This window comes from Drosophila willistoni, chromosome 3R (assembly GCF_018902025.1).
Source record: "Drosophila willistoni isolate 14030-0811.24 chromosome 3R, UCI_dwil_1.1, whole genome shotgun sequence".
In the NCBI taxonomy this organism is placed as follows: domain Eukaryota; kingdom Metazoa; phylum Arthropoda; class Insecta; order Diptera; family Drosophilidae; genus Drosophila; species Drosophila willistoni.
In genome coordinates, this window is record NC_061086.1 from 16,231,492 (window position 1) to 16,353,387 (window position 121,896).

At 35.5% G+C, this 121,896-nt stretch overlaps 9 protein-coding genes and 1 long non-coding RNA gene across 40 annotated transcripts; 8 read left to right on the forward strand and 2 right to left on the reverse strand.

Annotated features, from left to right (window-relative positions):
- The first annotated feature begins 2,887 nt into the window (after window positions 1-2,887).
- Window positions 2,888-4,854, forward strand: LOC111519403. The gene is made up of 2 exons (XR_002724350.1): window positions 2,888-3,343; window positions 4,055-4,854. It is a non-coding gene; the product is annotated as an uncharacterized LOC111519403 (long non-coding RNA).
- Window positions 4,855-45,736: 40,882 nt separating this feature from the next.
- On the reverse strand, window positions 45,737-76,728 carry LOC6650972. Of its 3 annotated transcripts, none has more exons than XM_023180860.2 (15): window positions 75,439-76,728; window positions 68,717-69,836; window positions 64,055-64,202; window positions 60,606-60,850; window positions 48,603-48,716; window positions 48,392-48,529; window positions 48,107-48,244; window positions 47,951-48,039; window positions 47,704-47,831; window positions 47,482-47,601; window positions 47,217-47,362; window positions 46,931-47,105; window positions 46,508-46,854; window positions 46,243-46,440; window positions 45,737-46,188 (listed from the first exon to the last, which is right to left on the reverse strand). In XM_023180860.2, the coding sequence occupies exons 1-15, from the start codon at window positions 75,577-75,579 to the stop codon at window positions 46,091-46,093; spliced, it is 3,345 nt and encodes a 1,114-aa protein (XP_023036628.1). In that variant the 5' UTR covers window positions 75,580-76,728; the 3' UTR covers window positions 45,737-46,090. The 3 variants fall into 3 exon arrangements, with proteins under 3 accessions (XP_023036628.1, XP_023036627.1, XP_046868742.1); XM_023180859.2 differs by having other exon boundaries at window positions 48,603-48,725; XM_047012786.1 differs by having other exon boundaries at window positions 60,786-60,850; window positions 75,439-76,727.
- Window positions 76,729-78,992: 2,264 nt separating this feature from the next.
- LOC6650832 (modifier of mdg4) lies at window positions 78,993-104,911 on the reverse strand. 26 transcript variants are annotated; one of them, XM_002074133.4, is made up of 7 exons: window positions 104,788-104,911; window positions 104,236-104,509; window positions 104,012-104,151; window positions 102,788-103,643; window positions 93,302-93,625; window positions 93,099-93,216; window positions 92,847-92,880 (listed from the first exon to the last, which is right to left on the reverse strand). In XM_002074133.4, the coding sequence occupies exons 2-6, from the start codon at window positions 104,447-104,449 to the stop codon at window positions 93,119-93,121; spliced, it is 1,632 nt and encodes a 543-aa protein (XP_002074169.2). In that variant the 5' UTR covers window positions 104,450-104,509; window positions 104,788-104,911; the 3' UTR covers window positions 92,847-92,880; window positions 93,099-93,118. The 26 variants fall into 26 exon arrangements, with proteins under 26 accessions (XP_023036506.1, XP_023036511.1, XP_023036509.1 ...); XM_015176802.3 differs by lacking the exons at window positions 92,847-92,880; window positions 93,099-93,216; window positions 93,302-93,625 and adding exons at window positions 82,466-82,789; window positions 82,881-82,996; XM_047012850.1 differs by lacking the exons at window positions 92,847-92,880; window positions 93,099-93,216; window positions 93,302-93,625 and adding exons at window positions 84,184-84,222; window positions 84,858-85,015.
- LOC6650829 (modifier of mdg4) lies at window positions 89,561-90,582 on the forward strand. The gene is made up of 2 exons (XM_002074130.4): window positions 89,561-89,774; window positions 89,843-90,582. Exon 2 carries the CDS (start codon window positions 90,010-90,012, stop codon window positions 90,406-90,408), a length of 399 nt encoding a protein of 132 aa, XP_002074166.3. The 5' UTR covers window positions 89,561-89,774; window positions 89,843-90,009; the 3' UTR covers window positions 90,409-90,582.
- Window positions 90,644-91,476, forward strand: LOC6650830. The gene is made up of 2 exons (XM_002074131.4): window positions 90,644-90,925; window positions 90,991-91,476. Exons 1-2 carry the CDS (start codon window positions 90,745-90,747, stop codon window positions 91,155-91,157), a joined length of 348 nt encoding a protein of 115 aa, XP_002074167.2. The 5' UTR covers window positions 90,644-90,744; the 3' UTR covers window positions 91,158-91,476.
- On the forward strand, window positions 94,141-95,874 carry LOC26528901. Of its 4 annotated transcripts, none has more exons than XM_047012875.1 (5): window positions 94,141-94,163; window positions 94,548-95,007; window positions 95,081-95,163; window positions 95,333-95,547; window positions 95,741-95,874. In XM_047012875.1, exons 3-5 carry the CDS (start codon window positions 95,100-95,102, stop codon window positions 95,801-95,803), a joined length of 342 nt encoding a protein of 113 aa, XP_046868831.1. In that variant the 5' UTR covers window positions 94,141-94,163; window positions 94,548-95,007; window positions 95,081-95,099; the 3' UTR covers window positions 95,804-95,874. The 4 variants fall into 4 exon arrangements, with proteins under 4 accessions (XP_046868831.1, XP_046868834.1, XP_015032298.1 ...); XM_047012878.1 differs by lacking the exon at window positions 94,141-94,163 and adding an exon at window positions 94,182-94,278 and having other exon boundaries at window positions 95,064-95,163; XM_015176812.3 differs by lacking the exon at window positions 94,141-94,163 and adding an exon at window positions 94,183-94,278.
- On the forward strand, window positions 96,073-96,585 carry LOC26529359. Its single transcript, XM_023180746.2, has one exon. It carries the CDS (start codon window positions 96,125-96,127, stop codon window positions 96,554-96,556), a length of 432 nt encoding a protein of 143 aa, XP_023036514.1. The 5' UTR covers window positions 96,073-96,124; the 3' UTR covers window positions 96,557-96,585.
- Window positions 96,674-98,577, forward strand: LOC6650833 (TPR-containing protein DDB_G0280363). Its single transcript, XM_023180745.2, has 2 exons — window positions 96,674-97,251; window positions 97,600-98,577. Exons 1-2 carry the CDS (start codon window positions 96,674-96,676, stop codon window positions 97,601-97,603), a joined length of 582 nt encoding a protein of 193 aa, XP_023036513.2. The 3' UTR covers window positions 97,604-98,577.
- Window positions 104,912-106,657: 1,746 nt separating the features above from the next.
- LOC6650834 (muscle-specific homeobox protein tinman) lies at window positions 106,658-110,038 on the forward strand. The gene is made up of 3 exons (XM_002074135.3): window positions 106,658-107,122; window positions 108,709-109,343; window positions 109,401-110,038. The coding sequence occupies exons 1-3, from the start codon at window positions 106,737-106,739 to the stop codon at window positions 109,847-109,849; spliced, it is 1,470 nt and encodes a 489-aa protein (XP_002074171.2). The 5' UTR covers window positions 106,658-106,736; the 3' UTR covers window positions 109,850-110,038.
- An 8,868-nt stretch (window positions 110,039-118,906) lies between these two features.
- On the forward strand, window positions 118,907-120,468 carry LOC6650835 (homeobox protein bagpipe). The gene is made up of 2 exons (XM_002074136.3): window positions 118,907-119,454; window positions 119,552-120,468. Exons 1-2 carry the CDS (start codon window positions 118,977-118,979, stop codon window positions 120,271-120,273), a joined length of 1,200 nt encoding a protein of 399 aa, XP_002074172.1. The 5' UTR covers window positions 118,907-118,976; the 3' UTR covers window positions 120,274-120,468.
- Window positions 120,469-121,896: the final 1,428 nt, after the last annotated feature.

Genomic DNA, 121,896 nt, shown 5'->3' on the forward strand with positions numbered 1-121,896 from the left:
AAATGCCAATTCAAGTTAAATGCTCCACAGATGTGCAAACATTAAAAAATGCACTAGCAGAAATTTTCAACAACTCCTACACACACAATTGATGCATCTAAGCACACCCACACGCACAAACAAACACACACACACACAAATACAGAAAGGTTTATATTAACCCTACGCGTTGTTAGTTGTTTTCGTTTCCGTGTTGCTTTTCCACCATGGGCGGCCATGTGATGGGTGGTTTTTGTTGGTCGACCACGATTCAATTTTGTATTTTTGTATTTTGGCTGCCCGCGTTGTTAACGGTTTCGTGACTGAAGCAGCACTGTTGGCATTGCTGCACAACCAGCTCGGTTTTCAGGCTATCTGGCTACCCGACAGACAGTACGATAACAGGACCCGACGCAGCAAACATACAGAGAAACACGACGACGAGGACGAGTGAAATGAACGATGAATGTAGGTCCCTGTTACCAAACCGCACCCGCCGTCAGTTTTACCATCAAATGGCTAGAGCTGTCTGTGGCTATGGTTGTGGCTATATTCGTGTGCGCTCATTTTAGATCCACATCGGTCGCTCACTCGTCCTTGTCAACTGGCTATGTACTACCTATGTTACCCACCCACTCTCACTCTCACCTACCTACCAAATTGCCCACCTATCCACCTACCGTCTATATGCTCACTCGTTGAGCGCTGAACCAATGTCCCTCAAATGCAATGACAGAGTTGTGCTATATGTTTATTTTCCCTCTTCCTCTACTCGGGTGGGCAGACGTTGCGAGGACTTCACACAGGCTTAGCATACAACTTTGTAGGCTTAAAACTGAAGGACCACATTTGGCAATAAGCAAGGTCAAAACTGCAAAATGTCAGGGAAAATTTACAAGAAGCTGTGGCGGCTGTGTGCAGCATCGCATAAAAAACAAAAACAAAAAAAAACAAACAAAAAAGAAAACACTCTTTACTCATTGTCAGAAAACTTATCCTCGAAATCGAGCTCTGAAATTGATGCTCATAAAACATGTTGATGTTGGATCCCTAACATACATATAAATGCGTTTATTATGCCATTTACTATTTGCCTATTTGACTTGCTCCCAGCCACAGGATACATATGCTCGTAAGAGTCAAATGGCATAAAGAGAGGGCTTTCCCTTCAATTGTTATTGTTTCATGCTGTGATTGTTGAATATGTATCATTGCAGACATACACGCGTCTCGGCAATTTCCGCATTGTTTGGCATTATTATATGAAATTGCGTGGCTGCTGTCGCCAGATTTTCGTTGCTGTTTCGTGTTTCATGGCTCTTCGTCCTTTTAGTGTACAGAGTCACAGAGTTTCATTGTTCCGTTTCCTGATAAAGACATAATGGCTCTAACAACCGTTCCGTTAACTTAGATATCATCCATGTTAAGCTGGGTGTGCAATTAAACCTCTGTCGCCCCAAAACAATAATCAAAAGTTTTGGTCCATCATTTTTGCATATTTTTTGTTTTGAAGTTTAATGACAGTTTTTCAAGTTTTTCGCAGCGAAACTCGTTAGCATTTGAACTCGCTCAGAAAAAGGCGCTCCACCAACGTTACTTGTCACCCGTCACGGCTCAAGGATATGCACTCAGTCTCACTCAATTTTCCACTCAACCCATTCTCATGTTTGAACCCAAAACTCACCCCCATAGATTCTTTTTTGAGTACAGGATGCGCGCGCGCTGGCAACAGCTGCTTTCCTGCTCGGCCAAAAGCCAAAGGTTCAAAAACCTTGTGCTTGGTTCAACATTCACAAACATTTCATACACTGAACAAATTCAGGGAATGATTTCCGGTTTTAATATGTTTTAGGGTACAAAGAAATAAAATTTATTTAGTTTACTAAAATTACTGGAACATTTATTTAAATGGTACATATTTTAACGGGTTCAAATTTAAGTCTAAAATTTATTTTCACTATAGTTTCAGACTCTTGAATTAGAAAACTATATCACATCTTTTTCATCAGAACGATGTGGTTGAGTTTAATATTTTATGTTGTGTTTACTTTGGCTAACTATTTTAAGTATTGTTCTCTACATGGTTTTTAAATTTGGCGGCATAGCTAAAAATAAGATTTGGCTTTATTTTTAAACGCGCGCCGAGAATGTGGTAGAAACTTCGACAATTGTCTAGTCATCTCGCTTGCACAGTAAGGACCGCATCAAGCCAAATGGAGGTTTTATTTCGCCCAAATATGTATTATGTATACATATAGCTGTATATGTAATATTAGTGAAAAAAAATTGATTTTAAGCTAACTTGTAAAAGTCTTGACTATAATTATTTATATCACTAATTTATCCTTTTGTTTTACTAACGATAATTAACTATAAACAAAACCTTTTCACTACAAACAATTCACAAAAATGCTTACATACATATGTAGGGGCGTCTGAAAAGATAAGCAATTTCACTTGGAATTGAAAATGTAATTAGAGAGGCAATAGCTCGGAATTGAAGCCATTTCTTTTATTAAGCGGGTTATATAAAAAAGATATAGAAAAGTAGTGCTTAAGTGCGAAACAGTAAAGACCTAGGGTAATTCTATTATACGTTTTCTAACTCGTTTCGGAAAAAATATGTATTCCGCCCCTGTTTTTAGAGCGACAACGTTTGTAAACGTTTATGAAACAAGCAGTGAGTCACGTAGACATTGATATACTATGTGCTCGCTCACACCAATCACAAATAAGGAAGCAAATACTCGACGTAGACATTAATATACAGTGTGCTCGCTCGCACCAATGACAAATAAGGAAGCAAATACTCGAACGAGACAGATGTTTCATGAAATTTCCATGAGGGGAACCGCTCAGGTATAAATAGGACCGCACATGCCAAGCAATGTCATTCGAAAAATTATAGTGTTACAGTGAACATCAAAGTGTAAAAAAAAAAACTAGTGTGATATTTAAGAGTGAATTCTGTTTGTGCATTTATATATATAGAATGAGTCATACGTTATGGAAAAGTGTAAAAAGTCAAAGCAGAAGCAGCATTGTTACCAGTATGGCAGAAAATCCAACATAGCAGTTGCATAGGATCAAAAATGGGCACTGAAATTGAAACAAAGAAACCCCACACAGTTGAGGAAAAGAAAGCGTGTCGACGTCATCCATCAGTCAAGAGTTATGGGGAATTTCGCAATGCGAAAACCAGTTGGCGACACAGAGTCTCTCGATATGGCTAGAAAGTACATACAAACATAACTCGTTCCTAGGCAGGCTGAGGCAAATCCCGGATGTTGAGGCAGCTGTCCAAAACTCTTGTAGCTAGTTCGAGGTGACTGCGGATTTGTTAAATTATGGATTAGGAATCCAGGTATACACACACAGCAAGCGCTATCTAGGCTTCTTTTAAGTCGTAAGCAAAAAATTAAAGTTTAAGGCGTAATTTAAAACAAAAAACCCATTACACACGTTTCTAAATGTAAAAGTAAAGATCTTCTTTCAACTTTCAAGTAACATTTGCATTGATAATTACATGAAATGGCGTAATGTCATTTCGTTTGTAAAAAATTTCCACCCCTTACAAAGCAACGCGTTGTCGAAAATTCTCGAAATCCATACGCCCCGTTGCTCTCTCTATTCTCACACAGAACCTTTGTGTCTCGAGGCCAGCAGCTGCTGCTGCTCTAAAAATAACAGTTGTTGTTTTTCTACATGTATATGTAGCTTCATCTCGCTTCCACTTGCGAGATACGATTGCAATCGACATCCATACACACATACACTTACATACACACTAAGTGACGTTGATACGTTCTGTTCTCCCACGTTCTTTGTTTCTCTTCTCTTTTTTAGTAATTCTTCTCTCTTTCACCCCCGCTGTGTATAATTGTTAGGCGAATATTTTTCTCTGCTTTCTCGATCGTTTAAATTGGCATAAAACTGTTTTTGTTTTTTCCTTTTATGTATAAGTTGTATTGTTGTTTATAACATTTAGCTGTTAATCTCTATTATAGTATTTGCAAAAACTCATTCTTTAACACGTTAACCAAGCAATATGTATTTCTTTCTCTAAACTTTATAGTTGGGCGTTGAAAGTTGATACGCGTGATCGATCCAAGAATTAAGCGCAAACGCCCACGCAATGGCAATGGCAATCGCAAATGCCATCGGTCTTTGAAATGATGGCTGATGGCAATTCAGCACATTTCAGTCAAGTCCAATTTGCCGCGTGTGGTTCTAGTTTGCCAGCGATGATGGTATTGTTAATATTATCGTTGTCATGGGCGGCGTGCAGGTTACATCATTTCTGACGGATTGATTGTAGGAACACTGGTGTATCGACTTCTCTGCTCCACTAAGAGTCTCTCACGTGTGGTCTTCAGTTGCGATAACAAACCGAAAAATCCGTGTACCAAACAGACTTATATACATATTCTCTGTTTTCACATCAATCGGTTGAGTTTGCCCAGCGTTGAAACTGTCCTTTTATCTACCATCAATTTATCTGGAGTAAAAACTGAACGATTCTATGTTGAGACTTATACGGTAGATGGTTATATTTATATATAAATATCTAAAAATGCATTGACTTTTTATTTTATTCTTTGTTATATACACAACTTTATATACCAATACCAACAACACTTTGTCATCTTGTGTTCTTAATTAGCAAAAGTTGCTAAAACATTTTTTCCCCGACTTAAGAATTTAAGAATTACACAAATTGTAAATTTTACTTGTCGATACTGAAAAAAAAGGAAATGGAAAAGCAAAAAGAGAAAAGAAAACAGAAAAAGATTACAAAAAGCTGACCATAGAAAAGAAACCAGAAAAAAAATACTAAAAGAAAATATATTCCAAAAATAAATCTCGAAACATTTTCTCGTCGTCATACTTTTTATTTTAAGCTACAATTCAATTTCAGTTAGATCAACAAATTATCGGTAAAACTTTTCAAACAGCCAAACACGAAGGAAGGGCCAGCGATTTGAGACACGTCAATACCACGTTATAATCTGCTTCATATGTCAAAAAAATGTAACCAAATGTCCACCAAAAGGAAAAGATATTGATTTGAGTATTCCACTTATATAAAATTTGTCTATATCATATACTATTTACAGCAACCTGAATAATTCGTTTTGAACAGAATATATTAATATATCCAAACAAAAATCTCAGCACAATCAAAATATCCCTTTTAAAAAATATTATTATATTTTGAAAAATAAATAATTAACAATTTATTTAAATAAGAGCAATCATAATTTACGATTACCATTAAAATGCAATATATCCTTACATCCCCAATCTCATTTACGTCAAAAAAAAACATTAAATCCACGTTAAATTGAATATTGAAATATCTGAAAAACTGAATCTTCACAAATCCAACTGCGTATATATTAAAACACATGAATAAAACTGCGTACATATCCCACGATTATCATAAAAATTTTAAGACAGGATAGGCAGGAATGCGTAAAATTCTAATATCCCCAATCTCACACACGTCCAAAAAAGAAATTATTAATTCCCAGGTTAAATTGAATATTGAAATATCTGAAAAACAGAATCTTCACAAATCCAACTGCGTATATATAAAAACGTCACGAATCAAACTGCGTATATATCCCACGATTATCATAAGAATCCTAAGACAGGATAGCAGGAATGCGTAAAATTCTAATATCCCCAATCTCACACACGTCCAAAAAAGAAATTATTAAATCCAAGGGTAAATTGAATATTGAAATATCTGAAAAACAGAATCTACACAAATCCAACTGCGTATATATTAAAACCCATGAATAAAACTGCGTATATATCTCACGATTATCATAAAACTGATAGGCAGGAATGCGTAAAATTCTAATATCCCCAATCTCACACACGTCCAAAAAAGACATTATTAAATCCAAGGTTAAATTGAATATTGAAATATCTAAAAAACAGAATCTTCACAAATCCAACTGCGTATATATTAAAACCCATGAATAAAACTGCGTATCTATCTCACGATTATCATAAAAGTGATAGGCAGGAATGCGTAAAATTCTAATATCCCCAATCTCACACACGTCCAAAAAAGACATTATTAAATCCAAGGGTAAATTGAATATTGAAATATCTGAAAAACAGAATCTTCACAAATCCAACTGCGTATATATTAAAACATCGCAAATCAAACTGCGTATATATCCCACGATTATCATAAAAATGCTAGGAAAGGATAGGCAGGAATGCGTAAAGTTCTAATATCCCCAATCTCACACACGTCCAAAAAAGACCTTATTAAATCCAAAGTTAAATTGAATATTGAAATATCTGAAAAACAGAATCTTCACAAATCCAACTGCGTATATATTAAAACCCATGAATAAAACTGCGTATCTATCTCACGATTATCATAAAAGTGATAGGCAGGAATGCGTAAAATTCTAATATCCCCAATCTCACACACGTCCAAAAAAGACATTATTAAATCCAAGGTTAAATTGAATATTGAAATATCTGAAAAACAGAATCTTCACAAATCCAACTGCGTATATATTAAAACCCATGAATAAAACTGCGTATCTATCTCACGATTATCATAAAAGTGATAGGCAGGAATGCGTAAAATTCTAATATCCCCAATCTCACACACGTCCAAAAAAGACATTATTAAATCCAAGGTCAAATTGAATATTGAAATATCTAAAAAACAGAATCTTCACAAATCCAACTGCGTATATATTAAAACCCATGAATAAAACTGCGTATATATCCCACGATTATCATAAAAATGCTAGGACAGGATAGGCAGGAATGCGTAAAGTTCTAATATCCCCAATCTCACACACGTCCAAAAAAGACCTTATTAAATCCAAGGTTAAATTGAATATTGAAATATCTGAAAAACAGAATCTTCACAAATCCAACTGCGTATATATTCAAACATCACGATTCAAACTGCGTATATACCCCACGATTATCATAAAAATGCTAGGACAGGATAGGCAGAAATGCGTCAAATTCTAATATCCCCAATCTCACACACGTCCAAAAAAGAAATTATTAAATCCAAGGTTAAATTGAATATTGAAATATCTGAAAAAAAGAATCTTCACAAATCCAACTGCGTATATATAAAAACGTTACGAATCAAACTGCGTATATACCCCACGATTATCATAAAAATCCTAAGACAGGATAGGCAGGAATGCGTAAAATTCTAATATCCCCAATCACACACACTTCCAAAAAAGAAATTATTAAGTAAAAGGTTAAATTGAATATTGAAATATCTGAAAAACTGAATCTTCACATATCAAAAAGCGCGTATATTAAAACATCGCAAATCAAACTGCGTATATATCCCACGATTATCATAAAAATGCTAGGACAGGATAGGCAGGAATGCGTAAAGTTCTAATATCCCCAATCTCACACACGTCCAAAAAAGACCTTATTAAATCCAAGGTTAAATTGAATATTGAAATATCTGAAAAACAGAATCTTCACAAATCCAACTGCGTATATATTCAAACATCACGATTCAAACTGCGTATATACCCCACGATTATCATAAAAATGCTAGGACAGGATAGGCAGAAATGCGTCAAATTCTAATATCCCCAATCTCACACACGTCCAAAAAAGACCTTATTAAATCCAAGGTTAAATTGAATATTGAAATATCTGAAAAACAGAATCTTCACAAATCAACTGCGTATATATTCAAACATCACGATTCAAACTGCGTATATACCCCACGATTATCATAAAAATCCTAAGACAGGATAGGCAGGAATGCGTAAAATTCTAATATCCCCAATCACACACACTTCCAAAAAAGAAATTATTAAGTAAAAGGTTAAATTGAATATTGAAATATCTGAAAAACTGAATCTTGACATATCAAAAAGCGCGTATATTAAAACATCGCAAATCAAACTGCGTATATATCCCACGATTATCATAAAAATGCTAGGAAAGGATAGGCAGGAATGCGTAAAGTTCTAATATCCCCAATCTCACACACGTCCAAAAAAGACCTTATTAAATCCAAGGTTAAATTGAATATTGAAATATCTAAAAAACAGAATCTTCACAAATCCAACTGCGTATATATTAAAACCCATGAATAAAACTGCGTATATATCCCACGATTATCATAAAAATGCTAGGACAGGATAGGCAGGAATGCGTCAAATTCTAATATCCCCAATCTCGCACACTTCCAAAAAAGAAATTATTAAGTCCAAGGTTAATTGAATATTGAAATATCTGAAAAACAGAATCTTCACAAATCAAACTGCGTATATATTAAAACATCACGAATCAAACTGCGTATATATCCCACGACTATCATAAAAATCCTAAGACAGGATAGGCAGGAATGCGTAAAATTCTAATATCCCCAATCACACACACTTCCAAAAAAGAAATTATTAAGTCCAAGGTTAAATTGAATATTGAAATATCTGAAAAAACTGAATCTTCACATATCAAAAAGCGCGTATATTAAAACATCGCAAATCAAACTGCGTATATATCCCACGATTATCATAAAAATGCTAGGAAAGGATAGGCAGGAATGCGTAAAGTTCTAATATCCCCAATCTCACACACGTCCAAAAAAGAAATTATTAAATCCAAGGTTAAATTGAATATTGAAATATCTAAAAAACAGAATCTTCACAAATCCAACTGCGTGTATATTAAAACCCATGAATAAAACTGCGTATATATCTCACGATTATCATAAAACTGATAGGCAGGAATGCGTAAAATTCTAATATCCCCAATCTCACACACGTCCAAAAAAGAAATTATTAAATCCAAGGTTAAATTGAATATTGAAATATCTGAAAAAAAGAATCTTCACAAATCCAACTGCGTATATATAAAAACGTTACGAATCAAACTGCGTATATATCCCACGATTATCATAAAAATCCTAAGACAGGATAGGCAGGAATGCGTCAAATTCTAATATCCCCAATCACACACACGTAGAAAAAAGAAATTATAAAGTCCAAGGTTAATTGAATATTGAAATATCTGAAAAACAGAATCTTCACAAATCCAACTGCGTGTATATTAAAACCCATGAATAAAACTGCGTATATATCTCACGATTATCATAAAACTGATAGGCAGGAATGCGTAAAATTCTAATATCCCCAATCTCACACACGTCCAAAAAAGAAATTATTAAGTCCAAGGTTAATTGAATATTGAAATATCTGAAAAACAGAATCTTCACAAATCCAACTGCGTGTATATTAAAACATCACGAATCAAACTGCGTATATATCCCACGATTATCATAAAAATCCTAAGACAGGATAGGCAGGAATGCGTCAAATTCTAATATCCCCAATCACACACACGTAGAAAAAAGAAATTATAAAGTCCAAGGTTAATTGAATATTGAAATATCTGAAAAACAGAATCTTCACAAATCCAACTGCGTGTATATTAAAACCCATGAATAAAACTGCGTATATATCTCACGATTATCATAAAACTGATAGGCAGGAATGCGTAAAATTCTAATATCCCCAATCTCACACACGTCCAAAAAAGAAATTATTAAATCCAAGGTTAAATTGAATATTGAAATATCTGAAAAAAAGAATCTTCACAAATCCAACTGCGTATATATAAAAACGTTACGAATCAAACTGCGTATATATCCCACGATTATCATAAAAATCCTAAGACAGGATAGGCAGGAATGCGTCAAATTCTAATATCCCCAATCACACACACGTAGAAAAAAGAAATTATAAAGTCCAAGGTTAATTGAATATTGAAATATCTGAAAAACAGAATCTTCACAAATCCAACTGCGTGTATATTAAAACCCATGAATAAAACTGCGTATATATCTCACGATTATCATAAAACTGATAGGCAGGAATGCGTAAAATTCTAATATCCCCAATCTCACACACGTCCAAAAAAGAAATTATTAAGTCCAAGGTTAATTGAATATTGAAATATCTGAAAAACAGAATCTTCACAAATCCAACTGCGTGTATATTAAAACCCATGAATAAAACTGCGTATATATCTCACGATTATCATAAAACTGATAGGCAGGAATGCGTAAAATTCTAATATCCCCAATCTCACACACGTCCAAAAAAGAAATTATTAAGTCCAAGGTTAATTGAATATTGAAATATCTGAAAAACAGAATCTTCACAAATCCAACTGCGTGTATATTAAAACCCATGAATAAAACTGCGTATATATCTCACGATTATCATAAAACTGATAGGCAGGAATGCGTAAAATTCTAATATCCCCAATCTCACACACGTCCAAAAAAGACCTTATTAAATCCAAGGTTAAATTGAATATTGAAATATCTAAAAAACAGAATCTTCACAAATCCAACTGCGTATATATTAAAACATCACGAATCAAACTGCGTATATATCCCACGATTATCATAAAAATCCTAAGACAGGATAGGCAGGAATGCGTCAAATTCTAATATCCCCAATCACACACACGTAGAAAAAAGAAATTATAAAGTCCAAGGTTAATTGAATATTGAAATATCTGAAAAACAGAATCTTCACAAATCCAACTGCGTGTATATTAAAACCCATGAATAAAACTGCGTATATATCTCACGATTATCATAAAACTGATAGGCAGGAATGCGTAAAATTCTAATATCCCCAATCTCACACACGTCCAAAAAAGAAATTATTAAGTCCAAGGTTAATTGAATATTGAAATATCTGAAAAACAGAATCTTCACAAATCCAACTGCGTGTATATTAAAACCCATGAATAAAACTGCGTATATATCTCACGATTATCATAAAACTGATAGGCAGGAATGCGTAAAATTCTAATATCCCCAATCACACACACTTCCAAAAAAGAAATTATTAAGTCCAAGGTTAAATTGAATATTGAAATATCTGAAAAACAGAATCTTCACAAATCCAACTGCGTATATATTAAAACATCGCAAATCAAACTGCGTATATATCCCACGATTATCATAAAAATGCTAGGAAAGGATAGGCAGGAATGCGTAAAGTTCTAATATCCCCAATCTCACACACGTCCAAAAAAGACCTTATTAAATCCAAGGTTAAATTGAATATTGAAATATCTAAAAAACAGAATCTTCACAAATCCAACTGCGTATATATTAAAACCCATGAATAAAACTGCGTATATATCCCACGATTATCATAAAAATGCTAGGACAGGATAGGCAGGAATGCGTCAAATTCTAATATCCCCAATCTCGCACACTTCCAAAAAAGAAATTATTAAGTCCAAGGTTAATTGAATATTAAAATATCTGAAAAACAGAATCTTCACAAATCCAACTGCGTATATATTAAAACCCATGAATAAAACTGCGTATATATCCCACGATTATCATAAAAATCCTAAGACAGGATAGGCAGGAATGCGTCAAATTCTAATATCCCCAATCACACACACGTAGAAAAAAGAAATTATAAAGTCCAAGGTTAATTGAATATTGAAATATCTGAAAAACAGAATCTTCACAAATCCAACTGCGTGTATATTAAAACATCACGAATCAAACTGCGTATATACCCCACGATTATCATAAAAATGCTAGGACAGGATAGGCAGAAATGCGTCAAATTCTAATATCCCCAATCTCACACACGTCCAAAAAAGAAATTATTAAGTCCAAGGTTAAATTGAATATTGAAATATCTGAAAAACAGAATCTTCACAAATCCAACTGCGTATATATTAAAACATCACGAATCAAACTGCGTATATACCCCACGATTATCATAAAAATGCTAGGACAGGATAGGCAGAAATGCGTAAAATTCTAATATCCCCAATCTCACACACGTCCAAAAAAGAAATTATTAAATCCAAGGTTAAATTGAATATTGAAATATCTGAAAAACAGAACCTTCACAAATCCAACTGCGTATATATTAAAACATCACGAATCAAACTGCGTATATATCCCACGATTATCATAAAAATGCTAGGACAGGATAGGCAGAAATGCGTCAAATTCTAATATCCCCAATCTCGCATACTTCCAAAAAAGAAATTATTAAATCCAAGGTTAATTGAATATTGAAATATCTGAAAACAGAATCTTCTAAAATCCAACTGCGTATATATAAAAACGTCACAAATCAAACTGCGTATATATCCCACGATTATCATAAAAATCCTAAGACAGGATAGGCAGGAATGCGTCAAATTCTAATATCCCCAATCACACACACGTAGAAAAAAGAAATTAAGTCCAAGGTTAATTGAATATTGAAATATCTGAAAAACAGAATCTTCACAAATCCAACTGCGTATATATTAAAACATCACGAATCAAACTGCGTATATATCCCACGATTATCATAAAAATCCTAAGACAGGATAGGCAGGAATGCGTAAAATTCTAATATCCCCAATCACACACACTTCCAAAAAAGAAATTATTAAATCCAAGGTTAAATTGAATATTGAAATATCTGAAAAACAGAATCTTCACAAATCCAACTGCGTATATATTAAAACATCACGAATCAAACTGCGTATATATCCCACGATTATCATAAAAATCCTAAGACAGGATAGGCAGGAATGCGTAAAATTCTAATATCCCCAATCTCACACACGTCCAAAAAAGAAATTATTAAATCCAAGGGTAAATTGAATATTGAAATATCTGAAAAACAGAATCTTCACAAATTCAACTGCGTATATATTAAAACCCATGAATAAGACTGCGTATATATCTCACGATTATCATAAAACTGATAGGCATGAATGCGTAAAATTCTAATATCCCCAATCACACTCACGTCCAAAAAAGAAATTATTAAATCCAAGGGTAAATTGAATATTGAAATATCTGAAAAACAGAATCTTCACAAATTCAACTGCGTATATATTAAAACCCATGAATAAAACTGCGTAAATATCTCACGATTATCATAAAAGTGATAGGCAGGAATGCGTAAAATTCTAATATCCCCAATCTCACACACGTCCAAAAAAGAAATTATTAAATCCCAGGTTAAATTGAATATTTAAATATCTGAAAAACTGAATCTTCACAAATCCAACTGCGTATATTTTAAAACCCATGAATAAAACTGCGTATATATCTCACGATTATCATAAAACTGATAGGCATGAATGCGTAAAATTCTAATATCCCCAATCACACTCACGTCCAAAAAAGAAATTATTAAATCCAAGGGTAAATTGAATATTGAAATATCTGAAAAACAGAATCTTCACAAATTCAACTGCTTATATTTTAAAACCCATGAATAAAACTGCGTATATATCTCACGATTATCATAAAACTGATAGGCATGAATGCGTAAAATTCTAATATCCCCAATCACACTCACGTCCAAAAAAGAAATTATTAAATCCAAGGGTAAATTGAATATTGAAATATCTGAAAAACAGAATCTTCACAAATTCAACTGCGTATATATTAAAACCCATGAATAAAACTGCGTAAATATCTCACGATTATCATAAAACTGATAGGCAGGAATGCGTAAAATTCTAATATCCCCAATCTCACAAACGTCCAAAAAAGATATTATTAAGTCCAAGGTTAAATTGAATATTGAAATATCTGAAAAACAGAATCTTCACAAATCCAACTGCGTATATATTAAAACATCACGAATCAAACTGCGTATATATCCCACGATTATCATAAAAATCCTAAGACAGGATAGGCAGGAATGCGTAAAATTCTAATATCCCCAATCACACACACTTCCAAAAAAGAAATTATTAAATCCAAGGGTAAATTGAATATTGAAATATCTGAAAAACAGAATCTTCACAAATCCAACTGCGTATATATTAAAACATCACGAATCAAACTGCGTATATATCCCACGATTATCATAAAAATCCTAAGACAGGATAGGCAGGAATGCGTAAAATTCTAATATCCCCAATCACACTCACGTCCAAAAAAGAAATTATTAAATCCAAGGGTAAATTGAATATTGAAATATCTGAAAAACAGAATCTTCACAAATTCAACTGCGTATATTTTAAAACCCATGAATAAAACTGCGTAAATATCTCACGATTATCATAAAACTGATAGGCAGGAATGCGTAAAATTCTAATATCCCCAATCTCACAAACGTCCAAAAAAGAAATTATTAAGTCCAAGGTTAAATTGAATATTGAAATATCTGAAAAACAGAATCTTCACAAATCCAACTGCGTATATATTAAAACATCACGAATCAAACTGCGTATATATCCCACGACTATCATAAAAATGCTAGGACAGGATAGGCAGAAATGCGTAAAATTCTAATATCCTTAATCTCACACACGTCCAAAAAAGAAATTATTAAATCCCAGGTTAAATTGAAAATTGAAATATCTGAAAAACAGAATCTTCACAAATCCTGCGTATATATCTCACGATTATCATAAAACTGATAGGCATGAATGCGTAAAATTCTAATATCCCCAATCACACTCACGTCCAAAAAAGAAATTATTAAATCCAAGGGTAAATTGAATATTTAAATATCTGAAAAACAGAATCTTCACAAATCCAACTGCGTATATATTAAAACCCATGAATAAAACTGCGTATATATCCCACGATTATCATAAAAATCCTAAGACAGGATAGGCAGAAATGCGTCAAATTCTAATATCCCCAATCTCACACACGTCCAAAAAAGACATTATTAAATCCCAGGTTAAATTGAATATTGAAATATCTGAAAAACAGAATCTTCACAAATCCAACTGCGTATATATTAAAACATCACGAATCAAACTGCGTATATATCTCACGATTATCATAAAAATCCTAAGACAGGATAGGCAGAAATGCGTCAAATTCTAATATCCCCAATCTCACACACGTCCAAAAAAGAAATTATTAAATCCAAGGGTAAATTGAATATTTAAATATCTGAAAAACAGAATCTTCACAAATCCAACTGCGTATATATTAGAACATCACGAATCAAACTGCGTATATATCCCACGATTATCATAAAAATCCTAAGACAGGATAGGCAGGAATGCGTAAAATTCTAATATCCCCAATCACACTCACGTCCAAAAAAGAAATTATTAAATCCAAGGGTAAATTGAATATTTAAATATCTGAAAAACAGAATCTTCACAAATCCAACTGCGTATATGTGAAAACACATGAATAAAACTGCGTATATATCCCACGATTATCATAAAAATCCTAAGACAGGATAGGCAGAAATGCGTCAAATTCTAATATCCCCAATCTCACACACGTCCAAAAAAGAAATTATTAAATCCAAGGTTAAATTGAATATTGAAATATCTAAAAAACTGAATCTTCACAAATCCAACTGCGTATATTTTAAAACCCATGAATAAAACTGCGTATATATCTCACGATTATCATAAAACTGATAGGCATGAATGCGTAAAATTCTAATATCCCCAATCACACTCACGTCCAAAAAAGAAATTATTAAATCCAAGGGTAAATTGAATATTGAAATATCTGAAAAACAGAATCTTCACAAATCCAACTGCGTATATATGAAAACATCACGAATCAAACTGCGTATATATCCCACGATTATCATAAAAATCCTAAGACAGGATAGGCAGGAATGCGTCAAATTCTAATATCCCCAATCTCACACACGTCCAAAAAAGAAATTATTAAATCCCAGGTTAAATTGAATATTTAAATATCTAAAAAACTGAATCTTCACAAATCCAACTACGTATATTTTAAAACCCATGAATAAAACTGCGTATATATCTCACGATTATCATAAAACTGATAGGCATGAATGCGTAAAATTCTAATATCCCCAATCACACTCACGTCCAAAAAAGAAATTATTAAATCCCAGGGTAAATTGAATATTGAAATATCTGAAAAACAGAATCTTCACAAATTCAACTGCGTATATATTAAAACCCATGAATAAAACTGCGTAAATATCTCACGATTATCATAAAACTGATAGGCAGGAATGCGTAAAATTCTAATATCCCCAATCACACTCACGTCCAAAAAAGAAATTATTAAATCCATTGAATATTGAAATATCTGAAAAAACAGAATCTTCACAAATCCAACTGCGTATATATGAAAACATCACGAATCAAACTGCGTATATATCCCACGATTATCATAAAAATCCTAAGACAGGATAGGCAGGAATGCGTCAAATTCTAATATCCCCAATCTCACACACCTCCAAAAAAGAAATTATTAATTCCCAGGTTAAATTGAATATTTAAATATCTAAAAAACTGAATCTTCACAAATCCAACTGCGTATATTTTAAAACCCATGAATAAAACTGCGTATATATCTCACGATTATCATAAAACTGATAGGCATGAATGCGTAAAATTCTAATATCCCCAATCTCACACACCTCAAAAAAAGAAATTATTAAATCCAAGGGTAAATTGAATATTTAAATATCTAAAAAACTGAATCTTCACAAATCCAACTGCGTATATTTTAAAACCCATGAATAAAACTGCGTATATATCTCACGATTATCATAAAACTGATAGGCATGAATGCGTAAAATTCTAATATCCCCAATCACACACACGTCCAAAAAAGAAATTATTAAATCCAAGGTTAAATTGAATATTGAAATATCTGAAAAACAGAATCTTCACAAATCCAACTGCGTATATATTAAAACATCACGAATCAAACTGCGTATATATCCCACGATTATCATAAAAATGCTAGGACAGGATAGGCAGAAATGCGTAAAATTCTAATATCCTTAATCTCACACACGTCCAAAAAAGAAATTATTAAATCCAAGGTTAAATTGAAAATTGAAATATCTGAAAAACAGAATCTTCACAAATCCAACTGCGTATATATTAAAACATCACGAATCAAACTGCGTATATATCCCACGATTATCATAAAAATCCTATGACAGGATAGGCAGAAATGCGTAAAATTCTAATATCCCCAATCTCACACACGTCCAAAAAAGAAATTATTAAATCCCAGGTTAAATTGAATATTTAAATATCTAAAAAACTGAATCTTCACAAATCCAACTGCGTATATTTTAAAACCCATGAATAAAACTGCGTATATATCTCACGATTATCATAAAACTGATAGGCATGAATGCGTAAAATTCTAATATCCCCAATCACACTCACGTCCAAAAAAGAAATTATTAAATCCAAGGGTAAATTGAATATTTAAATATCTGAAAAACAGAATCTTCACAAATCCAACTGCGTATATATTAAAACATCACGAATCAAACTGCGTATATATCCCACGATTATCATAAAAATCCTAAGACAGGATAGGCAGAAATGCGTCAAATTCTAATATCCCCAATCTCACACACGTCCAAAAAAGAAATTATTAAATCCCAGGTTAAAACGAATATTTAAATATCTGAAAAACAGAATCTTCACAAATCCAACTCCGTATATGTATATTAAAACCCATGAATAAAACTGCGTATATATCTCACGATTATCATAAAACTGATAGGCAGGAATGCGTAAAATTCTAATATCCCCAATCACACTCACGTCCAAAAAAGAAATTATTAAATCCCAGGTTAAATTGAATATTGAAATATCGGAACAGAATCTTCACAAATCCAACTGCGTATATATTAGAACATCACGATTCAAACTGCGTATATATCCCACGATTATCATAAAAATCCTAAGACAGGATAGGCAGGAATGCGTAAAATTCTAATATCCCCAATCACACTCACGTCCAAAAAAGAAATTATTAAATCCAAGGGTAAATTGAATATTTAAATATCTGAAAAACAGAATCTTCACAAATCCAACTCCGTATATGTATATTAAAACCCATGAATAAAACTGCGTATATATCTCACGATTATCATAAAACTGATAGGCAGGAATGCGTAAAATTCTAATATCCCCAATCACACACACGTCCAAAAAATAAATTATTAAGTCCAAGGTTAATTGAATATTTAAATATCTGAAAAACAGAATCTTCACAAATCCAACTGCGTATATGTGAAAACACATGAATAAAACTGCGTATATATCTCACGATTATCATAAAACTGATAGGCAGGAATGCGTAAAATTCTAATATCCCCAATCACACTCACGTCCAAAAAAGAAATTATTAAATCCAAGGGTAAATTGAATATTGAAATATCTGAAAAACAGAATCTTCACAAATCCAACTGCGTATATATTAAAACATCACGAATCAAACTGCGTATATATCCCACGATTATCATAAAAATCCTAAGACAGGATAGGCAGGAATGCGTAAAATTCTAATATCCCCAATCTCACACACGTCCAAAAAAGAAATTATTAAATCCCAGGTTAAAACGAATATTTAAATATCTGAAAAACAGAATCTTCACAAATCCAACTCCGTATATGTATATTAAAACCCATGAATAAAACTGCGTATATATCTCACGATTATCATAAAACTGATAGGCAGGAATGCGTAAAATTCTAATATCCCCAATCACACTCACGTCCAAAAAAGAAATTATTAAATCCCAGGTTAAATTGAATATTGAAATATCGGAACAGAATCTTCACAAATCCAACTGCGTATATATTAAAACCCATGAATAAAACTGCGTATATATCTCACGATTATCATAAAACTGATAGGCAGGAATGCGTAAAATTCTAATATCCCCAATCACACACACGTCCAAAAAATAAATTATTAAGTCCAAGGTTAATTGAATATTTAAATATCTGAAAAACAGAATCTTCACAAATCCAACTGCGTATATGTGAAAACACATGAATAAAACTGCGTATATATCTCACGATTATCATAAAACTGATAGGCAGGAATGCGTAAAATTCTAATATCCCCAATCACACTCACGTCCAAAAAAGAAATTATTAAATCCAAGGGTAAATTGAATATTGAAATATCTGAAAAACAGAATCTTCACAAATCCAACTGCGTATATGTGAAAACACATGAATAAAACTGCGTATATATCTCACGATTATCATAAAACTGATAGGCAGGAATGCGTAAAATTCTAATATCCCCAATCACACTCACGTCTAAAAAAGAAATTATTAAATCCAAGGGTAAATTGAATATTGAAATATCTGAAAAACAGAATCTTCACAAATCCAACTGCGTATATATTAAAACATCACGAATCAAACTGCGTATATATCCCACGATTATCATAAAAATCCTAAGACAGGATAGGCAGGAATGCGTAAAATTCTAATATCCCCAATCTCACACACGTCCAAAAAAGAAATTATTAAATCCCAGGTTAAAACGAATATTTAAATATCTGAAAAACAGAATCTTCACAAATCCAACTCCGTATATGTATATTAAAACCCATGAATAAAACTGCGTATATATCTCACGATTATCATAAAACTGATAGGCAGGAATGCGTAAAATTCTAATATCCCCAATCACACACACGTCCAAAAAAGAAATTATTAAATCCCAGGTTAAATTGAATATTGAAATATCGGAACAGAATCTTCACAAATCCAACTGCGTATATATTAGAACATCACGAATCAAACTGCGTATATATCCCACGATTATCATAAAAATCCTAAGACAGGATAGGCAGGAATGCGTAAAATTCTAATATCCCCAATCACACTCACGTCCAAAAAAGAAATTATTAAATCCAAGGGTAAATTGAATATTTAAATATCTGAAAAACAGAATCTTCACAAATCCAACTGCGTATATGTGAAAACACATGAATAAAACTGCGTATATATCCCACGATTATCATAAAAATCCTAAGACAGGATAGGCAGAAATGCGTCAAATTCTAATATCCCCAATCTCACACACGTCCAAAAAAGAAATTATTAAATCCCAGGTTAAAACGAATATTTAAATATCTGAAAAACAGAATCTTCACAAATCCAACTCCGTATATGTATATTAAAACCCATGAATAAAACTGCGTATATATCTCACGATTATCATAAAACTGATAGGCAGGAATGCGTAAAATTCTAATATCCCCAATCACACTCACGTCCAAAAAAGAAATTATTAAATCCCAGGTTAAATTGAATATTGAAATATCGGAACAGAATCTTCACAAATCCAACTGCGTATATATTAGAACATCACGAATCAAACTGCGTATATATCCCACGATTATCATAAAAATCCTAAGACAGGATAGGCAGGAATGCGTAAAATTCTAATATCCCCAATCACACTCACGTCCAAAAAAGAAATTATTAAATCCAAGGGTAAATTGAATATTTAAATATCTGAAAAACAGAATCTTCACAAATCCAACTCCGTATATGTATATTAAAACCCATGAATAAAACTGCGTATATATCTTACGATTATCATAAAACTGATAGGCAGGAATGCGTAAAATTCTAATATCCCCAATCACACACACGTCCAAAAAATAAATTATTAAGTCCAAGGTTAATTGAATATTTAAATATCTGAAAAACAGAATCTTCACAAATCCAACTGCGTATATGTGAAAACACATGAATAAAACTGCGTATATATCTCACGATTATCATAAAACTGATAGGCAGGAATGCGTAAAATTCTAATATCCCCAATCACACTCACGTCCAAAAAAGAAATTATTAAATCCAAGGGTAAATTGAATATTGAAATATCTGAAAAACAGAATCTTCACAAATCCAACTGCGTATATATTAAAACATCACGAATCAAACTGCGTATATATCCCACGATTATCATAAAAATCCTAAGACAGGATAGGCAGGAATGCGTAAAATTCTAATATCCCCAATCTCACACACGTCCAAAAAAGAAATTATTAAATCCCAGGTTAAAACGAATATTTAAATATCTGAAAAACAGAATCTTCACAAATCCAACTCCGTATATGTATATTAAAACCCATGAATAAAACTGCGTATATATCTCACGATTATCATAAAACTGATAGGCAGGAATGCGTAAAATTCTAATATCCCCAATCACACACACGTCCAAAAAATAAATTATTAAGTCCAAGGTTAATTGAATATTTAAATATCTGAAAAACAGAATCTTCACAAATCCAACTGCGTATATGTGAAAACACATGAATAAAACTGCGTATATATCTCACGATTATCATAAAACTGATAGGCAGGAATGCGTAAAATTCTAATATCCCCAATCACACTCACGTCCAAAAAAGAAATTATTAAATCCAAGGGTAAATTGAATATTGAAATATCTGAAAACAGAATCTTCACAAATCCAACTGCGTATATATTAAAACATCACGAATCAAACTGCGTATATATCCCACGATTATCATAAAAATCCTAAGACAGGATAGGCAGGAATGCGTAAAATTCTAATATCCCCAATCTCACACACGTCCAAAAAAGAAATTATTAAATCCCAGGTTAAAACGAATATTTAAATATCTGAAAAACAGAATCTTCACAAATCCAACTCCGTATATGTATATTAAAACCCATGAATAAAACTGCGTATATATCTCACGATTATCATAAAACTGATAGGCAGGAATGCGTAAAATTCTAATATCCCCAATCACACTCACGTCCAAAAAGAAATTATTAAATCCCAGGTTAAATTGAATATTGAAATATCGGAACAGAATCTTCACAAATCCAACTGCGTATATATTAAAACCCATGAATAAAACTGCGTATATATCTCACGATTATCATAAAACTGATAGGCAGGAATGCGTAAAATTCTAATATCCCCAATCACACACACGTCCAAAAAATAAATTATTAAGTCCAAGGTTAATTGAATATTTAAATATCTGAAAAACAGAATCTTCACAAATCCAACTGCGTATATGTGAAAACACATGAATAAAACTGCGTATATATCTCACGATTATCATAAAACTGATAGGCAGGAATGCGTAAAATTCTAATATCCCCAATCACACTCACGTCCAAAAAAGAAATTATTAAATCCAAGGGTAAATTGAATATTGAAATATCTGAAAAACAGAATCTTCACAAATCCAACTGCGTATATGTGAAAACACATGAATAAAACTGCGTATATATCTCACGATTATCATAAAACTGATAGGCAGGAATGCGTAAAATTCTAATATCCCCAATCACACTCACGTCTAAAAAAGAAATTATTAAATCCAAGGGTAAATTGAATATTGAAATATCTGAAAAACAGAATCTTCACAAATCCAACTGCGTATATATTAAAACATCACGAATCAAACTGCGTATATATCCCACGATTATCATAAAAATCCTAAGACAGGATAGGCAGGAATGCGTAAAATTCTAATATCCCCAATCTCACACACGTCCAAAAAAGAAATTATTAAATCCCAGGTTAAAACGAATATTTAAATATCTGAAAAACAGAATCTTCACAAATCCAACTCCGTATATGTATATTAAAACCCATGAATAAAACTGCGTATATATCTCACGATTATCATAAAACTGATAGGCAGGAATGCGTAAAATTCTAATATCCCCAATCACACACACGTCCAAAAAAGAAATTATTAAATCCCAGGTTAAATTGAATATTGAAATATCGGAACAGAATCTTCACAAATCCAACTGCGTATATATTAGAACATCACGAATCAAACTGCGTATATATCCCACGATTATCATAAAAATCCTAAGACAGGATAGGCAGGAATGCGTAAAATTCTAATATCCCCAATCACACTCACGTCCAAAAAAGAAATTATTAAATCCAAGGGTAAATTGAATATTTAAATATCTGAAAAACAGAATCTTCACAAATCCAACTGCGTATATGTGAAAACACATGAATAAAACTGCGTATATATCCCACGATTATCATAAAAATCCTAAGACAGGATAGGCAGAAATGCGTCAAATTCTAATATCCCCAATCTCACACACGTCCAAAAAAGAAATTATTAAATCCCAGGTTAAAACGAATATTTAAATATCTGAAAAACAGAATCTTCACAAATCCAACTCCGTATATGTATATTAAAACCCATGAATAAAACTGCGTATATATCTCACGATTATCATAAAACTGATAGGCAGGAATGCGTAAAATTCTAATATCCCCAATCACACACACGTCCAAAAAAGAAATTATTAAGTCCAAGGTTAATTGAATATTTAAATATCTGAAAAACAGAATCTTCACAAATCCAACTGCGTATATATTAAAACCCATGAATAAAACTGCGTATATATCTCACGATTATCATAAAACTGATAGGCAGGAATGCGTAAAATTCTAATATCCCCAATCACACACACGTCCAAAAAATAAATTATTAAGTCCAAGGTTAATTGAATATTTAAATATCTGAAAAACAGAATCTTCACAAATCCAACTGCGTATATATTAAAACCCATGAATAAAACTGCGTATATATCTCACGATTATCATAAAACTGATAGGCAGGAATGCGTAAAATTCTAATATCCCCAATCACACTCACGTCCAAAAAAGAAATTATTAAATCCAAGGGTAAATTGAATATTGAAATATCTGAAAAACAGAATCTTCACAAATCCAACTGCGTATATATTAAAACATCACGAATCAAACTGCGTATATATCCCACGATTATCATAAAAATCCTAAGACAGGATAGGCAGGAATGCGTAAAATTCTAATATCCCCAATCTCACACACGTCCAAAAAAGAAATTATTAAATCCCAGGTTAAAACGAATATTTAAATATCTGAAAAACAGAATCTTCACAAATCCAACTGCGTATATATTAAAACCCATGAATAAAACTGCGTATATATCTCACGATTATCATAAAACTGATAGGCAGGAATGCGTAAAATTCTAATATCCCCAATCACACTCACGTCCAAAAAAGAAATTATTAAATCCAAGGGTAAATTGAATATTGAAATATCTGAAAAAACAGAATCTTCACAAATCCAACTGCGTATATATTAAAACATCACGAATCAAACTGCGTATATATCCCACGATTATCATAAAAATGCTAGGACAGGATTGGCAGAAATGCGTCAAATTTTAATATCCCCAATCTCACACACGTCCAAAAAAGAAATTATTAAATCCAAGGTTAAATTGAATTTTGAAATATCTGAAAAAACAGAATCTTCACAAATCCAACTGCGTATATATTAAAACATCACGAATCAAACTGCGTATATATCCCACGATTATCATAAAAATGCTAGGACAGGATTGGCAGAAATGCGTCAAATTTTAATATCCCCAATCTCACACACGTCCAAAAAAGAAATTATTAAATCCAAGGTTAAATTGAATATTGAAATATCTGAAAAAACAGAATCTTCACAAATCCAACTGCGTATATATTAAAACATCACGAATCAAACTGCGTATATCTCCCACGATTATCATAAAAATGCTAGGACAGGATTGGCAGAAATGCGTCAAATTCTAATATCCCCAATCTCACACACGTCCAAAAAAGAAATTATTAAATCCAAGGTTAAATTAAATATTGAAATATCTGAAAAACTGAATCTTCACATATCAAAAAGCGCGTATATTCAAACATCACGAATCAAACTGCGTATATATCCCACGATTATCATAAAAATGCTAGGACAGGATTGGCAGAAATGCGTCAAATTTTAATATCCCCAATCTCACACACGTCCAAAAAAGAAATTATTAAATCCAAGGTTAAATTGAATATTGAAATATCTGAAAAAACAGAATCTTCACAAATCCAACTGCGTATATATTAAAACATCACGAATCAAACTGCGTATATCTCCCACGATTATCATAAAAATGCTAGGACAGGATTGGCAGAAATGCGTCAAATTTTAATATCCCCAATCTCACACACGTCCAAAAAAGAAATTATTAAATCCAAGGTTAAATTGAATATTGAAATATCTGAAAAAACAGAATCTTCACAAATTTAACTGCGTATATATTAAAACATCACGAATCAAACTGCGTATATATCCCACGATTATCATAAAAATGCTAGGACAGGATAGGCAGAAATGCGTCAAATTCTAATATCCCCAATCTCACACACGTCCAAAAAAGAAATTATTAAATCCAAGGTTAAATTGAATATTGAAATATCTGAAAAACTGAATCTTCACATATCAAAAAGCGCGTATATTAAAACATCACGAATCATACTGCGTATATATCCCACGATTATCATTAAAATGCTAGGACAGGATAGGCAGAAATGCGTCAAATTTTAATATCCCCAATCTCACAAACGTCCAAAAAAGAAATTATTAAGTCCAAGGTTAAATTGAATATTGAAATATCTGAAAAACAGAATCTTCACAAATCCAACTGCGTATATATTAAAACATCACGAATCAAAATGCGTACATATCCCACGACTATCATAAAAATGCTAGGACAGGATAGGCAGAAATGCGTCAAATTTTAATATCCCCAATCTCACAAACGTCCAAAAAAGAAATTATTAAGTCCAAGGTTAAATTGAATATTGAAATATCTGAAAAACAGAATCTTCACAAATCCAACTGCGTATATATTAAAACATCACGAATCAAACTGCGTATATATCCCACGATTATCATAAAAATGCTAGGACAGGATAGGCAGAAATGCGTCAAATTCTAATATCCCCAATCTCACAAACGTCCAAAAAAGAAATTATTAAGTCCAAGGTTAAATTGAATATTGAAATATCTGAAAAACAGAAACTTCACAAATCCAACTGCGTATATATTAAAACATTCCGAATCAAACTGCGTATATATCCCACGATTATCATAAAAATGCTAGGACAGGATAGGCAGAAATGCGTCAAATTCTAATATCCCCAATCTCACACACGTCCAAAATAGACCTTAAATCCAAGGTTAAAATGAATATTGAAATATCTGAAAAACAGAATCTTCACAAATCCAACTGCGTATATATTAAAACATCACGAATCAAACTGCGTATATAACCCACGATTATCATAAAAATGCTAGGACAGGATAGGCAGAAATGCGTCAAATTCTAATATCCCCAATCTCACACACGTCCAAAAAAGACTTCTTAAATCCAAGGTTAAATTGAATATTGAAATATCTGAAAAACTGAATCTTCACATATCAAAAGCGCGTATATTAAAACATCACGAATCAAACTGCGTATATATCCCACGATTATCATAAAAATGCTAGGACAGGATAGGCAGAAATGCGTCAAATTCTAATATCCCCAATCACACACACTTCCAAAAAAGAAATTATTAAATCCAAGGTTAAATTGAATATTGAAATATCTGAAAAACTGAATCTTCACAAATCCAACTGCGTATATATTAAAACATCACGAATCAAACTGCGTATATAACCCACGATTATCATAAAAATGCTAGGACAGGATAGGCAGAAATGCGTCAAATTCTAATATCCCCAATCTCACACACATCTTCACAAATCCAACTGCGTATATATTAAAACATAGCAAATCAAACTGCGTATATATCCCACGATTATCATAAAAATGCTAGGACAGGATAGGCAGAAATGCGTCAAATTCTAATATCCCCAATCTCACACACGTCCAAAAAAGAAATTATTAAATCCAAGGTTCAATTGAATATTGAAATATCTGAAAAACAGAATCTTCACAAATCAAACTGCGTGTATATTAAATCATCACAAATCAAACTGCGTATATATCCCACGACTATCATAAAAATGCTAGGACAGGATAGGCAGAAATGCGTCAAATTCTAATATCCCCAATCTCACACACGTCCAAAAAGAAATTATTAAATCCAAGGTTCAATTGAATATTGAAATATCTGAAAAACAGAATCTTCACAAATCAAACTGCGCGTATATTAAAACATCACGAATCAAACTGCGTATATATCCCACGATTATCATAAAAATGCTAGGACAGGATAGGCAGAAATGCGTCAAATTCTAATATCCCCAATCGCACACACGTCCAAAAAGACATTATTAAATCCAAGGTAAAATTGAATATTGAAATATCTGAAAAACAGAATCTTCACAAATCCAACTGCGTATATATTAAAACATCACGAATCAAACTGCGTATATATCCCACGATTATCATAAAAATCCTAAGACAGGATAGGCAGAAATGCGTCAAATTCTAATATCCCAATCTCACACACGTCCAAAAGAGACCTTAAATCCAAGGTTAAAATGAATATTGAAATATCTGAAAAACAGAATCTTCACAAATCCAACTGCGTATATATTAAAACATCCCGAATCAAACTGCGTATATATCCCACGATTATCATAAAAATGCTAGGACAGGATAGGCAGAAATGCGTCAAATTCTAATATGCCCAATCTCACACACGTCCAAAAAGAAATTATTAAGTCCAAGGTTAAATTGAATATTGAAATATCTGAAAAACAGAATCTTCACAAATCCAACTGCGTATATATTAAAACATCACGAATCAAACTGCGTATATAACCCACGATTATCATAAAAATGCTAGGACAGGATAGGCAGAAATGCGTCAAATTTAATATCCCCAATCTCACACACGTCCAAAAGAGACTTTCTTAAATCCAAGGTTAAATTGAATATTGAAATATCTGAAAAACAGAATCTTCACAAATCCAACTGCGTATATATTAAAACATCGCAAATCAAACTGCGTATATAACCCACGATTATCATAAAAATCCTAAGACAGGATAGGCAGAAATGCGTCAAATTCTAATATCCCCAATCTCACACACGTCCAAAAGAGACCTTAAATCCAAGGTTAAAATGAATATTGAAATATCTGAAAAACAGAATCTTCACAAATCCAACTGCGTATATATTAAAACATCCCGAATCAAACTGCGTATATATCCCACGATTATCATAAAAATGCTAGGACAGGATAGGCAGAAATGCGTCAAATTCTAATATGCCCAATCTCACACACGTCCAAAAAAGAAATTATTAAGTCCAAGGTTAAATTGAATATTGAAATATCTGAAAAACAGAATCTTCACAAATCCAACTGCGTATATATTAAAACATCACGAATCAAACTGCGTATATAACCCACGATTATCATAAAAATGCTAGGACAGGATAGGCAGAAATGCGTCAAATTCTAATATCCCCAATCTCACACACGTCCAAAAAAGAAATTATTAAGTCCAAGGTAAAATTGAATATTGAAATATCTGAAAAACTGAATCTTCACATATCAAACTGCGTGTATATTAAACATCACAAATCAAACTGCGTATATATCCCACGATTATCATAAAAATCTAGACAGGATAGGCAGAAATGCGTCAAATTCTAATATCCCCAATCTCACACACGTCCAAAAAAGAATTATTAAATCCAAGGTTAAATTGAATATTGAAATATCTGAAAAACAGAATCTTCACAAATCAAACTGCGTGTATATTAAATCATCACAAATCAAACTGCGTATATATCCCACGATTATCATAAAAATGCTAGGACAGGATAGGCAGAAATGCGTCAAATTCTAATATCCCCAATCTCACACACGTCCAAAAAAGACATTATTAAATCCAAGGGTAAATTGAATAATGAAATATCTGAAAAACAGAATCTTCACAAATCAAACTGCGCGTATATTAAAACATCACGAATCAAACTGCGTATATATCCCACGATTATCATAAAAATGCTAGGACAGGATAGGCAGAAATGCGTCAAATTCTAATATCCCCAATCTCACACACGTCCAAAAGAGACCTTCTTAAATCCAAGGGTAAATTGAATAATGAAATATCTGAAAAACAGAATCTTCACAAATCAAACTGCGTGTATATTAAATCATCACAAATCAAACTGCGTATATATCCCACGACTATCATAAAAATGCTAGGACAGGATAGGCAGAAATGCGTCAAATTCTAATATCCCCAATCTAACACACGTCCAAAAGAGACCTTCTTAAGTCCAAGGGTAAATTGAATAATGAAATATCTGAAAAACAGAATCTTCACAAATCAAACTGCGCGTATATTAAAACATCACGAATCAAACTGCGTATATATTAAAACATCACGAATCAAACTGCGTATATATCCCACGATTATCATAAAAATGCTAGGACATGATAGGCAGAAATGCGTCAAATTCTAATATCCCCAATCTAACACACGTCCAAAAGAGACCTTCTTAAGTCCAAGGGTAAATTGAATAATGAAATATCTGAAAAACAGAATCTTCACAAATCAAACTGCGCGTATATTAAAACATCACGAATCAAACTGCGTATATATCCCACGATTATCATAAAAATGCTAGGACAGGATAGGCAGAAATGCATCAAATTCTAATATCCCCAATCTCGCACACGTCCAAAAGAGACCTTCTTAAATCCAAGGTTAAATTGAATATTGAAATATCTGAAAAACAGAATCTTCACAAATCAAACTGCGCGTATATTAAAACATCACGAATCAAACTGCGTATATATCCCACGATTATCATAAAAATGCTAGGACAGGATAGGCAGAAATGCGTCAAATTCTAATATCCCCAATCTCACACACGTCCAAAAAAGACATTATTAAATCCAAGGGTAAATTGAATAATGAAATATCTGAAAAACAGAATCTTCACAAATCAAACTGCGCGTATATTAAAACATCACGAATCAAACTGCGTATATATCCCACGATTATCATAAAAATGCTAGGACAGGATAGGCAGAAATGCGTCAAATTCTAATATCCCCAATCTCACACACGTCCAAAAAAGACATTATTAAATCCAAGGGTAAATTGAATAATGAAATATCTGAAAAAACAGAATCTTCACAAATCAAACTGCGCGTATATTAAAACATCACGAATCAAACTGCGTATATATCCCACGATTATCATAAAAATGCTAGGACAGGATTGGCAGAAATGCGTCAAATTTTAATATCCCCAATCTCACACACGTCCAAAAAAGAAATTATTAAATCCAAGGTTAAATTGAATTTTGAAATATCTGAAAAAACAGAATCTTCACAAATCCAACTGCGTATATATTAAAACATCACGAATCAAACTGCGTATATATCCCACGATTATCATAAAAATGCTAGGACAGGATAGGCAGAAATGCGTCAAATTCTAATATCCCCAATCTCACACACGTCCAAAAGAGACCTTCTTAAATCCAAGGGTAATTTGAATAATGAAATATCTGAAAAACAGAATCTTCACAAATCAAACTGCGCGTATATTAAAACATCACGAATTAAACTGCGTATATATCCCACGATTATCATAAAAATGCTAGGACAGGATAGGCAGAAATGCGTCAAATTCTAATATCACCAATCTCACACACGTCCAAAAAAGAAATTATTAAGTCCAAGGTAAAATTGAATATTGAAATATCTGAAAAACTGAATCTTCACATATCAAACTGCGTGTATATTAAAACATCACAAATCAAACTGCGTATATATCCCACGATTATCATAAAAATGCTAGGACAGGATAGGCAGAAATGCGTCAAATTCTAATATCCCCAATCTCACACACGTCCAAAAAAGAAATTATTAAATCCAAGGTTCAATTGAATATTGAAATATCTGAAAAACAGAATCTTCACAAATCAAACTGCGTGTATATTAAATCATCACAAATCAAACTGCGTATATATCCCACGACTATCATAAAAATGCTAGGACAGGATAGGCAGAAATGCGTCAAATTCTAATATCCCCAATCTCACAAACGTCCAAAAAAGAAATTATTAAGTCCAAGGTTAAATTGAATATTGAAATATCTGAAAAACAGAATCTTCACAAATCAAACTGCGTGTATATTAAAACATCACGAATCAAACTGCGTATATATCCCACGATTATCATAAAAATGCTAGGACAGGATAGGCAGAAATGCGTCAAATTCTAATATCCCCAATCTCACAAACGTCCAAAAAAGAAATTATTAAGTCCAAGGTTAAATTGAATATTGAAATATCTGAAAAACAGAATCTTCACAAATCAAACTGCGTGTATATTAAAACATCACGAATCAAACTGCGTATATATCCCACGATTATCATAAAAATGCTAGGACAGGATAGGCAGAAATGCGTCAAATTCTAATATCCCCAATCTCACAAACGTCCAAAAAAGAAATTATTAAGTCCAAGGTTAAATTGAATATTGAAATATCTGAAAAACAGAATCTTCACAAATCAAACTGCGTGTATATTAAAACATCACGAATCAAACTGCGTATATATCCCACGATTATCATAAAAATGCTAGGACAGGATAGGCAGAAATGCGTCAAATTCTAATATCCCCAATCTCACACACGTCCAAAAAAGACATTATTAAATCCAAGGGTAAATTGAATAATGAAATATCTGAAAAACAGAATCTTCACAAATCAAACTGCGCGTATATTAAAACATCACGAATCAAACTGCGTATATATCCCACGATTATCATAAAAATGCTAGGACAGGATAGGCAGAAATGCGTCAAATTCTAATATCCCCAATCTCACACACGTCCAAAAGAGACCTTCTTAAATCCAAGGGTAAATTGAATAATGAAATATCTGAAAAACAGAATCTTCACAAATCAAACTGCGCGTATATTAAAACATCACGAATTAAACTGCGTATATATCCCACGATTATCATAAAAATGCTAGGACAGGATAGGCAGAAATGCGTCAAATTCTAATATCCCCAATCTCACACACGTCCAAAAGAGACCTTCTTAAATCCAAGGGTAAATTGAATAATGAAATATCTGAAAAACAGAATCTTCACAAATCAAACTGCGCGTATATTAAAACATCACGAATCAAACTGCGTATATATCCCACGATTATCATAAAAATGCTAGGACAGGATAGGCAGAAATGCGTCAAATTCTAATATCCCCAATCTCACAAACGTCCAAAAAAGAAATTATTAAGTCCAAGGTTAAATTGAATATTGAAATATCTGAAAAACAGAATCTTCACAAATCAAACTGCGTGTATATTAAAACATCACGAATCAAACTGCGTATATATCCCACGATTATCATAAAAATGCTAGGACAGGATAGGCAGAAATGCGTCAAATTCTAATATCCCCAATCTCACACACGTCCAAAATAGACCTTAAATCCAAGGTTAAAATGAATATTGAAATATCTGAAAAACAGAATCTTCACAAATCCAACTGCGTATATATTAAAACATCACGAATCAAACTGCGTATATAACCCACGATTATCATAAAAATGCTAGGACAGGATAGGCAGAAATGCGTCAAATTCTAATATCCCCAATCTCACACACGTCCAAAAAAGACCTTCTTAAATCCAAGGTTAAATTGAATATTGAAATATCTGAAAAACTGAATCTTCACATATCAAAAAGCGCGTATATTAAAACATCACGAATCAAACTGCGTATATATCCCACGATTATCATAAAAATGCTAGGACAGGATAGGCAGAAATGCGTCAAATTCTAATATCCCCAATCACACACACTTCCAAAAAAGAAATTATTAAATCCAAGGTTAAATTGAATATTGAAATATCTGAAAAACTGAATCTTCACAAATCCAACTGCGTATATATTAAAACATCACGAATCAAACTGCGTATATAACCCACGATTATCATAAAAATGCTAGGACAGGATAGGCAGAAATGCGTCAAATTCTAATATCCCCAATCTCACACACGTCCAAAAGAGACTTTCTTAAATCCAAGGTTAAATTGAATATTGAAATATCTGAAAAACAGAATCTTCACAAATCCAACTGCGTATATATTAAAACATAGCAAATCAAACTGCGTATATATCCCACGATTATCATAAAAATCCTAAGACAGGATAGGCAGAAATGCGTCAAATTCTAATATCCCCAATCTCACACACGTCCAAAAAAGAAATTATTAAATCCAAGGTTCAATTGAATATTGAAATATCTGAAAAACAGAATCTTCACAAATCAAACTGCGTGTATATTAAATCATCACAAATCAAACTGCGTATATATCCCACGATTATCATAAAAATGCTAGGACAGGATAGGCAGAAATGCGTCAAATTCTAATATCCCCAATCTCACACACGTCCAAAAAGAAATTATTAAATCCAAGGTTCAATTGAATATTGAAATATCTGAAAAACAGAATCTTCACAAATCAAACTGCGTGTATATTAAATCATCACAAATCAAACTGCGTATATATCCCACGACTATCATAAAAATGCTAGGACAGGATAGGCAGAAATGCGTCAAATTCTAATATCCCCAATCTCACACACGTCCAAAAAAGAAATTATTAAATCCAAGGTTCAATTGAATATTGAAATATCTGAAAAACAGAATCTTCACAAATCAAACTGCGCGTATATTAAAACATCACGAATCAAACTGCGTATATATCCCACGATTATCATAAAAATGCTAGGACAGGATAGGCAGAAATGCGTCAAATTCTAATATCCCCAATCTCACACACGTCCAAAAAAGAAATTATTAAATCCAAGGTTCAATTGAATATTGAAATATCTGAAAAACAGAATCTTCACAAATCAAACTGCGTGTATATTAAATCATCACAAATCAAACTGCGTATATATCCCACGACTATCATAAAAATGCTAGGACAGGATAGGCAGAAATGCGTCAAATTCTAATATCCCCAATCTCACACACGTCCAAAAAAGAAATTATTAAATCCAAGGTTCAATTGAATATTGAAATATCTGAAAAACAGAATCTTCACAAATCAAACTGCGCGTATATTAAAACATCACGAATCAAACTGCGTATATATCCCACGATTATCATAAAAATGCTAGGACAGGATAGGCAGAAATGCGTCAAATTCTAATATCCCCAATCGCACACACGTCCAAAAAAGACATTATTAAATCCAAGGTAAAATTGAATATTGAAATATCTGAAAAACAGAATCTTCACAAATCCAACTGCGTATATATTAAAACATCACGAATCAAACTGCGTATATATCCCACGATTATCATAAAAATCCTAAGACAGGATAGGCAGAAATGCGTCAAATTCTAATATCCCCAATCTCACACACGTCCAAAAGAGACCTTAAATCCAAGGTTAAAATGAATATTGAAATATCTGAAAAACAGAATCTTCACAAATCCAACTGCGTATATATTAAAACATCCCGAATCAAACTGCGTATATATCCCACGATTATCATAAAAATGCTAGGACAGGATAGGCAGAAATGCGTCAAATTCTAATATGCCCAATCTCACACACGTCCAAAAAAGAAATTATTAAGTCCAAGGTTAAATTGAATATTGAAATATCTGAAAAACAGAATCTTCACAAATCCAACTGCGTATATATTAAAACATCACGAATCAAACTGCGTATATAACCCACGATTATCATAAAAATGCTAGGACAGGATAGGCAGAAATGCGTCAAATTTTAATATCCCCAATCTCACACACGTCCAAAAGAGACTTTCTTAAATCCAAGGTTAAATTGAATATTGAAATATCTGAAAAACAGAATCTTCACAAATCCAACTGCGTATATATTAAAACATCGCAAATCAAACTGCGTATATAACCCACGATTATCATAAAAATCCTAAGACAGGATAGGCAGAAATGCGTCAAATTCTAATATCCCCAATCTCACACACGTCCAAAAGAGACTTTCTTAAATCCAAGGTTAAATTGAATATTAAAATATCTGAAAAACAGAATCCTCACAAATCCAACTGCGTATATATTAAAACATCACGAATCAAACTGCGTATATAACCCACGATTATCATAAAAATGCTAGGACAGGATAGGCAGAAATGCGTCAAATTCTAATATCCCCAATCTCACACACGTCCAAAAAAGAAATTATTAAGTCCAAGGTAAAATTGAATATTGAAATATCTGAAAAACTGAATCTTCACATATCAAACTGCGTGTATATTAAAACATCACAAATCAAACTGCGTATATATCCCACGATTATCATAAAAATCCTAAGACAGGATAGGCAGAAATGCGTCAAATTCTAATATCCCCAATCTCACACACGTCCAAAAAAGAAATTATTAAATCCAAGGTTCAATTGAATATTGAAATATCTGAAAAACAGAATCTTCACAAATCAAACTGCGTGTATATTAAATCATCACAAATCAAACTGCGTATATATCCCACGATTATCATAAAAATGCTAGGACAGGATAGGCAGAAATGCGTCAAATTCTAATATCCCCAATCTCACACACGTCCAAAAAAGACATTATTAAATCCAAGGGTAAATTGAATAATGAAATATCTGAAAAACAGAATCTTCACAAATCAAACTGCGCGTATATTAAATCATCACAAATCAAACTGCGTATATATCCCACGATTATCATAAAAATGCTAGGACAGGATAGGCAGAAATGCGTCAAATTCTAATATCCCCAATCTCACACACGTCCAAAAAAGACATTATTAAATCCAAGGGTAAATTGAATAATGAAATATCTGAAAAACAGAATCTTCACAAATCAAACTGCGTGTATATTAAATCATCACAAATCAAACTGCGTATATATCCCACGATTATCATAAAAATGCTAGGACAGGATAGGCAGAAATGCGTCAAATTCTAATATCCCCAATCTCACACACGTCCAAAAAAGACATTATTAAATCCAAGGGTAAATTGAATAATGAAATATCTGAAAAACAGAATCTTCACAAATCAAACTGCGCGTATATTAAAACATCACGAATCAAACTGCGTATATATCCCACGATTATCATAAAAATGCTAGGACAGGATAGGCAGAAATGCGTCAAATTCTAATATCCCCAATCTCACACACGTCCAAAAGAGACCTTCTTAAATCCAAGGGTAAATTGAATAATGAAATATCTGAAAAACAGAATCTTCACAAATCAAACTGCGTGTATATTAAATCATCACAAATCAAACTGCGTATATATCCCACGACTATCATAAAAATGCTAGGACAGGATAGGCAGAAATGCGTCAAATTCTAATATCCCCAATCTAACACACGTCCAAAAGAGACCTTCTTAAGTCCAAGGGTAAATTGAATAATGAAATATCTGAAAAACAGAATCTTCACAAATCAAACTGCGCGTATATTAAAACATCACGAATCAAACTGCGTATATATTAAAACATCACGAATCAAACTGCGTATATATCCCACGATTATCATAAAAATGCTAGGACAGGATAGGCAGAAATGCGTCAAATTCTAATATCCCCAATCTAACACACGTCCAAAAGAGACCTTCTTAAGTCCAAGGGTAAATTGAATAATGAAATATCTGAAAAACAGAATCTTCACAAATCAAACTGCGCGTATATTAAAACATCACGAATCAAACTGCGTATATATCCCACGATTATCATAAAAATGCTAGGACAGGATAGGCAGAAATGCATCAAATTCTAATATCCCCAATCTCGCACACGTCCAAAAGAGACCTTCTTAAATCCAAGGTTAAATTGAATATTGAAATATCTGAAAAACAGAATCTTCACAAATCAAACTGCGCGTATATTAAAACATCACGAATCAAACTGCGTATATATCCCACGATTATCATAAAAATGCTAGGACAGGATAGGCAGAAATGCGTCAAATTCTAATATCCCCAATCTCACACACGTCCAAAAAAGACATTATTAAATCCAAGGGTAAATTGAATAATGAAATATCTGAAAAACAGAATCTTCACAAATCAAACTGCGCGTATATTAAAACATCACGAATCAAACTGCGTATATATCCCACGATTATCATAAAAATGCTAGGACAGGATAGGCAGAAATGCGTCAAATTCTAATATCCCCAATCTCACACACGTCCAAAAAAGACATTATTAAATCCAAGGGTAAATTGAATAATGAAATATCTGAAAAAACAGAATCTTCACAAATCAAACTGCGCGTATATTAAAACATCACGAATCAAACTGCGTATATATCCCACGATTATCATAAAAATGCTAGGACAGGATTGGCAGAAATGCGTCAAATTTTAATATCCCCAATCTCACACACGTCCAAAAAAGAAATTATTAAATCCAAGGTTAAATTGAATTTTGAAATATCTGAAAAAACAGAATCTTCACAAATCCAACTGCGTATATATTAAAACATCACGAATCAAACTGCGTATATATCCCACGATTATCATAAAAATGCTAGGACAGGATAGGCAGAAATGCGTCAAATTCTAATATCCCCAATCTCACACACGTCCAAAAGAGACCTTCTTAAATCCAAGGGTAAATTGAATAATGAAATATCTGAAAAACAGAATCTTCACAAATCAAACTGCGCGTATATTAAAACATCACGAATTAAACTGCGTATATATCCCACGATTATCATAAAAATGCTAGGACAGGATAGGCAGAAATGCGTCAAATTCTAATATCCCCAATCTCACACACGTCCAAAAGAGACCTTCTTAAATCCAAGGGTAATTTGAATAATGAAATATCTGAAAAACAGAATCTTCACAAATCAAACTGCGCGTATATTAAAACATCACGAATTAAACTGCGTATATATCCCACGATTATCATAAAAATGCTAGGACAGGATAGGCAGAAATGCGTCAAATTCTAATATCACCAATCTCACACACGTCCAAAAAAGAAATTATTAAGTCCAAGGTAAAATTGAATATTGAAATATCTGAAAAACTGAATCTTCACATATCAAACTGCGTGTATATTAAAACATCACAAATCAAACTGCGTATATATCCCACGATTATCATAAAAATGCTAGGACAGGATAGGCAGAAATGCGTCAAATTCTAATATCCCCAATCTCACACACGTCCAAAAAAGAAATTATTAAATCCAAGGTTCAATTGAATATTGAAATATCTGAAAAACAGAATCTTCACAAATCAAACTGCGTGTATATTAAATCATCACAAATCAAACTGCGTATATATCCCACGACTATCATAAAAATGCTAGGACAGGATAGGCAGAAATGCGTCAAATTCTAATATCCCCAATCTCACAAACGTCCAAAAAAGAAATTATTAAGTCCAAGGTTAAATTGAATATTGAAATATCTGAAAAACAGAATCTTCACAAATCAAACTGCGTGTATATTAAAACATCACGAATCAAACTGCGTATATATCCCACGATTATCATAAAAATGCTAGGACAGGATAGGCAGAAATGCGTCAAATTCTAATATCCCCAATCTCACAAACGTCCAAAAAAGAAATTATTAAGTCCAAGGTTAAATTGAATATTGAAATATCTGAAAAACAGAATCTTCACAAATCAAACTGCGTGTATATTAAAACATCACGAATCAAACTGCGTATATATCCCACGATTATCATAAAAATGCTAGGACAGGATAGGCAGAAATGCGTCAAATTCTAATATCCCCAATCTCACAAACGTCCAAAAAAGAAATTATTAAGTCCAAGGTTAAATTGAATATTGAAATATCTGAAAAACAGAATCTTCACAAATCAAACTGCGTGTATATTAAAACATCACGAATCAAACTGCGTATATATCCCACGATTATCATAAAAATGCTAGGACAGGATAGGCAGAAATGCGTCAAATTCTAATATCCCCAATCTCACACACGTCCAAAAAAGACATTATTAAATCCAAGGGTAAATTGAATAATGAAATATCTGAAAAACAGAATCTTCACAAATCAAACTGCGCGTATATTAAAACATCACGAATCAAACTGCGTATATATCCCACGATTATCATAAAAATGCTAGGACAGGATAGGCAGAAATGCGTCAAATTCTAATATCCCCAATCTCACACACGTCCAAAAGAGACCTTCTTAAATCCAAGGGTAAATTGAATAATGAAATATCTGAAAAACAGAATCTTCACAAATCAAACTGCGCGTATATTAAAACATCACGAATTAAACTGCGTATATATCCCACGATTATCATAAAAATGCTAGGACAGGATAGGCAGAAATGCGTCAAATTCTAATATCCCCAATCTCACACACGTCCAAAAGAGACCTTCTTAAATCCAAGGGTAAATTGAATAATGAAATATCTGAAAAACAGAATCTTCACAAATCAAACTGCGCGTATATTAAAACATCACGAATCAAACTGCGTATATATCCCACGATTATCATAAAAATGCTAGGACAGGATAGGCAGAAATGCGTCAAATTCTAATATCCCCAATCGCACACACGTCCAAAAAAGACATTATTAAATCCAAGGGTAAATTGAATAATGAAATATCTGAAAAACAGAATCTTCACAAATCAAACTGCGCGTATATTAAAACATCACGAATCAAACTGCGTATATATCCCACGATTATCATAAAAATGCTAGGACAGGATAGGCAGAAATGCATCAAATTCTAATATCCCCAATCTCGCACACGTCCAAAAGAGACCTTCTTAAATCCAAGGGTAAATTGAATATTGAAATATCTGAAAAACAGAATCTTCACAAATCCAACTGCATATATATTAAAACATCACGAATCAAACTGCGTATATATCCCACGATTATCATAAAAATGCTAGGACAGGATAGGCATAAATGCGTCAAATTCTAATATGCCCAATCTCACACACGTCCAAAAAAGAAATTATTAAATCCAAGGTTAAATTGAATATTGAAATATCTGAAAACAGAATCTTCAAAAATCCAACTGCGTATATACATATAAAAACATCATATATTAAAACATCACGAATCAAACTGCGTATATATTCCACGATTATCATAAAAATGCTAGGACAGGATAGGCAGGAATGCGTAAAGTTCTAGTATCCCCAATCTCACACACGTCCAAAAAAGACCTTCTTAAATCCAAGGTTGAATTGAATATTGAAATATCTGAAAAACTGAATCTTCACATATCAAAAAGCGCGTATATTAAAACATCACGAATCAAACTGCGTATATATCCCACGATTATCATAAAAATGCTAGGACAGGATAGGCAGGAATTCGTCAAATTCTAATATCCCCAATCTCACACACGTTCAAAAAAGACATAATTAAATCCAAGTTTCCACAAATTAAACTTCGTATATATCCTACGATTATCATAAAAATACTAGGACAGCAAAGGCAGCAATAAATCTTCACAAATCAAACTGGATGGTACGTGATAAATCTAAATATTTAGCAAAAAAAGACTGTTTTTTATCCAGAGTTTATACAAATTTGATGTATTTGTCAAGGCCCACATGGATGTTGAAGTCTCTATAAACTAGATTTTAATGATTTAAACTTCCTTCGCATTTACGAACTGGATTATCACTTAGTCTTTAGATAGCTTAAAAGATTTAAGCCAAACGAATAAATCGAATCGTATAATAGCAGGATTTTTCTAGTACTAGTGTTCTCTACTACTTCTTCTTATACATCTTATATCGAGAATGTTTAAGCCATATTTTAAATAATGCTAATAAAGCAGCGAAATTTTTGAATAAGCTCGATATGTCTACATGTTTACTGCCAAGCAAACAGAAAAAATATTACAAGGTCTACATAGTTCTGAAAATATTTTCAAAGAAAAACTTAAGGAATTTTAAGAAAGGCGAGTTTAAAAGGAATTATGCTGTTTGATGTAAAAAATATCTACTCACTGACAATACACATGATTACAATGGATATATAATCAGAATTTAAGAGATGTTTATATGCATCATCTAAAATATCAAGACGAAGTAATACCAAAAGGAAAATTTCATCTAGTTCAATCTAGATTCGCTATGCATGAATGCAGTTTCGCAGTTTTTTTTTTTTTGGTCTTTAAAAAACAAAATTGTAAATTAACTTATAAATATTTATTTTGGTTTTGGCATTACTATTAGCTTCATTTTTTTAAACTTGATTTCCAATTGCTGTATACTTTCCTTCTACTAAAGCAATCATTTCTTTTTTTTCGGTATTTACTCAAACAGAATTTCTTTGATTAACCAAAATTTATATATAAAATTGCTTATTATCTTCAATATATGTAATAATTTCACAAGTTCCGTTTTAAATTGTTTTTAATTTGTTTGGTTGAAAAATTATTTTTTTATGAATTTTAGCTTTTATTGAGAAGAATTAAAATACATTACCTTCTTTTTTACATAATTACATTAGCTTATTTGTACAATGTAACTAAAATAAAGTTTAAATTTTTTATTTTTTTTTCTTTGTATTAATTTAACAATATATTTCATTCACATCTTTTCAAAATTCGAATACTAACTTTAAAGTTTTTTAAAATTACTTTGGCCTTAACAATAAATGAAAAGTTGCTATATATATATATATAGTATATATAAAATGGAATTCCAATTTTCCAAATTCTAAATCTTACTGTTATCCAAAAATCATCACGGTTTCGGGTGAGGTTAGTGATGACTTTTCCTTTTTCAAACAACTAAAATTTTAATTCCAAAAACCCTTTCGGTATAGACAATACCAAAAAAAAACCTCACCCACCAAATATATGAACAAAGAGAAACAAATTTTCAATTTTCAATCAAACTACTGGACAAGAAGACTGAGCGATCTTCTCGAATCTATGCAACACGCGCTAAGATGTCCATTGGCGGTATGATGACCTTTCCTGAGGGACACTGAATGCATCTGATGACTCTGAGGGACTGCATCTGAGGAATGCATCTGGTGACCCTGAATGACTGCATCTGAGTAATGCATCTGGTGACTCTGAGGAACTGCATCTGGTGAACAGCATTCCAGGATATATGAACCAAGCAATAAATAAATATTACTTTAAATAAACATTCTTTAACTCATTTCTTTCTTGTTGGGCAATTATTTTGGAATACAGATCAAATGGTAAGTAGCTGCATTCTTTTAGTTATTGATCTTATATAATCTAGAAGTCCACGATGAGCCCGAGGCCCGATCCGGCTGACTGTGAGTCCGAGATGTGCAATGGCTGCAGTATATACAGGATATGGCTATGAGTAATCTTTATAAGCCATGAATTTGCTTAGAATGTTTAGATTTTATTTCGTAGTCTGCTGAAAATTTAGCTGTTCAAAGAGAAAACACAGAGTTTTTTTATGTTTTGTAATTAGTTTTGTAATTATATTTTTATTAGCTTAAAAAAAACTCAAACAGAATATTAACATAGGACTCAAAACATTCAATTATTGACGTAAATTGCATAAGTTTTTCACACACATAAACTAAATCAATGAGATGATTTTATTTTTTCTTTGCTGATTACATATCGCACTCTTTTTTTCTCGTTTCTTCCTCTTGTTTTTTGTTTTCTTTTAAAATAGACAATTAAAATTATTTATAAAATCGCTTCGAATATACATAAAAATCACTTATCTCTAATGCTTAGCGTTCACATTCACGTTGACATTCACTAGAAGCTGTCACTGTCACGATCACGCCCATATCTATATGCGAAAGGGGCGTGGTCACTAACATTGCGAACATCCACTGCAGTTTGCCATACACAGTAAAAACTAAACCAAACAAAAAAACTTGATAAAAATTTAAGCGTTGCTTCAACTATATACAAAAATATGCTTGCATTTTGTTTTTTTTATAGTTTTTAGAAACATCGAATACATTTTGTGGAGACTGGTATTTCATTTTTTTCCTTTTGTTTTGGAACATTTTGAGAACACGTTAAAGTGCTGACAATATAGACAACAAAATGGTTGAAAAGAAAAAATTGGTACGAGGATTTTTGGACAGTTTCAAAGTTGGCTAACAATAGTCGTATTGAGTGTTGGTCTGGACCTAAGTGGGAGGGGAGCAAAGTGTTTCAGTTTAACAATTGCAAAGGAAACCATCTAAGCGTTTAACAACCAAACGGAATACATTCAAGACACTCAAATTGAATGAAAATGGCAGTGGGTTGAGAAGAGGAAGCGCATAAGACTCGATTCGAAAATCGTTAGTTAGTGGTTGCTTTTGGTTTGGTTTTTAATTTTTTAATATTTTAAAAATGCATTCTTTATTATTTCTATTTGTTTTTGTTTTTAACTTTTTAAAAGCTGACAACAAATTGAAATACTTATTCAAAGAGAGGAGGTACACTCAAAGAAATTTTATGTACGTTATCCGCAGACTAAATACCACACTCCGCTTAACTATTAATCCATTTCTTTTGGGTATACACTTGCAAAATGTTTGGCTGAAATCATATAGATAATTATGGGCAGGAGTTTGTATTTAAGAGATTACAATTAAAACTGTTTATCGTGAAGTTCAAGAATTACCATCCTGTATCGTAATCCTTTCAAATTTTTATATTAATTTGTTTCAGACTTGCACAAAAATAGCGCAGAAAACTTTTTGCCACTAAAATTCGGACATTGAGATCAATTACTTTTTAGCTCCAAAAAGCAGGCAACATTTTTTAATAGAAGACTCTTCTTTATTATAATGTTTGACTTTGATTGGACTTAATGGGAAAGCTGAGGCTTTATGAATGTATGCAATAAGCAGTCAACAATCAACTTTTTAAAAACTATTAAGAACATTTCGAATGTTGGCTTAAAAAAGTGTCCCTCAGTGGAAATATTCTTCAAGTAAAATAACATTTAAAAGTTGTTTACACTTTTTAAATAAACTTATCTCGACAGTCTATTGCATATTTTATGAAGTGAATTGCATTGCAATTAGTAATTATTTTAGTAAAATGGGTATTTCAATTATAATAAACTTTCCTAAATTCAGAGTCATAAACATTTTTGAAATAAGTTGCTTCTATTTTAAAGTTTTCAGCAATACTTCAACCATCTTTTGATAGCTAAGTACACAGCATTTTGCAAGTCTATATAATCACGGCCGAGCCGAGTATGATGAGAATTTGGATCTTGTGATTGGAAGTGTAGATATCGATGCTGCTGCTGCTGCTGCTATTGCCAGTTACCAGTTCCGGTTTTTGTTTTGTGTGTGTTTCTGTATTCTATTCTGCGTCTATTCGTGTATTCCCCATTTTGCGTTGCGTTGAGTTTACATGTGTTTTGTTCTGTTTAAATGCCTAGAATATAGTACTTAGAATGTAACTCTTACTTATGTTCTGTATGCCACCCAATCCAATCGCATTCCTTTGTCTCTGGCCTCGCAGTGACAACTGGTTAAAGTTGTCGCTGTTGCCTCGTTTCTGTTTCTTTTTTCATTTTTTTTTTTCGTGTTTAGCTAACTAGCATTTTAGTTACAGTTTTACATATGTATGTATATACCAGCGTACCGTTTTCAAAATTTGTTTCTCAATTCGCATTACATTCATTTTGCTATTTACATGGAACTCAAAGTTACGCTTGATAAATTTTGACTAGTTGCCTTGAAGGGGTGAAAGAGGGAGTTGCTTTGCTTAATTAATCTTTTGTTTTTTATTTTCTTTTTGTTTTTTTGTGTTTTTCTTATTTTTTGCTTTGTTATTCGCATATACTCGTATTTTGAATTAGGGCAAAAATGCTTGTGTGTCTGGTTGCTACGTGGTTTGCTATGTTAATCGAGAGAAAAATGCTAGTTGTTTGTTTTTTTGAAATCCTTTGGATACGTACATAATTCATCATCGTTATCTAATCATCGTCAACATTATAATTTATCATTTTGCAGCGCTGCTGCTGCTGATCTACAATGTTCATTCGCTTATTCATCTTCTCCTCCGTCGTGTTGTTGTGCTTTCATAAGAGATTTACACAGTTGTTTATTCTAGACCTATATCACCGCTTAATTGCCTTAACCAATCTAATTATTTTAGCGTATTCTCTCATCTGCTCATCATGATTCATTGTTGTCTTTTGTTTTGTTTTGTTTTGTGTTGTTGTTGGTATCTTAAGAAATTAGTTGATTGATTATGAACGAATGTATTCGTATTTTATGTATAAATGTATGTATATGTGCTGGATTTCATTTCCGTTTCGTTTTCACTACTTATAAAGAGTTGATCGAATTTAAATTTGTCAATGTCTTATCTGTTTGCCAGTGTAGTAGTAGTTAAAAGGCTTTAACCACCATATACATGTATATATATATATATTATATATATTAATGTGAATCATACAATATATGCGTATTTTGCAAGGTATTAATTATGTATTATGAAACCAATGCGATCCTATGCAAAAACGTTATTTTGTGTCTTGTTATATGTATATGTTTTTGTTTTTTTTTTTGTGTGTTTGTGTATATACTCGTATGTAGTTTGTACATAAAAATATATATTTTATATATATATATATATATATATATATATATGTATATGCCATATGGTATGTATGTTTGTGTACTTATATATGTATATGCTAGCAGGCAGAATAATAATTTAATGTGCTTTTACATTCGCCTTTTGTACACTTTTGAAAACAATGCGAAAACTATTTCGAACTTGTATATATGTTTTTTTTTTTTTGCATATATTAATAGAGTTAATAATGTTGTTTTCTCTTGCCTTTATGGTGTATGTACTTTCTTGTAGGAAACATTTTTTTTGTTTTTTTTTAGAAATAATATAGAAAAGTAAATTGAAAACTGTCAAGAAGCGTAAAGAACTCAAGCTTATAGCTTTTTGTAGGTTCGTAGTAGTTCCGATATCGTTTTACTCTCTTTGGGTTTGTCTTTTGTTCTTGCACATGCCATATATGTACATATACATACACATATATGTGTCTGTTTTTATATATGTATCTGTATGTATCTAGTGCATTAATTTTCATCTAGGTCTTAAATACAAATAGCGCTCGCTCTAAGGCTTCTTGTATTGTAAACCATATTCCATAATTTGCATTTTGAGTTTGTTGAGTTTGACATTTGTTTTTTTTATTTTTAAGCACTTAAAACTAAACAAAATTTTGTGTTATTTAGCGAAAAAAAAAATTAAAAACAAAATGGATACATTGGGGGTGAAGGAATAAAACAATAAGTTATATACAACAAAAACCAGTTTCGAATGGTTTCTTTACGCCTTAGATTTACATAGAATATGCAATATACAAATAAGTCTTAAATGTGTCTTGTATACATGTTGATCATAATAAGGGTTTCGGTTTTTTTATTTTGTTTTGCTTTCTCCATTATTCTTTATCTTGCTTATTTCTCTTTGTCTTGGGTATTAGTAAAGCATTTGAAGGGCATATTCTTTTCGACTTCAGCTATCAATCTGAAGCCAAATGCCCAAGGCCATCAATAGCAGCCAGTTGCCCAAATGAATATGGCCAGTGCTGGAGCCAGTTTCACCGCATTTGCCTGAAAGATAATTGTTAGTTTCAGAAATTTCATTGTTGCTTATGAAATACTCACCAAATACGGATAGATTGGCCACCAAATGATGATCGGGTGGCTTCTGTGTGCCACGATAGCAGGCATCACCCACTACCAGTTTGGCCGATGTACCCTCAGTGGGTCTATAGGTTAGACAGACACCATGCTTGGTACCCTTATGTCTGGCTATTATAAAGAAAGTGCTATTCTCTGTCCAGGAGCCATGGCACGAGTACTCTGTGAAATGTTACAATTGTTAAGTACAACAATAGTTCAAGGGGACTTTTTTCCAAATGTGGCTTACCCTCTTCGCCTTCCACACTGCAGAGTGGTCTAACATCAATTAGATTTGCTTCAGTGCATCCCACCCAGAGCTGACGCTGTGCATTATAGTTGGTCACACAACTTGGTGCATCACGACGATTTCGCGTGGCGACAAATCCCACGCTGGTATCGCTGCTATTACTCAGGCTACTACCCAATACCAGGGTCTGCATTTGTTGGGGAGGCTGTTCTTGCTGTTGCTCCTTCTGTTGGCTGTGATCCTTGGGCGCATTGCGCCGACTACGGATGGGTAGACCGCGAGTGTTTCCATGCCATGAGCCACGCTCCATGCTGCGTTCAGCGTTGCGAAAACTGAGTGTACTGTGCCTGCGAGAAAACCACAAAACAAAAATTTGCAAATTGCCTGGAAGATATGTACGAGTATGTAGATATGTGTACTTACCCTTTGTGGCCAAAAGTTCCTGAATCGGTGCTGTCGTGATGATGATGTCCGTGTCCCAGATGCGATTTACCGTTGTGATTGCGCTTGTGGCGCGTGACCAAATAGGGCGGTCCAATGGCTCCACGCAAAGTATAGAGTCCCTCCATCGGGCATATGGCCGGTTCCGGATTGCTTGCTGTATTTGCACGAGCAAAAACAGAGAGAGATAGAGAGAGAGAGAGAGAGGGAGAGAACGAGTTGCAGTGATGGGTTTGGGGAGGAACGGGTCATTTCATATGCATCTTACCCAGTAAGGTAATGTAGGCCATCTTATTAATGTCAAAGTGATCCGGTGCACAGGCATCCTCGAGGCGTATGGCCGGTTTGCCAGTTTGTATTTCGATGACATGCGTATCCCGGCGATAGAACATCATGCACATAAAACCCGATTGGCTGCGGGTAAGTAACACACAGGTAACGATACAGGTAAAGAGAAATTGAATTTTGCCAGCTTTGCCTCTGGTGTGCCTTTCGTCACCCCCGGGCAGCATTTTCAATTTTGTGCTACTTACCAGCCAGTTGTATAGTGCACCACAGCCATCATTTCGGTTGGGGTCTGTTTGTTTATCTGCTCGCAGAGGGCACGTGTCTCCATATAGCCATTGGGCTTAATAATGTGCACGGAACCATCGCTGTAAAGAATGAAGATGGTTCAGTTTCGATTCAGTTTGGGTTTGGTCTGGTTAGATGGGCTTGACATTGGCAATTGGGCCACAGGGCGGGTCGCTACTCACTTGGAATGATAATTGTAGACAGCATTGCCCATAAGTGCATGCCAGTGACGTGGACCCTTGAACCAGGCTGGGAAGTCACAGCGTTCAGCCACAGGCGGTTTGCGTAGGGACATGATACGTGAGCCAACCTGTAGGTAATACAAAAATGGGCGTGGTATTTACAGTTAAGTGAAAATGGCAGCTAAAGCGGTTGGGCGGTTGGGTTGACTGGTGGGTTGGTGTAGTAGGGTGGCATAAAAGTGCTTACCTCGGCACTGTCTAAGCCATTGCAAGTGGCATCGCCGGATTGTGCCAGCTTATATTCGGCATCTTTGGAACTGAGCATACTGGGACCGCCTGCAGAAAGGTATTAATGCTCAAACAAAAAGTTCATCCTGTTTGCCAGAAGGCTGCTGCTACTTACCCATCAACGAGGAGATTTTCTCGTAGACAAAGCAGCGATAACGCTCCTCGTTCGAAATGGCATGATGGTGCGAGACGAGACCAACCAAATAGCGTGAGTTGCCATCCTTCCAGGTAGCCAGGCATGTTAGCTCCTCAACTGAAAGAACGAACCGACGAACGAACAAACGAATGAACGAGTATAAAACGAGTGAAAAAAGCGGAAGGAAGGAAGGAAGGGAAATAGAAAGGATGTTCAACTTCAGAACGATGAGTCATTCATTGTCATGGCCGGTCGAGAACTTACCCGTACTCTCGGTACCCTGGACATCCGGACACGCTTGAAAACTCAACAGCAGGCGACTCTCCTCAGTGCAACTCTCAATATTGGATACAGGCGACTTGCATTCACCGTGCCCCCGATTGTAGGTGAATATGAAGGGACCTGCAAATGGAGAAACAAACAATGCTTCAAAATTACAAGACCCAAGTGCAAAATCCAAGTTGAATTCACTCACCCTTTAGCGGACACTTGACCGGCTCGGCGCTCTCGCGGAATAATGAATAGAGGAGGGCATCGCCCGGAATTTGGTCGCAGAGATTCTGTAAAGTCTCACGGCCCTTGCAAAAGTCTGGGGGACATGATTATTTGAAAAGCACAAATAAAAATTCAATTAATGCAAATCGCAGATGATGTGGTTGTTGTTGTTGCAACAGAAAATAGAGACACGCACACATACAGACAATTACGAATACATAGAGGATAGAGTAGAGTAGTAGTAGTAGATAAGATAGAGTAGAGTAAGTAAGTAAGTAGTTAAGTGAAGTAGAAGTAAAGTAAATGGTAGTGGGATTGTTGTAAAGGATTAGTACGTTTTTGTTCTTGTTGTTTGGGAAACATGGTGGATATTTTTAGTAAATAAGAGCAACACATTAAAGTAAACTTAAGGTTTTTGGGTTTAAATATATAAAAACAAAAGAAAAAAGACCAATCTCTACAAAGAGCTATGTGTATATTATAGGGTATTTAATTTGTAGTCATTTTCGTTTTCTTTTCCTTAGTAAACATTATTGTTTTTCGAGCACCGCACTGGAATCCATGGACATACCGAGCATCTGCTGTTTTAAATTAAACAGAAATTTGTTTAATTAAGTGGACCAAGCGACTTGATGCCAAGCAATAAAACAGAGAGCAAAATGAATGATGATAAAATAAAGCAATATCGCTTCAAGCGAAAAATGAAAAAATAGGGAAAAAAGATTCTTGGATTAAACTCAGATAGGTCGAACTTTTCATACCCTTTCAAGTCGACATTGAAATTGACAGATCAGCAATGGAAAATGAAGGAAATTCGAACCCGAAAGTTAGCAATTGGCAATTGAAGAGTGTTATCTTTGCTTTGACAGTTCATAGCATACTTAAGGGAGCGGAAGAAAGTATTTTTAATCTGACTACAGTCCAAGACTAAGAGATATACCCTTTCTCGCACAAAGTGTGCATTTATTTAATGATGTTTGCTACTCGGTGCGGGGGCATTCCTCCCGCGGTCGCGGTCTTCAAGTGCGGCACTCAGTAAAGGAAACAACAACAATTTCTGTTGAAATGTGTAAAAAGCAGTGGTAAGTACAAGACATAAGTAAGTTAAGTAAGTTGAAAATGAAAAATGTATATAAAGAGCATGACGACGATCACAAAAAATAACTAAAGGAAACAGAAAAAAACAACACAACAAAAATGAAGAGTTTTTTGTTTCACTTTTTCGTTCAGCTCTGGCCTCAACAATGTTGCCGAACTTTCTTCTTCTGTTTTTCTCTTTGGTTTTCTTTTGCATTTTTTTGTTTAAAACTTAACAGAAAAGCGCACAACACGTTGAAGTATGAACAAAAAAAAAACAACCGAAATGAAACACACACACTTTTTGTTCATATATAGAATATATGTATATGATTTTTTTTTTTGGTTATTACCTCTGGTTAAATTCAAACCAGAAATCCAAAAAAAGAGAAAAAGTTGAACAAAAAAAACAACACAGAAAATAAGAATAAATAGAGCAATAAAAATATATGATATGTTGATGGCAGTTATGGGGGCCACATATGTATGTATGTATTTTGTAGTTGTGGTAGTAGTAGATAGTAGTAGGAGTAGTAGTAGTAGTAATAGTAGTAGATTTTAGGTAGTAAGTATTTGTTGCTAGAGCAAGCATATAACAGTTGTAAAAAGATTTCAAACAAACCAAAAAAAAAAGTAAGTACACAAAAACTAAACAAAAAATTATGAATATATAATGAAGAAGTCGTTTGTTTTGTGGCAAACCCGCGCATATATATGTTTTTATCATATTAAGATATATATATATAGAGTTATATATATATTCTCAGGGTTTTTGTTTTGTGGTAAAGGGTCCTCTCTTTTTTTTTTTGGTATTTTTTTTGTTTTTTTGAGTGGTTGTTAGAGTTAAGATTTGTAACTAAAATCTGTTTCAGTTTATAATATACTTATACATATATATATGTATCATATATAGAACGCATAGTCAGGCATAAGATTTGATATAGCTAAATAGTAGGCACAACAACAAACAGTTTTGGTTTTGTTTTTTGGTTTTTCATCAGGCTAAGAGCAAGTAACTAAATAATTTAAATGAAAATATAAAAGAAAAACCAAGCACACGCAGAGTTTAACTTAAAATTACCAATTATATATATATATATATACGTTGTGTGTGTGTGTGTTAGCCAGGATATGCAGGATACAAGTGTGTTTGTGTGTGTGTGTGTGTGGCACAAGGGGTAAGGCTTTTGGGGTTGGGGAGGAAGGTTTTGGTACATTTGAGTAATGATTGTAATTAAGTAGTAGTAGCAACAACTACGCTTTATGAGTTATACAAAAGCATATCATAAGAACGACAAAGGTGTAAGGGGCGTGGCGTGTGTATATGTGTGTGTGTTGGTCAACCACTACAGAGAAGCGTTTATGGCATAGTAGTATATCATGACAAGGCAAAAAAAGGAAAAACAGGAAAAGGACAACAAAACGAGGAAAAAAAAATAGGGAACATTACAGACATAAAAAATAAATTATAATACTTTTTGCAAATGGTTTAAGTATTACGTTTTTTTTTTGCCACAGTTAGTTATACGCACACACAGACACAGACACTTAGAACGAACACACACACGGAATTCTAACTAGAAAAGTATGTAACACACACACACACACAGAGTCACAGAGTAAGAGAGAGATATAGACAAAGACACACACACATATATATATATATAGAGAAAAAAACTGTACGAGTAATGTATGTACGTATGTATCGGTAAATTAGAAATATAACCGAGAGAGAGAGAGAGAGATCAGAAATTGTTGAGTTTCATGTTAAAATTACATTAATTAAATTACACACATGTAAGTAAGTGGTAAAAAACAAGAGGGGAACAGAACACAGAAAACCGAAAATAGGAGAAACTAAAAAACATAGAGTAACCGAAACCAAAATTAGTTAAGTACAAACACGAACACGCATTTAAAGTAAAAAGAGAGTTAAACAACACACAGAAAATTGTGAACCCATAGAGCAAATAGTAATTAGTACGAATAGAGAGAGAGAGAGACAGACAGAGAGAGAGAGAGAGTAGTAGTAGTTGTAGTAGGAGTTACTAGTTTAAGTAGTGGGGATGGGGTTAGGTTTGGGTTTTCGGGTTAGGTTAGTATGTAGTAGTAGTAGTAGTTAGTAAGTAGTAAGTAGTAAGAAGAAAGTACAATAAGTAATTGATAAATGAGAGACAATTATACTAGCGGTCACCGGGCAGCCCATCCCAACATTTCATCATCATATACATAGATGTATACAATATACAATATATATATATAAACATTTAAATTTGATTTTTCTTTTTCTTTTCGTTTTGTTTTCTTTTTGATTTCTTTCATTTCTTTTTTTTTTTTTTGCTTTTTGATTTTGTTTTCGTTAAATTCTTAATAGCACAAAATTTAGCTAAAAATCCTTAATTTGCTTTCATTTTTGTTTTTTAATAAAATTTCATATTATTTTTCATTTTTTTTCTCGAAATTGAATTAGAAAAACAAAGTGTGACAAAGAGAGAGAGAGAGAGAGAGAGCAGAGAGTAATTAAAAAAAAGTAATGACTTTTTATACAAAATGTGTTACGAATTCACTTATTTTTTTTTTTTTTGTTGATTCTTTTTTGGGTCTATATACAAACTAATTATATTTTTTGTGTTTTTTGTGATGAGGCAACTGAAAATGATGTAGATGATAATGGAGAAGAGGTCGAGGTCGGAAGAGGGCGGGAAAATATTACGGTCTCTAGGATTTGGGAACGGACAAATAAAAGGCAACTGAATAATATAGACCATTAACAGAAAATATTTTTTGTCAAAAGGATACTCATTGAAATATGGAATGCTGGGCATTTGGTGTTCGGTTTTTGGGGGACACGGGGGCACGGTTCATTATATGATTTCCAAGTTTCGAAAAGCATCGAGATATATTTACAATGTTAAAAGGGGACAAAGGAAAAATGTTTATTATTATATATACATATATATACATTGATATGAATATTTACAAAGTCGATTCCTCAAATCGGATCACATGGGAATGGGGGAATGAGTAAACAAAGAAAAAATATATATTAGTTACATGCCACACAACTTTATATGCATAATATATGTACATATATCTAGTATATAGTATAACTGTTCTTGGAAATCATATAGATTAGCTTCGTTTCATGGCCGAAACTTACGAAGAATTGATGCTTCTCACTCGCTCATGGGGGTTTTTTTTATTATTATTATTTTATTGCTGTACAAAGGAATTGATGAATTTTGTTAGCAGTGAATTAATTTTATAAACATTAATAATGATAATAATAATAATTGTAAATACAAACAGTTTAGTTTTATATATAGAAAAAGAAAAAAACAAAATCAAAAACAACAAACAGAAAAGAAAAAACGATTTAAGACAAAAGCGTTTTAATTTTTCTTTTGATTTTGAACAACAAACAGATTAATGAGTTTTGGAAAACAAGATTCGATTCAAATCAAAGAAAATTTGATATTCATGTAGATTTAGAGGGTGAGTAAGTTGCTTCGAGGCGGTGAAGAGTGAGACGGGTCAGGTCAGATTCAGGTCAGGACTAGGACCAATAAACAAAGACAATAAATGTGTATTAACTTTACAAGTCAAAACGAGATAGAGTGATTCAGAGTGTAAGAGAGAGAGAGAGAGACTTTTAGTTTATATACAGCGTGTTTTATGTGATCTTGTTCTCGATACTCTTCATATTCTTCATGTATTTGTTGTTGTTATTATAGTTTTTGTTATGTTTATTCCATAATTACAATATATTTATTCTCCTAGCTTCTCTTCCCTCCCGGTTCCTACATAAAATTAAGATAATAGATAAGTATGAAAATAACAACCGAAAATTGTAACCAAAATTAAGACGAATGAGGTTTATGGCACGATTTTTATTATATTCATGTTGATTTTTGTATATATATGTATGGCATGTGGCATGTGGCATGAGGCATGTTTATACCAAATTGACAACGTAACAGAATATCAAAAAAAAAACAATAATAGAAGAAGAACTAAAAGGAGAACTGGAACCGAGCGACAACAAATTAATAGAACAAACAAGAATGACAAGGAAAACGAGAAAAACGAATGAATGGAGCCACACATAAAATATTGCATAAATAAATGAAATGAATTGAAATGAAAATGGCAATGTGAAAATATATATATACAGAGAACAGAGAAAAACAACATTGGTAAACTGGTAACTGCGGTAGCGAGAGAACAAAAAAAAGAAAACAAAAATATAAAGGGGAGTCGTCCAAACACGGTAGACGAAGGATGGAAAACGGGACCGGGACACGGGACACGGCACACGCGAAATTGGTTGACACCCCGGGTCCGGATCCGCTGGCTCCGCTCTGTGGGTCCCTAGGTAAATAACTTTTTATATGTATGCTATACACAGTATATATATCTACTCTCTATATATGTATGTATGGATGTACAATGCGAAAACTGTACCAACACACGCACAGCTTACCAGGAGGAAACGAAACGAGCGTATGAAATGCCAAAAAACTATATGAAATAAAATAAAAGTGGCTGTCGGACCGACTGGCTGCCTGGCTGGGGCGTCTCCTGGCTAACAAATTACCCAAAACAGGTTGGTGGTTCCACCCATACACACACACACACTCACACGCCCACCCACACTCTTTCTGTACCCCAACAACTCCCTTTTTTAACACACACACACACACACTGCCTAACGGCCCGTTATGTTGTGTTAGTCGGCAATCTGTGCGTGGGCTGAGTGGGCATGGCAAACATTTTTACAGACATTTGATTAAATTTAAATATCCTTTCACCCCAAAACAAAAATAAAAACACCGAAAAACACAAAAACATGAATTTAGGTAGAGGAAATTAATGTTGAAACCAAATTCCAGTGAAAAGAAAAGTGAATGAACGCTAAACTTAAGAGAGATAAAAAGAAACGGCGAGTGAGAGAGAGAGAGAGAGACAGAGAGCAGAAGGAAGAGTAAGATCAGAAGGAGCAAGTTAAGAGGGTAATGCTTGTAATTTTCCTTAATTATTTTAATTTTCCATTTTTTTTGGTCTACCCCCACAGACTGGTTCTTTCAGTTTTCTTTCTCTCTACTAGTTTTTGCACAGCAATTAAAAATTCTAAGGACCTGGCCTTCATTGAGTGCCCTCACTTCGTTTTTTCGTTTTAACTACATACCCTTTTCCATATGGGTATACCACTTTTTCGCAATCATTTGAAACCTAAAAATATCCAAAACTATAATTCCAGTTGCATTAAATTTAGACGATATTCTGATGCCAGGAACCGATTTTGTTTGATTATTTTTCTCGTTGCAAAAAATGCTTAGAAGTTTGTATAAATATTCAAAAATATTTGGAAATATCAGTCCATAACGCTATTTGAGCGAAATTCGGCCTTAAAAAAGTATAAGTATTAAAACCAGATTAAGAAATCTCGAAACATTAGACAATGTCTCAAATTTTACCTTATTTTACCTAAGAAACTCAGAAACATCTGTATGAACTTTAAAAAAAACGAAATATCATCAAAGAAAGTTATAAATTTTAGGGTAAAGAGCATTTCAAAGTCGGGTTTTAACTCATTAGTTTCTTCTTCTCATACATACATATATATTTCAAGTGGAAGTTGTGGGGAATTGGTATGCAAATACAAACCATCCACAAAACTATATGCCAAAATGCTGTTAAATGCGAGCACAAAATGAAAACGGTGAATATAATTAAAGTAAGCATATACATATATATATATATGTCTATGGAAAGGATGATAACCGAGTATGTAAGAATTTTGTAGTTTAACTAGTTGTTGAAAATGGAATTTGAGCATAGAAGAAATTGCTGCTTTTCAGTCCCTTATGGACATTTAACGTAACTATAGTGGTTTTTAATTTCAAAATTAAAATTAATATAGACTGAGACCGCCCCAACCGCCCATCATAGCACACAATATCCGACATCCTCCTTGAATACAGACACACACACACACACAGACAGAGAAACTAAATGCATATCCTTTGATACTCGACACAAGTGAAAACAATTCTCTGTATTATCTGTCAGGCCAATTAACAAGGCTTTTCTTGTTAATCCTATACAACAAGTTTTCAGTAATTGAAAACTGCTGACATTCTAAGTCCAATTACAGCCTATAAAACGAGTGAAAATGTGTCAATGTGTGTGTGTGTGTGTCTGTGTCGTGTGTTTCGTTTATTGAAAAGCATCTCCAAAATGAAAATGCATTTTCGTATTATATTTGAAAATCTTAATTGAAAGCGCATTAAATCAGATTTACGTATGGACAAAAGGAATCAATATATACATACATACATTTATGTATATAATAGAGCTGCTCTTTTTTTTTACGAATCAAATTACGTAAAGCTGTGCGTGTATTCATTTATGTTTTGTATCTTGTGTGACACTCTAAACAAATAATGACATAATAAACTATTGTCTATGCGTATGCGTGTTGATTGTTTCTCTGTATGTGTCTGTGTGTGTGTGTGTTTGTGTTATTGATACTATTGTTTTACGGTCTGCTAATCAAAATAAACTGCTCCACCTCTGCAATTCATATGAAAGAATGGTGGAGGTCGCAGGTCGCCCACTTTTCGCCTCTTTGACTGCCTGAGTTGACTGCCGTTTGAATTATAAATGAGACCTAAAACTCTCGTTTAATATTTAAACAAAATCAAATCAAAAAGCAAGCAAGGATACACAGGCATACAGACATAGAGACGAACAGGCAGACAGCCATAAAGACAAACTGACAGACAGACAGTCAGCCAGTCAGTTAGTCACTCAGTCAGTGCAATGCCTTAAGTTGAAAATATCAAATTGGAGCATGATGGTGCGAGAAGTAAACGAGGAGTTGGCTGGATGGTTGGGTGGTTGGGTGGCGCTCAGTCAGGAAGTGGAATTGAAATCGGAGAAGGCGGACCATGAGTTGGCGTTCTGTATAAGCGCGCACTTTCAAATTGAGATTGTAGTTGTCTACCGAGTTGGGTGGTCCGCCACTTAAACTAATTTGATTTCTATTGAGGCAAACAAATAATAAATAATGAATTTACATTTCTATGCGTGCTCAAGGATTTGCCATTCCCGTTGCCATAGCCAGGTTAAATTCTATAGCGAGTTTAACGAAGGTCCTCTTATGGACTGTGTGCTACTTGCATTATATACTCTGAGTTGGCTCTGACTCTGGCTCTGCCTCCTAATACACTTATGCACTTATATTCCTTGCCATAATTGCACTTCCTCAATCCTCATCTTCCAACAGCTTTTTATCTTTCTTTGGCTGAACAAGTGTTTGTGTGGATTTTTTTTTACTGTTTTTAATTAGGTGCACACACAGCAATGCCACAAGGAAAGAAAAATCTAAGCGGATTACAGCAATTAACAACGAATTATGAATAGATATAGTGCATATCCGCATCGTATCTCTATATAGAGTATGCAAAGTAAAGTAGACAAGTCGGACTGACAGACACACACACAAGAAGGACGCACTCACCCACACACACACATATACACGCGCCTATCCATTTCTTTGTTGTTTTGTTTTTCGATTCAGTCAGCCTTTGACAATTAAGCTCCAAACATTTTGACACTTTGCTGTATCAAGTTTCTCTCATTTTCACTTAATGAAATTCCATAAATAAATTCTATTTACACACAGTAAAAAACCAAGAAGAAACACAAAAATCTCTTCTTGCCACGCCCTTTTCTCGAAATCCCTTCTAAATTTACATTATGAAACACTTGCAAAAAGTGTTGAAAAGAGGACATAAGTGGACAAGTGGATTTTTATTGCCAATGGAATTCGTTTTCTATTTTTTCTAGTGTCACTAACAATTTCTGAATTATTTAGATTTTGATATTTATATTTGAATAAATATTAAGCAATAATATATTAGTTTGTAAATAATTTTAAATTTCCTAATGTTAATTATAATGAAGTTTTTCTTCAGACTGCTCACAGCGAAAGATGTGATCCTTTAAGTCGCCTTTCACTACTTAGTTTGGCCTGCAAAATTGGACCTCCTTTATATGCCTTAAGACAGCCAGAAAGTGAGTAAAATGTTCTGATCTTTCCTCCCTCTCTCCCCCTTACCCACACACACAGTTTGGGGCCAAGATGAAATTAAAAAACTTAAGTCTATATTATGACAACGGGGAGAAATTTTTCGACTAACTGTTTAAGAATCATAGAATTAAGATGGCATATTATCGAGGATTCTAACCCCAAATAGAATATTTTACCTGTTAAAGAGATTAAATCTCAATTCATACTTTTCGTAAATTATAGTTTCATTCATTTATGAGGCCCCCTCCTTCCCCGTAATGCTAGCCATGGTCAATTTGATTGTGCCGGGGTGCTGTGGTTGGGTGGGTGGTTTAGTTGGTTGTGTGAGTGGAATGTGATTCTGTGTGTGTGTGTGAGTTTGGTCTTATTGAAGAGTATGAATTGAGATGAGTTTTAATATTTACAAGAGATGAATTGACGGGGGACAGAAGCGCTCTCTTATATCCAGACACAACTAAATACAACTTTTAAATTTCGTTATTATTTTTTTTTTTTTTGTTGGTTTTTGTGGATAAAGCTAAATGTAAATATACAATGTTGGTGCTTATTTGGTTTTTGTACACAAACTAGATAAATTGAAACGCGAATTGTACCAATATATATATATATATATAGGGGGATATATACATATATTTATATACATATGTATGTATGTATGCATGTATGTACAACAAAATTTGTTAGCTTTCGGCTGTTACAAAATGTACAAAAATTTCATATGCAAATTTTGGAAAACCAAAATCCAATCAAAAATATCTAGTGTTGGTGTATAAGTGGGTGAGTGTGTGTTTGTTTGGTCTGTAAGTGTGTGTGTGCTTCTGCTTGCTATTCATCCTGTACAACTTTTTTTGTAGCAATCTTTTTGGCGTTTCTTGGGGAAATTTCCAACACGCACACACACACACACAAACACGCGCACATACATACTTCATGGTGTGTGTGTGTGTGTTGGTGTGGATATTTAAATTTTGGATTGGTTTTGGTTTAAATTGATTTGTGGTTATATTTGAGTTTGGGTTTTGATTCGGATTCGAATTTCGAGTTTGAGTTTTTAGTTTTTAGTTGCTGTTTGCTGTTGTTGTACTTGGAATTTGAATTTGTTTAAAAAGTATATTGAAAGTTAAAGAAAAAAGAAATATACATATCATATAAATATTTAATAGAGTTTTGTATAAATATATATATAGATATATAAGTATGGAACAAACAATTCGTTTCATTAAAAGGAACAGATTTTGCTTTATGTTTTTTAAATATTTACACAATTTGGTTTTTTTTTTTTTTTTGCAGTTGTAATTGATTAATTATTTACAGTTAAGTTTAAAACCAAAGAGAAAAAATAAAATGCAAAAACCAAATGGTAAACAAAAAAAAATAGGAAATAAAAACTTGTTAACTCAAAACAACAAAAAAAGTTAATTATAGTTTTCTTCTTCTCCTTCTTCTTTTGCTCTTCACAATGTGAGAGAAACAGAGAGTAAAAGAGGCAGAGAGAGAGAGAGAGACAGAGAGAGAGATAGAGAATGTGGTGGTTTGGGGGGAGTAAGTTTGTGGGTGGGTGGTTTGAGGTTTTGGGGTGTTTATTTGAGGGTCGCGCGTTATTGGGATACTTTGGTTTTATCTTTGTTTTGTTTTCCGAATCGCTAAATATATATCGTTCAAGTATATAGGTTCTTGATCGATTTTGGCTTCTGTTGGGACGGGTTAATCTGCTATTCCGCTAATACAAATCGCAACTAAGTAGTAGCCGCTTAATTGGATCGACTCTAAACGTTAACGGTAAATAGTATATTTAGATAGTTTAACGAGTATATTTAGTTTAGTTTGTTGTATCTTTTGTTTGTTGTTTTTTTTTTCTTATTTTTTTTTTGGTTTTTTTTTTTGTTTGGATAAAATTTGCAACGTGTAAATGTTGGAGGAAAAATATACAAAGTCATTTATTGTTTGTTATATATATATATTTTTGGTTAGATATATACTTTTTTGTTTGATTGTTTTAATTGATTGATTGATTGATTAAAGTGAGTGAGATACAGAGAGAGAGAGAGAGAGACAGACAGAGAGAGAGAGAGAGGACCCTTGCCGTGACAAACTTTAATAAAGTGGAATTATTATTATTCAATTTTTCATATATGCAGAGTTGAGTAATTTGTTGTTTGTATTTTTTTGGAGACTATTTACAAGTTTGGTTTTGGTTTTTTTTTTTCATTTATTTGTATTTGAAATGAAAGAGAGAAAAAAATCAAATGTTAATAAAAAAAAAATGAAAGCAATCAAATAATAAATTTTAACCAAAAACAAACCAAAAAGGTAAATTGTACAAAATGAACTTTAAATGAATTTAAATACAAAATAATTAGTTTAAAAATACGTTATTTTTCAAAAATCCTGCTTGGTGTGTGTGTTTCTCAAATGTTTGTTTAATTTTGTTTTTTGGTTTCTTCGGAAGAGATTGGAAAACGTGTTTTGCTTTTTTGTTAAGAACAAAAAGCAGAAAAACTTTTCAAAAGTTTCAAAATTTTGTAGTCTTTGCTTTTGTTTTAAGTTAAATGAAGAGCGCGTCGAACGTAAAGTTTATTAATAATAGTATGTATGTAAGTGTGTTAGTCATGTTTTAAACTAAAATGGAGCATAATAAGGTTAAAATGAATAACTGGATAACTGGTATTATTATTTTTTGAGATAGCGAGTTAAGAGATAGAGAATCTTTGTTACTGTTTTGTTTTTTTTTTCATTTTTTTTTTTTAGTTTTTGCTTAAATTTATTTTGTAATTGTAATAATAAAAAAAGTATAAAGTTAATGCTTACAATCATTCATATCGTCATTGGATCTCATTATGTACTGATCCGATGATGATAGTCTTGAATGCCCGTTCGTATTGGGATGAGCTCCCCCCCTATGATCACTTGTTTGTTTAATAGAGCTACGCATCGCCAGTGCAGATGGATTCGACTGATGCATATACATACTATCACCTTCGCACTCACTTTCTTTATATTGGAGAACATTTTTATGCTTCTCATAGATAACCAGGCAACGATGACATCCTTTCCTATAAAAAGATTGGGTTTTTTTTGGCATTGGTTTTTTGTTTGTTTGTTTGTTTGTTTGTTTTTTTGGTTGGTTGCAACGAAAAGTGGTATATATAAGATATATAGGTGATATATGGTTAGTAGTAGTAGTTGATTGTGATTAGTGAGTATATATTGAGTATATGAGTATAGGCGCTTATTGTTTTTGTTGTTGTTCTTGGTTGGCAGTAGTTGGCATCTTCTTCGTAACTGAGTGAGTATTTCGAACCATAAAGGAAAAGTCTAATGAAATTGGGAAAACATAGATGGGGATGGTTACAAACACACACATCTGGCCCTAGATGTTTATCATAATCACATCATTGTCATCTTGGTTTTGTTTTTTGTTTTTGTTTTTTCTTCGTTATCCCAAAAGAAACTGAAGTAACAGCTGGTTGGTTCGTATGTATGTGTATTGGTGTGTATGTATGTGTTAAATTGAAACTGACATGACTTTCAGCTTCTCATACAATTCAATGGGCCACATCTTAGCTTAATTAATTAGATTTGCTTTCGTAGGTGTAGACTAAATAGATGTGTTAATTAATTGAACTGAACATCAAAAAACGAACTCAAAGGACGTACACTTAACTAAAAAGTACAAAAAATATTGACAAAATATATATATATCTATATATAGTTATACATATATGCATATATATGTATATATGTACATATATGTATGTAACTATATATATATGTAAATGTGTTCTGGTTGATAAGTGAATATGTTTAAAATAAAGATTTTCATTTGGTTTCTGTTGATTTGGTTTTGTTTTCTTTTTTTTTTTAAGGGGTAAGGGAAATTTTGATATTTGTTTGAGTTTTTTTTTTTTCCTTGGGAATTGGAAAACGGCACAGAAATACGTAAAACTCGATTTGTTTGGTTTGATATGGTAGGTATACGATTAATATATATATATAAATATGATTATTTAATAGAGATACGACAAAAATGAAAATATATATAGAAAAATACAATAATAAAAAATATTTATAGCGTATTATTAAGCAAAAAGTCCATAACTAAATGGAAAAAATTTCACATTTTCACAGCTACAACAAAAGATATAGATATATATATTTGTAAAATTAAGCTTATGATTAGGATAATACATATATATTGTCTATTAAATATTTATGTAGTTTCGAACAAGGCAAAATACAAAACAAGAAAATGACAGCTTAACAAAAGTTTTCAATTTCACATTGGCATGAAAAGCTTTTATGCCAAATGGGAAAAATGTAGAAAATCCAAAAACAAGAAAACGAGGAAAAAATGCAAGAAACCGAAAATAAAAAATTCGTTGCACAAAAAGCAATTTTCGTTAAAGTTTTAAATATTATATATATTTTTTTGTTTGTTGTTTTTTGTGGTCTAAAGGCGGTTTTCTATTCCTGCTTCGTTTCGGGTTTCATTCTCAAATGGAAATGCATAGGAAAAAGTTAGCAACAACAACAATAACAAGAGATTTTAGTTGCTTTGCTGCTGCTTCTACTGCCAAGTTGAAGTAGAAAGGCAGTTTTTCTTCTTTTATTTTAAATTAAAAACACAATCAAAAACGGAATAACAAAAACGGAAACTTTGATTTAGTTTTAGCTGAGAAGAATTTACAAAATACAGCTGTAAAAAATATATATATAGGTATATATTTAAGGAGTTACACATAGTTTTTTTTTCTTTCTTTTAGTAGGACATGACTGGCTGTTGTCAAACATACGAATTACTACATTCGAGCGGATAGAAAAGGGCTAGCGCCATGGAAAAAAAGTAAACTCAAAACCCGTTTCAAAGGCAAAGTTAAGAACAGCAGCGACAACTACAACAACAACAATTTCAGCAGCTGGCAACGACAACGACAACGTTGACGACAGGTTCAGGTTCTGACTACCAGTTGTTCGTCTTGGCATCTCGATGTAGATGTCATTGCCTCTCTTTGTATTTGTGTGTGTTTCTGTGTCTGCAACTGCAATGGCTTTTAGTATCTGATACCCTTGCAGAAGGTTGTTAAGCATACAGACAAAGTGACATGGTTTCTGGAAAATTGTCCAAACTAGGGAAACTCTTAGCTCCTTGATGGTCTAAAATATACCAAAATACAGTCCGCAAGTGTATAGAAAGTTGAGAAAGTCTAATTCTAATGCCTAATATTTACACTCGTAGAGAAATCTATTAAGAAAGGCTCTTGGAGGGCTTTTGCAGTTTAAAATTGCCTTCAATGAGTAAAAGTTGTTACAATTTTGACGATTACTTTATTGGAATTATTCAATTTAATAAAATCTATAAGAAATGGATCTAAGTGGTTCAAAATATGTACATATGTAATATTGGATAACAAAAATGTTAAAATAGAGTCGCTTAATATAATTTAAAAATGACTTTCATTTGGAAAACTTCTATAATTGCTTACTTAAAGCAGACAACATTCATTTCAACTCGTTTCATTTAGTATAAAAAATATATTAAAAGAAAGTCACAAAATGTATACTCAGTTTGATAGACTTTAAGGAACTGTAAAGTTCGGTTGTTGTCCCTATTTAGTGTAGTGTAGTTAGTTTTTGTTGTGTATTGTTATCTTTAAAAATAAGTTTGACAATCTGTTAACTCTTTCATTTAGGCATGCATATACACATACATACAGAGAGTGTGTATTGAAACTGCGACCTTTATGTAAGTTTGTTGTAAAAGTTTACCAAGTTGCCTGACAAAACTTTAACAACCTTCATTCATTGAACTATGCAAGGGTATATAAAGTTCGGGAGTTTTTGCTGTCGAAATTGTCTTTCTTTCTTTAGTACTTTTTCAATTCTATTTTTTTTTTCTTAATGAGGTTAGTGCTGCATTTTCCTGCCATGGGACTTTGCCTTACCTTAACACAGTTTATGAACACACACCTCTTTCTTTTTAGTCGAAGGGAAATGAAAACTTATTCAATTACAGGCACTTTTCACAATAAAACCAAATTGACAGAACAAAAAAAAATAAAAATTAAATTAAATCTATGTAGGTATGATATACTATATATATATTTATAGGATAAAAGGGGCCTTTTTCATCTTAGTCGTAGATACAGATATTTGCCAGCGCAAAAGAGATGAATGTATGGATTTAAATTCAATTTTGTATTTGAATGTTAGCATATTGTTAGCAAATAGAAAGAAAACGATTTGAACGTGATACTTACTCATCGACTATTAGATATTTGTTACCATCAGAGGCCGCACACCTGCCCCGATAGCTAAACTGAGAGCCCTTGATGTGTATGGATTGCTGATAACCGGATAGAAACCATGAGCCCTCCCAACGAGCCGGAAATGTGCAATTTGTGGGAGCTGCAAGCCAAAAGTACATAATAATTTATTAATAAAAGACATCTTAAATATTATATATATAAGCCTACGTGCATATTAATATGATATGAAGAAATTATGTTCAAATTGCACAACAATTGTTACCTCCCTGCCCCAAGGGCGAAGGCGAGATCGAGTTTGGCCAAAGATAGGGGTGCAGGGGGGAGGTAAGGTGATTTTCTACACACAACATATACTTAGGATGAGAAGAGGAGTATGTGACCTCAATTGTGGCTATTGTTCATTTAACGACAACCCAGATAACGATAACCATAAAAAAAGAGCAACAGCCAATCTCCTGCATTTACTTTTATGTATATATTTATTTTGTATTGTTGTTCACTTTCTTTCATCTCAATTTCTCTCTCTATCTATCCGTCTCCCTTTGGCACTGTCTCCTCTAATTGTAATGTCAAGTTTTGGTGCCAAGATTTGTGGCTTTTTAATTTATAAATTGTTTCAATTATTATTATGATTGTATTTAAGTGCGTGCGGCATAAGGGGCCAAAAATTTACGACCCTCTTCTCCCTGTCGAAGGAAGAACATGCAAAACACAGGGTAGGGCATCAGCAAAAGGGAGCTAAGCAGAGGGTGGAGAGAGTGAGAGAGAGAAAGAGAGAGCGAGAGGAGGACAAGAGTCGCATAAATAAGTTGAACAAGCCAGGCAACCCAAAAACTGCTCGTAATAATAATAATGTCGCTCACAGATACACATATACACACACCAACAAAGAAAAAACTACCGAAATGGCAATTGTGAATATTAAAAAAAAATATATACATATATATATATATATGTATGTGTGTATATATAGAGAAGGAAACATAGAGAAAGAAACGAAAACGAAATGTTAGCTAAAGGCATGCCACACACCAGACAAAGCCAGGCCAAGCCAAGCCAAGCCAAGCCAACCCAACATCGGGCTAGGCAACACACACACACATACTCATACAAACATCGAACACGCACACACACCCAGAGAGAGAAGAAGAATAAGTACTATATCCTATATACATATATACGTATTGAAAATGGTAAAACCACCCCTCAGAATGCTGTACAATACATATAGCTTAATGTTTTGGGCACAACGATTGGCATAAGGGATGGGATGAATGGTTATGGAGGGGAGGATGGTAGGGAACTAAAGGCAGTCATCGTCGTCGTCGTCGTCGAAGAAGAAGAAGGGTCCATAGGGGTGGCATGGCAAGAACAGGGCACCGAAACCGTAGACTGTGAACCCAAGTTACGCATTCAAATACAGAAAACTTTTGCAAAAGGAGAGACGAATGTGCGCACAAAGTGACTGCAGCACACATACATAGACACGCACACACACAATCACACACACACACATTCGCACTTACAGCGATACACATTTTATTTTATTATTCCTTTCCTTTCTTTTATTTTATTTTTCTTCTTTATACCCTGGGATATACTCATAATGTAACTGAAGGGTATATTAAAAACAACAAAAGTCATAAACCAATCGGAGAATAATATAGAAACAGGCAACCCAATCGAATCCAGTTGAATTAAAACTTCATATATACAAAAATGAAATCTTCTAAATGGGTTTTTTCCAATTACAAATTGATTTATCATTTTAGATTACAATATGCGAGTGCCTGTCACAGAGTATTTGCTAGTCGATGTATCGATTTAATTTATTTTAATTTTTCCTTTTTTTTTTTTTTGTTTTTACGTTTTGCGGCAAACAAAAGGTACTCATGCGCAGGATCAGCTCGCGGTGCTCTGAACTCTGAGCCTGACTGAGCCGTACAGCTCAAAGTTGTTGCTATTGTTGTTATTATTATTGTTGTTGTTGTTGTAGCCTCTGTCTGTATGTTGTCCAATGACTTGTGCTTTTTATGAGTATTCGCTGCTGTTGTCGCTGCCGTTGCTGTGTTGCTGTGCCCTCCCCATTGTGTCATAATGCGGCCCTTACGCACAGCGGGCTGGTTTGGCTGGCTGTGTGAAAAGTATAGCATACTTTATAGGGCAACCTCACCAGCCCAGACCTACCAACCAACCAACCAACGAGCAAAAAAAAAACAGAAACAAAATCCATGGCATATAATTGTTTCGCCAATTTCAAGTACCGTGAATAATTTTCCAACATGATTCAATACTTTGCCACTGCTGGCTGCGGCAACAACTGGCACAACGACAACCTTTTCGTGCACATTGCCCTTCGTCCTTAATTCGCTACCCCTCTCTCTCTCTATCCCCAGCCAAATAAACTCGTATTGCCTGCTGCAGGACAAACATAAGTAAATACAAGCTAAAAGCAAATACACAGCCCAACAGCAATAACAACAACAACAAGAATCGCTTCAACACCGACAGACAAGCGTACAAAAGCGTATAGACAGTTGAAATGACGCACGGGCTTTCCACACAGATATTTTCGGTGAGTGTGCGTTACTTTTTCTTTTTTTTTCTTTTTTGTTGGGCAGGGATTAGAGTGGCTCAACAAAATGAAAACGAGAAAAAAAAAACCAACCTAAAGCCAAATGAAAAACAAGAATTCATAGTAGAGCAAGCGACAGAAAAACAAAACAAAAACAGAACAGAAAAAAAAGAAAGTATATATACTCAAAGAGTTGCTTTTGACATTGGATCTTATGAACCTGACAGTAATCGGAGGGCATTAATCTTACAAAGCCCAGGGCTTTGTTTGTTATATGTATGTTTGTTATGTGGATGGATGTATGTATGTATGTATCTCTCCTCCCCCCCCCCCCCGCGCTTTTTTAGATGGCGTCAAGTGATGGGTATTTCTAAATATATGGAAATGAATCTGTCCTCCCAGTATTAGTATTTGCTTTCATTTGTAATATATTCATTCTAAATCAATATTTAAATCTTTGATTTGACAGCACAATTTATTTAATATACAATAGGTAATTTCCACCAAGACTTTTTTGTTATAAACAATAAAAACTCTACAGATTTGATGGTCTGGTATGAGAAGAATATCTACTTTACTCCATTTTTAGCCATCTACAGTCGAACTTTACTATAATAAATGGGTCATAAGAACCAACATTTCTTATACTATATACTCGGTACTATCTTCTATTTTGCCACAAAGATCCAATGCCTAGTTAATCATATGGAAGTTTGACTGTGATAATAATTGCATTTTGTTTTGTTATTTATTTATAACTATAATTTCGATTTTTGCTAAAACTTATTCCAAATAAAAAACAAATTGTATTTCTAAATGCACACTCTTAATAAATAATTAAATGTTGGTCACTCATTTTAATAAATAGATTTTATGTGTTTGGTTAATTGATAACTGCCGCTTCGGTTAGACAATTATTCTTTATTATGACAAGCAATTTGTTCAAGAAACATGAGTATCCTTATCTTTATGGCCCACACATACATCATTATATCCATTTATCTCGATCTATAATGACATAGAAACATACATACATACATATATATGTAAGCAGGGACAGCGAAATGCTTCTTAACACAATTATAGTGGCCAACACTTATCGGTTGTATGAACAATTTCAAGTGCAAGCATATAACTGGACCACCCTTATCGACACCCTATATGTATGAATGTACATTCATCAAACCATTAGGCACACCCACACACATACAGCAGACACACAAATACAAACACAAATATACATTTATGGCCAAAAACATTATATAGGATAGCTCAAAAGGCATGACGTTTCGCTTCAGACTCATTTGCGTTTGTGTTTTTGGATTTTGGACTTTCAATTTGATGCCGAACGGGGGGAGGGGTGAAGGACAAGTGAGGGAGGGATGAAGTTAGGGAGGAGTTAGTGGGGAGGATAACCAAAATGCTTTTGTCTAACTTGAGTGAATTATGGTCAGCGGTCGGTGGTCGGTGGTCGTTGGTCGGTGGTTTCAACGACGACGACGACGACCATGACTGTTGCCTGTTTGTTTCGGACAATTTCCGTACAATTTGCCATTGCTATAGCCGGCTGTTGCTGTTGCTCTAGCTCTTCTTGTTGTTGTTTTTTTGGGTTTTTTTTTTCATTTTTGTTGTTTTCGTTTTTGTTTTTTTTTTTTGGAAATTCGCTCATGGAGAAACAGTTGAAACGCATTATACGAACGCAGAGCTGCGGTCACAAACTACTTATGGATTCAATTGAGCATGACTGAGGGAGAGTACGCGGAGTAGGAGAAGGAGGAGGAGGAGGAGGTGACTGAAGCTAAGTAGGAATAGGGAAAGATATGTACGTGGTTGTGGCGAGGAGAGTTTTGCCCGAGCAGCTGACGCTTTGTTTGCTTACTAAAAATTATGCCCCGAAAAATTAAATGAAATGTTGTTGCTGGGCAATTGAGATTCCTTTGCTACAGGGGTTCTTCAATGTATAAACTTGAGAGGAAGCTTGAGGTTGTTGTGGGTGGGGGAATGGCGGAGAGAGAGTTTGCTTTACAAATTATAAATTCTTATCATAGCTCTACTTATCGGCTACAGCTTTTACTCACCATCTTGGCGGCCGCCCCAGCCGCTAACGGACGTGGCCAGCAGCAACATTAGCAAAGGACCAAACCAACTTTTTGTCGATGTCATGCTGTTGCTGTTGGTTTTACTGTTAATGTTGCTCCTGCTCCTCCAACTTCTTGCTGCTATTGTATTCCTTGTTCTTGCTATTGTTGCGGAACTGAAGCTAGAGTCAAAGATGGAGATGGAACTAAAGGCATTGGCCTGCAGCAGATGCTGCCACAAGAATATCAGCCATGTAATGCTAGTAAGTTGCTTAGGTTGTTGCTGTTGCTGTTGCTGTTTTTGCTCCATCTCTAGTCGTTCCGGGGCACTAATATCACCGTTAAAGTTAAAGTACCTACATTCATCATTCTCATTCTCATCATCTCCATTCCTATTCCCATCATTGTCATCATCATCATCATCATCATCATCCACATCGTGGAGCAGCGGCAAGCCAGTTGTGGCCATTGCTGTCGTTCTTGTCGTTGTTGGCGAATTGTAAGTGAATTCTGTTGCTGTTGCATCAGTTGTTGTTGCTGCTGCTGCTATTGTTGTTGTTGGTGTTATTGTTGGTTTTAGCTGCTTGAGAGACGCATGACTTGGTCTTTCGCGCCGCATTCGCTCACGTCGCTGCTGACGTTGCTCTCCAACAGTTGGCATAACTAATTGCAATGTCTGTCTGAGATCGTTGCAGCAGCAAGTATGCTCAGGTAATTGAATACCACGCTGCAGGAATTTGACGCTAGATGCCGCCGTCGAGCATGTGGATGACATAGCGGCTGATGCTGATGCTGCTCCTTCCGATGCTCCTATGCTCACTGTATTGGTGGCTGGTGTCAACATTGGTGGCGCAGCAGCATGTTTATCATAATTTTTATGTTCACAGCAACAACAGCTACAACTGCCTCCACATCGACTGTCCTGGCTTGTTGTCCTCTTAGTCGTCTGGCTGGCCGCAGGCACATCATGCTTACATGGATAGCAAAAAGAAGGTGGTAAATAGATTAACGACGTTCCTGCTCTGGCTTTCGTCTTCGATGTGCATGTGTTGGTTGTTCCGAACGTGGTTGGGTTGCTTGCTATCCTGGCTGCTCCTGATGCCGCTGCTGCTGCGATGTCCTGTGGGGCAAACAAGAACGTGTTGCCAAAAGAGAAAAAGAGAGAGAGAGACAAGAATGGAATATTTTATTATTATATCGAGTAGACAACTATAGTTTGGGCAGAGTCAAGAATAATATATATATAGGTATATGTCTATGGAATATAAGGTGGCTATGTTGCATTTGAATTTAAAATGAGGCACCAACGCCACACAGCGCCACACACCACTGTTGCCTCCACTATCCCAATTCTCCTCCTACTTCTCCTCCCCATCGTCTTCTCTTGTGCATATATAAATAATCCCACAAAAATTCATTGTTCAACACAAACCAACCAATCCACACGCACACTGGGAACAACACCACCGGCAACGGACTATGGAAATGCAGTTGCCCCAAAAATAAAACTTCCTCAGCGGCGCATTAAAAAGCAATAAAAATAAATATGGGCTCTGGGAGAAACCAAAGCCAATCTAAAATAAAATGTCCAAAGGCGCGTAAATCAAATATCACGCAAGCTATAAAAAAATTAGACAACAATTTATACGCCATCTTCCTTCTATAACAAAATACATGTATATATATATATATATATATATCTATCTATATGGTATTTTCATTGTATACAAATATGTCTGCATTGCCATTGCCATTGCCGTCTCTTCCGCTATTTGGGTTTTCCTGCATTTAGCGCCTCCAGCAACAACCACTTGAGAGATTTTAATCGGCGGTACTGATGGTGGCGTTGCTGGTGGTGGAGAGGGCAATGGGGGCTTGAAAAGAACAACAGCGAAGAAACACCAAACATTTGAATTGACCAACGGAACAATTAAAATTTCCATATTTCCCATTAATCGACGAAAAATTTGATGAAATAACTTGATTGGAACTTAATTGAGAACCAGAATTTATTGGTCAGTCCATTTTCTATGATCTTTTGGTCATCGTCATATTGCTTTCATTGTAGATGAACTCTACATATTTGTAATCTTTATAAATTTTCAATTTTCTCGATTATATCTATTAAGCAAACTCTTGGAGCTTCTGACGAGTAAGGAATGACCCTCAGAAGGGCGACTGTTTTTATGAGAGAGGTATAAAGAAACCTTTCAAATCGAGCTTAGTCCTTTGACTAATTGTCGTTTATCGGTTAATTCTATATAGAATAATAAAACCTTAATGAAGTCTCATCAGAAATATTCATCCTCTTATGGATTCGCGTACCTATTAATCGAACTTATTCTAATTTGATTGCTATTTTTTATTAGCATTTGAATTGGTATACTTAGCAAATGGTTCAAGTTAATAATGCATTATGATCCATTAAAAAAGTTCATTGGGCAAAAGTCGTTTTAATGTTGTGTTTTTCTTGTTTTTTTTTTGTTGGTGTAATACTCATTATGCATGTACATAAGTACCATGGCAGTCTTTTCAGAAAACATTGAGTTTATTCTACAGCAACTAAATCAAATGGGAGCAAAATGTTAAGGGGGAGGAGGTAGAGGTTTTCTACTATACAAACCAAGTGCCTAGCCTCATATTATCATACTCTGCCTCATCATATCTTAAGCTATTTTCTTTTGCCGTGCGAGAAATTGAACGGAGCCATATATAATGCAATTTTCATGTTGTGTAAGCGACGGTGCCTGCCTCTTACTTAGCCCATCATCTATGCTAATTAAGTTAATTAAAAAGTACCAGCAAAGTATTTGCACTTGGCCAACTTCATGTCATAATCAAAGTGAAGGCAAATGGTGGGAGGAATGATGCCGAGGAGCACTGAATGGAATGGGCAAATGAAGCCCAAGTCATGTCAAATACTCTTATAAAAACAGCCTCAGTAGATGACGATGACGATGGCACCATCCACACACACACACACACACACACACACTCGCACACACACAGTGGAATGTCTTTATACAATATAAGAAGAGAGAAGAGAAAAAATGTTTTGAAATAAAAAACGAGGCCAATTATAAGCTTCATCATTAATTTTGAATAAAATTCATTTCCCATACACACAGAAAGATAAGAGGAGAGAAAAATAAAATGAATATGCCACAATAAGAGAAATGTGGCACAATCAAAAAAAAAAGGCGGACAGAGCTACCGGCAAGGGGCAGGAGGAACGGGCAGAGTAAATGACAGCAGTCGCAGCAGACGGTGGCAAATAAAACATTTAGGCGGAATTATAATTTTACTTTTGCCTTATTTATAATTTACGTTTAAAATGTGAAACACCTGACAGCTAAACAGAATTTATGTTTGCATGTTTTTCATTAATTTATTTTTCCAAGACGCGCCCGGGCGCAAGGAAAATGCCAAGAAAAGACCATGCCATACCAGACCAGACCAGACCAGACCAAACCAAGACCCAAAACCAAAACCAAGACCGAGTCGAACTGCACGAAAATGCACAGCACACAAAGAGCCCAGCAGGAGTAGTCCAAGGGGGTAAAAAAAAAAGGAAAGAGCGAGAGAGAGAGAGAGAGAGAAAATAAAAGCAACGACTACGAGAAACATTTTGCTATCACGTTTGGACTATAAAACAGAAAAGGCAGCAAGCAGCAAGCAGCAGGCAGCACTGAGGCACCGCAGAGAGCCAGCCTGATGATGTTGTTGATGACGTGGAGCCGCCAAAATGGGAAAGCCAAGGCATAGGAACCCAAAGACAGAGAGACCAAGACACACACACACACACACACATAAACCATAGTCACTATGGTAAAGAAAAAAGGGACGAAGGCGGAGACGGAGACGTCTCGACGCAGTGCAAAAACTTGTCAAGTAAATATAAACGAAATATGTGGCACGGCAACCCGGCACTGCCACAGCCATAGAGTACCAGTTCCATTTCTTTATTTTATTCCCATTTCAATACCCTATAGAGCTCAACAAGAAAAAAAAGAATACAAAAATGGGGTACATAAGGATCTACCACATGCTTGACAAGTTGAAGTTGTCCTTGCAGGAGTCTTCTTGGTGCTAAAGGGTATAATAGAGTCGGTACCTTAAACTGAATGGAATTCTACCCATTTTATTATTATTTTCTCTTGGCCTCGACTCTAGTAGCAGAACGAAAAAATACGAATACGAATAAGTCGCCAGCAGCCAGCAACACACATAAAAAATATTTTTATGCAACATTTTTATGATTTCCGTCTGGAACATTGAGGCTGTGTCCGTCCATTTCCATTCTCGCATCCCATTCTCTTGAACGCAGGCAGGCCAAGACCATAACACATCCTTCACCTGGTTTCAATTAAACGACACTTTTCTTTTATGTGACGGCTTATTTCTCATTACGATTGCAATGCTCTTTGTTTTTTCAATTTTCATTTTCTCCTGGTCAACTTTTCTTGGGATACTGGTAGCTGGGTACTAAGAACTGGGAACTGACGACTGATGGGTGCCGCTGCGAAATGGAGATGGAGATGAAAATTCTACTGAGGCTGGGGCTGGGGCTGGTGTTGACGTCTCACATTCAGGGGAATTGTTTCGCTCCCTTGTCTCACTTCATCAATCATTAATTTCGTTTATTTTTAGTGAAAATAATCACTTTGGGGTAACATATGTGACCGAACAGTGTTTCGCATGTGTTTGGCGAATGCCAACAGCAAGAAAATTATTGCGAAGGGGGAGTTGTTGATGATGATGATGATGAAGATGATGATGATGATGACGATGAGACAAAGGGTCCACGGCCATGACAAAGAGCGTGGAATGATGCGAAGTCCAACCTCCATGCAATTATCAAAATGGATTGAACCCAAAAATAAAGGGGGATACCCGATAGACAGTTGCGTGTTTGGGTTAATGTGTGTGAAATGACTTTATTGGTTTCCAAACCTATGTAGGTATAGGGTCTGAGGTATCGACAATAGCCACGACATGGTCAGTGTCTATGATTATGGACACATGTGTGGTGTTAGCTAAGGGTTGTAAGGTAGCTTTGGGGTTAAGTGGGGCTTAAGTGGGATAATGGAATAAAGCATGCCACGTAGAACATATGGTAAGCAATTCCTACTACTTAGTTTACAATCTAGCCTTAAAGCGTTGCATAAACTGAATAGAGCCTAACCATAAAATCAAACCCGTGCTATTAAAAGGTGCAATTAATTTGAATCATTTTAATAATTGTAATTTACAAACTCAAGATTTCCAAAAGTTTTCAATACAATGTTCACAATTGTGAGGTAAAATGTACTCTTGAGTATATAATTCTTAACATAGACTGAAAAAAGTTTTTAGAAGTCATCTAGTTTAGATATTAAACTTGTAATTTTTTACATTAAAGAACCAAGATTAACTTATCTTTGCAGACCAGGAAAGGTTATAGATAGGATACTAATGCCTTAAGAAACTTGGTTTGGAATTCTCTAAAAAGTGTTTTAAACAAACGATTGAAATTCTCTGAAAAGTGGAAAATGTTATTTTCAGAATAACAAGTAACACGCCTATGAAAAGAAACTGAAATTTTAAAATCTACCTTTTTTTATTCCCAGGACCGAGCTTAACTAAAAGAACACCAGCTCTGGGAAACCAAAAATGAAAAAAAATTACAAAACTTCTTTTCCACTTTTTCCAGTTTCACTCATTTTAAAGATCTACCGCCTCTTTGGCACTCGAAGCAGATGTTAAACTAGAGCTAAAACGAAGTTAGTCAAATGATAGTCATATTATTGTACACAATAAAGTTCTAGGAATCGGCATACAATCTTTATTAACTAAAATGACTAATAAAGAATTTTCTTATCATTATTTGGAGAAGAGCATATATGTATGTATGTAAGGTAGGTAGCTCAGGTAGCTAAATATAGAAATATACAAAGAAATATAATATGAGAGGAACTTTCACACACCCATAAAGCGATTCACAGACACACACACAAACACCTCGAAGTAAATTAGTCAACAGAGTCACAAAGTCGTGAGTGAGAACTCTGTTTCCAATAGTAGATACGCTCCCGGGACAATTCTACTAATGCAATGCACATTTCCGCCTTAACTGCGGGTTGTGGCATTGATGGGGGGGTCGGGTTGGGTTGGTTTCCGAAGGAAGGAGCAGGGGGTATACCTCGTGCATGCATACCAACATGATTTTTATCTATATGTCGATAACATAAATATGACGGAATCAACATTGAGTGCACAATTGCAATACTGTTCGTAATGGTGGTGAGCCTTCCCATTCCCATTCCCATTGAACTTTTCAGACAAACACAATTTGTCCGATAAGGAGAAAAACGTATAGTCTAGGTGAGGGTGAGAGTGACGGTAACGTAAGGATGACGTTAACCGATGGAAAGGGGATGGGCAGGAGGAGGACGGTGGACGAACGACGCGCACACTAATGGCCACCATTAATAATTGAAAAACTGAAACAGTTGAGTATGTGAGTAACTATGAAGGAAGGATGGCGCTGCTTTCAGGACACTCGAGGGGGGCGGTGAGATGGATGGATGGATGGTTGGAGGGAATGACAAAAAAATCTATAACCAAAAAAGTTATGAATAAGCGAACGAACATTGGGGCAAGTGGCAAAAGAAGAGACGAGACAAAAAAAAATATATATATAAAGCAGAGAGAGAGAAGAAAAAAAAGTCAAAGCTACAAACCTGTTCTATGTTGTAGTACATGGCGAGTCCGATTCCAACGCTTGGATGCTGCGTCGCTGCTGCAGCTACGTCGACGGCTCGGCGACAATGTTGTAGCTGGAGCTGGTGTTTTTCTCGTTCTTCTGGTTGTTGGGGCAGCATCAATGCCAGTTATAGTTAAATTTAAGGGAATCACTTGCAAAGCTTGGCCAAGCAGCATTGGGAAAGGGAATTCAAAAAATATTTCTCTTCTTCTTTGGTTTCTTTTACTATTTTTTCTTTTTGTTTCCCTTTTGATGGGATGCAGCTGAAATTGCAGTCACTATCCTATTGTGTGAATGTGTTTTGAACGATTTTCAAATGAATTTTTCCGTAGCAAGAATCGCAAAACGCGCACGACCCGAAACTGAGACTCAAAGCCCCAAACTGGCGAACTGGTCGTGGTCGTGGACGTGGTCGTGTGCCTTCACAATCGTTTGCTGTTGCTCTGTCGCTGTGGTTGTCGTATGACAACGGGGGACGGTGCGGGGGCGGTGCTTATAGGGGGGTCGCACAAAATATTGGAGCAAGGTGTTTCCAAAAACACACACACATAGAGCGAGCCGCCGCAGCGAATTCGTTGCCCTCCGAACGACTGCGCAAAAGCAGAGCTGGAGAACGGAGAGCTGCCTGAGCCAAGTTTTAGCTGAGAAGACGTTTTTTTTTTTTTCTATTTGTATGTGTGAGTGTGGAGCAGCTCCACCACCACGGTTTCGTTTGGCTAGATTACGTCTGCCGCCTTGTTGTTTGAGAGGGGGGAGGTGGGGCTGCCGCCGACCGAGAGCAGCAAGAGCACCTCGAGTAGTATTGATGATTAGATTATTTTACGTTTTCCCACATATACAAAGATACATAAAGTCGTAATTCTTTGCTAATCAAAAACAATGCACAATATGACGAATTAAATTAACCGAACTGAATTGTTTGTCCACTCCGAGATACATCTGTATCTCGTTTTTATCTCGTCGTTGATTTTCTTCTCGCGAGGTATACAAAAATCTGCACAGTGTTTTTTTTCTTTTTGGTTTTTTTTTTTTTCTTTCTATGAATATGTATAAGGTAAAACCTTCGTTGCACTTTAATTCTTTTATATTTTTATTATATTACATATTTTCACTTTGTGTGTGTGTGTTGGTCATTTCTCTTTGTTTTATTGGATTTTCACGGAACACACACTCGCAAACACCCGCACAGCGAACACTTCTGCTGCAATACACAAATTTCTTTCTTATTCCCAGCGAGACAGCGCGCACACACCACCTCCAACGAGCTAAGGAAAAAGTATCTATGAAATTGAAATATGTATCTGAGAGATACTTGGTTCGAAAAGTCAAACCTCTCGCGATACCCTACCTTCGAACTCATGCGTTTGATGCAACTTGTGAGAGCAATGCTCTCTGGTCCTCAGCGTTCAGCGTTCTCTTAGCCTTAGTCAGTGTTGCCAATTTAGCTTTTTTCCTGCCAGTGTTTGATTGGTAAAAGCGGCAAAGTTTCTAAAATATAATTTGTCAACGCTTTGAAACCTGGTTTTGCAAAAGCAGGAAATCCTATTACATAAAAATGTACCAGCTTATTAATTGTGATTAATTCGTGTGTGTTTGTCGTCTTGTGCTGATATCGTACTATTAGTTATTTTCTAACTATTTTATAAATTTTTAAGTTTTTTAGATTTTTATGATACCAAGCGTACGCGATGGCTTTCCATTCAAATAGCTGTGAGCAGAAAATTAGACCATTGGATTGAGCTGAAGTTTCATTTTAACATAGCCGCAAATTACAAATAATGTTTTAAAGCGCGAACATTGTATAAACTTAACAATTGTATTTCATTATTAGAATAACAGTAATAAACATAACTTTTTTATAATTTTTGACCTTTTTCTAGCTTTTTTGAAATGTTAATATAGCTTTTATAGGCCCACAAGCGTTGGCATCACTCTTGACTCTCTTTAATTCGCTCGGGGCGATCAGACTACACGAAAAGGGAGTTCGCTGTGTCGATTTGAATTCGCCCAATCGTCCGCAATAGGGGGTTAAACAGCGGTTTTGTGAGACCGCTAACAGCCAAAAGAAAAGACCAAATTTTGAAAAACATTTTCAATGCTTTTCTAATATTGAGAAATTATTATTATTATTATTATTATTAAAGTATAGGATATAGTTATAAACTATCAACATAACTATATTTTACAAGCACTGGCAACTTAGGCCTTCGGCTTAGACAAAAACTACATCCATACACTAGCCTGGGATTCGAACCCGGATCCTCGTTGTTCAGTTGACTAAATGACTGGGCCACTTAAACAACTCATCTACCGAGGACTGCAATTGAGAAATAAACTCATCGATTCTATACAATTTACATTTAAACTAGAGAGCTGCATGAATAATAGAAAAATCATTTGAGTTAACAACTTTCAAAAAAGAAACAATATGAATGAAGTGAATGACTTCGAAAATCAAATTCAGTGAATGAGTTTGCTGACACAAAATTCAAACGAAACGAATTGAATGAGTTGGAATGGAAGAAAATGAGTTGATATGATATCACAATTCCGATTTTATTATTAATTTATATATTTGAAATATGTGTAATTACTGTGTGATTGAACTAGTCTGGTCGGTGGCTCTGTTGGGACCTACTCAGACTACAAGTATATGCAATTAGGAAATCCATTTAAATTAGATTTTCCAAGATTTGCCATAAAATGTCCAATCCAAAACTGAGCACTAAAATGTTTGTGTATTGAATATTAAAATTTTAATAGCCCTCATTTCACCTGACATTTTTGATAATGCCTTCAAATATTACTCATTTTAGAACCATATTCAAAGTATTAGATATTATAACAAAGAATTGATAACTTGATATTTTGTAAATTGATTTTAAATTAAATCGTAATAATATATTGATAGGTTAAAATATTAATGAAAGAATTCACTTGAGGAACCCCTGACCTGGTCACTGACAGCGTCAATATAGTATAACACTTGATTCTTTTAAAATGAGAGAGATTCTGATGGTAAGAATTTATATTCAAGCAATTTTTTGATTCACACTGTGAATCATTGAATTTTGTAGCATTCAGAATGACAATTAGCACATTCAATTAAGTTATTTTAACCGCTAATCCCCGTTATCCGGCCAGTCATGATTGTTTGTACAGAAAAAATAATGTCGACACAAAAACTGACATGCTCTTGAATGGATACAACTGATGGTATTTATTTATTTTGCATGGCCATCAGAGAATTTATGAAACCTTCTTTTAAGTAAGTTTGAAATCTGAATCAGCTTTTTGTCATCCAACCGCACTCCCTGTTTTCTCTTTCTTCCCCCGACTTATCGAGTAAACAAATCCACCCAAGAGTTTACACAAGAAATTAGCAAAGACCAAATGATGGGAATGTCTGTATACCATATCAATTTACGAAATGGACAACTACAAATATACACAAATAGCAGCAACAATGAAATGTTGATACATTGTATCGTTCATTGACTTACATTGATTCTCTTTTCTTTAGAATTCGTCTAAAATTCAATTAAATTTAACATAATCGATTCATTGCTTCATTCGTGCTAAGTTTAGTTTTATACTTACTTTCATTTCCATAATAATCTTATTGTAGAATTACTTACATCCTACAGTACTACATATATTAAATTACTAATCGTAAAAGATTTATAATTATCCAAGAAAAAATACATATTCTAATTTTTTTTTCAATATTTTTCTCTTGTGATCATTGTAAAAACCATTGAATTGTGGAATTGCTACTCCTGAGATCCGGAAACCTTTTGTGGCTGTTGTCTTTGCACCTCTTTGGTCTCCATTTTTTCATGAGTATGTGCATCATGGTTGTGCAATTGATTTTTGACGACTAGTTCACCGGTTTTTGAGCAGGTTATAATACGGGCAGCGCATCGTAGATAGCGATTTCTGGCGCATAACCAATACGTTTTTGTTCCTCGAGAATTGTTGCGAAAGTACTCGAATCCACCCATTAGCAACTTTGGTTTTCCTTTGGTTCCTTTAACAATTTTAATTCCTTTCTTCCTTACCAGATCTGTAAGTATAGATATAGATAAGAGAGATTAGTTATTGGATTAATGGGACATGTTTACGCTAATATAGTTACATGCATATATATCTCGTATCAGGCATTGTCAATTCCTTTTATTGATATAAATTTATTGATTTATGTATAATCTTCTGGCACAACTAGAAAATCTTTGACTAACAGAAATAGTTAAAAAAAATGGATATCCCCTATATTATTAATGTTTGCATTTTATTTGTCTGGAGCGATAAAAACGGTTACTATAATCTATTTTCGTTAAAAGTTGATCAATCATGCGAATGTTTGGCGTATTTAAGGCGATAAACTTCCTCGCCCGACTTTAGGGCATGTGTGGTAGCCCGAACTTTGCAATTGGAGCTGCGATAACGGGAGCAACGCCAATTAATGCTGCTCTTTAGCTTACGATCCATAACAAACTCATGCTTATCAATGAGTAATTTTCGCTTCTTCTTGCGTGTGCTAGAAAAGAGAGCCAAATGCGTTGTCACATCTGCAATGGAGAGAACATGATAACATTAGTTAATTTAATCAAATTCAAGGCAACTCTCATAAAATAAAGGTAAATTGCCGCTTGAGTTGAAAATTTATTTGCCTTGAAATTTGTACAAGAAATGAAATTATTAAAAGTTGCATAATAAAGCCTACAAAAACAAGTTGAGATCCAAATTATAAAAAACGCAAGAGTTTAACAATAATCACAAATACAGCTACAGATTTTAGATTGGAATGAAATTTTAATATGCAGACATAATTAGCCCACAGATATTAGTTTCGCTATCTGTCTGCGTCCAGTATCATCAGAATTATGATTGTGTTTGCTAAAGTGTACTATCCGCCCCTGGAGGGTATGCACCCGACCATGACACTTCAGTTGGGTGGTGTATTGGGTGCATCGCCAATAGGTTTTGTCCTTGATGGCCTTCTCGCGAACGTAGAAGAAATCATCATAATATAGCAGGGTGCGACCTTTTTGACTGACTACGTAATTAAAATTTGGATCTGAAAATTTAAAAAAAAAAAATAGATTCAATCAGTACAAATGTCAATTATAATGGATAATACCTACAGGATGATATACATATATGACAATTTAAGGTTAAAGGGTTACATTTAAAAACAAAGAACTCACATTTTCTTTGTCTTAGTAATTAATTCTGCAATTTATTCTTATTTTCTTTTGTATTCTTGAAATTAGTAATATTTGTGCCTTTTTCAAATCAACATGTATATGTTTAAATCATGTTTTACTCTAAAATCTCTTCCACCTCTTCCTCGTGCAGATCTTCGTCGTGAAGATCGTCCTCGTGTAGCTCTTCTTCCTGCATGTCATCTTCGTTGGGATCATAGGCAATGGCATCCTCAAGGTCGCAGTCCATTTTAGGGGTAATGTGATGATGTTCATCCCGATGCATTTGGGCCTTGCTGGAGCTATATTTATTGCGCTTCAATTCCGCATGCAAGTGTTCGGCCTTGTTGATGATGAATTTCGGCGGAGTTTCCTTAAGCATGGTAATCCGAGCCGGACATTTCAATTTCTTGGTAGCCATCGAACTACAGCGCCACAGAATCTTCTTTTTATTCTCGCTCATAACCAAGAATCGAATACCATTTGCCATAATTGCTGGACGACCGCGTAAAGATTGAGTGAAAAACACAAGCACATTATCCGGATTTGGGACTTCATCATTGGCGAGTACCACTGTAAAAGATACACAAGACAAATTGAATTAGTGAAAATTATATAAATTAGTTAGGGGTAGGAGTAAAAATAAAAAAAATGGACACATTCAAAGGCTCCTCATAGGGGTTCTTTCATTTATTTACATGTGTTAAACAAAAACCAAAGCAAGTCACTTAAATTTAGACATTGTATATCTCCGCTTCCACTTCAATACTATCATCTTGCATATTCTTAACACTGGTCACTGTAGCCACCGGCATTGGTGTAGCAGTTTTCAGTGCCGCCTTGTTCGCCTGCTGTCTATCCTTACGCTCTGGACGAATATGACAATGCTGATGGATCTGTCGGAAGTCAGTGCTATCAAACTTATTCATGCAGATAAGCACTGGACAACGGACATGTCGATAATACCAATGGCAGCGCCAAAACAGATTGCTTCGGTTCTCATTGTTACGAAAATATTTGAGGCCATCGAGCCAAAGTAACTGACCGCCTCGTTTCGACAAAGAGAACTGTATCTTGGGCTTTATGCCACTATATTGGCCATGGGAATGTGTAACTTTGGCTGCAAAAAAAGCAAGAGAAAAAGTTTAGATTAGTAAAAACAGAAATTGGCAAAAGCGACATCAACTGCATTAACCATTTGCTATGTATGAACGCACTGTGTGAAAGCTACTTTACATATAATAATTTTAATACAAAAATACTTTTTACACGCTTACAAGCTAATTATGAATTTTAAGTAGCTAATCCCGGTGAAAATGCAGAGGTGGCGGCTCAGAAGAGCAGTTTGGCTCGATCACAACTTCTGTTCCGGGCTCTGCTTCCATTTCAACATCGTCATCATCATCATCAACACAATTCCCTTTCATCGTTGCACTCAATGTTGCGGATGGCAGGGGTTTTATCTCAATGTCATTACTCTCTCCGTGCTGATGTTGGTGGCACAATCGAAGTATCAATGTTGATTCGTCGTGTATAGCTATTGCCGGACAGCGCTCTTTATAATAATTACTACACTTCCAATACTGCAAATGTCCTCGCTTCTTGTTGCGGAAGAAACGAAAGCCATTAATAACCAGCAGCTTGCCGCCATTCTTCTTCGAGTTGGCAAAATCAATGTGAAAAGCTGTGAAATGGAAAAACAAATATACGAATTAGTATAAGTTATCATTAGATTACAAAATTCTCAAAGCCTCAAAAAGCTTAAAACCAAATTACGCACAAATTTAAAAATCTACATTGTCTGAAGACTTAAGGCAAACACAATTTATTAATTTCAAGTCACAACTAAGGCAACTTTTGATCCTTCTTAACAGGTTTTGGACTTAAGCCTAAGGAGCCTGACAATGGTGGCTGGTGGCGATTTCGCTTCTCCTTCTTAATAAGACGTACGGCTTCTGATGCCAATGCCTCTCCCTCAATAATTGCCAATTGCTGAGACAAAGTGCTAGCACATGCAGGATATTTCCGTTTGTGATCGTGCTCGTAATTGCATTTTATTATTCGTGCCTGTCCCTGTTTGTCCAGGGCAGTCACTACACGAGCCCGACACACTGTAACATCCTGTTGAATAAGCAAAATTAAAGATTTTTATCATTTAAATACTGCAAGAGTGGCAAATTACAATGTCAGTTCAGAGCTTTTTATTACGCACCTTTCGGGAGCAAATCCAATAGGTTCTTGATGAGGAACTACGATTCTTTACAAACTTCTCATTGTTAAACAACAATACGGTCCTTCCGCGTTGTCCTGTACCAAAGACGGCAAGTTCTGCAAGAAATTAAGTCAATAAATTAGTTTAAATCCAGCAAAATTAAATATTGAATAAGCTACATTAAGTTTCGGGCAATTTTAAGGCTAGCGTTTTTTTATATATTCGTAATTAAAAATTTATTGAGTTTAAAAAAGAGTTTTTTTAATTATGATTATGAACTCCAGAAATTGCCACATTGGTGGGTTTATTTTTATGAGTGATCATGAAAACTTGGCATTTAGATCGGCTTTTAACGCAGCTCCAGTAAATCGTTTCATTGTAGTTAGTTCTACGGTGGAAACGATGGCCATTGTACAAGAGAATATCCCCATTCGGTGTGTGTTGATAACGAATGCGATCCCAGTCATCCAACGTCCGGACAGATTTATTTTTCGGAGCCAAGCCACAACGCATTTCCTGCGGACGATTTTCCCGTCTTTTGGGTAAGAAACTCTCGTTACCATATTCTCCAAGAATGCGTGGATCCACCGCGAATAGATCTAAAAATAATGATACAAAAACATAAACAAAAGTGTCAGTTATGTAAGCAAAAACAAACAAAAAATAAAGGACAAAAAACAATAAATAAAAAGGGGTTCACAAATTATAATCTATTAAGTTAAAGAAAAATTAAAAATCAATTCGATATGTCCACAGAGATACCACAATTAATGAAGCCTAATAGAAAGATAAATAAAAATGAATAAGGTTTTATAAAAGTTTAGTTAATAATTATCTCACCTGATCATATTGGTAATGTCGAGGAGTCTGCAGGTTAAAACTTAATTTAAATAACTGATGGCAAATCAATTTTTCAACAAATCCAATTTGTCCATACTTATTTAATCTAACAAATACTATATACACCAGGTCATCCAATCTATTTGAGTTTGTGACCCAATGCCTGCTTACATCTATTTGGGCCTCAGTTTAGCTTTTGTCGCATGACTAAATGCCTTTTACAGATGATTGTGTGTTCCACTGATAGCGTATTGCTCGTTCGGCATGTTGTGTGTGATGACTCTGGAGCGGCATTGCTTGCGCCACTTGCTGCATTTCCAGTATATTTTATCCTTGTAGGTAGCATTGCGCACATATCGGTGTTCGCCGCATTGCAGGACATGGTTGCCGGATGGTGTCTTAATATAGTGCACTTCATCCATTGTTTTGGCCAATCGAGACCGTCGCAACAGCGGCTGGTGCAGCGCCGCCCGACGTATCAAGTTGATGACTTCAAATTGCACTGAAAGTTAAGAAAGTTCAAATTTTAGTTTTGCAATTTCAGGTAACATATGGAGGATAAGCTTAGAGCTTTTAAGCATTTACATTAAGCCAACTTAGGTACGGACATATAATTTATTATACAAAAATTTTCTATCACTATTAACTATTTTATGGCTAAAGATTATTATGTTTAACTTATTGCAATTGCTGCAATTCCTCCATGCTCAAGTTAAGAGAGCGCAGCTCTAATGTGAGATCCTCGTCGTGTTCTGTTTTCACAATGCCATCCAATGGTTTGGCATTCATTTTAGTTCGTGTTTTAACCAAAGGTCCAACCACACTTAAACGCTTCTTACGGTCCATATTGAAGCACGTATGGTTGCAGGACTCGAGCACAATCTTGTGTACGCCTTCAATGACATTGGTGACCACACGGGCATTACACTTTGTGCTACCCTAAAGCATAAAAGGTAGAAATATACTGGGATTAGTAAAGGGAAGAAGATAGATCTCTAGTAGATTATATTAGTAAGCTTCGCAGAGAGATTGGGATAAGGGGAACTCGCATTATATATCTAAATCGATTGTTTTTTACTTAAACATTTAATATTGTCTCGTCATACGTATGCAAAGTGATTTATTTGATTATCTTACCTTCTTGGAGCATATCCAATAGGTTTTCAGATTACTGCGGCGATTCCGTACGTAGTTGTAGCCATTGAAAGCCAGCAGCTTACTTCCTCGCTGTCCTCGGTTAAAGGTGAGCAGGCTATGTCTAATAAGACCTTTCATATCACTAAATTCGTCAAAATCTGTAAGAATTATGTGAGAAATAATTAATTAGTTATACGCCAAGTTTAGAATTAAACGAAGCAATGAAGCAATGTAAAAACAATTTACACTTTTTAAAATACGATTTGGGCTTTTTTCAAGACAACTTTTATATTATAAATAAACTATTGACTATATCTAAATATATTTTGCTATACAATTGGGATGGAGACCAAAAATAAATGTGTGTGTGTTTATGTACAATTTTATGTTGAACTAGTAGGGCGGATGATTGTGCTGACCACACTTGATGGTCACATCGTGATCCTGCACGGTAACGACTCGGGCCTTGCACTTGTGGGCAGCAGCTCGGGCACAAGACCAATATGTCTTATTGCCAGCAGCCTTATTCCTTGTAAAAGTGAATTCGCCAATTTTGAGCTTTCGACTGCCTCGAAATCCCGTAATATACGAGTAATATGAAATGGTTTCTGCGAATGGGAAAGAGATAATAATGATTAGTTCAAAATTTCTCAAATGCTAAGTAACATGCAGCTTAAGACTAATTACACACACAATGAGAGACTAAAGGTATTTAATGATTCTTCTTCTTAGCTAACTTGACTTTTTATTGGTAATCCGAACATTAACGCGAGATGAGTGACCACTACTATAAAATGTACAATCAGACTTAAGACTAAGATGTTTTGGGCGACGAATTGCACTTAATCAGCTGCTGCCGCCGTATTTGTCGTCTGTTCGGCTTGCTCTTGTTTAGTCTGTGCTTTGGCCGCCGCCTCAGCCTCAGCTCGTTGTCTCTTTAAAGAGCCGTATTTGCGAGCCTTGGAGATAACCTCATGATTGTGCTCATGATTGAGAACTGTGAGTGTGTCCGATTTGGTTTTGAGTCGGGCACGACACCTCAAAACGGCAAACTAAAAGTTTGATACAAGGATTCAGATTCGAGAATATATATTGGTAAAGTTAATAAAGTAATCTTACCTGACTACAGCGCCAATAGGTGACATCATCGCGACAAATATGACGATTAAAGGTATGCTGTCGAAGCATAATCTGTTTTGTGCCATACTTGCTGACTACAAAGCACGGTGAGCTGCCGGCAACATCCTCACCGGCACCAGCACTCACAGGGCCAGCGCTAGTGCCACTTTCTCTTGCAGGATTGACAAGCTCCGTGTTGCCTTCGGCCACGGATACACTGATCTGATAGTTGAACTTGGCTGCAATGAGGAGATTAATTTATGGTAAGTTAATTGAGATGCGGGGTTGGTTGATGAGAAAGAGAATTCGCTTGCATTTGTTAATCCAGAAATAAAACACTTGGATTTTTGTTTGCTTTGTCTTTTCACAATTTTCATTTGGGGACTTATCTGTTTACACACAATTTGATAGATTATATATAGGTATATAGTACAGACACGAGCACTCTCTATTTGCACTGGATGCAGTGCATCGCATGGGCGAAATGTTTAACCAGTCGGGGCTTGCGACTTAGCTCAATCAGGACATAAAATGCGCGGCAATTTGATGTTTGGCAATGGTAATAAGTCCGATACTGCATGGCCCGGGTTTTCTTGTAAGAGCAGCCATCAAGTATGAGAAACTCGCCATTGGAGGTGTGTGTGAATTTCACTGATCCCGCAGATGCTGAGGAGGTGTAGTAAAAGTTGGACATTTTGTTGTTTGTTTGTTAGAATCGAGCGAAATGTTACCAAATGTTAGATATAAGAACTTAAGTCTAAACATATCATATTTATTAAATGATCTCTATTCTACAGAAACAATTAAAAAGGATGGGGACAGACAATCTCTTTCTTTAATAGATAATTATTCAGTTTGTCGCCAAAGAAACGTGGGGCATGATTATGGGAATTCTTGCCCAACTTAATGCCCCCATCGGATTTGGTAATGGCGCGAGCTATGCACTTATTCTCGTGCACTCGCTTTCCATTGCCATCCGAACAGATCCAGTTGGTGGTGTTGCGATAGTTGGCTTCCCTTTTATACATGTGTCCATTGAATATCAGGTTGTAGCCCTGCTTCTGGTTACGAACGAAATAGTATTCATGATTCTCAATCCAAACACCAGTTGGCAAATCCTCAAGAACCTCTACAACTAGCCACTGAAGATCATCGCCTGGAATTGAACAATAGAAGAAGTGGACATATGGTGTGTAACTGGTCGGGGTAAACGGCAAGACGCTCTACGCTCTAATTATGGTAATAATAAAAATCTTAAACTTAAAAGAAAACACAACGAGTAGAGGGGAAAAAGAGTCATGTGTTTATTTTTCTCAACAGTTGAATATAAATACAACATTTTTTTTTCGTTTCATGGCATATTCGCGTAAAAAAACTCACCCAAATTCCCGTCATGAACATGTGTACATATTTATTACAAATCCTTTACTTGTGGCTTTTTCTGCAAAATGGCATTAATTGACTTACGTTCTTTATTTTAGTTGGGGGCTTTAACTCTTTTTCTCTTCTCATATTCTTACACGGCAAAGATGCCTGTTTGCGTGGTTAACCACTCAACACATATACACAACAATTCACACACACACACATCCACTTGCACGTCACGAAATTTAGGCTTATATTTTAGGCCTTCTTTCACAATTATTGTTCAAGAACTTAATTTTTCGCACACACTAACCGAATTTCCAGTAGCACAATTTAAATTAATAACAATTTTATTTTACGCAAAACAAGCCAATAACGCGGCGAAAAAATGTGCATACAGTTACAAGATGGCGTGCGCTTTACAGTACAATTTTAGCCCGAAAAGTTATCGATAACGCCAATAATCGGCATTTCATTTAACAGTGTCTGTTAGCAACAGTCGGTCGTTAACGATTAGCCGTATTCAAAATTAGTTTCTCGTGTATTTATTTTGTAATTTTATTTGATGAATATAGTCTTTATTTGAAATATTCTACTGTTATTATAGTTTTAAAATAATTTCTCCTATTAATCATTTAAATTTAATTTTTGCAAAATGTTTTAAAAAATGTATCATCTGTTGGGATAAAAATGAAATTAAAGGATGCCCATTTACTTTAGGATCATTAGCATATCCTTGGTGATAAGTTTTTCGGGTACTCTGTCACCGACGAATCTCGGCTCATGATTATGAGCATTCTTACCCAGTTTGATGCTACCATCGGCCTTGGTAATTGCCCTAGCTGCGCACTTGTTCTCATTAAGTCGTTTTCCATTACCATCGGAGCAAATCCAATTCATAGTATTACGGAAACTGGCTTCCCTCTTATACATATAACCATTAAATATAAGATTATAGCCCTGTTTTTGATTGCGTATAAAATAGAAATCTATGTCATTAATCCAAACGCCTCGCGGCTGATCCTCTATGTATTGCCCGTATGGAATATGTTCATCTGAAAAGAGGAGTAGACATTTAGTAATTAATATAATGCAAAAATAAACAACCTATTTATCTTATATTTAATTATGTGTAACAGTTATTTTGCTGTAAATGTCACGGCTTAGATGGTAAAAATATCTTTATTTTCAATCAATACATAGGCTTAATTATTTAGAGTGACTCAAGTTTGAGTGCACCGGTGCATATGTCAAGTTTGTATTTTGTCTGGCGAGTGTGTTTCCTAAGATCAGATTTGGTAAACATAAGCATATCCTTGGTGATGAGCTTTTTGGGCACGTTGTCGCACACAAACCGTGGTGGATGATTATGATCATTCTTTCCAAGTTTTATGCCGCCCTCATCTTTAGTGATAGCTCGAGCTACGCACTTGTTTTGGTGTACACGTTTTCCATTGCCATCGGAACAAATCCAGTTAATGGTGCTGCTATAATTAGCCTCCTTTTTGTACATGTAACCATTAAAAATCATATTGTAGCCCTGCTTCTGGTTCCGTATAAAATAATATTCATGATCTTCAATCCATGTTTCCTTGGGCACTTCCCCGATAAACTGTCCGTAAGGCGGGTCATCTGCAACGAAAAAAAATGCGATAATGCAATAACGAGTAATATTCACGGCGGCTTTTTTTGCCTTAACACACCCCGAAAAGGAAAACTAAATTCAAAAGCTTTGTATTTTTTATTGCAAATATATAATTTTAGCAAAATTTACACGAACATATGTACGTCATATGTATGTATGTAACAATAACATTTTTGTTTGGTCTTACTAACTGTAAAGAAAAAGTATTAGAAGTTTTTGTTTTTAGTTACGAAGCAACTGTACTTAATAGTTCACTATAAAATCACAACAATGAATTAAAACAAGCACCTTATACACTAAATAAACAATTTTTCACGTCCCAAGCGCACAAACAACAACCACAAAAAGATGGCGTGCGTATTACAGCCCAAACTGAGTAATCGATATCGGGAATATCGTTATCGGCGTGGGGGCAGAATTTAGGTCGACAACCCTATTTACAACAAATTTCTCATTAGTTTCATTTTATATATAAATTTTTCTTTCTTCTTAGAATTTTTATTTTTGCTTTAATAAACGTCTGCAAAGCAGAAACATTTTCAGCTGTTGTTTTATTTTGCTTTTCTATTAAGTGCGTCCGCAATGAAATGCATATTGCTAACCTGTTGCTTTGTTTCATCACATCACAGTTGCAACGTTACCGCCACCTCCACGGAAACGGGGCCGCCCTAAGACGAAGTTGCCTGAAAATGCCGCAGCACCTAAGCCGAAGCTTATTGATAAGCTGCGAGCAGCTACTCTAAATAAGGCAGCCAGTGAGCCAGCTGTATATGCATCCACTACCAAGGGTAAGAAGCGGCATTAAATTCCATATTCAACATATTCCTTGTAATTTGTTTACATTTGGTCTTATTAGGTGGCGTGAAACTGTACTTCGATGGACATCTATTTAGATTCTCGTTCCGCAAGGCCGATTTTTCTGTTTTCCAATGCTGTTACCGGGAGCACGGCGAAGAGTGCAAAGTGCGTGTAGTATGCGACCAGAAACGCGTCTTTCCGTATGATGGAGAGCATGCCCATTTTATGCAGGCCAGCGACAAGAGCTGTCTACCCTCCCAATTTATGCCCGGCGAAAGCGGTGCTATTGCGGCCATGGAAAAGAATAAGGGCCAAAAGGTTGAGTTCGTTGCCCATCAGGATACCAAGGCCAAGGAGGAACCAAATAATGACAGCAATGATGACGCAGAAGATGGTGAAGAGACCGAATTTGAACTACATGAAATCGAAGATGTTGATGTTGATGTGGAGCAGACATCAGAGAAATCATTTCTTCAGGATATAGGAAAAACCACACCAGAAGAGGATAACAACACGACAAGCTTAACAGCCGATGCTCCGGTTGTCGATGAAGTGAATCCAAATGATTTTCGTGAGAAAATTAAGCGTCGTCTTCAACGGGCGTTGCAAAACAAAAAGAAGTAACATCTACGGAAATTAGAGCCCTCTTCTGCGACCATTTAATTTGATTTCAATCCTTTATATATTTTTTGCTATTACTTTATACTACCTTATAATCAAAATAGTGTTTCCACGATTAGAAACCTGTCAACGAAATAAGTTTTTCGTAAATAAAATTGACAATAATAAAGTCGCGAATTCGTTTTAGATAATTACATCTCTAGCCCGTAAGCTCTTTTTGTTAACACAACTATTCTGTCTTTTAAACCATTTGTTAAGATAATTAAAACACACCTTTGTGTCAATTCTGTTTTCTTTATCATTACAGTCACCCAGCATGTTCGGAATTGTGGACCTCAAATGTTTCTCATCAGCCGCAAGGGCGGCACCTTGTTAACCATCAATAACTTTCTCTATCGTTCCAATCTCAAATTTTTCGGTAAAAACAATAATATTCTATATTGGGAATGTGTTCAGAATCGATCGGGCAAGTGTCGCAGCCGCTTAAAAACAATTGGTGATGATCTCTATGTGACAAACGGTTTGTGGTTGTGATCTATTAACTCTATTTAAATTTTATTAATATTCTAACTTTTTCCCCTTTAGATGTTCACAATCATGTGGGTGATAGCAAACGAATCGAAGCCGCTAAGACAGCTGGCATGCTAATCCATAAGAAATTAAGTTCTCTAACTGCGGCGGACCGAATGCAGGTGCATGGCTCTTGGAAAATGGAAGCAGAACTCAATCTTAATCATTTTTCCACAATGTAAATTTTACTTGGTATCGTATATTTTTAGGCACATTCCGTCACACGTTTATGAATCCTACAATTACTACTATTTAAGTTCATACTATAGTTGATTTAAAGAACTATTTTTCTAATTTATATTTAAATTTTTAAGATTTCAAAATTAGACAAATGGCAGAAGCATGAATTTTAATATTATCAGACTGAGTTAGCTGAGCAATGGGGAAATAATTAACTGTTTAAAAATTAAAATTAATTCTTGGGGTGCGACTTTTCTTAGTTACAAATTAATGCAGCGTTTTCACAGAAATGATTTAATTACAACCATACATTATTGCTTACCTTTGTAGAATTTTTTGCTTGCTTTTAAAAACTTTATTTTTATTAAAAGTCTAATACTGATTGGTATCCTTTTAGATGCGAATTCTGAGGTTTTTCCCCAAAATATACTAAAAAGATATAGAAATGAATTATATTGTATATACTTATGTATGTATACATATCAGTAAATAATAGATATGCTGCTTATTCAAGATTTATTATAAAATTGACACGTAAAAATATGACGACTTATACAAAGGTTGCACTTAGAATAGGTACTCTTATACTTCACTTTTTGTTGGTTAAAAATCCTTGCTAATGAATACTGCACCATGTCCCTGATGGGGCTGGGTCATCAGGGCCACCATTTGCGGCGCTTGCACAGTGGGTATGGCTATTGGTATGGGTAAAGACATTGGAACGGCGGTAACAGGTACTGCCAAATGAGTGGTTGTTGCTGCATACGAAGTGGGCAACTGTGTTGGGACGGTGGGAGTTAGTTCCAGAGTAGCTGGTGTTGTTGAGGTGACCGTGTTGGTGTTGAGTTGGGGTAATTTGTTGACCATTTGTACACTTGGCGGAGCGCCGGCACTTGTAGAACTATTGACCACTGCATTTTTAGCCTGACAGTAGAGCTGACAAAGCGGCAAGAGCTCCTTATGTCGACGCTTAATGTGACTAAGGAAATTACCCGTTGACTTGGTTGTTCCCGAAATGAGACCAAAACAAGTCGTACACGTGGCTTGGATAGCTCCTGGTGTCTTCTGATTAGGCTGTATGTTCTTGTAGAACTTACCATCCAGAATTTTCGGTAGGGAATATGGCTTGCGAAACGATTCATCGTCGAGAAGGCAGGCGGGCGAACTCGTTCCTGGTGGCGTCATATTCGGCTCCTGCTTTACATCATCTGTAATTTGAATAAAGTATGAAATTGTTAATTAGTAAGAGCAAATCAAATGCATATTTAACTTAGACTAGACACAAAACAAATCAAACTTTAAGTCAATAGACACATTACATTTAGGTAAATTTTATTTGGAATTAAGCTAAACTATGAGATTCAAGGGGAGAGACATAAAAAACACAGACTGTAACACGAAAGAACTACTGCAATTCGGCCAGATGTTCCAACAAATCCGTGGAAAAATCCAACGTATCTGTCTTCATTTCTGGTCCATGGGTATGTGGAGCACCAGCGATTCGCAAAGTTACATCGTTCACCTTCGAGGTGACCAATGTGGCGCGACAACAGTGTTTTACATAACGTGAACATCTCCAAAATACATTTTTTAGACTCTGACGATTGACCACATAGCGATAGCCGTCATAAACTAACATGATGCGACCACGTTGGGTGGTCGAGTACTGGATGTTTGTTGTGGTATTTTTGTCCTCGAAGAGCGCTTTTAGGGACTGCATCACACCTGCAATGGAACGCCAAGAATTGGTTAGTGTTATTATAATAAATAAATACAACATTTAAGTAACAAAAGAATTACAGCGAAATCTTCTTAAGAGCTATCTCTCCTCTATCGATGGTGCATTTTGTTACTCATATTTTATTTTGTCTTTTTTAAACACATAATGAACATTCGTTTTTTTTTTTTGTCCCGTTAACGGAAATTAGTTTTGTTTTAATTACGTATTCTAATCCGTCTCCGTTTAACGACCATGGAGTCCCAGTTTGTGTTCAATGAATCTTTGGACAGTAGCAACCTCCAACTGCTCACCGCGTATGGCAAACACTTGACGCACATGAGCTGAAAAGAATGAAATTAACAATTACTTATGATCTCTTGGCTTCAATCACGCACGAGTTTGCTGGGCGTGGAGGAGTCTATGTACTTATAATGGCAATTAGTAAATCCTTTGACGGCAGTGTCTTCTCCTGGGCAAGACGAGTCAGCTCTTCCTTACCAATAACCAAGTCTGCAACTCGCGATGTGTAAATCGCTGGCATAGGGATAAATGCATTGGCCAATGGAATTTTGGGAACCACAACTGGGCATCCGTCATATAAGGGAATTTTATCATTCTGACTCGGACTGGCAGGTTTTGGAGCAGGCAAAGATGTGGTCGTGTCCTTAGAAGTCTTGCCTTTGTCAGTAGATGGATTCTCTTCTAGGGGCAACAGCGGCGTCGTCTTAGGCAAAGGTAGAGAATCGGCAGCTGCAACAACGAGACAATAACAAAACAAATCATATTTTTTTCATTGAATAAATGTGTCAATACAAGCAAATTAAAACACAGATATGTAGAAGGGTTTTTGTAAAAGAAAGTTTTAATATATATTTGGCTTTTAACATCAATTTAATAGATTTACAATTATTTTAGAACAAGCACGCCCGAAAATACAAGCACACACAACAATGGCAACTCCGATGAATTGATTTTGAAGCAACAGTGCTGGCCCATTAGCCGATTTCAGGCTAAAAGAAAAAAATTACAGCAACGAGATCGGAGTCTGGATGAAAATAATAAAAGGGAATCGTAAGAATATGTACAAATGAAATAGAAATTTTATATTTACGAATACGATAAAGTTGGAAAGTGATATTAAGAGTAATAATAACACGGATTTATTTGTTAAGTCCTTTACATATGGGCAACGCTGATGGATGGCTATGGCTTGTTATCGCTTTTTTTATCGTTGGTTTTAACCACCACTAATGTCGCCAGAGTTGTGAAAAAAAAATATTGCAGTGTTGTGGGTGGAAATTTTTGTTTTTATTATTTTGATTTAAAAATGCATTTTGTGTAAATTGCTGAGCAATTAGATAGATATAACATAAAGTGATTGAAGTTAATTTGTCGGAAAAACAGTGAGCATAATGAAAATAGAAGGACGCTTTATTCGGTGACTCCTCCACCTTCGATATGGCGCCTCTGACTCTAATTATCAACTAAACTTGAATTTGTGTACTAATTATACAATCTCCACTTCAAAATTGTCAATAAAATGTTGTTGCAACAAATGAAACTCACACGGCTTGCATCTTATTATATATATTTAAGGGGCACGTGTTCCCCATATAAATCTTATCCCCAAACATCACATTCAACAAACATGTCACAAATCTGTCTATTGCAGAGCCGGAAGAACAAGGCAATGAAATTAAACAAGAGCAACTAGAGGTGCAGCTACAGCCATTGCCGGCACCGCCACAACTTAAACGGCGTCCAGGATCGGAGAAAAATCCAAGTTTCGATCATATGAATGTGAGCTTTACGAGAAGTAATCGTGGAAACAATTTACTCACCATCGACGGCAAAAAATACACATTAAACAGACGCTTAAAGGACGCCTGCTATTGGGAGTGTGTAAAACTGCGGTGCAAGTATGTTAAGTGTACAGCTCGAGTGGTTACCAAATTAGATCGGATCTCGGCCTTGCGGGGCCATCATAATCATCCCTAAGACTGCTACTACAAACACTACAACCTTAATTTAGTCAAATAAACATGTGTTATTTACTATTGTAAAACACTTACTGAAATCCATAATATTTACATTTAAAGCATCTGCCAGAAGTTTAGGAAGTTCTTTGTGGGGTATTTATCTTATTCTTTTTTGTGCAAATCACTTTAACCTTCTAATCTAATTAAAGCTTATGTCATTTTCCAGTTAATGACCAATTGCTAAGATGGCAAAATGTACTCCTTGTGAAATAATTGTACTCCATAGAGTTGGCTGGATACTAATATATGGTACAAAGCTCAAAGCCGATTGTGTGCGTGACACCAATATATAATTAAGTTTAATCCCTTAGCTTGTAGCTTACTTCTAAGTCATTCAATCATTTAACCTAACCAAGGATTTCTTGTAACACACTTCATCAATCCAGAAATATTCTCTTGTTTCTCCATTTACATGCAGCTGCTCATCACCAAAGACACAGCTTAAGATATACAAAACGTTGGGGAGTTGTCGTTATTGATGGCTACCGCTTTGTGATTGGTTCCCAGATGCAGGAAGTGAGCTATTTAAAGTGTGCCAATTTTCGCAACAAATGCCGCGCCCGGGCCATTCTTCATAAGTCGACAGGCAAGGTGCAAGTGCGGCAGGGAAAACATAATCATTCCCGGCAGCAGGTAACGAGACAGTCTAATCTTAAGGATTAAACAGCGCCACCACTCGATGCCATGGATTTTTCTAAAATAAATTTATTTATACAATGCAAAATTGTTTTTCATTATAGACCCAATATTCCACACATAGATTATAATCCAGCTGCAGCGCGATGGGCAAACTGAACTAATCGAATTATTTCTTCATCCATTGCAGACGACTACTACTTCTCATCGACGCTGGCGCAGTATGTGCGTTCAGCTCGCGGCACTGATCTAGTTTATTATGAAGGCAACACCTATACGCCCAATGAAAAACAACGTGAAGGGCAGCGAAGTCGTGATTGGAAATGTTCGATGTACCATAAGGCCAAGTGCCGGGCACGTCTAGTGACCCGAATCACAGGAAGAGGCGATATAATACATGTAACCAGTAGCTTGCACACACATGCCGCAATGTATACGAAGGCGGAATTTATGGACGATGGTCAGGAGATTTGTCTGGACCGCAATCCATTGTGCTTGTCAACCACACGATCTGTAAAACGAGAGACATCGAAATAGTAGTTACTTTACCCGTACCCTAAATAATAAATATGAAATGAAGCGCATCATCCACGGGTCTTTCATTACTCTCTATGCTCAGGATGTATACGTGGAATTGATGCAATCACTAACTATTCTTTCCTCAATCATTGCAGAATCAGAAGACGATTCAAAAGATGGCAAACTTGCAAGCACTAAAATGGTATTTGATTCCCCATCTGGAATTCAATTCATCGAGGGACAACGCAACTCACTGCAGATTGTGTATGGTCAATATGCCTATGCCAAGAACAATACGCACGGTTTGACCACCTACTGGAATTGTCGGGCACGTCGCACTGGCCAAGAACCGTGTAAAGCTCGTCTGTCCACTACTAGACTTCCGACCGGCAAATACAAAGTGTGCCTCACCCGCCCCGAACACAATCATCCGCCATCAAGGCGCGTCCAGAGGCTAATAAAGCAATCTGCATCTTCATCTCCTTAATCCTAGATCATAAGCAGTTACAAAAAAAACGAAATATATATATAAACTGGCCTTGAGGCAACAAAATTTGCATTAAATTGTGTTATCTGTAGTTAAGTGAACATATTTCCATTATCTATGAAAATACTAATACCAACTATGTTATCCATCTCTTCTATATATTTATTCACAGAGAGCAGCGTAGCTATCTATACCGCTACATCGCGGGGTCGCATGCAGCTCATTTATGGTGGACAGCCGTTCATTTTCGAAAAAATCCTTAAACTTTCATCCGGTGAGGAGAAACGCTTTTGGCGCTGTAACCAATGGTGGAATCAGAAATGCCGCTCTCGTGTCTTTACAATCAATGATGTCGTCTGTCCGCTCAATCGTTTCCACACTCATGAGGAAATTGTGCGCCGCAAGAAGCGAGTTCGACGTGTTCCAGCTGGTGAGACTAGTGCTAAGGCAGCTGCCACCACGACGACAACGGGAACGACAAGACAACAGCTACAACAACAGCAACTACAGGACCAGCACCAGCAAAATCTTCAAGACCATCAACAGCAGCAGCAACAACAACAACAACATCATCAGCAGCAGCAGCAACATGACATTCATCACCAGCAAATGGATACACATACCATATTGACCACCACACTTGAAGAGGAATCCCCGGCTACGATAGATGTTGGAGAGCTGGGGATGCATCTAAAGTATGAAGAAATTGTGGCCGATGTCACAGGAATAGTGGGTCCCAATCGGGTGGTGACCCGCAGAAAGTGAGACGATCATTTGCACACATTTACAGACATATATATACAGACACACACACACACACACCCACATGAATTGTAGTTCTTAGATTTGTTTTAGGATTATGAAACATTCAGCTTTTACTTACCTATACTTAATTCCAATAAACTCCTTAATGCTTTAACGGCGCAAGTGACCAGCAATCAAACGATTTTTACCAATTCAACCTAAACACCAGTTTTAGCGACAGTTTTTCACATCTTATCTTCATTTAACTAACGCCTCAACATTAACCATTCTCATTGCAGATAACAGCGTTGCTTATACATCATTCTTTTACACCAAGGGTCAACGCGGTTCGGTCAAACTGAACTATGATGGTCATTGCTATGTGAAATTCATGGAGAATAGTCGTGGTAAAAAATGGATTTGTGCCACCCGCTCAACAACCAAATGCAGGGCTCGCATACGAATTACCAATGATAATTGTCTGGAGATTCTACATGGAACACACAATCACGATAAGTCAAAACGAGCGCCAAAAGATCGTAGTCGGGATCGAATGCGATGTAAGGTCAAAGCAAAGAAATAGATCAAATCGAATACTATTCTAACAACCGAGATCTCCTAAGTAGCAATAATACTCTCTGAACGTTTTCATGAAACAAAAAAAGGCCACCTCCATAATAAGAGAGAGGTCTATCATTATAATATTAGTAGTTACAAACTTTTTTTTTTTTTTTGGTAAAACTTAAGCTTTACTTTGAAAAGAAATTGAATCAATTTGATAAAGAGCTATCTGGGATACAGGTTGGAGTAGGTTCAACAATTCCATTATAATTTAATTTATTTATTAAGCTTCATCATTGTAGATAGACTTTCTATGTATTCGTAATATGTATTTCATCAAAGCAATCTCCACACATCCAATTGTGGCCTGGACAGCTGTCACAATAGGTAGGAAGTCTGGGTTTATTGTGTTGGCCCTTCTTCAAACAGGTTACGCAATGGCCTCTCAATTTCCATTTTCTGACTGTCATCCAATTGTGATGATTAGGTGAGGTGCGAAGAATGTTCTCCGGATTGGATAAATCTAATCTAACTCGCATAGGCTCTGGCTTTTTCATTGGCTTGACCCCAGGTGGAGACTTATGGCTATTGCACAATTTGGCCGGCATTAGTTTAGTCACAAAAGCTGCAATTAAATTAAAGTAGAGTCTATATAATTTTACAAAGATTTAAATTACATATTTTAATCGTTATAATAATAATCGTTGCTTTTATTACTTGTCCCTTTATTTATATAGGAGGGGAAAAATTAGATAGATATATCAAATGGTTTATAAATTATGCAATTCCTCGAAACACATATCGCACATCCAATTGGCTCCTTCGCAGGTGTCGCAGCAAGTGGTGATCTTTTCGAGTTTGGTTCTGCCATTTTTCAGGCAGTTGACACATTTGCCCTTTAATCGTGGCACATCGACAAATACCAAATTATGATTGTTAGGACCGGGACGAAGAATATTATCTGGATTCCGGAGATTGAGCTTCTTGCGGACGGGCTGTGGATTATGTTGAATTCCAGTAACGAAAACCAACTTTCGTACCATCTTCTGTTGAACTGGAGCTGTTGATACAGTACGCCGTGACATCTCAAGCAGTGTAGTTGATGCTGGAAAAATTTTTAAATAATGAGAATTCAGATATTAATTGATAAAGTTAATCGATTATCGTTCTTAATCTATTGGTCTAAATTGAAAGTCTGTCTAAAAGAATGTGTGACAGTGTGTTTAAGACTTTATTAAAATTAGAGTTCTATAATTCATCAGGATAAAACCCTGGGTACAAATGTCTTTAAACGTTTCGGTGGCTCATGGTTATGTTCGCCGCGTTGAGCCACAATCGTTTTTCGTTTGGTAGTCAATGATGAAGAGCAGTGCAGTTTTTTATACAATGTGCAACGCCAATATTCCATGAGTTTAAGAGGATTCCTTGAGTGGCAGCTATAGGTGTGACCTTTGTGAACAAGATGCCCGCGATAGTTATAGGTCAGCACTGGAAGAAGAATAAAAGGAATAATGGATTAGATAAGCTCGGATTCAATATAGATTTAGACTTTACAATACCGTAAAACTTCGTCTGCAGCTGACACTGGAAGAGAATCATCTGCGATTGGACTAACTCAACGATATCAGAGTTTTAGACATTTATTTGACTATACTTAATATTGATAGTGATTGAATTTAAAGACTACATTGCACCAGTTAGACTCCAACGCTTATTGTAAAACTTAATCATGGATAAAATGAATGAACTCATGTTCAGTCATTTGTAATGGGGCCGACGGGGCCTCGGTGGCCAAATGCTGTTGCTCTTCGATTAAATCCGGCTGCAGCTGAAGATGGGTAATACTGGGGTTTCGCTCCAATTTGATGCCTGCACTCGTATTTACACTGACCGCCGGACCCAGGCGATTGCGCTGAATAATCTTATCAATTTTCTCCGTGTGAGGCAAATGATTGTGTAGACCGCCGGTAATGCTTTTAAGTTTACCATTCTCCAGGACACAGCGCGAACGACAGCGCTGCTCGTGAACCTTCTTTGAGTAGTTGTGACATCGCCAATATTGTTTATTGTTCTTCCGACTGTGACAGTTGTACATGTATCCATTAAGAACTAGACACGGCGTCGACCAGGGGCTCTCGATGAAGACCAGCTCACTGCTATCTGTGAATGAGAAATGGATAAAAAGATTAGCAATGATGAAATAAATCAAATCAGATTACATGACGTGCAAAAATTTTGGTTATCTGCTGCTGCTGTTGCTATTGGCTTCTGTTCTTTACGAATTATTTTATTAAATATGATTAGAGGCGTATGTAAATACAATCGGAATATTCAGTTTTGTGGAAGTTTACATTTAAATGAAAGCTTAGGTGGTACGTCAAATTACAGCGTCTATATTAGTTTAACCTTCTCTTAAGTTTTGCTATTCGCTGATGCTGCATTGTTTTAATTTCAACAATCTGCTCCTCCATGCCCTCCTCGTCTTCATCATCGGCATCATCCCGATCTTCGTCCACCAGGGCTTGCAACTGTATTTCATTGGCCTCCGAGGCGGGCACAAATAGTTTACACGCCTTGCCATCTTTGGCGGCCATAATGCTGATGTTGTTGCTGCTGCTCAGGTATTGTGAGATCTTTGGATCTGAAGCACAAATCTCAATGTACTCCTCCAGTTCGCTTTCAACATTGTAAAGTTGCCGTTGTCCAATGCGTCCGGTGTGGCATTCATGGTTGTGATTACGTCGAGCATCAATGAACTGTCCACCCTTGGTAATAACCACTGCCTTGCATCGCAGCTTGAGAACATCGGCGCATCGCCAGGTCGTCTGTCCATTCGCCTGGGTTAGCTTCTTGTTGTAAATGTAGTCCCTGTATACCAGTTGGGCGTTCTTTTTTTGGCTGCGTATGAATTTGATTTCTCCCACGGCTGATGCTGCTCGGCGTCACCAATAAGGAAATTAAAGTAAACACAAGAGAATCGGAAGAACAGTGTCAGTTAGAAGACATACAAGACAAATTATCTACAAATACTATAACTAATATGCAGTGAAATAAAACAACACACATTAAGGCTTTGGCTTAAAGCAAATTTATTAGCACATTAAATAAATAGAATCGCCCCAATTCCACTTCCACTCCCGCCACCAATCAGGTAGTCGATCAGATAATCTGAATCTACACTTACAAACTTGGCGGTACAAGCAGTTCTTAATCTACCATCACGACACATCACTTAATCACATTTTGCACTAGAACAAGCAGTTTAATTAAAGAAAAATATATATTTTTTAGGGAATAGCATTTTTAACCAAAATAGATTGAATACAAAACACATATACACACCACAAATACACACATAGCTTGGCTTCAGACAATGTTGCCAGACTCACAAAAACGCAGAGTTGTATTGGCAGCTGAAAAATCTGGCAACACCGACGGAAAAACGAAAAATTTTCACATAATAAAAAACAATAAATAACATGCCGCCGTAAAAAGCCGCTTCATCCCTGTAGGCACCAATAGCCTCTGAAGACAACAATCTTCAATTAGCTCAATACCAGAAATTGGAGAATTCCACTGGTTTATTCGAATCAAATTCTGGTAAATACGTTTATTGCAGATGTTAAATTTACAGATGTCTAAAATTTTTTAGTATACTAATAAAAAATTGTCTAAAATGATTTCGTAATAATGCTAGTCGAATAAATTTAAACCAATTTACAAATCAAGAATAAACGGATTCTGCTTATTAAAACGCTTCTGTCAATTTCATTTACGATCCTCATTGCGTTTCTCTAGATTAATATAAACCTTAACAGAAAGTGCGTTACTAGAACTCCATTGAATCGTCCTACTTGTGAATTGACAGTATTTAACGTGCAAAACTATCTAAAACTTTGTAGTTTTTCTAATCGCTACGTAATTTACGACGCCAATTATATTTATAAATTTTATATCGATTATTTGAAGTCTTCATCGTCTTCATTTTCTCCACCCAATGGGTATTTTGAACAAGTGAAAAATAAGTATCTTCAACATTTACACATGCCTGGCGGTAAACAGTAAAATTATGCACCAAGACTCGGCAATAAATGCCGTTGTTTGAACCAAAATGGGGAAAAGCAAGCTTTTACGTTGCTACCCCTTTTCACAGGTACCAAAACAACATCTTTAAATTGTCCCTCAGACCTAAAAAAAATAAATCAAACCACAAACAAAGAAGTATTGTTTGCACCAGATAAAGCGCATTGGTTCAAGCAATCAATCTTTGCCCGGATCTCAATTTCGAACTAGGTGGCAGCCCCCCGCATTCCGTTAAAAAACCTACCCCAATAATTTTGGCGCTACAAACAAATTAGGTAAACAAATTAGGTAAACAAATAAAAAGAGGAAATAATGCAAAGCAAACGAATACGCTTATGAGACATGTAGCTGAATATTACCTTTGGTTTGGGCCAAGTACAGTTTGAGGTCTTCTTTCCAGACAGCAGCTTATCGATCGTCCATCTTAATAGTCGGCCATACAGCATTATCGTCGTTGGGAATTTCAACACTCTACTTACCATTTACACAAAAATGTTTAAGACAAGTAACGCGAGAGCAGCTTTTTGCCTTACTGAAAAATTGACTTAAAGCCGCTCAGGCCAAATGCTCTTCGACGCGAAAATAGAGCACGGGCAATAAAAAAAATTTTTTTTAAGAACTAGGTAGGTCCATAAACCCGTTGTCGAGCTGGTTACCCCTCACAATGATTGTTTTTTTTTTACGTTTAGATATTTTAAATAAGATATTCAAAATCCAACCATTTTGGGGCCGATTCGCCAGCAGGTCTATGCCTACATCTTGCTTAAATTACGTATATATATATAAGAACAGGAAGTCTCCCCAATTTGGGTGATTCCTTATAAATGTTAAAATTCAACCAACCTTGAGCCTCTGTGTTGCTCTGATCCGCCCCGGCGTCCACATATGATGAATCGCTGTAGCTTTGTGACTGCTTGACTACAGCTTTGGATGTGGTTGCCGTGACATTGCCGCTAACATTCGCCGAGGTTTCTGCGCCCGATCCTTGGGCAGCGCCATCTTCGTTTTCAGTGAAATAACTTTCATCATAGCGCATGTCACCGTAGGCATCATCCTCTACGTAGGTAGTCTCGCCATCGCCTGCAGCATCACCAGCGTCTTCAACATAATCCGGTTCCGATTTGGTGGGCAAATCAATGGGCAGACCAATGTACTCAGCTTCCTCCTGTTGTTGCTGGTGCTGTTGACGCAGCTTTGAATCCCCAGCAGAGACAACAGTAGTTTGCACGGTTATCTGTGGTACCAATTGAGCCGATGTTGTTGTTGCCGTTTCCGTTGTCGCTTCAAGGGGGTCAATTATGTTGCTGGACGCAGACAAGCTAGTCTTAGAACGCTTCACTACACCACTGGTGCTTGTCAGGCTGCTGCGTTGAGCGGATCGCTTATTTGTTGCACCTAGCGTTGCTGTTGTCGTGGTACCAGTTTGGATTTGTTGCGTCTGTGGCTGCGTCTGCTGCTGTTGTACAATGGTGGCTTGGGCTGGAGCTGCTGAGGTCTGGATTACTATCTGGGTGGTGGTGCCTCCCTTGTTGTCATCATCCAGGCCATCCTCAACAGTTTCAATTTTATAGCGAGCGGGGGCACGCGCCTGTTGACGCTGAATGCGTTGGGCTGGTACCTGTTGTTGTTGTTGTTGTACATGAGGTGAGGCTTGTGGTGGGGGGGTTGGCTCTTGCGGGGGCTGCGGCGCGGGATCATTCTAAATGGAAGAGGAAATGAATAAATGCCAGGCATATACACAAATACAGAAACAACCACCAAACGCGCAAAGCATAAGAGCGAGACAACTACTGTAGCGGAACAGGCCAACAGCTGTTATCTCCCTTTCATTCACACACACACACACATACAAACTGACGTACTTTGTGGCATTTTTTTTTTTGTTCATGTATGCTGCGAGTGGCGCGAGTTCGAGATATTTCTCGGTACAGTCAAACCAGCAGCTCTTATACACAATTTTGTGTATGCATGCCTTATATGTATGTATGTATGTCTGTTTGCGTGTGTGAGTGTATATGTATCTATACAATGCGCGCCAAAGTTGTTGTTTTACTCTGTTCTACTTACATCAGTCAACCCCTTGATTTGCAAAGACTCCGCTGTACTGATGAACGCTGGCAGGGCATCCTGTTTAACGTTCACCTCTCCGCAATACATAAACTGTATTAGATCTTTCAAAGCCGAATGGCTAACATTGTTGAGAAACACTGCAAGAAAAGATGAAAAAAAATGCATTTGCAGAATTAGTATAGTTGCCTCTCTTTTTCCCCCACTTTCCACCTTCTACTCACCAATTGCATGTGTATTCGACGGCATTTGGGTAAACATTTTACGGAAAAAGGGCGAGCAAACGGACAACACCAAACGGTGAGCCTTTACTATGTGCCCTTCCGCGGCCAGAGATACATCCACCAAATCTCCACGACATAACGATTCGTGGAATCCAGCGGACAGATTTGTGTTGAAATTATTCCAGCACAAACTGAATTGCTCGTCGTCCGCCATCTTGGACGTTGTATGTATGCGCGTGTGCGTGCGAGCGAAAAATCAATAATTTTTCTGTATCTATACGCCAGAGAAAATTGAAAAAATTAAATGTCCAATCCGTTAGTTATTACCTTAATTTGCCAACTACTAGTATTTACTTGTTTACCTGCCGATAATTATAAGCAAATGAAAGGTGTCCAAATGCTAAAGAAAAAATAGGGAATTTTTTCTTTTACAAGTGTGAGCGAGACGCAAACACTTCTCACATTGTTTCAAGCACATTCATTTAGCTACTTATCGGCAAGTAATTATTCTTTTATTTCCATTACTACTGCGAATTAGCATTTCCGACTTACCCGTTGACTAAATTTTTCCCCGATTTAAAATTATTTCAATTTAACTTAAAAAATTAATTACTGCGCTCTTGTCTACAAAAATGTCAACCGCTCGCGTTGAGAAAAAAAACAGCAATAACGGCGAATGTTCTCTTCAATTCGCTCGGCGTGTTGTCTCTTGAATTCGCTTCTCCAAATGCAACCACAACAGTGTTGCCAGATGTCGAAAGTCGCGTGAGTAAAACGCTGGCGTTTTAAAACGCGTGAGTAAAACGCTCGCACATGTTCGAACATTTACTCGCGAACTCGAAATATCGATAACAAGTAACAGTCGATAATTTTCCCGCTTTATTTAAAACGAAAAAAAAAAACAAAAACGAAAAGACCGTAGATTCCGCTCATAACGACGTTCAACGAACCGACGATTTTTCGTCGTTAGAAGACGCTTTAAACGGAAGAAGCCAAACAAATATTTGCTGATTATTTTGCGGTTGCCACGTTCACAGCAGGCTTTACAATAAAAACAATTACTTTTTAATAAAAACAAAATTAAATAAATTTATGACTTATAAAAAGCATGAAACGAGATATGATTGCTGTGCGTTAAGTTCATTATAGCTTCTTCAAAAATTTCATAGACACATCTATTCATAATTTCAGCAGCCTTGATTGTGCCAGGTGCTGACACATCTTCATTTTGATCTTGGACGTCTTCGTCACTTTCCTGACCATTGGTAATAATGTTGTCCTCGGAAGGTAAATAAGAACATATTCTTCCAATTCTTTTTTGGAGCCTATTATATGAATTTATTAAACATTTCTCATTTTTTATCTCCATTTTTTTGCTGAATTGTTTTCCGGAACTTCGACATATCCGGTAGAATTGTGAAAAAAATATTGTCGCTATGAGCGGTACGTCGCTATAGTCCGAGACGTTCTAACCGGATGCCCTTTCATATAAGTTTATATAGGGACCAACCCAACCCCGGACGGTCGTTATAATCGGAGTCGCTTTAACCGGATTCTACTGTATATAATGTTAATTGTGTAATACTTATTTTTGGCTATTTAAGAACTTTTACTTACTCCTTATATCATATTTAATATAATATCCTTTTGCTGAAGATAAGCGACAGAAATATCATGGGCTATATTGACGAATATATGTATCTATATTGAACTGTTTCAGATCAGTGTTTTGCATTTCTCTGATTTTAAAATTAGTTACTTTTCGACATTTTGAAAACTCGTCTTTTTTTAAACAATCCCATTTTTAACCCTTAAACATTCATCATTATTTAATTATTCGCATGATTTATAATGCATATTTTTTAGGTGTGTGTACATACATTAATTGTGTTTGCTTTGTGTAAAAGTCAATTGTGCGAAAATTTATGCCACTTGAGCGGTACTTGAAATCAAACCATAAAAATGAAATGATATTGTATACACAAATAAGACTTAAGGACTCTAGAATAATAAATACAGATACTTAAGCTCAAGTAGCCAAGCGAAACAAAATCTGCATAAAGTGGCTGGGAGCAAACAATAACGACAGGTTATACAAAAACAATTGTTAACTATTCAATTGATTGACAAAAAATTGGTAAGTGCCACAAAAAAGGTAATAAATAAATATCCATTAATAAGCGTTCACGCAGATACTTTGTGTATTTTCGAGATATTTTTTTTCTTTTTTCGTTTCAACCAAATCACATCACGAAGCGAGCGAGAACGAGTAAGATAGATGGATAGAGAATCTGTGTGCCATGCTGTGATTGGCCACATGGCGGCCATTTTCTTGTGTTTGTGGGTTTCTGTGTGCTTGTGTGTGTGAGCATCTTTATCGTGCTGGCCAGAGATGTTTCAGTTTCCATTTCCATTCAGTACAAAAAACGCACTGACAAATTGCAGACACACGGTAAACGGTTTTGCTTCAGTTCGAAAACGCTTGCAAGGGGTGCGGGTGCATGCCACACACACCACACACACACACCACATACACTACATTATCATTGTTAATATTGAATTGCAGTCAAGTGTCGGTGTCGCAAGTTCAAGTGCAATTTGGCAAATTGTTGTATTTATTTAAATTTAAAGTGCTTCTCAAGTGGTCGAGTGACTGTTGTTGTTGTTATTATTATTATAATTCATTGGAATACGAAATGTTGCAACATCATCAGCAGCAAGCACAGGTGCCACAATCCAGCGCCTATTATGATTATACTGAAACACCGAGTCCTGGGAGCATGACCAATGCCGATTCCTTAAATACAACGCCATTTTCTGTTAAGGATATATTGAATATGGTCAATCAAACGGAATCATACGAAGGTGCCTACGGGCATATTGAAAGGTAAGGCTATAAATTTACACAAAACAAATGAAATTAATTGTCTCATTTTGTGACTTTCATCAAATTTTATCATATCGGAAACGGTTGTTGCTCTTGATTAATACATTTCTGAATAAAATTTATTCCCTTGTTATCCAAATGTATGGCTTATTAGAAAAAAAGAATTCGTAAACGAAAACTGGCCTAAGTGTCTGGAGAAAAGTAGATCCCATTTCGTATTATCCAAATTGTTATCTCCTTACAAATTCTATATCTTTATTTTTTAAAATCTTTTCTCTAGAAAATAAATATAGTTTTTGGGGTATTCTTAAACCTCTCTTTATTTTTCAATTTATTCTGTTTAAGTTTTATATTTTTCAAAAATTCTGCATCTGCCCATATTTTTGGTTTCTTAATACTGCAATTACTCGTAATGCCATTTATACTAAGAAGTAATCTTAGTTCGCAACACAGAAAAGTAATATTAAATTTTAGCCCTTACTCCGACATTAAAAAAAAAGAACCTGGATATAATTTTTTAAATTCGTTCGCAAGCTAAAAAGATTTACTTCAAACCAAAGTGATAGACAAACTATAAGACTTTGTTTCGTTCAATTATTATTTTTCAAAAAACATGTTTTAAAAATAACCTGATTTGGATCTGCTAACGAAATTATAACGTTAACTAACATTTTCATCACTAACTAGAAATTTCAAAAACGTTGAAAACTATTTCTTACTACTATGAACTTATTTTAAAATCCGTTTTAAAGGAAAAGGAAATGATCTTTCTTTAAAAATATCTTTGAAATCTCGTAAAGGAAGTGCCTATAATATTATTCTTCTGCATTTCTAGTTTCTACCTGTTTTCCGAATTCTTTGTTGGGATTCTGAAATTTATTATTTATTTTTAATAAGGCTCCATAGGAAAAAATTAATTTCCACCAATTTTCGTTAAAAAGATAATATTTTGATAACCTTCTGACGAGACGTGGCAGAAGAAATCCTATGAAAACACAGAGCTAGCATGAATTGCAAATAGGACTAGCAAAGCGGAGGAGAACTCGGAGAACTCGGCTCGGTCTCGGTCTCGGACTTTGACAAATCATTGTTATTTGTACAAGAGGCCAGGCAAAAGAAGAAAGACAAAGAATATGAGAAGACGGTAATGTGGACGGGGACGGAGACTGAGACAAAGTGTTAACAATAAGAAAAACAAAGACCAAGATCCGAGACAAGCTGAAGATGATGATGTTGCTGCTGATGTTTTCAGTGTGGTCGTTGGTCAGTTCAGGTCAAGCAGCAGCAGCAGCAACGTCAACGTCAACGAAAACAGGCGCCGACTGCCATCTTGGGCCTGGCCAACATGTGTGATTCGCATGTGTGGATTGTCCATTCGTCCTCGGTCCTCGATGGGGCGTCCTTAATTGTGATGAGGCATGAAATGATGTCACCAAGGGTCAGGGTCGTGACGCGACAGCAGGAAGTACGACAGGGTAAACGTTTCCTCAACTGAATGGGCATAGCATAGGGTGGCGTTGGTGATGCAACATGTGGTATCCAGGCGAAAGAATAATCCAAGTTCCTTTTTCCTTATTTTCTTGCAGTGCCACAGCAGCAACAGCGCTCTATGGCGCCGGAGAGTATCATCAACAGCAACAGCAGCAACATCAGCTTCAGACCAATCAGCATCTCCAGCCATATCAGCATCAGCAACAACATCCTTCTCTGCTTCATCATCATCATCACCATCAAGAGGATGGGGCTATAGGGTCGCCATTGTTGCCGCCGCCGCCAAATGGTCATCAGTTGTATGGCAGCTACGATGACTATGGCATGCCCTCGCACATGTTTCAGCATCATGTCCACCCACATTCACACCAAAGTTTCCATCAGTCAGTCCCCACCGCCGCCTACAATGTGTCCGCCCAGCAGTTTTATGCCGGCACCCCGGCAACTGCCTATCAGACCAGTCCCGCCAATTATAATTACAACTATGTCGGAGCTGGCGACCCTTATAGCAGCGCCTCCGAATCGCCATCTGTGGTCAATGGTGGGTCAGTGGTGGCCGTTAAAAGTGAATATATACCCACTCCCTATGTCACACCCTCGCCCACCCTTGATCTGAATAGCTCTGCAGAGGTGGACTCGCTCACGCCGGCGCACAAGCTACTCGGAAACACAAATACCCTTAACCAAATCAGGACAGCAACCACATCCGCTCAGGAGTGCGGCAAGAGAAGTGAGTACAGAGAAAGAAAATTAGACTGGGAGATACAAACGATAAATTCTTTTGCAGAGGACAACAGCCAGGTCACCTCATCCCGCTCGGAACTAAGGAAGAGTAATGGCAATGGTTGTCAAATCAATAGCTCCAGCAGCTCGGGCAAACAACGAATGAAACGCAAGCCACGTGTGCTCTTCTCCCAGGCGCAGGTTCTCGAATTGGAATGCCGCTTTCGTCATAAAAAGTATCTGACTGGTGCCGAACGCGAGATTATTGCCCAGAAATTGAATCTCTCGGCCACGCAGGTGAAAATCTGGTTTCAGAATCGACGCTACAAGTCCAAGCGAGGTAGCATCGATTCTTGTGAAAGCCTGACCAAGCATTTGAAACTGAAAAGGGATTCACCCACTTTATTGCCGCCGCCGCCACCGATACCCAATCACATGCTTTGGCCATCATCCACCTCGACGATCCAGCAACATCATGACACGCAGCTACAGCATTTGGAGCACATGCAGTAGGGGATCAGAGACCTCCCCATTGGCTTTCCTAAATTCAGTTTTAATTTATTGCCATCACAGAAAAGAAAAATATGTTATTCCTCGACAGAAATCAAAGAGGAATCCCCCCAAATATATATGTATTATGTTATATGCCTTAATAGTCTAATGAAAACGCCTCATAACTCTAGTACCTTGTTGTATGTAAATATTTGGACAATAAATAAAGTTTAAGACCAAAAATTTCGATGGCTTGATTTAACAATGATTAATCTAATTAAACCTACACAGAAAGGACTAAGCACGGAGTGCGGTAAGTCAATTTCTAAGACTAAAAGCAGGTCAGTACTCAATTAATACCTCTAAAAATCTACACTGATATTGTTTAGTTCAAAGTATTCGTTCAGATAAATTAATTATCATCAGATGTACATACATATATAACTAATATTCAAAATGTCTTTGCAAATAACCTAAAATTAAGAACTCTAAGCTCAGTATTCACAAAACTGAAGACTTTAAATATACTTAAGTTATGCGTATACTGAGCTTAGAGTTCTTAATTTCAGGTTATTTGCAATAATTTCTTACATAAGACTTTAAATATACTTTTGTAAGTAATTATTGCAAATATATAGGTCTATAGGCATCGTATCATTACTTTAACCTATAATGTATTCCAAGATTATAGACTATTTTAGTTTAGCCAAATTGTTTATACTCTTACTACTCTGAGGGCATTTTAGCTTTAAAAATTATGTAGATAGAAGGCAATGTGTCATAGTAGATCATAAACCCTGCTGAATCCCATCAGTCAACAAGAAATGTCAGCCTTAGATAATAACATAATAACAAAAATTCGAAAAGTCGAAAATTGCATAAAATATACAAATACTAAAAACCCTACCACGCTTCGCTGTGCCCGCTTTTGACAAATTAAAATTGCGACTATAATTTGAGATTTATACTATCCTATCTCTCATTAGATCGAACTGCACATGGTGTGCGAATTTTATTATAATCGGTTAAGTGGTATATGAGTCCATTGAGGACAAACATTGGGACACGAGATTTATATATATTAGGATAAATTTAGCAATGGGTTAAATGAAATTTGTTTTTTAGCCTGTACTAGAATTCTCAAAAAAAAAAAAATTAAAACGTCGACGGCTAGAGGAGAAAAACCCTTCCAGAATCCACAAATTTATTTGTCCTTGCTTACAGGTTACTTATTTTTCTTTTCCAGGCAAAGCAGCCCAGAAAATCTCAGACTCTCAGCTAGTTTGTTTGATTTCGCCCAACTCTTTTCTATGATTTTTTTACAAATTCTTTGAAGTTTTTTGTTGGGAACAGTGTAAAAAAGCGTATTTAATATCTGCCCTTATTTAAACTTGGCTTCGAAGGCAAATATTTTAATCTTAGTCAAGCCCCCAATAAGTCCTATGTGCTTTAAGCCCATCTTGGTACCAAAGAAACTTATGTGTTCCAACTTTCATTTTAATTAACAATTTAAAAGTAGAAATTTGCCAATTTTCGCATCCATTCTTGGCATGTGAGTCAATATTTCAATATTTAAGTAGTTCCATGAATTTCCACGTCTGATAGCCTTCTTCTTCTTCTTCTACGTCTCTGTCTGTCTGCCTGTCTGTTGGTATGAGTTTCTTTCTGTGTTCTCGATGGATACCAGCTACCGATCCATTAGCCACCGCATCTGTATATAATTGTTGCCGATCGCCGCATAAATCAATTTGTATCAAAACGAACGATCAGTTTTATGAAAAATGAAAAGAAAACAATTTCCGTTTTCGGATTGAAAGGGGGGAAATCAATTCCCTTTTCTCGTGTTCCCTCCCTTTTTATACCATACACCCATAGGGTGATATGGTATATTAAAGTCGCCAAAATGTATGTAACAGGCAGAAGGAAGCATCTCCGACCCCACAAAGTATATATATTCTTGATCAGGATCAACAACCGAGTCGATCTAGCCATGTCCGTCTGTCCGTCCGTCCGTCCGTCCGTCTGTCCGTCTGTCCGTATGAACACCTAGATCTCGGAGACTATAAGAGCTAGAGCCACCAAATTTTTTATGTAGACTCGTGTAGTATGTAGAGTGATCAAGTTTATTTCAAATTTTTGCCACGCCCCTTTCCGCCCCAGTAATTTGAAAAACTTGATTATCTCCCGTATTTTTTTACCTCATGCAATCAAATTTGGCACACTTAAATTTAATACTAATATCTATCAAAATACCAAATTTGATCAAAATCGGATAAAAAACAGTCGAGTTATGCATATAAACGTTTTTCCATAAGGCCGGAGTTGGCCGTTGGCTGGTGGGGGCGCTAGGGTGCTCGTATGATTGAGTGAGCGAGATACTAAGATATGCTTGTAAGAAGCATGTGAAAATGCTTGAAATATTTGCTTTACTGGTGTATGGTATACCAAAGTCGGCGAGACGACTTACTTACTTCATTTTCATTTGTTTTTGCATGGCCAAAGGGGTATGTTGGGGGTGACGGCTGCCTTACAAAGGTTGCTTTTATGAAACGTTTAAGTGGCAATGCAATGCAACTGTAAAATGTTTTCATATATCCCAGAAAAGATACGAGCGCCCCAAACCAGAGATATTCAAAAGGAGAAGCAACTTCTCAATGTTTTATGACAGACAGCGGAGCACTGGGCTAATATTTCACAGAGTGTGGGGGTCACAGTGGTTCAATCATGTTGGTGGTGGTGGTGGTGGTGGTTGGGGGTGTTGTGGCATATCAATTACTCCACAAACACATGCCACAGATAGAAGGGAGAGAAGCCAAGAACGAGTCAACCAACAACAAGTGCAGCTGATCACACTTTTGTTGGATTTTGTTAGAGTTTCTTATGTTGCTTATATGACAGGCTGAACTTTTTGGATGGTATTTAATCGGTGGAGGATGGAGGGGGGTTAAATGTCAATCACAACGATCACGCATTATGGACTTTGAGGGAGTAGCAAGTTGCCCTTGCAGTGGCAAATAAAACGCCTACACACCAAAAAAAAAGGAGGGAATCGGCCCGGGGGGAGTAATGCAGTCATGTCAAGTGCCTCTAATACATGGCCTAATGGACCACACTGACCAGCCAGCCAGAAAGGAATCGGAATCGGAATATGCATACATACATATATGGTGACCCATAAACAATTAAGGTTTCGTCTTACAATGTCGCGACGTGTGCTGGTTCCTAGAGTCTAGACTCAAGTGGATATGTTGTCATTGCCCATATATCACGTATGGGGTCGAACGATAAGCAAAACTATAGCCTATAAGGATCGTGCACTGACTTATCCTATGAGCTCGAAGCGCCGTTTAATTCATGTTGCGTCAAAGGATCAAAGGCAACATCAGCCGCAATTGCAGCTGATGGTAGCTCACTTACTCTCTCTTTTTCTCTTCCCCACTCTCTCTCCCTCTCTCTCTCTCTTTCTCTTTGTGTTACTTTCACTGCTTTCATTTGCATTTCCTCATTTTGTAAGTAAGCAAAATGACAATTTATTAACAACAATAAATAAACAATATGAGGCACAGCTAAACAATTTCCCTTTTCGTTTTCTTCTTTCTCTTTTCGATGCAACACTTCCTCCTTTTGCATCTTTTGAATTTTACCGCCTTCTCTGCAATTGCATAATTTTCACATTGCGTCTTCTCACCCTCTCAATCTCTCAGTTTCTCAATCCCTCAATCCCATCTTATGCGGTTCATAGCTGTCAAGTGGTTTGCCTGACTTTTTTCTACCCCTTCGGATCTCTCCACCATTTAACCAATTCCTATGGAAAGACTTTGACATTTTATCTCCATAAAAAATCTTGCTTTTAGTCAAGATTTTTTTGTGTTTCTGCTTTTTTTTTTTATTACACTCTCCATTTTCTGTTTCAGCTTCTATTTCAATAGGCTTGCGCTTAACTTGAAAATGTTGACAATTATATTCAAATTAATTGAGTAATTTCATTTCAAAATTGAGGCATTTTGAAGCATTTGATTTACAGCCTGTGGAAATGGACGCTTGATATTCTTCCGCAGCAATAAGTCCACAAGTCCATATAATCCCAGAGCGTTAATCCGATTTTACTCAAGTGATTTCCGCGACAATAAACAATCAACATCCTAATCTACTCTGATCACCTGGTGTCTAGTCAAATTGTCTAGTCCTGAGTTTTTGTTGGTTTCAATTTCATTTCATTTTATGGATTTGATCTTGTTTACTAATCAAAAATTCGCTTTAATATTTGGTTTATTTTTTGGACAAAGAGTTGGAAATGTTGTTAGCATTTGCAGAGAGATATCAGATCACAGCTCCCCATAATCTTAGGAGGAAAAGACTAGGATTATAACTGCCCAGTTCCGGACTTTCGACCATGATCATAAGAGAGATATTTTGAATATATAAAACTCTTAGTAACTCTTAATATGACAAACTAATATTTCTTTACTATGGTCACAAATAATAATCAAATTTCATATCCTAAGTGTTCTGTATTTATATTATTAGATTATTATTTTTATTTATCTATTATTAACGTTTGAAATATTTCAATATTTTTTAATGCAAGGCGAATGTTAGCTATTGAGGACTCGGACATAGATAGACGTTACACGTTAGAAACAGTTCAATTGAGGATATTCTCCTTTTAAGCCCCATTGTGTCTTTAGGAATCCATTTATTTTTGCTTTCAAATATAAAAGCCTCGTCCATACTGATCGGCAGTGCAGGCCTTTGATGCTCCCATGGGTTAGTAAAGTAGCCGTCTCCAAGACTTAATTATGAAGCAACTCAAAGGCAAAAGCAAGAAAGTAAAAATAAGTCACAATCTCGAGAAGCAAAAAAGAAAAGGAAATACTAACACAAGGACTTGATGTACTTGATGATGTAAATTTGATGTATGCTTTTATTAAAATGACTAGTGTGACAAATTCCAAATTAAGCAAAAAAAAACTGTGCTTGAACTTAGGAATGCCAGCCACTTGAGGGCTTGCTTCGATTTTTGTTTTTATTATAAACAGCTGCCTGTTTTACCTGTGAGATATCGGAATACATCTTTGCCCCACCGAAATCCGGTCATGATGGGCGGCCTTTTTGCAATTAGCTAGCAATTTGTTTACTCTCGAGATCCAGAAACCTATGAAAAAATCGATGATGATGATCCAAGCCGTCAACGGCAGCTCGAGAGCGTTTACAATGTGAATCTTTTGATTGGTATATGAATGATATGGCCCCAGACATTTTGATCAATTATTCACCAATAGAACCGGTGAAATTTATTTCAGGAGCTGTTTCAGAGTCTTAAGGCTAAGTGTTCTTCCGTTGATTCTTTTTATTACTATGTCGTTTGGACCATTATTCTACCGGAGTCTAGCATTATGGTACCATATTTATATACATATTTAAAAAAGAACTCAAAATATTCAAAGTAGTTAGGTCACAAAGAAAACAAAGTATTTAATTGAAGCATTTTGTGATTGTAAAAACGCATACTTATGTATACATATGGTTTATATATAAGTACCTACCATATATAAGTACCAACTATATATAAGTACCAACTATATATAAGTACCTACTATATATAAGTACCTACTACTAAGTACCTACCTTTACTAAATTCAATCTTGCTCAAAATGGCAAGATTCATTTATATTTTCAAATTGTTGACAGTTGGCGGTTTCACAAAACCACTATTTACCCCCTATTTGCATTCTACATATTTTACAATTTATCTACGTTTTATCTACGTGTGCATGGCCACACTTAAATAAATGTGTGCGCGCGCTATTTAAAACGCTTCAGTATATTTGTGACTTACAGTTTGGGATATATGTAAAAAATGTATACTTTTTTCAGAAGCATCTTTCCACATCTGAAGTATTCATTTCCGGTATGTCGAATGGGAAATGGTCTGTTTTTCCTGTTTTAAATGCGTCAAATACTTGCCGAGGCTACTTTGTTACACATTTTATTTTATTTTATTCATATAGCCATGTCCGTCCGTCTGTCCATTAGTCCGTCTGGACTCTGATCCAGACTCTGGCAAACTCTTCCTAGATTGTAAGAGCTACAGAACTGAAATGACTGTATATATACTGCATGGAATGTATATATCGCCGCATCGGTCCACCATACCATTTAGCCCCCATAGAAACGGCAAAGTCACGAACAGTGGGTTTTCTTAATAACTGTTATTTTCTGAGCGATTGTCACGAAATTTAATATTTGTAAGCTACATATGCCCGTGCCAAATATGATCGGCATCCCATAGGAACGATCGGTCGAAAACAGAGACTTTTATGAATAACTTTATTACTTTTGACGTGATTGCCTTACAATTTAGTTTAATTTAATTCAATTATTAAAGATCAGATGACTATTTTGCAGGCCCGACGAGAGGGGGGGGGGGGGGGGGGGGGGGGTGGTGGTGGTAAAGGTGGGATTCCCACGAGGCCCGAAGTTTTTAGCGGGGCCCGGTTTTTGATCGAAATTTTCAAATTTGGGAAAAGTTTAATATGTACGGTACATATTGTACATAATGTACCTTTACAGCTTTATCTTACTTTAGCTTACTACCACCGGGCCCTGATATCTTCTCGACGGCCCTGCTATTTTATATTGCTGCCATATGTATAAGTACTCGATTAAGTCGCCTAAGATTGTACGACGTTTTTATGCAAACTATTTATATAAAACGTATTTCAACTTTGGCGACTGTAAGTTTGGAAAGAGTAACCAAAAAACTTGCAAAAGGACACAAACATCGGCCCTTTGTTTTAAAATGACTTAAGTTTTTATCCACATATACCACATGGAAACCTTTTCGAGACAAATTAAATAGTTTTTTTTCGGGTTATTATTTCTCGATTCATTATATAAAAGTTTTCTGTGACTGCAAAGATAATAAACTATAAAAAGTATTTTCATTCTTATCATTATAAGTATATAAGGATATTGTTGTAAGCTATCAACTTATTTATATTTTACAAGCACTGGCAACTAAGGCCTTCGGTTTAGACGAAAACCACATCCATAAACAAGCCTAGGATTCAAACTTGGAATCTCGTTGTTCAGTTGCCTAAATGACTGTTTCACTTAAACAACTCATCTACCGAGGACTGCACTAACTTTATTTTGTTCATGCCAATTATAGTGGATAAATAAAAATAATATGTATGACTATTATTTAATAATAAAACCACTTGAAGAGAACTCTATAAAGAACAATTTTATGTAAGCAGCTAAAGTAAGTGCTCCAACTTTTTGAACGAGTTTGATAACAAAACAATGTGGCCTGAGATTTTTCTTAAATATTAAATATCAAAACCAGAAGTTTTTTCGTCTATTTTAAGTTCAAGGACAAACGCAAATAGATTGTCAGCCAGACAAGTGCGTCTGCATCAATCACTGGACTAAACTCCAATGAAACTTGCATACCAACAACTGGATCAAGTTTCATAACATCGAAAGCAAACAATTGAAGTGGATTTTGATAAACCATTAAATAGAATTTAATACCCCAAGCACGGCTGAAGATAGTTAGAGGGATGGCAAACTGTCGCGCTTAATTGAAAATGCCAATTCATCATAGTCGTTGGCGTTGAAGTTGCCATCACCCCCGTTCCATGTAATCGAATACCTGCTCCAAAGGATAATCGCATCAGAGAGTGCACACAATCAAATGGGATTGAAATTTGCCCAGATCCACCGTAAGAGTACATAATAGAGAGAAATCGACGCGTGGCAGAAGCATCATTATGTATTAATTACTCAAGTATTATTGAAATGCATTCAATTGAAAATAAAATAGCTAGTCAACTACCCGCTCGATTCGGGATCAGGACCAGAATCTTCCCCTGTCCACAAGGTGTAAAATTGAATTGCTTCTTACTCAAATCTGACCGCAAAATAGCCACACTCCCTTTGACGCCTGCCCTTCCGTTCCCATTCCCTCCCATGCCATTCCCATTCCCATTGTTAGCTTGACTTTTTCGCCCGCGGCATCCCATTGCCATTAAGAGTCATTCAATTGGCAATAAAAAGATTATAGCCTGAAGGTGTGAAGTGTAGCAGAGAGTCAAGAACAGAGACCAGGCAGGCACCCCCTCTTCAACCCCCCGTGGTGCACATGTGCGTAGGATTTTCACTCGAATTTTGAGTGCGCACCGCGTGACTTGAGTGGAAGCAGCCATTTTACTACGGCAACAGCCAATCAGAGGCCTTTGTCGGTAGGCCAATCGCTGGAAAAGTACTCAAATGTGTTTCCTAGTCACAAGGGTTAGAAGTAACTTCGGATCATTTTGGTTAACTGAAATGTTGAATTATTTACATAAGATAAAACCATGTTTATCTTAAGAGTAGAATCTCAAGTATTATTATATTAGCATATCAACAAGATTTACGATATTAACTTTTTTTTAAAGAAAATTTCATGAACTTAGAAGTTTTTACTAACTCTAAAGTTGATATTCCGTTTCGGAATAATGTTTTGGGTGTACTTGAAAGCAATACACTTGTAGTTCTCTTTATATAAAGGAGGAGAGCTCCAAGATTTCAGTTTATAATTTTCACTTGAAAATTTTGAGTAGATTTTAAAGGTTTTCCGCTTTGGAACTAAACAAATTTCGTTAAACTAAACAAATTGAAGCAAAGTCTGCATGATGATACGGACAAAAGGTTAGGGATAAGGCACCTACTGTACTTTACCTCTTTAGGAAACAATGCTTATAAACAATAAACAGGATGCCCTCACTATGGATATTTATCCATTTGTTTAACAACCCGAAAGAAATGAAAGAAATTTGTCTTGTTTACACACTCTCTCTCTCTCTCTCTCTATCTCTCTCTCCTTTGCGCTTGAGAGCAAATTGGCTTCCATATTGCATCCGCCAATGGTAACAAATCTAGAGACACCACCACCATTGCCTCCAGTGGGCCACTTGAGTGGCATATGAGTGTGATTCTCTTTTGGGAAACGACCACATGGGCTATTTAAAGAGGGCAACCGTCTAGCGACTCAAGCACATTCTCTGCTCAGCCTTTGAGACGCAAAGAACACGGATAAATTCAACAGATTTTGAAAAACCCGGAGTGAAAGTGTATATTATCTCGAAGAATTTCGGAAAATATGTTAAATATGGAAAGTGCTAGTGTGGGTGCCTCCATAGCGGCGGGTCTTAGCAAGACGCTAACAACGCCCTTTTCCATCAATGATATACTAACGCGTAGCAGCACGGGAAATATCGAGAAATGCCGCATTTCGAGTGTCGATTCCGAGCCGGAGGAGACCAAAACGGCAAATGACCATACGCGTCCCACTTCTAAATCTCCTCCATCGATCTGTTGTCGTGATTTGAGTTTATATAAATTGGGTAAACTGGGATCAGAATTGGATACAAATAGCCAACGGCAGGCCAACTATTTGCAGTACTATGTTGGATCTCACCATCATCATCAACATCATCATCAGCACATTCATCATCAGCAGGCGACAAGTGCCAGTTCCAGTTCCAGTGCCGATTACTTGCCACGTAAATTGAGTTATTTTGGCAACGGCTCCTTGTCCGCTCCCCTTGACATGCGACGTTGCACCAGCAATGAATCCGGTAAGTTTCCCTCTAATGGATTCCTTTGTTATTGCCCTTCTTTGTGAAAAGTTTTTGACTCATTATCCTTTTTGTTTGTTTATTGTTTTGTTTGCAGACTGCGACTCACCGCCGCCAATGAGCAACTCACCGTCCGCCTCACCGCTGTCCCATGAAGGTGGTGGCAGTAATGCCCTCGGTAACCGCAAGAAACGTTCACGTGCCGCCTTCAGTCATGCCCAGGTCTTTGAATTGGAGCGCCGTTTTGCCCAGCAGCGTTATCTCTCCGGTCCGGAACGCAGCGAAATGGCCAAGACATTGCGTCTAACCGAAACGCAGGTGAAAATCTGGTTCCAGAACCGACGTTACAAAACCAAACGCAAGCAGATCCAACAACATGAAGCGGCCCTTCTGGGTGCGGCTACCAAGCGTGTTCCCGTCCAGGTTCTGGTTCGTGAAGATGGCAGCACTGCCTACGCTCCTGCCCCACACATGGCGCCTGGCGGTGGTCACGGTGGCTTGGATCCTGCTCTCCTGAACATCTATCGCCATCAATTGCAATTGGCCTACGGAGGATTGCCGCTGCCACAGATGCAAATGCCGTTCCCGTATTTCTATCCACAGCCACAGAAAGTACCGCAACCCATACCGCCCCCGAGTCAATCCTCGGGATTGAGCTTTGTCGTCAATGGCTCATCGGCCTCGTCGTCGCCAGTAAGACATCAAGCCCCTGCCTCGCCCAACTGTCCGAGTCCTGGCCAGGTGATGAGTGTGGAAAGCGGTCAGGAAAGTAATCAATCTGCTGCTGAAGATTGCGATGAGAATGTGGAAATCGATTAGATGGATGATCTTTCATCTCAGTGGTTGGAGCTTAAGTTCTTGTGATAGCCAATAAATGTTGGGCTAAGTTTCCGTTTCAAATATCCGTGCATGGATCATGGCTAATACGTACACAAACACAAACACACACACACACACACAAACACACACACACAAACAGATATATAGCTTTAGTAGTTGTAAGTTTATGTTTAATGCCAAAAGTTGAATAAATTGATATAGTTAACAAAAATACTTATTTGGTTTTCTTAAACAAGTTTCGAATGGAAGTTTCTTTAATTAATTTTTAAATAAACATGGAACATCAAATTTTGTTCTTCAAACAACTTAATTAGCTTCTTTTGTGTATTAAAAGATGAATCCTTCGATGTCGTATTTGCTTTGGAGGTCACAGTAATTTGATTGACTTAAATAATTTTTCTATATTTCGATTTATTTGACATCAATCTTAATACTTAATCCAAAGTATGCAACCTTATAATTGCCCTTATGTTGAAATTTTTTAAGATCTATTCAAAACATCTACAAATTATGCAAATAAAAAACCCTGAAAAAAAAATGCCAAACTTTATTAATTAGACTCTAAATAGACGAAATTTCCACACTTTTGCTGTGAAGCTTTGCCTAAAACACAAACAGTCATCCTAATGGTGGTCTAAACTGATGTCCCGCATCGTAATATGCGAAAAAAAACTACATATTTTATTCATGTTGTGGAAAAAATGTTTTCTTTTTCGATTATAAATATCAATAGTTTTTGGTTATTCGTGATTTAGGTAGACTGAAATATTTTAAATAAAAAGTTAATGATCATGCTAAAAACAATAAACTTCATTGATGATTTAAAATTGGGTGTGGAAAATCCATGTATTCTCATATAAACAAAATATTATTAATTATTTAGTGGTAAGTATTAGCTGTGCCCCATTGTCCTTTAACCCATTTTGGACCGGGCTGATTTTAAATTGCAAATTGACTGTTTTAAAAGTTAGTTTGGGATTGAACTGGTTCAAAAAATGGATTTGAAGGTTTATTCAATGTAATTATTGTGGAACTAACTATATACATCCCTTCCCTGATTAAAATAAAGTCAAATGAAATACAGAATCTTTGAATACATACAAAACTTGCTGTTCCAAAAGTCGAACAGTGGTCCAAAATGGTCATATATGAAGTCTTTACCCTAATATATAAGTAGATTAAAATTGTGTAGAAAAAACAGCACCAAATGATGTGCATTTTACTGTGGCGGATCTCAATCATAATTTAAATGGGTTACGTTGGTAGTTTGAGGAGCATTTAGGAGGGAAAATCGTTCTTTGATATGATAATTTGACAAGTTTCAGCGCTAAAATCTAGGTTTTGTTATGGATTTGTTTTGAGCTCTGAAATCAATTTGTTCCTAAACTTAAGAAAAATGTTTTTCCTAATATGTTTTTCATCCTTAATCTTCTAATTGCCTTCTACGAATAAATTTGTTTACCTAATGTCTACAGAAAAATTGATGTACCTACTAATATTAATTGTTATATATGTATGTATATAAGTTAACTGAATTGCAAGATGTTTAATGAAATAGACGCTTTCCGAATTGACCCGATTTCGCATATCCCAGTCAAAGTC

Bases quoted from the DNA above. Each gene is read 5' to 3' on its own strand.
- LOC6650972 (XM_023180859.2), bottom strand. From the start codon at position 75,579: ATGCTGCCCCAACAACCAGAAGAACGAGAAAAACACCAGCTCCAGCTA. The intron at 60,851-64,054 runs GTAAGTATCACG...ATCTTTTTATAG, and splicing joins AAATATCTAATAGTCGATGA to GAAAGGATGTCATCGTTGCC. The intron at 47,106-47,216 runs GTAAGATGCATA...GTGCAAATACAG, and splicing joins GGCCTACATTACCTTACTGG to CAAGCAATCCGGAACCGGCC.
- LOC6650829 (XM_002074130.4), top strand. From the start codon at position 90,010: ATGCAGGCCAGCGACAAGAGCTGTCTACCCTCCCAATTTATGCCCGGC.
- LOC6650830 (XM_002074131.4), top strand. From the start codon at position 90,745: ATGTTTCTCATCAGCCGCAAGGGCGGCACCTTGTTAACCATCAATAAC. The intron at 90,926-90,990 runs GTTTGTGGTTGT...TTTCCCCTTTAG, and splicing joins TGATCTCTATGTGACAAACG to ATGTTCACAATCATGTGGGT.
- LOC26528901 (XM_047012875.1), top strand. From the start codon at position 95,100: ATGGCAAAATGTACTCCTTGTGAAATAATTGTACTCCATAGAGTTGGC. The intron at 95,164-95,332 runs GTACAAAGCTCA...ATTTACATGCAG, and splicing joins TGGCTGGATACTAATATATG to CTGCTCATCACCAAAGACAC. The intron at 95,548-95,740 runs GTAACGAGACAG...CATCCATTGCAG, and splicing joins ATAATCATTCCCGGCAGCAG to ACGACTACTACTTCTCATCG.
- LOC26529359 (XM_023180746.2), top strand. From the start codon at position 96,125: ATGAAGCGCATCATCCACGGGTCTTTCATTACTCTCTATGCTCAGGAT.
- LOC6650833 (XM_023180745.2), top strand. From the start codon at position 96,674: ATGAAAATACTAATACCAACTATGTTATCCATCTCTTCTATATATTTA.
- LOC6650832 (XM_015176801.3), bottom strand. From the start codon at position 104,449: ATGGCGGACGACGAGCAATTCAGTTTGTGCTGGAATAATTTCAACACA. The intron at 103,644-104,011 runs GTAAGTAGAACA...TCTTCCATTTAG, and splicing joins AAATCAAGGGGTTGACTGAT to AATGATCCCGCGCCGCAGCC. The intron at 92,364-102,787 runs GTTGGTTGAATT...TTCAAATTACAG, and splicing joins GAGCAACACAGAGGCTCAAG to ATGATGTAAAGCAGGAGCCG.
- LOC6650834 (XM_002074135.3), top strand. From the start codon at position 106,737: ATGCCACACACACCACACACACACACCACATACACTACATTATCATTG. The intron at 107,123-108,708 runs GTAAGGCTATAA...ATTTTCTTGCAG, and splicing joins GCCTACGGGCATATTGAAAG to TGCCACAGCAGCAACAGCGC. The intron at 109,344-109,400 runs GTGAGTACAGAG...ATTCTTTTGCAG, and splicing joins TCAGGAGTGCGGCAAGAGAA to AGGACAACAGCCAGGTCACC.
- LOC6650835 (XM_002074136.3), top strand. From the start codon at position 118,977: ATGTTAAATATGGAAAGTGCTAGTGTGGGTGCCTCCATAGCGGCGGGT. The intron at 119,455-119,551 runs GTAAGTTTCCCT...TTTTGTTTGCAG, and splicing joins TTGCACCAGCAATGAATCCG to ACTGCGACTCACCGCCGCCA.